This window comes from Pleurodeles waltl, chromosome 9 (assembly GCF_031143425.1).
Source record: "Pleurodeles waltl isolate 20211129_DDA chromosome 9, aPleWal1.hap1.20221129, whole genome shotgun sequence".
NCBI lineage: Eukaryota > Metazoa > Chordata > Amphibia > Caudata > Salamandridae > Pleurodeles > Pleurodeles waltl.
The window spans coordinates 523,780,903-523,925,081 of NC_090448.1; positions in this window are offsets into that span (position 1 = coordinate 523,780,903).

Sequence of the window (144,179 nt, forward strand, 5' to 3'; positions counted from 1 at the left end):
CTGTGGTTCCAAAGGCAAAACACCAGACTCGATCCCTGCAGCAGAGGTGATGTGTCGATTTTCTCCACACAGCAATGACCATGAGGTTGCTCCAAGGTATGGCAGTTCTGCAGGCGACACGTGGTTCAGGCCTTGCAGCAGTGGCGATGTGTCTGAGTAGATCCCTGCAGTAGGGGTGATGCACTGTTTCTGATCCACACAACAGAGGCGATACACTGGTTCTGTTCCTCACAACAGCGACTATATGTCTGTTCTGGCGGAGCAGCACATTATATACCCACTTCCAAGGGCCCAGGACTGGATTGGCACAAAGTGACAGGGCAAGACTCACATCTGGCAGAGTCCAGGTGCTGTAGCAGGTGATTTTGAAATATTTTGTGTCCCTGAAACTTCAGAAGTACAGGAGACAAGCCAGCAATCCTTTGGAGTCATTCTGGATCTGGGTTGGAGAGATGCAGGTCCAGTCCTTCTCACTACCAGGCAAGGAGATCAGTAGGCCAGCACACCAGAGCAGGAGTCAAGCGGAGTCCAGCAGTGTCACGGTCCTTTCCACAGCACAGCAGTCCTTCTTTCTGGCAGAGTATCCACAGGTCCAGAAGTTTAGTAAGTTGGTGGTGTCTGAGGTCCAGTTCTGATACCCAGGTGTGCCTTTGAAGTGGAGGAGACATTGAAGAGAGGCCTTTGGACTTCACAGAGGTTCTCTCTTTCTGCCCTGTCTCCAGACTGACTACAGGGGGGCTATGCAGCCCTTTGTATGAGGACAGGACTCTGCCTATTCAGGTGTAAGTGTCAGCTCCTCTCTCCAATCCTTCCCAGGATGACCCATCAGTCACACCTAAGCTCCCTTTGTGTGTAACTGTCTAGAGGCAATACACAAGACCAGCTGTCACCCCAACCCAGACGTGCATTGGAGCCAAGCAATAGGCACCATATGGCTAAAGTAAGGAAAATGCCAACTTTCTAAAAGAGGCTTGTTCAGGACTGCAATTTCAAATCCGACTTCACCATAAGTTGTGATTTTAAATTGTGATACCAGTGACACCAAACCTGACAAATGTATATCTTCCAGAGTGTTAACTACACGTATAAGATGTAATAAGGTAATCCTAATGTTATCCAATGGGAGAAATCGGCCTTCCTGTATTGAAAATTTACTTTGGGAGTTTTTCACTACCAGGACATGTAAATTTAGAAGTAAATGTCCTGCCTTTTCAATACATTGCACCCAGCCCTCTGGTTTCTCCAGGGCCTACCTTAGGGGTGACACATATATAAAAAGGGACATTTTGGGCCTGGCAAAAGGGTTATTTTTGCCAGGTCAACATGACGGTGTAAAACTGCATTCACAAGCTCCGCAATGGCAGGCCTGAGACATGGTTAGAGGGCTGCTCAGTTACACACCCTGGGCAAATGTCGTGCATTGTACTAGGGACCTATAGGTTAATTAAATATGACAATTTGGGTTAAGCCAATGTTACCATGATTAAGGGGTGAGAGCACAAGCACTTTAGCGCTGGTTAGCAGTGGTAAAGTGCACAGAGTCCTAAAGCCAGCAAAAAAGAGGTCAGAAAAGTGCAGGAGGTAGTCAAAGAGTTGGGATGAAGACACCCTAAGGTTGTCAGGTCTACCAATAATAAAAAAGAAAGAGAAACTTCCACAACAAAATCCCCAAGTCAAAAAGAAAAAGATTGCGGGAATTTTGGCTAAATATGCCACACATACGGAGGACATTATTGCAGAACAAGACGTGGGCAGTGACTGCTAGACAGCGCAGCGGAGGTCATGATAATTCACCAGAATCTTCAAGAGTTTCTGAATGCAAAAGCAACTAACCACTGCATAGAAATCAAAACCCCAGATCAGCGGGTAAGCCCTCCAGACAGACTGTATAAATTAAACATACAGATTGAGGGTGACATAATGCGAATAATTAAAGTAATATTCCAGGAAACATTAACACTGAGCTCTGACATTCTCTTGGCTAAAAAGGATTGGCCACCAGAGTTTGTTACAACCCTCCTACAAAGTGGAGATGTAATATTACCATCATTCTCGGTCCTTGTTACTGAGCGAGTTAAACAAGCATATGCTGCAGAATGAGCCCTTGCGAAAGCCTCTGCACAATTCCACAACCATGTGTGCTAGGATAAAAATTCACCTTATCATGTAATACCCATAAGGCCCAGCCCCAAAGTGCAACCACAATACCCAATTAAACATGGAGGATAATCTCCAGTGGGAGGAATCCTCTCACACCTCAAGTATAAAGGGGTAATTGAACTCTGTGTATCTCCTATGTGAATAACCCTTTGTTTTCAGTAGCTAAGCTGGATCACTTCTATAGAACAGTCTTAGTTTACAGATATTTAAACAGTCATACACACACATTCGCAATACATAGTACTGATTGCATATAAATCGCATTTAAACTCTAATGCTAAAATGGGTTTTTAAACCATTGAAAGAAATACTGACTGCCTTTTAGATATCTATCATAAATGAAAGACCACTGGCTCAAGGGAAACACATAATTGTCAGTACTGCCATCCCAGCCTTAGAGGCTGTCACAAAGACCAGCATCCAGAATGTAAAAGATGCACATCCTAGATGGATACAGTGGGCCACTTCCCTGACAGCTACTCATGCAGACTATGGTGGTCATTTTGACCCTGGCGGTCTTCCAGGGTAAATGTGGCGGTCCCACTGCGAACAGGCTGGTGGTGCAGAGCGTCACATTATGAGTGTGGCGGGTTGGTCTCTTCCAACCTGCCACATCGCCACTCATACCGCCATGGCGGTCTGAACTGCTGGGCGGGAGATGATCATCTCCGACCAGGTGGGCCACAGAAGACCGGCGGTGGTATTAGGAGCTGGCTTTCCGACATGGTTTCCGCAGTGGTAGCACCGCCACGACAACCATGGCGGAAGGGCTACCAGTGACAGGGAATTCCTTGCCTGTCATCGGTAGATGGCTCCCCCCCCCCCAGCAAGCACTAGGTCCAGGGAGAGGTCATCCGTCAGGGAACAGGATGGGGCGGTTCCACTGCCAGAAGCGTCCTGCCAGCAGGACACCGCCAAGCCATATTATGGCCCATAATATAGCGGCCTGTGTCCTATTGGTGGAGCGGGGCTGGTGGAAGAACCGCCAGACCACCTCCGCTCGCTAGCACGACTACTGACGGATTTCCGCCCAAAGTGTGGCAGAAATCCAGCAGTATCTGTGATATGACGGACGGGAGACCGCCAGCAATGGCAGTCTCCTGGCGCCTGTGGCTTTGGCAGTCTTCAAGGAAGACCGCCAAAGTGATGATGAGGGTCTATGTCTTTAACTCCACTTTACAAACTCAAAAATATCTCTAGTGCGAACAAGAATACCCCATGCCCATTAACACATTGCCTAGTGATCAGCATAAATATATAGTATATATTGACGGTTCAGCTCAGCTTGCCAGAGGCACTAAACACCAATACTTTGTGGCTTCCGCAGCTGTTTATGGAGTAATAAAGGATAGACTACTCCACAATCAAACCTTTATGCAGTCCTCATAGAATTGCACTGCACAACTAGCTGAACTAAAAACTTTGATTCTGGCACTAGAACATATGGATCTAGAATTCCCCACATTTATAGTGTGTGATTTGTAGTACTATGACCAGTCCTTTAATGAAAACTTGTAATATTGGCACATAAATCAGTTCAGAGACTCAAAATGTAATACTATAAAACATAAAGTGCTTTGGAGAAAGGTAGCAGAACTTAAAGACAGTCTGTCACAGGCTAAAGTAATTCATACATTGAGTCATCAGCGTGGTGGAATACATGATGAAGCAGCCAACTCTTCTGTTAAAACTGCTACAGAAACTGCGATTACTCATTCTCATTCAAGGGTAGATGAAGATATCATGGCTGTTTTAATGTTTCTCACAACCAGCACACCCTTACCTAAAGCATATCCAGCAAAATATTCCTACCACTTAAGTGCCCAAAACATTCCTTGTGCAACCATTCCAGGCGTTGATGACTGTGTGATAGCCAACCAAGACTGCAGGCTAGAATTGAAGCTGCACATGAGTGTGTAGCATCTGCCCATGCTGATGTGGAGGTCTCAGTCTCCCTGTTACAAAAATGCTATTGGTGTGATGGTCTGTGCAAACAGACAAACAATATGTCCTTAGTTGTGACATTTGCCAACAAATTAAAAACCATTGCTTGTCCACTGCAGACACCCAACTTAGTTGCAAACAAACCGCTACAATGTGTGTATCTAGACAATTGAAGCCCCATAAATTCAGATGGTTCATATCAATACATCCTACTTGCTGTACATTGTTGCTCCAGATTCCTCTGGGTGTGGCCACCGTGCTATGCCAAAGCTTGCATTCTTACTAAAGATTTGCAAGTCTTTATTGAGGCATATGCAGTAGCTCCATTCCATATGGATCAGGGCCCTGCTTCTGACTCTGTGGCTTACAGGGACACCATGGGAACCCTGGGTGTAGCTGTGCATTATTCCCCTCCATATCACCCTGAGTGAAATATGACTGTGGAGAGAAAGAACTGAGACTTAAAGCAATCCTGAACCGCTAGAGTATTTGGTGCAGGTCGTAGTTGGATCCACCACCTATATGGAGTCTAGAGAGCATTAAATAATCTGCTGAGATGATTTTTGGGTGGCCAGACCAATTTGAAAGACATGTTCAGCATCCAGATGTATGTCCCAGCTCTTGATGTCCCAGCTTTTGACATGAACGAACGTTTCGCTGTCTTACAGTAACTCTAAGACTTTGGAGATGAGCATTCAAATGTACGTTCTGCCACTGAAGGAGTGAAGGAGCAACCAGCACCTTCTGGCTGGCAGAGTCGGCTCCTCCGTTAAGGCGGAGGAGCATAACCCCCTTCCGCCAGCAGCGGCAGCTGCAAAACCTTTGCCATAATAAACTTAGTTTATTATTGCTTTCTGGTAAAGGGGTGGGGCCATAGGGGTGACGAGCAGTGAGGGGGAGTGCACAGCACTCCCCCTCACTGAGCATGTGTGTTTGTGGTTTTGTCATCTGCATAAGCAAGATCTGTTCTGAATTCCATTGATACAGACAATATGGATGACATCTTGGGAGCCTCCACTAAGTTGCAAACTTGGGCCATGTTTAATCAAATTGTTTTTTATTTTTTTGTTTTTTAATTGGCATGTTTTAATGGTTTGTTTGCTTTGCTTTTTGGAGTAAACATTTTATCCCTTTTTAGTTTTTAATAATGGTTTTATTAGATTAGATTTTATTAGAATCTGTTTTTTCATGGCCAAGTGGAGGGTGTAGTGAGGCCTTCCTGGACCCTCTTTGGTTTTCCATTTTAGCTTCATTTTATGTTTTATATTTTACACATTTTATCTGTCATTGCTCTTAGCACTGACATTTCACACACTTAGGCTTGCACAATTTTATACCATGAATACATTGTACATATCGCTTGTTGTAGTAAGCCTGTTCTCAGCTTATAATCAGTACATTCTGTCCAAGGCTGGGAACACAGTACAAGATATCCTAATGGTTGTGTTGCCCGTTCGAAGACAGCTCGTAACACCTAGGTATATCATTGCACCAGATCTGTGCCTCTATCACTTTGATTATATAATGAATGTGCTGGCCCAAAGAGGGGCACTCCAGCCGGTACTGTCCTGGGACAAATGCTGAGTTCAACATGCAGCTCTGCTGGCACCGACCTTCCAGCTTCCGAAAAGATTGCCATTCACACTACAGGCTGATTCCTGACTCAGTTCTCCAGGTATGGGGGCTCAGGCAAACTTCTTAGATCAGGCAAAGGCAGAAGGTACACCCACTATGCTCTCAGTATAATCTTAGGGTTATGTAGGAACCTCCAGAAAAATCATTTACCGTGGTTGGAGTGTTCATTCTTTTCACCATGTTCATAATGGCAGTAACTTTGCTTTGTTTCATCTGCCTAATCATTGCAGCTCACTCTATCCAAGATTACAATAGTTTCAATAAATGTATTGAAAACATATCTCATATCTCTCTTGTGTTTCACCTGGGCATGCATAAGAAGTACAACGAAAGGGTAAGATCTGTTTCCAAGACTTCCTTGGGAGTCAAAGTGTCATGTTTAGATTGCCATAATCACTTTCCACCCTGGTGCTGTTAGGGGTTTGGATGAGGCACAGTGAGGTAGCCAGGATTTGTGGAAGGACTCAGTCCCTACATTCTGAAACTCTGTCATCCTAATATGCAGTCCTATTATTTTAATAGGAACAATATAACAATTCTACTTTGCAGGATGTCTTGTCCTTTATCCCCAAAATCAGAAAATGTATTTAAAATTAAGAAAGGCGTTGGGACACTCGGACAGTTGTCCGAAAAATGGAAAAATCACAGACATCGCTTTGCCACATGTGTGCCTGGGTATTCCACTGTGGTGGGTGCCTTCTACCTTATATCAGCTACAATGAATGGTGTGGAAATTATTTCATTGTATACTATACTTAAACTCCCATATCCATGAAAGAAAACAGAGCTCCCTTTTCACTGCAGAATAGATCCATTCGCTTAAGTGAGAGACATGATAGCAGTGACATAACATCCCTTAATCTTACATAACTTCCAGTGAAGTTAATTCTTGTGACGCACACTGGCTACACTGAATAGCCCTCCCACTATTTTTAGGTAGAGTGCTCCGCGTGCAGGGCACAAGTCGGGGTACACTTGGGTAGGCATTTTCCACCCACAATTTTTACTAAGTAGATGCCATCCACCCTGTCAAGAAGCTGGGCCCGCTGAAATATGCTGAACTTGCCCCAGTGTAATTTTCAGTCACCAGGACATATTCAGCAGTGCCTGCAGGTTGTCTGCTTTCCATTCCAAGCAGCATTATATTTCATCTCCACCTGGGCCAAAGATAAAGGCCGAAATTAAGGGCCTTCAAGACTCCTTTTGTTCCAATATGATTCTGACTGGATGTGGTCTGGAGGCTCACACTTGGATGAAAATGCATCTAAGTGAAAACAAAGGCACACAGCTAGGTATCACTTCACAATTATTTAAGAGAACAATGCTTTTTACTTTTTTCAGTCTCTGTATATAAGGGATATGCATGCACTGTAAGAATTTCAGATGTGTTGGTCTGTGCCACTTTTAGACAAATAACAATTTAAATGTCACTGTTTTATTTCTTTTATAGTGCTCCTCCTCCCAATGCAGGATGTCAGAGCACTTTATGTAACATAAACATTATACATTGACAACAAATCATGCAAGTGTGTAAATAAATGTACAAGATGTGATCCATAAGACAGTAAAGGTTGTAAAGTGTAGGAGTCACATGTATCTGCTGTCACTTCCTGTGAGGCTACGTATGATGTCACATGCCGAGATATCACATGCCATGATGTCCCTTGCATACTGATTAACTTGGTTAGTCCCCTCACTTCTTTTTTTAGGACTTTTGCCATGCCTGCATGTAAGTATTGTAGTGAATAATGTTCGGGGACATTCGGTGTGTCTGACTAACTTAATGTAGTGAGCCATCTGGACTCACTGTGGAAACAGTGATACAAGCACGCACCAAATCGGCTTGGTGTTGCCGAGGTGATATAATAAAGGGGGGGTGACCCAACATAATGATCAGTCACAAAGTGTACCAGTATGTGTGGTGTCATGTAATTGCACTCTTTGAGCAGCCCGTTAGCTGGCATTTAGGGCTATTGCACTTAGCTTCCATGCACAGCACACTGGTGATTAGGATGGAGGCCTTCACAGCTGTCGGGGCTGCTGATCCATGCTCGCACACCCATCAGAACTGTTGGTGAGCCATGGTGCAGCCCTGCCGCATGGGCAACCACACCCGCTTTTTTTCTGGTCGTCAAAGACCGCGTATGGAGAACATCCCCTGGCAGACATCTGCTTCTGACAGTGAGAGGTTGAACGCCACCTAGCATCAGTTGAGCAGTACCGAGCCCCTCTTCTGCCTCTAGATCACATGGAGAAGGATCGGATGCTCGGAGAAACAGGCCTGTTGGCAGAACTACAGGAGGGACTCTCGGTGGCCAGAAAAAGTGAGAGGATCGACACATGCAAGGTACTGGGCACATGCAGCACATGCACACAGCATCAGAAGGAGAGTAGATCCCAGTAGCAGACAGGCGCTGAACATTGAGGAAACTACCCAGGGATGACAGTAAGGACACTCAATAGTCTTTAAAAAAAAAATTCAGAGAAAGGTATAAGAAGTGCTTAAGACATCCAAGGGCCAGGTCCGAGCCCAGTTGCGGCAGCCACACCAATGCACTCAGCCATTGGTGCCCTTGTACCATTTAGTGAACTAGCAGTCCCAGTCACTGCTCCTCTCTGAAGGAAAGTCTGGGGGAGGAGGTTGGAAAATTGCTTCAGAGCCACAAGGGAGGACGACAGTGAGGTTAAATGGCCCCACTACTACATTTTTGGGAAAATGAAATATACAAACTGTTTCAGCACCTCCCAGATACGGGGTTTGTCAATGACTATGATGCTGCAATACTAGCCCTGAATGCACACTTTAACCCCCCCCAAATAAATCCAGATTTTGAAAATATCAAACTCCGCCTGGGAAGGCAGAGGGAGGGGATTCTATGGAAATATTGTATTTGCACCTACGGGCCCTTGGAAGCACTTGCACTAACAATGACCAACAGAAGGAGTTCCGGGCACAACTAATACAGGGGTGCAGGTCAGCAAACCTGATGAGACTCATCATAAGACAACTAGTGATATAGATGGAAGACATTCTGATACTGGCACACATATGACCTCTCCAGCGCCAGAGCAAAAGAGATGGAAATGGCACTCAGTGGATCAGGGGACAGGAGCACCCTGAAATCCTCAGTCATAAAGTGGAAGGTGGTGCACACGGTCCACAGCAGTAAATGTGGTAAGTGCAGTATGAAGTTTGTGCTTATTTAGATATTAGCTGTAGATTTTCACAAGAGTTGGTACAGATAGTGCTGTACATCTCTAGACATGTGTTTCTGGATTTTATCCTTCATCAGTAGAGATCAAAATATGTCTAGTGATTTACAGAACTATCTTCACTGTGCACCTGTGCACCAGTGAGAGGTAGTGAGACCTGAGAGGACAGTGGCAGTATTGTCAGCAACCCGTGATGAAATGTGTTTTTTTATCTCAATTGATAATGGACAAAATCCAGAAACACATGTCTAGAGATGTACAGCATATCTGCACCATCTGTGGTGAAAAACTACAGCTAAAAGTAAAGTAAGCTCAAACTTTGTACTGCGTTTACCACAATGCAAAGGGCAACCCGTGCTGTGATGTTGTTCTGCTTTGCTTCAAACAGAGAGGAAACAGTGCTAAGGAATGCAGCTTTCTTATTTTTATAAATATGAACATGAGCATTTAACTTGAATGCAGTAAAACCAATGTAAATGCCAAAATACTCACAGCAGTTAAGCAATAACAGATGGCAAAAATGAATATATGCAGTGAATAACCAAGCTACATAATTAGGAATAAAAATGCAACACCATGGGGGTTGACTATATCATCATCCTTGCCAACATCAAGCTGGAGAACCCTGAGCAGCTGAGACAGGAGAACTCTCCCCAATTGGATCTAATCTGATTGGGCAGTGTGTCAACTCCCAAAATGAGCTCCTCTGTGTCAGTGCTCAGTTCTCCCCGCTTTATATACCTCAAATGAACTCAAGAGGAAGATCCTAGCAATGGACCTCTCCCTTCACTTTAAATTCTGGCTGTACTTGGTCTGTGCCAAAAACACACCAAAGTAAAGGCCAGGCTCCAATGTGCATTCCCGAGACAGAACTGTACCTTTCTCTGCTGTAAACTTTCGCATCCTGTTACACTCTTTTCACCTTCTCATCCCCCACAATATGTTCCCTGCTCTGAAAAGAAGATCGAAAACATGTTCAATGTAGGAAACAAGCTTGGTGTGGAAAAGACTGTGCGCCACCAATGTGACTGCACCTGAAGCTAAGCGCAAAACAGAGTCAGTGGTCAATATGGAGTAGGTGGTCAAAAAAAGATGGCATTTCACTCCACCCTTTGACCAGTGACTCTTGTAACATGTTTGTCTAAAAGCAACCCATTTTGGTCTAAGCATTGCAATTAAGTTTAGTATGCATTGTACACAACAACATAGTATTATGTTTATACAAATCAATAAGAGAATTCCACCTAAAATAGTGCGTAGTTGCCCAAAATCAGGTAACCAGTTAAATAACGAATCCCACCACTCCTTGTCTACATCTTGCTTCACTCCCTTCACCAATTCAAGTAAAACTTCCATAGGGGACTGGAAGGAGGTGGAATGGTCTGACAGGTCAAAGCAGCACATGCCCTCAAGTAATTCTTAGCAGCCATGATCGCGCTTTAACAGTGAATAGTCAATGGCGGCCCTATTTTGCCATGTAGTTTTTCTAGTACCTCGTATATCAAGCAGTAACTTGGCTAAAGCAAAGGATGTATTATTAATATGATTGACCATCAAACATGCTAACTTGTTAATAACTCAAGCATTATAAACCGCTAATCCTGGAACTCCTACTATAGAAATACTTAAGCTCACATATTCTGATTTAGATAATAACTGAATTTCAGAGTCACAGTCTTCGCTTAGTTGAACTGTTTCCCTTATATGTCAAGTATGCCTGGAATCATGAGTCCTAACTGTATAAAAGCACATGGTCCTCTAGTTATATTGGCAGGAATGTCTGTATAGGTGGTATTTCCACAAGAGGACAACCACCCCACTGGTAGTTTAATGTGCTTACTAGCAGCAGTCACAGTGTGTTGACAAGACATGCTATTATTCATGTTTTTACATGTTTTATTATTTCTATGCTGACATAGTATTCATTCCCACGGGATCTCTTGAGGAGACCGGGTTGTTGCTTCAAGATGCATTTGAGCACATTTTCTGATTTTGTATGTGTTGCAAGTTAAGTTGTAGCAGACCTCGCCGGTAGTAATATTGTAAGGAATCACATGTATTATGTTAGCCCATTTTTCATCCATTACCTCTTGGCAAAACCTACAATACTCATAGGGAGTGAAGTGAGTCAGTACATCACTTACTTCGACTGCTCCATCTTTGTTGGTGGCATTAAAGATTTTGCAGCAAAACACTGGTAGGAGTCGGTATGGCGCCTAAACCAGGGAGATAATATTAACTGTACTTTTCATATTTGTCATGCAGAAATCCGGTCTGCTGAGCACGGTGCGGGCCAAATGAATTCAAACGTTCTCACTTTGGTGCATTAACAGAGGTGGCCCCTCCATTTGAGCAGAGGAGCGTCATCCTGCCAAGAAAATGCTCCCATAACGAAATAATAAAATGGTAATAAACTTTATTCATTACCATTTTATTTTTCAGTGCCCCGTCCTGTTTTAAGACAGCTGAATTAGAGAAGCCACAGGCCTCCAGTGCTCTGGTTAGCGCTGAGAGAGCCCACTCCCACCAATCCTGACGCTGCTTTCCTGCTGGTTACCAGCATGACAGCAGCGTCAGGATTGGTTAGTGGCTTTTCCTGGTCCCGTGCGTTTAAGCTTCCAGGAGCAGGACACTGCGAAGAAGACTTCTCAAGGTAAGTGTCTTTTTTTTGTTTTTTATTTTTTATTCTTAATATTGTGTTCCCCTCTGCCCTCTGCTCCCTCCACCGTATACATATACAGCCACAGCTGTGCATTAAACATGTTGATCGCCACGGTCGGTCAATCACTTCAGAGCTGGTGGCTTTCGGTCTCTCGCGACCCCACATGGACACACCAAAACACCGACCATGTAGCGCACTCAGCACAAAGACACCTTGCAGTATGATCTATAAAAGATACCAATACGATCATTCTCGTAAATAACATTTACCAGCTGGTACATGCTTCCACTTTTCCTGTCCTCGTTTCACAACTAACAATGCACTGTCCCTGCATTTTGCTATGACTTCTGCTGATACAGGAGGATGATTTTGGGATTCTTTCCACATCTTCGTACCAGGATTTTTGTCAGCTGGGCTAAAACCTCCACCCCCATGTACAGTAAGAAGGGCTGGGGCAGTCCCCTTTTTTACTACTCCTCCATACACTGGAATAATGATAATATCAGCAATTCTAACCCCAGGTTGTATAATCAAGTCAGTGTTTCCACTGTTCAACAAAATTATTTTAAGTTCTCTTTGGTAGTCTGCATCGATCACTCCCCCCAGGGCCTGAATATCTTTGTGTGCCAATCCAGATCGAGGAGCAATCAATCCAAAATGCTCCCAAGAAATCTGTATTCCAACAACTGTTTCAAGAAGTATCATGCCTCGTGGTTTCAATCTGTACATTTTCAAAGCATGTAAATCAAGACCTGGAGATTCTGATGTTGCTCGGTATGGAGCTAAAACTCCTGGTTTTATTTCCCACTACATTATGATGTTTTTTGCTACATGTGGTTGTATCTGTAACGCTGGGGTCTACATTCACATTAAAGGGGTCTCTGCAGTTGTCAAAGGTCTATTATTTAAAATCTGGAGGGCCTTATTTAGCTACTCTCTCCCGTTTCTCAAGTTTCTATTAGATAATTTTCGTAATTGGGCTTTTAGAAAGCTGTTTGTTTGCTCAATCAGTCCTGCAGTTTGTGGGTAATATGGAATGTGATAAATCCACTCAATATTGTGTTGTGAACAATAATCATGCACCAATTTACCTTTGAAATGTGATCCGTTATCACTCTGGACTTGGAGTGGTACTCTGTGACATAACATTAACAAGTCCAATGTTTTTATGGTGTTGAACTAGGTAGCACATTTACATGGGAACGCAATCAGATAGCCAGAAAAAGTGTCCCCCACTGTGCAGGTGTATTTACACCTGCAACTATTCGGTAGTGGCCCACTGTAATCAATCTACCATATCTGCCCGGCAGCTTCCCTCTCCCCAACTGACCTCTGACAGTTTGTGGGACAGATCTCAGCTGTGTCTATTGACAAATAGGACACTGAAGAATGACATCCCTCTAATCCCTGCCCACCTGTTATTGGCCTTCTCTCCCAGGTGTCCACATTTTTCGTGTGCCCACTTAGCCATCCCCACCAAGTCAAAATCCTGTATCGCCACTTCTGCCTCTGAGATTTTGGCTTTAGCGTCTGCAAGGGAATTAAACCATTCTTCTAAAGAGTCGGTAGGACAATGGGTATCTACATGATATACAGTAACAGTACTTTGTACTAACATTTCCCAAATTGGCTGCCACAGCTCTTTACCTCACACCTCCTTTGAATGTATTTGCCAGTTGTGTGCATGCCACGGGGGAAGCCAGGTGGCTAACCCATTGGCGGAAGACCAAGAATCAGTATAAATGTGACATGTCCCTGGCAATTCTTGTTTCAGTGCCTGATATACTGCATACAATTTAGAATATTGACTACTCTTCCCTTCTCCGGTAGTAGAAAGCAGCATCTTGATTTTAGGATTATATGACGCTGCCTTCCAATGTCTCTTAGCCCCCACATATTTGGACGAACCATCGGTGAACCCTACGTGCTTCCTATCCTCATGGGACAAGGACTCATATGGCTCACTACGCCTCATTGGTGACTCTTTTATCTTGGGCACCTCTTGCCTTACTTCATCATCCTGCACATGGGCCTTTGCCACCTGTTCATGCAGGGCCGCTGAACCTGCTGGTCCCACTCAGGCCCTGTCCTGTATGTACGACTTCTACTCGATCACACTTGCTTCTTGTGCATGTACATTCAGTGAGTTTTGGGTGGGCTCATCACCCACTGCATTATTGGAATCTCAGGTTTCAGTTTCACATTATGACCTAGAGTAATTTGCTTAGTATCCACTAGAGCCAGTAACACACTAACAACTGTTTCTCAAAGGTAGTATATCACTCTGCAGCATCTGGTAACTTTTGGGTCCAAAAGCTCAGGGACACCCTCTTTCTTCCCTGTTTTGCCACATACTCCAATTTACATATTGCTCTTGAACGGGTACATGTAACTCAATGTCTCATTCTTGTACTGGCCATAAGTCTAATGCCTGTTGAATCACCTCCTTTGCCAACTCAAATGCACACTGCTGCTGCTCTTCCCATTCAAACTCTTGCTTCTTTCTTGTCACTTTGTACTAATGGGTCAAAATCTGACTCAAGTGAGGGATATGCTGTCTTCAAAAAGTGAAGAATCATATAAATTGCTGAGTCTCCTGCTTATTATGAGGTGTGACAAATTCTAGTATCTTTTGTTTTGCCTATGGCAACAACTCCCTATGTCCCTGATTCCACTGAGTTCCTAGATCCTTCACATTTTGAGAGGATCCTTGCATTTTATCTGGATTGATCATCCACCCTTTGCTTTGCAAAAGTTCCACAACTCTGTCCAACTGAGTCTGCACCTGTTCTTGTGTTTCTCCCTGAATCATCACATCAGCGATATAATGAGACAACTGCACCCCTGGAATGACAGATACCTCATACAGGTGTTCTGCCCTCATCAGGTTACAGATGGTGGAGCTGTATACATACCCTATGGGGAGCCTTAACATCTTGAATTGTCTTCCACCGTGTGAAAAGCTAGATTGCTCCTGATTCTCAGGGGCAAGTGGTATAGAAAAGAAAGCATTGGCAATATCAATAGTTGCATACCAGGTCCCTTTATGTTTTTGTATCCTCTCAACCAAAGTGATGGTGTCAGGGGCATCAGCCATCGACTGGGGTGTATATTTGTTCAATTTGCATTAATTAATATCATTCTATAGCTCCCATATTGTAACCACAGTAGAGTGTAGCAGATTTAGGCACACACTGATGTTGTCTTACAAAAAGGTAGGCCTCAACAGGTCTGGCTTTGCTTGTGTTCTTGTTCAAAGGGGAGCTGTTTTGGCAGCTTTCACTAAACGTTTCCTTCTGGAGCGAAACCAAATCTTATGTGCATAAGCCTTGTCTTTGTATTGGCATGATGGGTAAAAAAGAAAAAAATGATGAACTAATGTGGCGCATGAGTAATTACTTGTGGCTGAAATTAATTCAAGAATTTCCCCCATCACTTTTTAGGATCAGTACCTAAGGACAATCCATGTTATAATGACATGACAGGAAAACAACTAAGTCACAAGAATTATTTGGTGTGATTTTTCTTTCAATACAAGAATGTAACTTTTTGTTTTCTGGTTCTGGACAAATACATTTGTTTCTGACTACCAAACAGAAATCTAAACGGTGTAAATCACATATGCAAATGTTCATGTATTTATATAACAGTGATGCTGTTTATTGTCACTTTTGAAAGAGGAGAGGGTCAGCATTGCTGACAAAAGACTTCTCTCGGGAGTCAGGACCCCTTTACATTCAACAATGGTGATAAATACCACATTACATTCATCTCTAGAGATATCTCTCTGTCTTTCTCTTCCAAACCGCACATGCACATTCACACAAACACATACTGAAAAAACACTGACTTATTGTATTGTAATCGTATTTATATAGCGCTTACTACCCCTGACGAGGCGTCGAAGCGCTTTTCGATGAGTAGCACGCTACTCCGGAACCCAACAAGAATTAGTGATGGATTAGTATCGTTAAATAATGAGTACAGTTTTAGTATTATTATGAGTTAATTTGAGCCGCGGATATGAGAGTTTGTTAGTTAGACTGGAGTAATGGAGGAGTGGAGGAGGAAATAAATCCAGAAGTGTTAATTGGGAGTATATCCTTCATTTACTCAGCCCAAAGGCTTGGGATGTGTAAAGGGGGGTGGAGGGGGAAGAGTATGTGGAAGGGTTAGGGAGAGCATAGTAGCAGGGTGAGATGAATGCAGGAGAATTTAGTAGGGTTGTGTGGGAGGTCACAGAGGTAGAGTGAGGTTTGGTGAGTTAGATGTGGAGGGAAGCGCTTAGGCAGAGATATTTAGGAGATGAAAGTGGTAGAAGGGATTTGGGATGAGTCAGAGTGAGAATGGAGGACGTTTGATAGAGACATGACATAAGAGTGATGAGTAGATAAGTGTGATAAGATGAGAGCAGGAATTCATAGATATCTAGTATAACAACCCAAAAACCAGGAGCCATGCAATGATCCACGAACATGCCAAGCACAGAAACAACATATACACATACACATACACATACATAAATATATATATACACACACACACACATATGCACATACAATACATAATTAGAATCATGGGTAAAAAATACTTAGTCAGACAGGTTTAAAGAGTGTGTGTGTATTTTAATGTTATGACATAATAGCAATACATATTTTCCAAAGAAACTATAAATAAATAGAAATATACATATAATCTGAAAAAATATTTATCCACATAGGCATATGCAGTTCATAGTTGTTTGAAAAAGGTGGTTATGAAGGAAAGAGTCAACTCTTGAGTAGTTTCTGAAGACAAGAAAGTTATCTGTGGCTCTTATAGTTGGGGGTAATGAATTCCATAGTTTGGCTGCTTGGACGGAGAAGGATGTACCACCTATAGTCTTTGTCTTGTATGGTAGTGTTCTAAGGCGGGGTGCCAGTCTTGAGCGGAGGGTTCTTTGTTGGATGTATTTGGTCATTTTCTTTCTGATAAAAAGCAGTCCTGTTCCATGTATAGCTTTGTGGGTGATACAAAAGCAGCTTGAAAGTGCATCTTCTGGCAACGGGTAACCAGTGTAGTGCTCTCAAGGCAGGGGAGATGTGAGCTTGCGGCTTTATATGTGGTAGTAGCCTGGCTGCGGAATTCTGGATACGTTGTAGTTTTTTCATAACAGATAGAGATGATCAATGGTAGAGGCTATTGGCATAATCCAGTTTGGATAGTACAACTGAGATAGTAGCTTGCACCTTGTGTGGAAATCCGAGGTGGGGGAAGATGCGTCGTAAAGTCTTTAAGGTGATGAAGCTTGTGCGTGCTAATTTGTCTACTTGGGCATTCATAGTTAACTTGGAATCCATGGTGATTCCTAGGTTTTTAACTTCCTTGGATAATTGAGGAGGTGGTACGAGATCGTCAGGGCAGACGCACAGAGGGTCATAACTTTCCCAGTCGCCACATATGAGTATTTCTGTTTTGGAGGTATTTAGTTTGAGATGGCTCCAGGTCATCCACTGATCAACGGCTCTGAGGCAACTGAAGATTTGTGAGTTTTCAATGTTTTTGGGGTCTTCTAATTTAAGTAGTATTTGTGTGTCATCTGCATAGTTGTAGCATGTGAGATGGAAATCATTGATCAGTTCTGGTAAAGATATCATGTAGATGTTGAAAAGCAAAGGTGAAATGATTGACCCTTGGGGGACCCCTGCTTTTGTGAGGTAGGGTTCGGACGAGAAGGGGGGCGAGTGGATGATATTTGCTCTTTTTTAAAGATAGGAAGTAATCCAGTCGAGAGCAATCCCTTGTATGCCGGCTTTATGGAGTCTTTGAGTTAGGGCGTCATGGTCAACCGTATCAAAGGCAGCCTGTATTCCTTCTGTTTCTTGTATATGAGACAATTATGTATTAAACTGTGTTGACATGCAGTTAGAAACAAACACATAAGGACCAGTGAGGGTTTTAAAGATTCGCAAGAACAGCAAGATAGCTAGACTTCGGAAGGGAATGTCAAGTGAGATCTTTCACTAGATTTAAGAGCACTTTTCACTGAGCCGAGTTTAAAACAACCCTGAATAAAGCAGACTTCATCCAGGGTGTGAAAACATACCAAGGTCTGGCAGAGGCATTGTGCTATAGTTGCATGTATACTGTACAGTGCTTCAGGTCCTGTTGAGATTTTTGGACTGGTAGCAGGCTATTTTGTGGGATTGTTATGTTATTCACGTTTGTATAGTTTGAACCACCATTGTTGTGGCATCACAGAGTATTGCCTATCTGTATGCCCTCTTGTAGGGATCTCAAAAGATCATCAATCAGATGGAAGGAACCATCTTTTGACACTGTCTGTATTTGGCAACAGTAAGTTTGTCATGTGCCCTATAAGGGCAGTGATTTATGTTGTGCATGAGGACTAGGGTTGTAATGTTTTGTGTTTTGTTTCTACGCCTAAGTATCATATTTTGTGTTGTCCTTGCACTTACATACCGTTTCTGAATCTGAAGCAAAAATGAATAAATGATAGAATGCTTAAGTATTAATAACTTATTATAGTTGCATTCTGTTGTCACAATGCATGCTGCTCGCGGCCAGGTGAAAGGCAGATCGAGTCAGAGAGCAGTTCGAAGTATTGAAAATTAAATGTTGCTTTTCCTTTTTCTGCTTTTTTTTTTTTTTTTTTTTAACTCTACAGTACCAAGCAGAAAGTAGATATTTATTGCAACAGGTTTACTTTTTGCATTCTTTGGGAAATTATAGAGAAGTTGGAATCCTTCTGCATGTTTTTTGCTGCGCCTTTTTTTAACTGACTTGTATTCAACTGCTTCCAATATCTTTTGTCAACAACCACCTAACAACACTTTTGATGTATTTAATTTTTCACTAGTGATTCTATTTTTCACTTCACGTTTTCAAACATGGGCTCTCTTTCATATGAAAAAGATACACACCAAGGATTTAAGTGGTTTGTGTAGGAGGCTGGACTGGCTTGTAGTGAGTACCAAGGGGTACTTACACCTTGCACCAGGCCCAGGTATCCCTTATTAGTGTAGAGGGGTGTCTAGCAGCTTAGGCTGATAGAAAAGGTAGCTTAGCAGAGCAGCTTAGGCTGAACTAGGAGACGAGTGAAGCTCCTACAGTACCACTAGTACCACTATCATAAGAAAACACAATACACAGATATACTAAAAATAAAGGTACTTTATTTTTATGACAATATGCCAAAGTATCTCAGTGAGTACCCTCAGTATGAGGATAGCAAATATACACAAGATATATGTACACAATACCAAAATATGCAGTAATAGCAATAGAAAACAGTGCAAACAATGTATAGTCACAATAGAATGCAATGGGGGCACATAGGGATAGGGGCAACACAAACCATATACTCTAGAAGTGGAATGCGAACCTTGAATGGACCCCAAACCTGTGTGGCCTCGTAGAGGGTCTCTGGGACTGTAAGAAAACAGTGAGGGTTAGAAAAATAGCCCACCCAAAGACCCTGAAAAGTGGGTGCAAAGTGCACCTAAGTTCCCCAAAGAGCACAGAAGTCGTGATAGGGGAATTCTGCAGGAAAGACCAACACCAGCAATGCAACAACAATGGATTTCCAGGCAAGGGTACCTGTGGAACAAGGGGACCAAGTCCAAAAGTCACGATCAAGTCGGGAGTGGGCAGATGCCCAGGAAATGCCAGCTGTGGGTGCAAAGAAGCTGCCACCCGATGGTAGAAGCTGAGGATTCTGCACGAACGACAAGGGCTAGAAACTTCCCCTTTGGAGGATGGATGTCCCACGTCGTGAAGAGTCGTGCAGAAGTGTTTTCCCGCAGAAAGACCGCAAACAAGCCTTGCTAGCTGCAAGGGTCACGGTTAGGGTTTTTTGGATGCTGCTGTGGCCCAGGAGGGACCAGGATGTCACCAATTGCGTGAGGGGACAGAGGGGGCGTCCAGCAAGACAAAGAGCCCACTCAGAAGCAAGCAGCTCCCGCAGAAGTGCCGGAACAGGCACTACAAAGTGGAGTGAATCAGTGCTCACCCGAAGTAGCACAAGAGAGTCCCACGCCGCCGGAGGACAACTCAAGAGGTCGTGCAATGCAGGTTAGAGTGCCGGGGACCCAGGCTTGGCTGTGCACGAAGGAAATCCTAGGTGAGTGCACAGGAGCCGGAGTAGCTGCAAAACACGCGGTTCCCAGCAATGCAGTCTGGCGTGGGGAGGCAAGGACTTACCTCCACCAAACTTGGACTGAAGAGTCACTGGACTGTGGGAGTCACTTGGACAGAGTTGCTGAGTTCAAGGGACCTCGCTCGTTGTGCTGAGAGGAGACCCAGAGGACCGGTGAAGCAGTTCTTTGGTGCCTGCGGTTGCAGGGGGAAGATTCCGTCGACCCATGGGAGATTTCTTCGGAGCTTCTAGTGCAGAGAGGAGGCAGACTACCCCCACAGCATGCACCACCAGGAAAACAGTTGAGAAGGCGGCAGGATCAGCGTTACAAGGTCGCAGAAGTCGTCTTTGCTACTTTGTTGCAGTTTTGCAGGCTTCCAGCGCGGTCAGCAGTCGATTCCTTGGCAGAAGGTGAAGAGAGAGATGCAGAGAAACTCTGATGAGCTCTTGCATTCGTTATCTAAGGAATTCCCCAAAGCAGAGACCCTAAATAGCCAGAAAAGGAGGTTTGGCTACTTGGGAGAGAGGATAGGCTAGCAACACCTGAAGGAGCCTATCAGAAGGAGTCTCTGACGTCACCTGCTGGCCCTGGCCACTCAGAGCAGTCCAGTGTGCCAGCAGCACCTCTGTTTCCAAGATGGCAGAGGTCTGGAGCACACTGGAGGAGCTCTGGGCACCTCCCAGGGGAGGTGCAGGTCAGGGGAGTGGTCACTCCTCTTTCCTTTGTCCAGTTTCGCGCCAGAGCAGGGCTGAGGGATCCCTGAACCGGTGTAGACTGGCTTATGCAGAGATGGGCACCATCTGTGCCCATCAAAGCATTTCCAGAGGCTGGGGAGGCTACTCCTCCCCAGCCCTGACACCTTATTCCAAAGGGAGAGGGTGTAACACCCTCTCTCTGAGGAAGTCCTTCGTTCTGCCTTCCTGGACCAAGCCTGGCTGGACCCCAGGAGGGCAGAAACCTGTCTGAGGGGTTGGCAGCAGCTGCAGTGAAACCCCCGGAAAGGCAGTTTGGCAGTACCCGGGTCTGTGCTAGAGACCCGGGGAATCATGGGATTGTCTCCCCAATACCAGGATGGCATTGGTGGGGCAATTCCATGATCTTAGACATGTTACATGGCCATATTCGGAGTTACCATTGTGGAGCTACACATAGGTAGTGACCTATATGTAGTGCACACGTGTAATGGTGTCCCCGCACTCACAAAGTCCGGGGAATTGGCCCTGAACAATGTGGGGGCACCTTGGCTAGTGCCAGGGTGCCCACACACTAAGTAACTTAGCACCCAACCTTTACCAGGTAAAGGTTAGACATATAGGTGACTTATAAGTTACTTAAGTGCAGTGTAAAATGGCTGTGATATAACGTGGACGTTATTTCACTCAGGCTGCAGTGGCAGGCCTGTGTAAGAATTGTCAGAGCTCCCTATGGGTGGCAAAAGAAATGCTGCAGCCCATAGGGATCTCCTGAAACCCCAATACCCTGGGTACCTCAGTACCATATACTAGGGAATTATAAGGGTGTTCCAGTATGCCAATGTAAATTGGTGAAATTGGTCACTAGCCTGTTAGTGACAATTTGGAAAGAAATGAGAGAGCATAACCACTGAGGTACTGATTAGCAGAGCCTCAGTGAGACAGTTAGTCATAACACAGGTAACACATACAGGGCACACTTATGAGCACTGGGGCCCTGTCTGGCAGGATCCCAGTGACACATACAACTAAAACCACATATATACAGTGAAATATGGGGGTAACATGCCAGGCAAGATGGTACTTTCCTACACAACCGCCCCCCCCAAACGAAGGACAGTAAGACTAGCCATGACCTGATGAGTCTTCATTGTCTAAGTGGAAATATCTGGAGAGTCCATCTGCATTGGAGTGGGTACTCCCAGGTCTATGTTCCACTGTATAATCCATTCCCTGTAGGGATATGGACCACCTCAACAATTTAGGGTTTTCACCTTTCATTTGTTTTAGCCAAAGTACAGGTTTGTGGTCTGTCTGAACAATTAAGTGAGTGCCAAACAGGTATGGCCTCAACTTCTTCAGTGCCCAGACCACAGCAAAGGCCTCCCTCTCTATGGCAGACCAACGCTTTTCTCTAGGGGTCAACCTTCTGCTGATAAAAGCAACAGGTTGATCCTGGCCCTCAGAATTAAGTTGTGATAAGACTGCCCCTACCCCTAATTCAGATGCATCAGTTTGGACAATGACTTTTTGGGAGTAACAGGGGCTTTTCAGGAAAGGTGCAGAGCACATGGCCTGCTTCAGCTCCTCAAAAGCTTTCTGACAGCTAGCTGTCCACAGTACCTTTTTAGGCATTTTCTTAGATGTGAGGTCATTAAGAGGGGCTGCAATGGAGCCATAGTTCTTTATGAACCTCCTGTAATACCCAGTGAGGCCTAAGAAGGCTCTCACCTGGGTCTGAGTTGTAGGGGGAACCCAATCTATAATAGTTTGGATTTTTCCCTGAAGTGGTGCAATCTGTTCTCCACCTACCAGGAGTCCCAGATAAACCACTTTCCCCTGCCCTATCTGGCACTTTGAAGCCTTGATAGTGAGGCCTGCCTTTTGCAGGGCCTCCAAAACTTTCCATAGGTGGACCAGGTGATCATCCCAGCTGGAGCTAAAGACAGCTATATCATCTAGATATGCTGCACTAAAAGCTTCCAGCCCTTGCAGGACTGTGTTCACCAACCTTTGAACCTTTGAACCTTTTACTCACTCATACCCAAGTAACAGGAACATTCCGGTTCTTCTCCTGAAATGGCATACAGAGGATCTTGCAGTAGTTAGAACCACTCCACCCGCCTATCTACTGCCTCTCCCAGGCGAGGTCTTGGAAAGGGGAGCCAATGTCTAGTTTTCTTCCTTCTTGGAAAGTAGGACTTTTCATGAACCTGTGCAAGTCGAATTTATGTCCTACGCATGGTACTGAGAAAATCCGGGTATCATTTCTTGACAACCTCTCTTCATTTCTAGATACCAACTGTGTCATGCTATTGTTCTTTTAGATTTGTCAGCCATTTTCTAAATCGTAGATTATATTGTGCGCATATCCAGACTGCAGGGACTGGAAATCAGGGCTGTGGTCTTGGCATTGATTTTGTCAGATATTCAAAAACACTATTGAGGTGTAGAACGTCCTTCTTTACAATCTACTGCTTCCCAATGTCACTGTAAGGACCAGCAGGGCATTTCTCTCAGCCCTCCTCTTTTTAATAATTTATGTCACACAGCTAATGTCCCTTATTCTTTCTTACGGTTTCCCTTCTATTCCTGTGCTATGGAGACCTAGTTTATTAATCAGTTACCAAGGATCAGTTCCACCTTTGCATGACCTCCGATGGTACATGGATATCTAGTGACACTTTGAAGGCGAACCAGTGCTTTCAATGGGAAGGTAGTATATGGCACTGACAATCTGCACGTTTTAACTGACAGAATGAGTACAAACATTTCTGTGCAGAAATGCTTTATCAGTGGGAGAGTAGCAGCAGTTACAAGCACAAAGAAGGCACTCTGTACATCTCTCTCTCCAATTCAAGTTCCGGATGTCAACACCGACAAGTGCTTATTTGAGCTGGTGGTTTCTGGTGTGGGGCAGCAGGGCTTCTTTTTGAAGGCCGTCACTTATTTTTCTGCCTCAAGCATCTATTGCAAGTAAAAGACACCTATGGTAAAGACGGAGGAAGATAAAACAAAAAAGCTTCACAAAGGGAGAAAGCAGAAACTGCAAGAGTAAGCTGAAGGGGCAGGCAGTGGCTGTTAATGGATTAAAGAGGTCCGAGATGGCCTCAGGATTAGGCTGCCTCAGTCATCCGTGCCCGCACATTTAAATGCAACAGCCGCATGTTTGAGGAGAGCTTTGGGCACCAGCACGTTGCACTGACACCAACAAAATTGATGTTCTTGTCTTTGGAAGCACTACACCAGTCTGGTCATCCACTTGATGGCCTAATGATCTTGGAGTCCCTTCTGAGCCTACAGCTTAACTTGGTGTCTTGATAGGCGACTTGTTGCATTAAAGAATTGGGTAACTATGTGGTATTCACCTATTGGCTTCCAATTACCCCTTTGTGAGTGTGAAGGCTTAAGGCCATTGTGTCCTTCTGATGGATTGTGGAAACACTCCTAGTCTTGTCTCCCTAATTCTATAATTGCCTAACTCTCTTTTGGCTGGAATTGCTGCACCCCCCTCTCTTCCTAACTTGCCACATTGCATTTCCTCTCAGATAAATAGCTATTCTCTATAAATCTCGGTGAATCTGTTAGCATGTCATCCAAAGCTCTAGTACTGAATTCCTGTTTAAATTACTTGTCCTATGTCCCAAAGCACACTCTTAATTATCCCTTGTTTCACCTACTTGAGGATCACATGATCTGCAGGGCCCAAGATTTTTCAACCATGTATCACATCACTGAAAAAATGATCTTGACATCCCGAGTAATGTAGCCATGTTTGTGAGCTTTCTCAAGATAGGGATAGTTTCCATGTAATTTGCCTTCTGTTCTCGACCAGGGCTAAGACACCTTTTCTGTAGCTCAAGCACTGAGGAGATTGCGGAGAACATAAACAGACTATACACAAAGATTCCCAGCTACCTGTATTTGGGCAGAGTCAAAACCCAGAATAAGGCACAAAACGTCTTTCCAGATTGTCGAGAGAAGCTACAGTGCCAAAGTAATATCAGACATGTTCCACATGTGTGCCTGTCATAGGCACAGGAGGATGGGTCACTGTCATATTTTCAGGCTAACAATTGCTCATATAAACTAGATTCACTGATTTCAACTCTATAAACATTTATCTTGCCATTGTCCTGATAATATGACATGGACACAACCCTTCTGCACACATACTGGACACACCTGAGAGTGGTGAATATTACTACTTATTGCTTATTACACAACTACCCTTACATAATTACAGGTCATTACAGGTAAATCCCAAGCATTATAAGAGTGTGCCTGTGCAGTGCACGGGGTGGTGGGTTATTTGTTTATTTACAGATCTGTCCACCCTACGATGATACATGCCTGGTCAGTGGTGAAGCATTTTTCAGTCCTCTGCCATGGATTGCCACGTCTCGAGCTGAGTTGGGATCAGGTTGAAATCTGAATATAGGAAACAAGACTAACGTGTGTACAAAGGCTTTGTAGTGAGAAATACATTTAGAATACTAGGTTGTTGGGTGATCGGCGAAGTTTATGGAAACAAGGCAATTACTGATCCCCTGACCTTACCTTGCAGGGGGCCTCTTGGGTTCTGTTACGCCAGTGATGAAATAGAAATCAGCCTTGTGTGTGTTTTTTTTTTGACCCGCTACCCCTGGGTCATTTATTAGCCGAACAGTGCTGAGGGGCGAAGATATCCCCAATTAGCTCCTTCATGTCGAGCGTTTTAAAGATAGATGGCGTGTACCTTCTACAGTTCCTAACTGCAATTATGTGTGCACTGTGCAGAAGAGGGATGAATGGAGGGAACCCTTGTGTCAGTTGGCCCTTGTCGGCGTGTCATTTACAGTTAGGTACGAGATTTCACTCATGATGGCTTGCCTGTCTTATTGGCGTCAAAACACGCCCGCTGCCGCGTCAGTCAACAACCGTAGCCGCCCGCTGCGCAAAGCTACAAACAAATGTTTATGACATCACGGGTGATGGTCACAATAGGCGTGGCTTAAATACCCAGCACGTTAAACTTTGCCAGAGATCCTCTCCTTCCTGCCCTCCGTTGCCCATCTGCCATACATGGCCAGGCAGCACCGCCCAGTCGGAAGGTAGCCCGCCTCTCACGCCGGCCAACATGAGCTCCTTCTGCGGCCATCGGACATTGACGAGCTTCTAGGCCGCCCGCTCCAGAGAACAGCACCCTCCTTCGGCCTGCAGAGAATGTCGCACCTTGCTCCCTGCCAACTGATACCAACACCGCTACCCCTCCTCCTTCTCCCAACGCTTCTCCCTCTGTTCCTTCGTCCAACTCCCTTTTCCCCTTCTTTAGTCTCCGACTGCACCACTCTCTCTCGTTGTTCTTGCAGGGACGTCACCCATAGCCCATCCTTTTTTAAACGTTTTGAAAAAGTACTAAAGAGATTGAGGAACTGTATCCTGGGGAGAAAGTCGACAAAGCTACCACCTAGGATAAATGTAAAGCTTCTTGCATCCGGTGCGCCTTGGAGCGTGCGAAAAATAACAATAGTTTACCGCCCCCCCCCCCCCCCCCCCAAGTTCCCTCGGAGAATACTAACCCCCTGAAAAATACCAACAACCATGTGTCAGTCTCCGAGACTGCTGACACCTGTGGTGTCAGCCCAGTAGAAAGTGTTCTAACTGTGCCATCCCCGAGAAGAAATCGGACAGTGTGCCCACCTCTCCTAACACCTTTAGAAGAGCCCAAACGTTTTACTCAACCCTTAGTCAAGGATGACCCCTCTACTCTTCCCTCCAGGGAATCTAACCTCAGAATAGATATCTTCCTCACCCCTGTTAAACCTGATCCGTCTCCCCTTCCACATGCAGGTTGTCCCCATTCAGAGAATACCAACCGTTCGCCCACCTCCGACAAAACTGTCCCAGCGTTACTTCTTCCATCTTTGACAACCGCGCTTCCTCCCTGCCTCCTATCTTTGACAACCCTGCTTCCTCCCTTCCCCCTTCCATCCCTGACAACCGCACTGTCTCCCCTCTTCCTCCCATCCCTGCAAACCCCCCTCCCTCTCTTCGTTCTTCAGTTTCTGACAACGCTACTCTCTTACTTACTTCTCGCAAGAATAACACCCGTGGTCCATCCTTTGCGGAACATCTTGAATGTCTGTTGAAGAAACTCGACTCTGTGTCTTCTCGTCCTGGGGAAAAAGACACAGACAATACTTTCCCACTGGGCAAAGCCAATCCATCTCCTGTGCAGTCTGCCGCTTCTCCCCATTTAGACAGTACCACCTGTTTGCCCAAGTCTGACAACACCGCACCCCCTCTCCATGTTTCCATCCCTAGCAGCACCGCTCCTATTCGTGCTTCCATTTCCGGCAGTACCACCCCTTCTCTTTGTTCTTCCATCCCTGAACTACTCCCTCTCTTCCTTCTTCTATCAATAGCAGCACCCACTCTATTTGTTCTTGCAAGGACATCACCCGTGATCAATCCTTTGAGGAACGTCTTGGCATTTCAATAAAGAGATCCAATACCATATATGCCCGTTCTGAGGTAAAAGCCGAACACTTCCACCTCAAATTCATCAGAAAAGAGCTTCTTCTGGCCTAGCCTTAGATTACCGACCCCCCAGGTTTGCCCTCATCTTGATGATACTAGCTTGTCTCCAGAGTTAACCTCTCCCGAGACTATTGACCCGGAAGATACCAACACTTCTGGGCCTCTGTCAGACCTCCCTCCTACCTCTGGAGATAATACCTTCCCGGTATGCATCATCCTCCCTTCTGGCGCTGGTACATCTTTGGCACCTGCCTTAGACACCAACCACATGCCTAATGCTTCACTGGAGACAGCCTCTAGGGCATCCCTATTTAATCTGTACCCTTACCTCGCAGTGGATCCCTAATCCTTTCCTATCGCCTCATCTGATTCAAGTGGTGCCACCTGCAGAAGGGTCCATTTTTTCTGTGGAGACAGGGAAATCAGTTTTCTCTTCACCAGAGATATTGCGACTAGTTTCCTCTGGGAAGGAAGGAGGGAGGTTGTTTTTCTCTCAATATCACAGCAACATTACCTCCCTGTATTACTCTCAGACGAAACCATCTCACCTGTCTCTGGCACAGAGACCACCAAACCTTCTATTCCGTGTCCAGAAACAATTGAGGTCTCTATGTCCGGGCTAGATAAAACTGAATTGTCCTTTTCCACCACAGAGAAAAACAACCTTCCTCCTTCCTTCCCAGAGGAAACTAGTCGCAATATCTCTGGTGAAGAGAAGACTGATTTCCCTGTCTCCACAGAAAAAATTGACCCTTCTGCCCACCCTTCTGAGAATTCAGTCCTCTCCATGCCCACCTTAGAGAAAATGGATTCCCCTGCCTGCTTTTTAGAGACTGAGAAATGTGATGCATCTCCTTCCACCCCAGTGAAAGCAACTCTTTTTGTCAAAGTTGAGCTCAGTCTTTCTGCTACCGAGAAAATTGACCTTTACATTTCCTCACCTGTAAAAATTGATCTCTCTCTTTCCTGTCCGGTTAAATCTAATCCCATTGTCATCTCCTCCGTGAAAACTGAGGTGTCTGTCTGCGGCACAGAGAAAAGTGACCCCTCATTCTGCTCCCCAAAAAATACTGTTTTCACAAAAGAAATGTCTGACCTTTCTCTGTGCACCAACAAGGATATTGATGTCTCTGCGTGCACCACAAAGAAACTTGACCTCTCTGTCTTCTCTGAAGAGAACTTCACCCCTTTACTCCCCTCTCCAGAGAAAATAGATCTCACTGTCTGCTCCACAGAGGAAAGTGATATGTCCTGCCGTGAAAAATCAAATCTATCTCCTAAAACTGACTTCTCTGACTGTGTCTTAGAGAAAACTGACTTACCTATCTCCTCTCTACTGAAAAATAACCTTTCTGACTACTCTCCATTAGAAACCGACTTTTCTGCCTCCTCTCCTGTGGAAACTATTGTTCGGAAAGTCTTTCCAGTAAAAACTGACCTCTTTGTCTCCTCCCAAGGGGAAACTGATGTCAAGGATGTCTCTCCAATACAAACTGACCTCTCTGCCGCCGTTCCGGTGATAGCTGGTGTCCAGGATGTCTCTCCAGTAAAAACTAAACTCTCTGTTTCCGGTCCGGTGGGACATGACATCCAGAATGTCTCTCCAGTACAAAGAGACCTCTCTTTCACCTCTGAAGTGGACACTGACGTCCACGGGGTCGCTTCAGTGCAAATTGACCTGTCTGTCACATCGGCAGTGCAAACTAACATTCAGGATATCTCTCCAGTAAAAAGTGACCTCTCTGTCGACTTTCCAGTGGAAACTGGCATCCCAGTTGTTTCTCCAGAAAACAACAAGCCCGCTGTTGCCTTTCCAGTGGAAAGTGGTGCCCAGGACGTCTCTCCAGTAAAAACTGACCTCTTTGCCCCCTTTCTAATGGAGACTGATGTCCAGGACGTCTCTTTAGTGGCAACTGATGACCTAGTTGTTTCTCCAGGGGGAAAAAAGTTCTCTTTTGGTTCTGCAATGGAAAGTGATGCCCAGGACGTCTCTCCAGTAAAAACTGACCTCTCTGACACCTCTCTACTGCAAAATAACACATAGGATGTCTCTCCGGTAAAAACCAACCTCTCTATCGCTTCGCCAGTGAAAACTGACATCCAGGACGTCTTTCCAGTAAAATACGACCTCTCTGTTGCCTCTCCCATGGCAACTGATGCCCCAGTTGTCTCTCCGGAAAAAAATAACATCTCTGTTGCCTTTGTAGAGGAATCTGACATTCACAACATCTTTCCCTTAAAAAACGACCTCTCTGTCGTCCCTTCAGGGGAAAATGACGTCCAGGTTGTCCATCAACTAAAGCGCTCGGTCACACTTGACACCGATATTCTGACATTCCCCTATGAAAGGGATTCAGAGAATTACTCCCAAGAGGACAGATCTCCCTGCTCCTCTTCAGGTAACAGCCAATCTGTTGTCTCTTGCGGAAATGTTGTCCTCAATGTTTCTTCCTCATGGGATGATGATGAGTCATGTGGAAGCTCCCAACGGAATTTAAACTCTCCGATATGCCCAAATTATGCTTGTTCTTGTGCTTCCAGGCCCAGCGATGTTGTCCTGTCTTCATGCCAGGGAATACACCCCCCACTGCTTACTCTTCCAGTTGTTCCTTCTCTCATGGTGTGAGTACCCATAATGTCACCTCTTCTTTGTTTTCATCAAGGGAAATTGAGCCCCTTGCTTATTCTTTACAGGGTAATGATGAGAATGTTTGTTTCTGGGGACCAGCTGTTCTGTCTGCCCCAAGTTTTTTCCTTTCTCAGTTTCTACCCATGGGAATAATGCCACATGCTCTTGGTCCTTATTTACGAAAGCTGAGCCCCTTATTCTTTACAGGGTAATGATCAGAATGTTTGCTTCGGGGGGACCAGCCATTCTGCCTGCCCCAACAATGCTGCCCCCTCAGTTTCTACCCATGGAAATAATGCCACCTGCTCTTGGTCCTCATTTAGGAAAGCTAAGCCCCTTGCTTACTCTTTAAAGGGTAATGATGAGGGTGTTTGCTTCAGTGGGAGCAGCTGTTCTGCCTGCCCCAAGAATATAGCCTCCTCCGTTTCTACCCATGGAAATAATGCCACATGCTCTTGGTCCTCATTGACGAAAGCTGAGCCCCTTGCTTATTCTTTACAGGGTAATGATGAGAATGTTTGCTTCGGGGAGACCAGCCATTCTGTCTGCCCCAACAATGTTTCCCCCTCAGTTTCTACCCATGGAAATAATGCCACCTGCTCTTGGCCCTCATTTAGGAAAGCTGAGCCCCTTGCTTACTCTTTAAAGGGTAATGATGAAGGTGTTTGCTTCAGGGGGACCAGCTGTTCTGTCTACCCCAAGAATATAGCCTCCTCAGTTTCTACCCGTGGAAATAATGCCACATGCTCTTGGTCCTCATTTAGGAAAGCTGAGCCCCTTGCTCATTCTTTACAAGGCAGTGATGAGAATGTTTGTTTCAGGGAGACCAGCCATTCTGGGTCCCCCAAGAATGTTCCCTCCTTAGTTTCTACCCATGGTTATAATGCCACCTGCTCTTGGTCCTCATTTAGGAAAGCTGAGCCCCTTGCTTATTCTTTACAGGACAATGATGAGAATGTTTGCTTCGGGGAGACCAGCTGTTCTGTCTGCCCCAATAATTTTGCCTCCTCAGTTTCTACCCATGGAAATAATGCCTCCTGCTCTTTCTCCTCATTCAGGAAAGCTGATCCCCTTGCTTATTCTTTACAGGGCAATGATGAGGGTGTTTGCTTCCGGGAGACCACCTGTTCTGTCTGACCCAAGAATGTTCCCTCCTCAGTTTCTACCCATGGAAATAATGCCACCTGCTCCTTGTCCTCTTTTAGGAAAGCTGAGCCCCTTGCTTATTCTTTACATGACTATGATGAGGGTGTTTGCTTCCAGGAGACCAGCCATTCTGTCTGCCCCAAGAATGTTGCCTCCTCAGTTTCTACCCTTGGAAATAATGCCACCTGCTCTTGGTCCTCATTTAGGAAAACTGAGCCACTTGCTTATTCTTTACAGAGTAATGATGAGAATGTTATCTTCCGGGGGACCAAATGTTCTGTCTGCCCCAGGAATGTTGCCTCCTCAGTTTCTACCCATGGAAATAGTGATTTCTATTCTTCCTCCCTACAGACTACTGATCTCCCTATTTTTTCCTCAAGAGATGCCTCACCCTGTAGTATCTGCGACACAAAAGTTGCCCCTCCTGCCTCTCCCCCAGAGAGTACTGACCCATGGGCTAACTACTTAGATGTTATAAAAAATGTGACCTCCAGTGTACATTGTGTCCCAAGCATGCAGCCTCGTCTGCTTCTCACTTAGGGAGCACTGATCCTTGCTCATCTTCCCTAGAGATTAGGGATTTCTCAGCTTCCTCCTCCTCTGCGGATGTCTCACGTCATTGCCCCTACAGGAGACACGTTTCTCCTTCTGGTGCTTCTTCTCTAGAACAAACTGCCCTCTTTTCTTCCTCTTCATTTGACAGCTGCTCCTGCACGCTACGCTCCCAAAATATCAGCTCTGTGTTTTCCTCCCCAGGAAAGTCATGTCCTTGTTCTCGGTACACCGGTACTTCTGACCCTTATGCTCTCTCCACTGAGAAAACATATACCTCAGAATTGTGCCCCATCAGAACCTACCTTTTTTTATTCCGTAGCATGATATATGACCCTTGGCCTTGACTTTACCCTACCACGTTTGCCCAAGCGCTCTCTGCCACATCATTAATACATCTGTTTAGGAATTGCTGCCTGGCCATGTTTAGTACCATCATGCCCCTATCTCATGTTGGACTTCCTTGTATCCATTCATCTTTAAATTTTCTGTGTAGAATTAATTCTCCCTCATACCTAGGAATGATCTCTAGTTCTTTGTCTCGCTCATGGGGCTAATTATGCTGCTCATGCTATCTTGGAAGAAGGCACATAACAAGGCAGAAATGGTGAGTTATCTCTCTGGAAGAGTGATGGTGGCTGCATAGAAGACCATGGGGAGGGAAGGGGACTATGCAGAACTCAGAATGCAAAGCCTTGTTTACTTTTGACTATAGAAGCAATATATACATGGAGGTAATGGCAGGCACATTGAGCCAACCAAGTATGTAGTTTTGTCAGAGCTTCTTTATACATTATTTTGCCACAGTGCAGATCCATAAAGTGACAACCTATGAAATATATCCCAATTTGGTCACTACAATATATTTTAAAAAGTTGTTAAACATGTATAATTGAGGATCAGAGGGTCCCTTGTAGCCCATGGGTCCTGGTAACACTTAACCAGCTGCATCGTTGAGAGCTAAGCCTCGACAGAGAGCAGCACTTCCTCCTCTTTGACACATGAAATTAGTGAATAACTACACTGCATCAAATGTACGTCTTTGCGTCAAAATTTAGTAGCGGGTTGCCTTATTTTCTCTCTTCTCAGTTTACCATCATCAGTCAGTAGTAAGAAACTGGACATTCCACCTGTTTCCACTTTTCCATTTCTTGTATGTCCCTGTCCATTCTGCTCAATATATCACATAATCCTAGATTTCTGCTCTGGCACCCGGGAAAATGCTTCAAAATGGAGCTCCTTTGACAATAGTGGGAATCGGATACGGACTGGCCTTTCCTTGTCAGGGAATATCACAGGTGGGCTGGAGAATTCTATTGGAGGCTGGTTTCAAAAGCCCAGGGCCATTCCTGGAGCTGAGATTAGTTGCAGCAAACAGAGGAGGCTCGGAGGGAGGAGAGAGATGGAGGGAGCAAGATATCAGAGGAGGAGGAAAGGGTGTACGGTAAGTGAGAAATGGCGAAAGTAGAGGAAGGGAGCCGGACTGGTTTAGGCAGGGCTTTAAGTGGATGACAAAACTGGGGTGTCTCTAAAGGAGCGAGGTAAGCCTGTTCAGGGTGCGTGACCAACACAATTAGGAGAGGGGCCTAAACTACGGGTATCAAAGCACTGTGTGTAGATTAGACAAATGCGAGGAGCTGTGATATGTCAGGCTTACCAACTTGAAACTCCCCTGCTGTACACCACTGAGTAGATGACAAAATTAGCCTGTCCTCTCAGTATGCTCTTGGGGGCTGAGTGGGGGGCACAGTGGTCTATCTGACTTGTAGTGAATGCATAAGTAAGATAAAATCACAGACGGCACTAGCAATTCCCACCTGGTGTCATTAGCAACCTTTCAAAAGTATGCCTGAGTTTTGTCTGTATAGACAGTTTATGTTCCTATGGACCTGCACCCTCACCTTTGTGGCATTGTTAAAAGTGAAAACAGGTGATTTTGTTTAAAGTTCTCTTTCTGTATTGTGTCCAGACCTTTGCAGCAACTCAAGACGCAAACAAACAGGACAATAGGTTTCTTGCAATCTGTGTAAGCACTCTTAGGATGAAGGAGGGAATATTGTATGTTTTCTCATTACAGCTGATGGATACAAACAACAATTAGGTTTTATTTACACAATGACTCCTTCACTGACTGTAACATTACAATAATTACAAGTCTTTTCTTGAGGAGCAGTGTGTTACCACTTCATAACATGCTCCTAATTCCAGACAGCTGATAGCTTATGAAGAGCTAAATAAACAGGACAAACAGATCAAGAGTTTTACAAACTGGCAGCAGGCATGCAATACCCTGACAATATTACTATAGGATTGCCGCTGTCCCTGTGTAACGTTCTTGGTTTGATCCCAACTTAGCCTTTCGTCCTTCTGACACCCAGTGGAGTAGCAAAGGTGCTACAGCTGCTTGTGCAAGGTGGGAATCATAGGCGTCCATAGGGGTAGGAGATGGGGGGACAAAGGGGTAGTGCTTGCCAACCCCCGGGATTTAGGTACAGCCTGGTGTGCAGGCTCACAGTGCAGCATACCTATACAGCTGCCGTAGTGATGCTGTGGCCCCTGTTAAAATTATGCCCACCCCTGAAAAAAAATCTGCAGGTGCCCATGGTGGGAATGGAAGGCTGAGTGTACCCAGAGTACGGCTGAGTGACAGATTCCTTGTGTTCTACTTCCAGGCCGGAGCTGCCCCTCACTGCCCACTCCTGTGCTCCCAGATAAGCAGCAAAAGGACACCACCTCCATTCCTTTGATCTTAACTGTGAGGCCTTCAGACAATGGGCCTTGTTGAATGTCTTCCACTAATCATAGTGCGGCAAAGGCACCGGCATGTGTGCTGTCCAAAGTATGTCACTGACATAAAAACAGCCCAACAGGACCCATTTTGATGTCTTATTTTAGGTTGAGCGCGCAAGCGCTCTGCCGTGTTGTAAACTCTGTGGGCTTTTAACCACGCCCACCACCATATGCCCATCATTATCACTCGTTCATGGGCTTGCTTTTCAAAAGTCCTTTGTTATCATTGGTAAATAATTTACATTTGTCCCTCCTTGAGGCTGTTTTGTTACCACCTTGGCCATCAACCCTGTTACATGGATAATTGCACGTTTGCCTATGTTTGACTGTGCACAAACTTTTTTCCTTTTGCGTCTCTCCTTCATGCTCACGCTCATGGCGGATGTGGCACTTTAAATCACGTTGCTTATGTCAAGTGTTTCACTTTTCATTTTCAATTTATGTGGCAAGAAAAGTCCAGTTAGGAATTTACAATGCTAATAGCTCTAACTCGAGCAAACGTGAGACCCATTGCATTGCAAATGCTTGTTTAATAACAGCCAGTGGTCATCAATGGCAGGACCCGGTCCACTTAAAGCATTGGGTTCAGGGATGGACTGAGGACTAAAAGAAGCATTGGCAAAAGGTGTTTAAACCAAGCCTGCATAGCGCCGAACTAGTGAGCATAGAGAATCCTACTGTTTCTATCCCAGCATCATGACCTTCAATTCCCCTTGTTCCCTTCCTCCACTCTTTCCATTTATCTTCAGTCTCCCCTTCCCTCCCCTCTTTTCCCTCTCTCCCCGTCACCTCTTACGTTCTTCTCCCGCTGTCCCTGTTGGAATAACCCCTGGGGGGCTAGAGAGAGTGTGTTTTGCTTTCCTTATCTTATGACCGAGCTGACAAAACTTCTCTGGAATGCACTTCTTAGTTTAAAGAAGACATTTATTATTATTACTTCACCACGAGGTTCCTGAGAGACGAGATTAGTAGGTTGGAAGCATAGGTTTAAAAGTAGTCACAGCAATGAAAGCAAAATATATCAAAGTAGTTATCAATTGCAATGTACACAGCAAACGTGATTATATTATAGCATAACTTCAAAGCAAAGAATAAAAGTCAAAATTCATCACCGTAGGGCCTATCACTGCTCGTCATCTTTCTCATGCCTGCAAGTTGATGACTCCTGTTCAACTGCGAGAAAGAGATTTTTCACCCAAACGGGAGGTCAGGCAGCTGACGTCCGCTCTTGACTGAAGTCCTGTAAAATTCCCCCTTGCTGCTGCCCAGGGTCACCGTAAAAAGCCTGCTAACAGGCCCTTTAGTCAAAACATGCTGGCTCAGAGTGGGAACAGAACAAGAGTTGGAGAGTGGCCAAGTCTCCAAACCTCGCTTGTTCCCAGGGCTGGATAGAGAGGAAAACGCAAAATATACGCTCTCTTATCACGCTAGGGTTCGGTGTGAACACAATATGAAAAACACAGCTTGGTCTATCATGTGGAAAAACAGTTCATCTGCAATGTCTCAACTGCAAAGTCAAACTCCACGTTAAAGCCAATAGGCAGCTAAACTGATTACAGAATGTGATGTCTAATGCCACATTAAAGCCAATAGGCAGCTAACCTAAACACAAAATATAATGTCTAATGCCACGTTAAAGCCAATAGGCAGCTAAACTGAATACAACATGTAATGTGCTACTGATGAACATTGAACAACTAATATGCGCAGTGGTGAAACACACAGTCATTGGTCAAACACAATTAATGGCATAACATCTCCACCCTATGACCAACAACTTTTGTTCACATTCCTCTTATTTAAAAAAGAAAACAAAAAAAAACAATATAAGCAAATCATATTTGAATGATAAAAGCAATCACTGTAAAGCAATGGAAGTGGATTAACATATTAATCTCATAACCTTTCAAATCAGATACACCTGCAATGAAAAGACTGAAGATAATAACAGATTGAATAGTGTCTCTAAAATAGCAAATTGATGTAGCATGAGTTCTACTCATGTAAAGGTACACAGTCCACCTGAAAGTTTTGCTGGAATGTAAGTGAAAGTCAGGTTTCCACACGAAAAACAGACAGTTAACTGGCAATGTTGCTTAGTTCCAGTGGAAGAATGTAACCAAACAAGTTGACAAACTTTATATTGATCCCATGTAGAACTTAAACTGAAGGCGCCAGTTGCGCAAAATGGATCCATGGGGTTTGTACTTTAATCAATCAGGTTCAGGTTGGGGGTGCAATCCCTTCCCCGACCCCACACGCAAACACTCGAAGGGAGACCACACTCATGGTCAGTTGCGAGTCGTGGTAGAATATGCAAAAGAACAAGTATGACTTTTCTTGCAAATAACATTTGTCATCTGGAATTTGTTCCCATTTTTCCTGGCCTGGTTTCATGATCAACAGAACATTGTTGGGACCCTTTGCTATAATTTCTGCATGTTCTGGAGGGTCACCTGGGGATTCAACCCACACTTTAGCGCTGAGGTTTTTATCTGCTGCACCACAGCTTCCCTTTCCTTACACTGTCAAAAGGGCTGGGGCAGACTGTTTCTTTACCAAACCTCCATTCACTGCCCTTATGACAAGTTGGGCAATTTCTGTCTCCAATCTGTATGAATAAATCAGATTCTCTTCTATTTATCAGAATAACTTTGATTTCAACTTGGTAATCTCCAGCAATAACTCCACCTAAAACCTGATCAATTTGCCATATCTGTCCTGGTAACTTTCCTCTCCCCAACTGATATTTGACTGTTTGTGGGACAGATCTCTGTTGTGTGTGCTGACAAATAGGACATTGCAAAATCACAGTTTTGATAAAATCTAAGGGAATGTGCATCTCTCTAATCTCTGCCCACCCGTAAGTGGCTTTTTTCCCAGATGTACACATTTCTGGTGCACCCACTTAGCCATCCCACCAAGTCATAATTCTGGGTTGCCACTTCTTTCTCTTCACTTTCCTCTTTAACATCTGCAAGGGAATTGAACCAGTTATGTACAAGCCATGTGGAAAACCAAACGGCTAATCCATTGGCAGTGAATCAAGAATCAGTGTCACAATGACACGTCTCAAGCAGCTCTTGCTTTAAAGCCTGACACACATTGTACAACTCTGCGTATTGGTTACTTTTTTCTTCTCCTGTGGTAGACAACAACTTTTCAGTAATTGGATTGTATAACACTGCTTTCCATTGTCTTTTAGTATCCATGCATTTCAATGAATCATTAGTCAAACAAACACGCTTTCTATCCTCAGGGGACAAGAATTCAAATGGTGCACTCAATTTCACTGGTGACTCTTTTACCTGTGGTACTCTCTGCACCCTCTCCTCATCCTGTAAAGGGGCTTGTGACACCTGTTCATGTAGGGCTGCAGTGACTTGAGCCCCGTTTTGTATGTACCAGATCCAAAACATGATACTAGCCTCTTGTGCTTGTCCTATACTGTGAGATTTAGGTGAACTCATCACCCACTGCATGATTGGCAGTTCAGGTTTCAGAATTACATTATCATTTAATGTCATTTGCTCAGTATTCACTAGAGCCCAATAACAAGTCAAAAGCTGTTTTTACAAAAGGAGTACAGCACTCCACAAAGTCAGATAGTTTTCTAATCCAAAGCTCCAGGGGCACGCTTGTCTTCCCCTGTCCGTGCCACATACTCAAGGTGGCAAATTGTTCCTGGTTTACATGTAAATCAGCGTTTCCCTCTTGCACTGCGCACAAATCTAAAGTCTGTTGAATTATTTCATTTGCCAAATCAAAAGCACGCAACTGCTTCTCACTCCCTTCAAACTCATGTTTTTTCCTAGTTACTTTGTACCGAAGTGTTAAGATTTTACTCAGATGAGGGCTGTACTGTTTCCAAAAATCAAACAAGCTTCTGAAACTCTAAAATCTTTTGTTTTACCTGTGACAACATCTGTCTATTTTCTGGATTTCACTGAATTCCCAGAAACTGCACATTTTGCGACAATACCTCTGCCCTGTCTGAATTAATTTTACACATCGTATTTTGCAAAAGCGGTCTGAATATACCATTCTCAACTTCGTGCTCAGTGTAATCTTTTAAGGAATGCACTTGTACTACTGCCAAAAACCGTGGGCTGCTCTGCGCAAGGAGCTCTACGCTCTGCTCAAGAGGCTCACACTGGCCCCCACATTTTTTAAGCTCCTCATTACTAGAATGGGAAAAGCCAGATGCTCCTACAATAGCTTTATAAATTTCAGTTTTATCTTGCAACAATTTGTTCTGGATAATTTGCTCACGTAAATTCTTATTTTCATGTTCTAACTGCTTACATCTCTCATGCATTTTTCTGTAAGCAGACAAAAGTATCCAAACCCTACTGTCAAGCACAAAAGGGACATCATTTCTTTCAAAAAGCACATTTTTTCTAAATATGAAAACACTTTTGCTTTATCCAAGCACTAATCCCAAGACTCACAAAGTCCTGATAAACAAGAAAACATGTTTCTCACAGCACCATAAGGCAGTTTAACTTCATATGCATTTTCAAACATGGTCTGCCATGCTTCTTGAAATCTCTAAAGAACAAAAAACAAAATACACTTTTAAATCATGCACCTCCAATCTCTAATTCGACTCCCAGACTGACGACGCACGCAAACATTTTTTTGCTTTCCTTATCTTATGACCGAGCTGACAAAACTTCTCTGGAATGCACTTCTTACTTTAAAGAAGACATGTATTATTATTACTTCACCACGAGGTTCCTGAGAGACGAGATCAGTAGGTTGGATGCACACGTTTGAAAGTAGTCACAGCAATGAAAGCACAATATATCAAAGTACTTCTCAATTGCAATGTACACAGCAAATACATGTGATTATATTATAGCATAACTTCAAAGCAAAGAATAAAAGTCAAAATTCATCACAGTAGGGCCTATCACTGCTTGTCATCTTTCTCATGCCTGCAAGTTGATGACTCCTGTTCAACTGCGAGAAAGAGATTTTCCACCCAAACGGGAGGTCAGGCAGCTGACTGAAGTCCTGGAAAATTCCCCCTTGCTGCTGCCCAGGGACACCGTAAAAAGCCTGCTAACAGACCCCTTAGTCAAAACATGCTGTCTTAGAGTGGCAACAGAACACGAGTTGGAGAGTGGCCAAGTCTCCAAACCTCGCTTGTTCCCTGGGCTGGATAGAGAGGAAAACACAAAATATAGGCTCTCTTATCACACTAGGGTTGTGTGAACACAATATGAAAAACACAGCTCGGTCTATCATGTGGAAAAACACAGCTCATCTGCAATGTCTCAACTGCATTGTCGAACTCCACGTTAAAGCCAATAGGCAGCTAAACTGAATACAGAATGCAATGTCTAATGCCACGTTAAAGCCAATAGGCAGCTAAACTGAATACAACATGTAATGTGCTACTGATGAACATTGAACAACTAATATGAGCAGTGGTGAAACACAAAGTCATTGGTCAAACACAGTTAATGGCATAACAGAGTGCCATAGGTGTCACTGCAACAGGCCTCCAAATACTGGGCTCCACCCCTTAGGGAGATGGCCAGTGAGATTAATGGCCAGTCCGGCCGTGGTCTGGTTTGAGCATTTTTTGCCAGGGCTGCTTTAGCCTCCCCTCCCTAGTCCAGCCCTGTCAAACCGTCAACATTCAGTCAGGTAGACCATTTGGGCTTTCTGCTTATGTCGATGGCGAGACGTTTAGCACCTATTCACATGGCGATACTGCTTACACGAATACAGGAGGGGTGTTGTACTCAGGCAAGGGCGTAACAGAGCCCCCAGCGCTCCCTGGGTGCAGGCTTACCCATTCAGGAGGGGAGAACCCTAGATCCTCACCGATGTGAGTGTGATTGGGGGAGGAGCTTCACCACATCTCACCCTTTGTTAGGCAACTGGGGACAGACTGTGTGCGCTATGACATCATAGGCATACCATCCACGACAGAACCTAGGGCAAGGCAACAACTTACGAAACTGGGGCTGGTCGAAGTCAATGACCTGTACAAATTAGGGGAGTTATATTGTTTTAACATTGCAACAATTCAAAGCCTTGGGGGCTACGAATCTCCTTGCATATAGCCTCCTTTACGGTAGACTCGCTGCTCAATGTGCTTCTTGCTAGCTGCCAATCGCATCCACTCGGGCCACCAAGTTACTAAGCCCTCACCATCCTGCTGAGCCTGAGCTCTACCAAAGCCTTAAAGAGCAGGACAGCTCGGATTCCTGTCGCTGGGACCCTCACCTAAACAGACAACTGAATGACGAATTGTGGAAACACTGCTGTATGCAGGGGGTAGCTCCCATTGGTGCAGCAGGTGCAGTGGCACCGGGGCCCAGAGGCACGAGGGAATTACTGAACCCTGACTAAAGCTGTAATTTATAATTTGGAATTATTGTTGTAATTTATAATTTATAAGATACATAGTTGCGTCCTTGCACTAGGTCCCAAGACACACCAGCTACACTACTGGCTGTATGCATGCAAAAGAAGTCTAATAGAATAGCAAACATAGACTACTACACAATAAGCAAGGGCACTGGAATTATGCGATTCTGTTGTTGATGGATTTTTCGCATACTTTTGGATTTGCTGCTTTTGCCACATAATCAATCCATCATCTGCTGCATAATCTGCAGATTTTAACAAAAATGATTTTTAGCTTGAAATGATCAAAAGTTACTAAAATGCAATGACTTGTTGACACCTAGTGGAAGGCATTATGCAAAGGTTGACTGGTCATCTTTCACTTTCTTGTTACAGTATTTTGATGTAAAAGTGGTGCTAATGAGGTGATCACATGTGAAAATATTATGCAGTAATAGTATCACAAAATGTACCACATCATGCCTCAGAATTTGGCCTTTCTTGCCGCACAATTTAGTAACCCCTGCTACATAATTTGGTCCTGCTCTGCCGCATAATTCCATGGGCCATGACTATAAGCAGGGCCACTGGAATTATGCATTTTTTATGCATAAGTATGGATTTAACACATGTGACACATTGTCCACCATCTGATGCATAATCTGCAGTTTTTATTTAAAAAAATGTCTAACTCAAACAGATACTAAAAAAATTGCCTCGCAATGGACTGCCCTTCACATTGGTTGGCTGGTCACCTTTCTGTTGCTTATTGGTATATTTGGGAGTTACACCGGTACTAATGAGGTGGAACTTTTACCTAGACAATGTTAAGTGTAAACATAACAATATAATTAATTACTACAAACACAAAAAATACAGTGTTATTTCGCTTTATTTGCCTTTTTGTTGTGGCATAATTTAGTCAAAGCTGCCACATGATTTGGTCTTCCCTTGCCGCATGATTTCAGTAGTCCTGACTCTAAGTTCCTGCACAGGCTTTTCTACTCACCACTGTAGCTTAAATTATTTGACTTGGTTGATATGCTTGAGGTGCTACCATCTGGAGGCAGATTTCTTGCACCTGGTGTGGCAGAGTCTGTGGTTTCAGATACTGGGGTGATTGATGTATTTCACTCACTAACTGAAATGACTGTGACAGAGATAAGACCCACAACTCAGGACATTGCAGGGAAATGGCCTTGTTCTCTCTACGTCAATCAATACGTAAATATGAGGGGATGGGGCTATTGCTAGCCACTTGTAGCAACAGGATGCCTCTGACTATAAAGTATGTACGTGCAAGAAACACCTCCAGATGCCTCAAATTGTACAAGTTTACTTCATGTCTCAAACTGATGCATTCGAATTTTGATTGGAGGAGAACTGCAATTTGTAATGTTATGAAACTGCCATAAAGCCATTTAAAATGTATTCATGTCCTGATGAGATTAATGTCTGAAAAATATATCACAACCTCAAGTCGTTGGCACTCCTGATTTGCAGCTTTTCTATTATTCTTATTTAACCAATTTCTTGTCTACTGGAGCCTCAGAAGTGCACATTTCACTTGAATTAAGCATGCAGTACTTGCTGCACATTCTACAACTCTACATTCCATAAATGTGCATCTTTCAGCTTTATCTCCCTTCCATTATTAGATGGTCCTTTATGTGGGTTTAAGCCCACATTCCTAGCCCTAGTAATTTTTTTTCCTTATGTTCTAAAATGCTAAACTTCATATACTGGGCAATAAAAAAAAAGCGAAAGTGAGGAGGACGAGATAGAGACTAACCAGAAGGACAGGTTAATCACCTTCAGTAATGTCTTTACTAGTAGAGACTCTTATCTAACCCCGGATTCCTCACCTCAGAATATTCCCCAGGCGTCAGATTGGATCTGGAAAACTTTAAAGCAGTCCCCCTGTGCCCCAGAATATGGCGACTGCAGCTCTGCACTAATGTTGTCAAGCCGGATGTGATGTGCACAGGCCTATTTAGGCATCACCCATGCATGGTGACATCAGTTTCTTTAGTGACACTTCCACAGACGTGGAGCATAAATCTAAATGGTATTGGCCAGTGTGCATATCCATAGCGTGGGATCTTCAGGTGGAAGAGTCTAGATGGCAAAACAAGTAGGAAGGGAGGGTCAGTGAGGAATATGCAGTTAGACAGAGTCACAACTAGAAAAGGATTTACCGAACGTCAGTTACTTGTTCTTCTGATAGAGTTCAGACCCCAGATTCCTCACCTTGGAATAGATACCTGAACAGTACCTCCCTGGATGTGGGTCTGTGAACTGGCTCAAACATAATAATTCTGCTGGACCAAACAGGCAAAATGCCAGTCATGCCAGACCTGTTTGTCCAGTTAGTAATGCTTTGTGAACGTATGGAAGGATGACCTTGTCTAATGTGCTAATGTGCAGGGAAGGCACGCCATTTGCCAGCATACTAGTAGCAGCCTTAGCTCCTGTGAAATGGTCTTGCAGGCCATTGGGAGGCTGCTTCTTTGCTAAAGCATAAAAAATCATGATGCAGAGCACAATGGTCTTCTGCACCGCTCTTCTCTACCTTGCTCCCACAAACCCACTAAAGAGCTACTTGTCCACCTGTTGTTGCCTGGTATGATCAATATAGAAGCTCAGTGCCCTCTTCTGATCCAGGGGATGGAGACGCTACTCCGCCTTAGAGGGGTGAGGTGAAGCTGAGAACGTAGACAAGGTGAAGGAACGTGAAACAGCATCACCACCTTTGGTAAGAAGAATGCATGAGTCCTGAGAACCAGCTTGTCTGAATAAGAGGTAGTATAAGGAGTTTTAATGGAGAGAGTCTGATGCTAACTCGCCCTCGAGGCTGATGTTATGGCCACCAAGAATACTATCCTTAGGGTGAGCAACCTGAGTGCACCACTATGCAAAAGTTCAAATGGAGAACAAATGAGGAAGGTCTACAGCAAATTCAAGTCCCACTGGGGAAGAACAAAAGAAAAGGGGGAAACAAATGGTGAAGCCCTTTAAGGAAATGTATCACAATTAGTGGTTTAAACAACAAAGTCTGGTCCAGCAACAGCAAAAAGGCCAACATAGCTAACATAACCTTTAACTGTGTCCAAAGCAAGGCCCTGCCTGGCTAAAGACAATACAAACAACAAAACCTCAAACAGCTTGGCACAAAGTGGGTCAACCTGTTTGGTCGTGCACCAAGCCCCCTACTTGCCTTAGCAACTGGTGTATACAGATTTGGTAGAGTGATGCCTTGCGGTGAGAATAACATCCACAACCTTGGGAGGAAGGTCAAAAGCACTCAACTGCTGATACTCATTTTCCAACCATGGAGGTAGAGCGTGCACAGGCTTGGGTGGAGAACACTTCCCTGTGACAGGAGGTCTTCCCCCAGGGGCAGCCTCATCAGAGGGCAGATGTTCATGCTCAGGAGTTCTGGATACAAAACTCTCCTTACCCAGTCTGAAGCTTCTAGGATTATTTGGGCCTGGTCTTTCTTGATTTTTTTCACAACTCGGGCAGGAGTAGTACGGCATTTGCAGAATAAACCCTGACCACCTTCGGGTGCTATTGCCATTCACAATCTGCTAGGCCTCAACGGCTGAGTTTTTCCTTCCTGACTTTCAGTTATCCCACCAGATGCTGAAGGGCCACAACCCCACCCACTCTGCTTGTTGCAGTACCACATGGCGGTGGTGTTGTCTGTGAACACCTGAACTAACTTTCTCTGAATGGATGGCAGGAAGGCTTCCAACACCAAGCTGATGGCTTTTAACTCCATCAGGAGGGTGTGGAGCTGTGTCCCCACTTGAGACCAGAGTCCTCTGATCTTCACCTCTCTCAGATGGCCAGCGAGCCATGAAGTGATGCATTGGTCACCACTATCAGCTCTGGGTGGGGAAGGGAGAATGGTCCACTGCTGTCCAAATCGAGGACCTATAGTCACCATGGTAGGTCTTTTGTAGTCTCCTCCAAATTCCAGACTAGTGCAGAGAGGTAACCTTGATGTTGCTGCCCTGGAATTTAAGATCCCACTACAGAACCCACATATACCATCTAGTGTGCTTGACCAGCAGGATGCTGGACAGCATCAGCCCCAGAACCTCAGAGTCAACCTAACTGAGATCCAGGACAGAGGATGAAATGTTGGGATCATAGCCTGAATGTCCTGACCTTTCTGGAGAACAGGCATGAAACCACACTATCTAGAAAGGCTCAGATGAAAGGGAGCATCTGAGAAGGAGTCAGGCAATTTGGCAATTAACCAGGGGGAGCCCTGAGCAAGGCTTAGCACAGGGACCTAAAAGGTATCGCTCACGGCTTGTTGAAGAGCAGGATAGCCTTAGAAGCAGTATGGCCAGGTTGGAGGACATCAGACAATAAATTTGTTTTGACCTCCTGACTGGGGAGCTCAAGATCCAGAATATCTGCAGCCCTGTGTACAACCATAACAAAGGACTTGTAGTACTGTGGCCAGACGTTGAGGGGAGAACAACACACTATCCGGGGACGTATCTAGTCCAATGGCTTTTTGGAGCTCATCATACCAGTTGTCTCCCTGATAGAACTGGTCATTGGTGTGATCATAGGCGCCATCATTGGAATCTGTGCCAAACATGTCATGATTAAGCACTACCTGCTTGGGGGCAAAGAAACAGTGTTAGAGTCAGGAGCTAGCACATGACTGTTCAGCGTCAGACAAAGGCATCAGTCTACCAGCAGCAGTGAATTCTACATCAATGTTGGGGGGGTCATGTCTCAGCATGGCAAACGGCACCAGTAGCGGCATCAGTGCCAGGCTCAGCACAAATCCGGGAGTGTATCCACATGGCTCAACTGGCGCCAAGCGAGGTCCTGCCAGCGGAGTTGGATGGCTGTTGGCTGCATGGAGCCCTACAGTGTTCCAAAGTGGGTTGTGCTTAGCCTCCTGAAACTCACGGAGTTAAGCAGGAGTCGCCCCGGGCCCAAGAAACGTGGGCTGCATCGGAGGGGAGGCTGAGACCGGCACTGGAGAACATCTTTGGGAGTGGGTCCTGGAGTCACAATGATCACGCTGGCTCGTGGGACTTGGAGCCCTGCTTAGATCATTTCTTGGATTTACTGGTGGAGTGAACTAACCCCAACCTCTGCCTTTCCCTTTCCACAGCCAAGGCCTCCCTATCTAGGGCTAGCTGTTGCTGCTGCAGCCCCACCCTGGCCTACTCCAGTCTCAGTTTCCTGAGCTCCCTATCTATGGAGACATCACCTGGAGTTGAACCATGGGACCCCTCAGAAACTGAGGTGATATGGGAATGGGCAGAGGTAGATCTTTCCCTACCTTTTGAGACCCTAGTGACCTGACCTCTAGGTGTGAAGGGAGCTCTACCTGACCGACTACCCCTCCCACTGCCAGCTACACAAGTAGGTCTGTTAGGTGTAAGATCTTTGGAAGAGCCCTCCCCTGAATCTGAAGGATGATTCCCTGACTCTAAGGGGTTAGAATCTCTTGCTCCCTCCTCCTCCTAGTTATCAGTATGTTGCTGATCATCCTGAAGGAGAAGGCTCAACAGAAATTTCTTGTTGGGGTTCTTCCCTACATATAGGCTCTTTTCTGAGCAAAGCCTCTTTAGTTCTTTGAAGGTCATGCCCTCATAGGAGGTACCCATGACCTCAGAGCTAGGCCCAGCAGTAGACATGATGTAGTTGTGTGGTAGGGTAGTGTAAGGAACCCTAACCTACCTACCATCTAGTCTCTTGGAAAGGAAAGGAAGAGACTAGAACCCTATAACTATGTATATGTGAATAGCTTTAGGTATAGAGTATTCTTTCCTGTGAAGAGCACCGGAGACAGAGTGATAAGGCAATTGCAAGTACTTATTCCACAGCTGCATCACCAATGTAGGAGGCTGGCCTGGTTTACGTCACTGGATTCCGCCAACAAGCCTTGGCACACGCAAACCTCGTGGCTAGCGGAACATGGCACTGCCCAGGACCAGGAGGGCCCTGGTGGACTCAGAGGGGTATCTCAGCAACAGAAGACCAGGCAGCTCGCACAGGAGTCCCACAGCATGGGGACAAAGAAGGTGCACAAATAGGCCCATGCAGCAATACACAAAGGGATCCCACGCCGCCAGAGAACTACTGAGAAGGTTGTGCATCACAGGAAGGAGTGCTGGGTGACGGAGCTGCACAGTGCACAAAGAACTTTGTGGAAGGATGCCAACAAGCCTTGGCAACTGCAAAACATGTGGTGCACGTGTGTACTGTCTTGCGTGGGGAGGCAGGCTCTTACCTTCACCAAAGTTGGACAGCTGGACTTCAGGACCGTGAGGACCACTTCGGTCCATCACCCGTGTTGCTGGATCCATGGACTTCTTCAGAAGAAGGGACCCAAGCCACTGGTCGTTGCTGCAGAGGGGTGCCTGCTAAAGCAGGAGTGACTCCTTCACTTCAAGGGAGATTCCTTTGTTCTTCTGGTGCAGGCTGAAGACAGGCAGACCTTGGAGGATGCACGACCTGGAAACAGTTGCTGTTGTGGGCAGGAGTTGAAGATACAATGTTGCAGAAGTCGTCTTTGCTTCGTTGTTGATGTTTGTAGAGGTCCTGGAGGGTCCAGAAGCAGTTTCGTTGGTAGAAGGTGACGTAAAGGATGAAGAGGATGCCTGCTGGAGTCTTGCAATCCGAATCTGAGGAAACACCCAGAGGAAAGACCCTAAATAGCCATGAAAGGGGGATTGTTCAGCTACACAGGTAAGCACCTATCAGGGGAGGGCTGTGACGTCACCTGCTGGCACTGGCCACTCAGATGCTCCCAGAGTGCCCCACCACCTTGGAATCCAAGATGGCAAAACCCAGGGACACTCTGAAGGAGCTCTGTGCACCACCCCTGGCTATATTTGGAGTTACCATTGTGAAGCTGAACGGAGGTATTGACCTATGTCCAGTGCATGCGTAAAATGGCATCCCCGCACTCACGAAGTCTGGGAAAATGGTTGTGGGTGATGTGGGGGCATCTCTACTAATGCAGGGGTGCCCTCACACTCAGGTACTTTGCACCCAGCCTTCAGGGTTGGAAGGCCTGACATATAGGTGACTTTCTAAGTGCCCTGGTGTAGTGTAAATGGCAGTAAAAGGGTGCATGCACCATTTCCCATGGCTGCAATGGCATTCCTGTAGAAGCCTTTGCATGGGTTTCTTATGGGTGGCAAAAATAATGCTGGAGCCCATAGGGATCACCTGAAACTCTAGTGCCCTGGGTACCTAAGTACCATATACTGGGGCCTTATAAGGGGGCGGCACCAGTATGCCAATTATGAGTGGAATACTGTGTTAGCAGTATCCAACAACCTCATTTAAAGGGGAGGGAGCATAAGCACTGGGGTCCTGGTTAGCAGGATTCCAGTGACACAAACAAGGACACTGACAAAGAGGCCAAACATGGGGGCAACCATGCTAGAAAGAGGCTACTGTCTCACAGTAAGTACCACAGTGCCCCCCCCCCATTGTCCAGGAAGAAAGGAGAAAGTTACTGGATTTTTCACAAACCACGCAAAAGGACTAAAATGAAGAAAATACAACACCCAGACAAGACTGCAAGAAACCAGTGGAGGATTCCTGAAGAGGAAGACCTGTGGAAGAAGGGGACCAAGTCCAGAAGTCGCAGAAGTGTCTGGTGGTGGCAGGAGCCACTACCCACCCGTCTGTGGTTGCAGGAGTTGGTCAACGGTAGGACAAAGACGGCCAGGACTGCAGCCCTGAAGAAGAGTTCCTGGAGGATGCAGTTGACGTCCCACGCCAGATGGAAGTTTGTAGTCGGTCAGTGGCGTGTAAAAGCCACCAACAAGCCTTCGCAAAGGCAGAAGTCGCAGTGAAGCAAAAGTGGAGCTGCCAGGGACCAGCAAGGTCCTGGTGGGACTCTCAGCCAGGCAGAGAGTCCACAGAAGAAAAGGCAGCCCCCACAGGAGACGCACTGGAAGAGGAACCAGGAGTCGCAGAGGAGCCCACACAGCACAACTGGAGAAGGGTCCCACGCCACAGAAGAAGCACTCAGGGGGCTGTGCGTCGCAGAAAGGAGTGCTGGGGCTACATGGAGCCTGAAGATCCCTTTGAGGAGATGCCAACAAGCCTTGGTAGCTGCAAGAGATGCTGTGGACGGGGGTACATTCCTGCGTGGGAAGGCAAGGGCTTACCTCTACCAAAGTTGGACAGCTGGCAGAGAGGACCAAGAGCACTACTCCAGACCACCACCTAAAATGCAGATAAGCTGCATGTTAGAAATGGGATTTCTGGTTGGCTAGGGTATGCATCTAAGCCAGGCAGAACCCACCCACTCTAGCCAGTGCGGCTCAGGATGAGAGGTGAGCCACTCAGCTGGTCGTCGTTGCAGTTGGTGCCTGAGGATGCAGGGGAGTCCCTCCTTCACTCCAAGGGAGATTCCATCTTCCTTCTTGTGCAGACTGAAGACTTGCCGCCCTCAGAGGATGCACAGTTGGGGAAATGTTGCAGAAGCTGGAAGGAGCTGTGGAAACAATGTTGCAAGCAGAGTATTCGTCGTGGATACAGATTGTCGGTTCCTGGAGGGTCCAGTCACAGTTCAAGTGGCTAGAAGTCAAAGCAGAAGTTGCAGAGGAATCCTGCTGAAATCTTGCAAATCGAATCTGAGGACCAACTCTAGAGGAAGTCTCTAAATAGCCCTGAAAGGGGGATTGGTCACCTAGCCAGGTGACCACCTATCAGGAGAACCAAACAAAATGTACTAGCGGAGCACAACAATTTTTTTATTTTCTTTCTTTTTTCTAAAGTATTGATAATCAAAAAGTCAAAAAGTCAAATATGACTATATAATTAGTAAATTGTGATAGACTGTCCACAATCCATATACATTCATATATTATTAACCTCAAACAATGTAGGTTCTCATAATTTTATATAATGAAAATATTTATTTAAAAAATTGGTGACAATGATAAATAACATACAACACTAACCCCTACAGTAGAAAACCAACCAACATAAAAGACATAGGCGGTCATTCTGACCCTGGCGGTCAAAGACCGCCAGGGCGGAGGACCGCGGGAGCACCGCCGACAGGCCGGCGGTGCTCCAATGGGGATTCCGACCGCGGCGGTAAAGCCGCGGTCGGACCGGCAACACTGGCGGTATCCCGCCAGTGTCCCGCCGCCCCATTGAATCCTCCAAGGCGGCGCAGCTTGCTGCGCCGCCGAGGGGATTCCGACCCCCCCTACCGCCATCCAGATCCCGGCGGTCCGACCGCCGGGAACCGGATGGCGGTAGGGGGGGTCGCGGGGCCCCTGGGCCACTGCCACTGGCATGGGCACTGCAGGGGCCCCCGTAAGAGGGCCCCTACAAGTATTTCACTGTCTGCTGCGCAGACAGTGAAATACGCGACGGGTGCAACTGCACCCGTCGCACAGCTTTCACTCCGCCGGCTCGATTCCGAGCCGGCTTCATAGTGGAAGCCTCTTTCCCGCTGGGCTGGCGGGCGGCCTGAAGGCGGCCGCCCGCCAGCCCAGCGGGAATGTCAGAATTACCGCCGCGGTCTTTCGACCGCGGAACGGTAACCTGACGGCGGGACTTTGGCGGGCGGCCTCCGCCGCCCGCCAAGGTCAGAATGAGGGCCATAGGCCCTCATTCCAACCCTGGCGGTCTATGACCGCCAGGGTGGATGTCGCCGGAAGCACCGCCAACAGGCTGGCGGTGCTTCATTTGGCATTACAGCCGCGGTCGCCCAGCTGGGTCCGGCGGTTTCCCGCCGGATTACCCCCGGCTGGGAGGATCCTCCATGGCGGCGCTGCAAGCAGCGCCGCCATGGGGATTCCGACCCCCTTCCCGCCAGCCTGTTTCTGGTGGTTTTCACCGCCAGGAACAGGATGGCGGGAACGGGTGTCGTGGGGCCCCTGGGGGCCCCTGCACTGCCCATGCCACTGGCACTGGCATGGGCAGTGCAGGGGCCCCCTAACAGGGCCCCAGCATGATTTTCACTGTCTGCATAGCAGACAGTGAAAATCGTGATGGTGCAACTGCACCCATCGCACCCCTGCAACACCGCCGGCTCCATTCGGAGCCGGCTTCAATGTTGCAGGGCCTTTCCCGCTGGGCCTGCGGGCGCTCCCTTGGCGGGCTCCCGCCGGCCCAGCGGGAAAGTCTGAATGGCCTCCGCGGTCTTTTGACCGCAGAGCGGCCAAGTGGCGGTTCACGCCAGGCGGGCATTGCCCGCCGGGGTTAGAATGACCCCCATAATGTAAATAGATGCAATAAAAGTCCATAATCTAACACAGAAATGAACTGTGAGTCAAAGGACCGGATGATATTTTGTCGAATCCACATGTAACATCAGCCGACACGTGTTTCGTCCACACATTGGACTTCTTCAAGGCTGATAAATCATAATTAAAAAAACATTACATTAATAATTTAAAAATTACAAAATCTAAAAAACAACTCCAAAAGACTAAAGAAAGGATTACAGTTAGTCAACCTGCACCAAGAGTGTGTTGGAAATAGAAAACGTGCCATAGAGAACCTACATCCCAAATTAGTCTTTGAGATTAAAAATGATCTACTAGATGTGAGTGATAGGGATGAACTTTGATTTGAATGTGAAGGTGATTCACTAATTTTAAGTATGAAAGAGAGACCTATGTAACCCCCAAAAAGAGTTATGAAGGGAAAGTACCTTAATCTCTCCATTTACCACTTGTGTCTCCAAATGATATTCAAATCTCTAAATAACAGAGAAACAGGGGAAGAGATCCAATCATCAACTGTCAAAATGTAGACCATATGTGTTACCTATATTCAAAATCTGGTACCCTACTAACCTTGGTATTTTCCGCACTAAGCTTGTTCATTGTACATAAAAAACGCAACTGGTTTTAATTTTTTTGATAATATAATTTTAGTTCATCAACTGTGGTTGGTCCTACAAATAAATGAAAAAGAACATGTATGCACATATTAGTAGCTGATACAGGCCATATTATGGCCTTTATTTATCATATCCTTCTTATCAAAGGAACCGTAATCCAATCTAAGCAAAATATCTAAACCGTCACGATAACATGAAACCTGGTTCCCTACAAAGTGCAATTTAATTCCATATAGATACATCACGTCACAAATTAAACTAACCTCTATATGTTGTTCAAAGTGCTTGGCCATACCAATGTCAGGCCACAAATAGAAAGTCACATAAGAAAATGTATCACCGATATTAAATAAAGTCATGAAATGAGAGAGAATATTCAAACCTGAATCAATATAAAACAGGTATAATAAAGTCAGAAAACCATATCCAAATAAATATGTCTTGTCCATGATAGTATAAACAGGAATGTCCCACATAACTCTATGGCCAATGAGTAATAAAAATCAATGGGGCACCCCCAAGACAAGCTAGCTGTACCGCCTTCAAAACTAACTTGTGTCCTCGTAACATCCGCATAATAGCAAACCGCGTCCCGTGTTGCTTCGTTGCAATAACAACGAAGGTGTGTGCATTGAAGAGAGCACGGATGTCTCCTTAAATCTGGTTGGTGTATTACCTATAGAGAAGATTTTTCAATTTATGTTTATTTTTTTAAATCTAAAGATCAGAGTATTTGATAAGAGCTTCACTCGTTGGCCCAATATACTTATATATACTCTGCCTGATAATTAGTATTTATCAATTAGGTTCTCTGACAATAGGACAACAGGTCTGAGTAATAAGAAAACGAACTATTCTAAGATGGCCGCCATGTTCGCAATGTTTGTAGTGGGCCCTTTTCTCTTTCTACTATAAAAATATTCTAATTGTGGGTTTGAAACTCAGGGTCGACATTGGCTAAATTGCATAGAAACATAGAATATTAACTATGTGTTTACCATTTGGCATGGTTCCCACAGTGGAACATTGTAATACATGGGGTACTGTATTTGCCGCGCTCTACACAACAGCACACGGTACACCGACATTGGCAAACCTACCGGAAGTGCTTAAACAGATTCAGGATGAATACGGGCTGCCCCAGCCTTAGATTTGGGAATGCAACTGATGGGCAATTTTGCCACGGTTTCCTCAATAATACTAAGTAACCTTAAAGCGGAGGCAGTTGCACTAGCGGTGCGTATGCGTCTTCATGATGTTCCACAACTAGATCAGGAGCGGGAACTGCCTAAATAATAGCGGAAACATATTCCAGTATTGATCGAGATAGCCTAGGGGCTAGACCACAGAAACCACAGTTTCAAGGGAAAATTAGTAAAGATAATACTAAACAGCAACATGAGGGTAATAAAAAGCACTGGGAGAAAAAACAACAGACACCTAAAAAAGAAAGGGGAGAATCTCCGCGACCGGAGACCCCGCAGACTAGGTATAATCTCAGAAATAGGGATAACTTGAAAACGCCTGATAGATATCAATACTCTGATACATGCCAATCTCGTTCCTTTCAGGACTCATCGGAAAAGGGAAATGAGAGAGGTGGGCGGTCAGAGCAGAGAACAGAGTACGTGAAACCAAGACAGGAATCACAACGCTCTTCAGAGGTTTCTGTCAAGAAGGAAGAGAAACCGATGCAACAAAAACAACAGTTTAAAAAGAAAAAAGTGGTGGCAGTCTCAGTTAGACATGCCACACAGGAAGAGAGTACTCTTGAAGAACAAGACTTGGGCACTAGCACTGCTAGACAGCGCAGCAGAGGTCACAATAGTTCGCCGGAATCTTCTAGAGCATCTGGAGGTGAAAGCAACTGATGACTTCATACAAGTTGAAACAGCAGATATGTGTGTCTCTGAACCCGATAGGGTATATACAGTGACTTTACAATTGGAAGGAGACATTGAACGCACTATAAATGCAATATTTTGGGATCGTGTAGTCAAGATATATGACATTTTGCTGGCTGAACAGGATTGGCCGCCTGACTTTGTTCGCGCCTGACTTTGTTCGCACCTGCCCATTTGGGGAGCAGGTTATTAAACCTTCGTGCTCACCACTTGTTCCAGGGGAACTCGCAGAGTCCTATAGCATCAAATGGGCTCTAGCACCTGCCTTATATAGAAATCACGTAGGGTGGGATAGGGATTCTCCATATCATGTAATTCCGATTAAAGGTGAACCTCAGCCACAACCGCAAAATCCAATAAAACATGAAGCAAGGGCACAGGTGAGAGAAATACTTACGCAATTAGAATACCAGGGAGTAATTGAACCCTGTGTCTTGCCGATGAATAATCCCTTATTCCCTGTAGCTAAACCGGACCATTCATATAGAATAGTCTTAGACTACAGACACTTGAACGGACATACACGTACATATGCTATACAAAATTCACATAGCGCCGCACTAATGAACAACATTATGCGGAAAAAGTACAAAATGACTTTAGACATCTCAAATGGTTTCTTTTGCCAAAATATAGCTCCCAAAAGTAGGGACCCTACAAGCTTTAGTGCGTTAGGCTCCCAGAAAAAATTCTGTTGTTTGCCTCAGGGGTATAAAAATAGCCCGGGACTGTTTGCGGCTTGTGTAACTGAAATTTTACACAGGTTGGACCCTGAAGCATTGTCATATGTGGATGATATATATCCCAGGGATGACGAGTTACTACAACATTTAAGATGGGTAGCCTGCATTGTTGTTGGATTTGCCAAAATAGGCTACAAATTTAACTTAAAAAAATCAAAAATTGCCTTCCTCAGCGTCATATTCCTGGGATATGAGCTGTCAAATGAAGGTAAGAGCCTAGCACCACAATTTTTAGAAAAATTTGCACAATTGCAACCACCTAATACGATTAAGAAACTCCAATCATTGTTGGGATTTCTAATTTTTGACAGAACATACATTCCTGATTATTCTACACGCAAAAAACCATTATACGAATTAATACGTCCTGATTTTTCAAGCAAATTCTGGACAATTGAGCATACACATACACTTCGGGAGTTGCAAGCAGATCTCCTAGCTGCAAAACATTTACATACACAGGACAATAAGACACATTTGGTCATCAGGGTTAAATGCTGGGGCCATTGGGTTTACGTATGTCACATTTAATGAAGGTGAGACAGTCCCGATTGGATACAAGTCCCACTTGTATTCGGCTGCTGAACAACGATTCTCACCAACAGAGAAAATTCTCACTGCTGTACAGATGGCTGTTATTAAAGAATTACCTCTTGCCCAGGGCAAACGCATTATAGTCGTTTCCCCTATTCCGGCCCTAGAGGCTGTTACAAAAGCGAGTGTTCCTAATGCGAAAGCATTGCACCCGCAATGGATACAATGGGTTATGTCTTTAACAGCCACTGATGTAGATTACATTTTTGACCTAAAGTTACAGACTCAGGAATTTCTGCAATATGAACTTGAATATCCAGATCCCGCTGACACTTTGCCTATTGATCACTATCAAGTAGTCATGTTTACTGATGGCTCTGCGCAACCGGCGGTGGGGACAAAACACCAATATTCTGCTGCATGTGCAGTAGTGAGCGGCCATATGGTGGGGGAGAAATTCTGCCCCCCACATACTTATACACAAACGTTAGGGGACTGTACGGCACAATTGGCTGAGCTGAAAGCTCTATTGATGGCCTTAGAACATACGGATCTGATACAGTTCACACTGATTGTTTGTGATTCGTATTATTGTGTCCAGTCTTTTAATGAATACCGACATTACTGGCGATTGAATGGGTTCAGAGATTCAAAGGGCAACACCATAAAACACAGACTACTGTGGGGGAAGGTAGCAGACTTGAAGGAGACGCTACTCAAAGTCCATGTTGTACATACTCTTGGACACCAGCGCGTTGGAATACACGTTGCTGGGAATACTTTGGCAGATGAAGCCGCAAAGTCGGCAGTGGCAGTTGCCACTGTGGCCACAGTGACTCGTTCGAGTTCCAAACCAGACACAGAAATTCTGGCTGCCATAAAAGCTACGGTTGAAGGCACGCCTTATCCTAAAGGATTTCCTAATAAATACCAATACTTTATGGGAAGTATGCTGAATGCTGAGGTTAAAATTTCAGGCATAGGCGTACGCGAGATCACCAATAAAGTTGTAAGACCTCGATTGAGTAATGCAGCACATGAGGGGGTGGCATCTGCACATGCTGGCGTGGCTGCCACAATTTCGCTATTACAGGCCCGTTACTGGTGGCCTGGTCTCTATAAGGAGACTAAGCAGTATGTCCTTTGTTGCAACATCTGTCTACAAATTAAAGTTTCAACAGCTAAGCGCCCACCGCAGACGCCCCTCTTAATATCAAACAGACCATTATAATGTGTGTACTTGGATCATTGCGGTCCACTCACACTGGATAGTGCATACAAATATATACTGGTGGCTGTAGCTTCTTGCTCCAGATTTGTGTGGGTATGGCCACAGCGCTCGGCTGACGCTCGAACTGTTATTAAAGATTTGCATGTCTTTGTCGGTACATATGCAGTTGCGGCGTTCCATTCGGACCAGGGCCCTGCTTTTGCCTCAAGGGCATTCAGGGACACCATGGTTTCATTGGGGTTCTAGCTCCAGTTCTCGTCTCCATTTCATCCTGAGGGAAATTCTGTAGTGGAGCGTTTAAATCGTGATTTAAAGCAATCCTTAACGGCAAGAGTCTTAGGTACGGGTCGTAGTTGGCTAACCCACCTGTATGGAGTACAGAGAGCACTGAATAACCTGCCTAGAAGGTCCCTGGGGGTCGTACTTCATATGAGTGCCTGTTCGTAACACAAATGTTTGTTCCGGATCTAGATGGTCTTGGTGTGGAGGCGGCGGAAACGCCTTTTGACATAAATGATCGTGTCACTGTTTTGCAGGAATTACAACAGTTCCGTGAAGATAATTCTTCTAAAAGTGCTGCCTCCACAGGAATTAAGGATGTGCTAGTAACACCTACTGGTTGGATTTCCAGAGTTGGGGATCTTGTGCGTGAAAAGATCGCAGTGAAAAAAGAATTTGGCCCTTCTTATCGAGCACAATTCCCTGTGTTGGGGTTACACGGAACAAGACCTGTTATTTTACCACCGTTGCCAGGTGCCAAAGAAAATCGCTTTGTTTCCATTGATAATGTCAAGTTACAACATGTGGCCGATTCTGCACAGCAGACCAAGAGGAACGTCCAGTAGTTCCCGAATCCCTCTCACTACTGGGGAAGATGTTCCGCTCCAGGTTATTTATACCAACACTGTTGCCTCTCCGAACTTGGGGAGGGTGGAAGATGATCTTGCATTAGTTCCACTGATAACAAATAACTTGGAAACATTTGATCGAGTCACCATGACTACAGATGTTGCGGGTGGTGCTATCTACAGTGTACCACCGCGAGAAACACCAACTCCTCCATTGAATACGGCAGCACCTTTTACAAGAACTGCCTCTGGGTACTTTGCAAACAACAACGATGGTCTATCAGACTCGTTTGCCTCTTCAACCACTGACCAAGGTCCACGTAAGCTGATTTATTGGCTTAAAGAAACGTATTTTGTTTTTCCTTGGAACTATCTGTGGCTCTTATTGACTATGTTAGCATTTTTTCTCTGGATAGAGTTTGTCGTTACCTTTTTTCTGTTGATACATGGTAATTTTCTTCCTGAGAGATCAGCGGTTGAACAGGTGGAGGAGGAATTGAAGCCACATTTTTCATCACATAAGGTTCGAAGAGACTTGTCCTTTGTGAACATTTCTGCAGTACCAATTCCAGGTGGGATGGTGTGGGATAAAGTAATTTTTGATATATACGGTCCCACTGAGGTAATTCAAATACCTTATGTTCTAAAGTTATCTATGAATGATATCGTAATACCAGGCATTGTATCTGATGATTGGGGTGTGAAGACAGTTGATTCCATGATGACTGAATTACAATACTATACTGTCTATGAGAATGAAGATGTTTACCAGTTTAAAGACAATTATGGTGACATGTTTTGCTATAATTATTATGAGCACCACTTTATACATAAAGCAAGTAGTCCGAAAACGATATTTGACTATACGCAATGGGAGCATTGCCCAAGTCCCCCACAAGGGAGTTCTAAAACATATTCTGACAAATTTGCGTATTTTTTTGGGCATCATCAAATGAATGCTAAGTCATATTATTTTAAGTTAACTCCGTCTAAAGATAAGCAAATGTTGTTGACTAATACGAAATTCATATACTCAGAATCTTTTGTTTCCCGACTGTCGATTGAAGGTTATGAATATTGGTCAAATAATGTTGATTTGAATAGTGTTTGGGGAACAAAACATTGGCAGACACAGGGTAGAGAAACATTGTTTAGAGCATGTCTCATTCCCGTCCAAATGATTTTTTTAAATGAAACAGTACAACAGACTAGCTGTTTGGGCTTCGCAACGATTAGAGAATTGAATATGCCTAGAATACCTGTCCCTACAAAAATGAAAGATTGGCAGAAATATATTAACGCCACTTTTAGTGAATTTACAGACTGGGTCCAGAATGGTACATTTAACACTTCATTGTCACGTCCGGGCGGGTGGTTATTGTGGCCTATAGACACCAATGGGTGTCATCAACGTTTTGTCACCTCCTCGGAGGGTTTCAGGACAAGTCGGGCAGACTCTCGCTACATATCACCTGAACATGCTGAAATTATTACTACATATAGTGTGGGAAAATTGTGTCAACAATGGTTAAAATCATCCTCGCTAGATGCAGTCAAGACACATCTCACTCTCCTGTCTAATAACACTGACTTGCAAGATTTTTTGTCAGGCCCGAAGACACCACGTAAGAAGCGTTTCTTGTACGAAGTGTACAATGAAATCTGGAAACTTTCCCAACAAGAGGCTGCGGCCCGGTTAAGGCAGATAGATCAGGAAAATTTGAACAAGGCATTAGCTGTTGTGGATAATGGAATTCACACCCTGTCCGACCGAATATATACCAGTGACAACATTGTTTCTTCTGCCATAGACATTATACGATCTGATATGTCTTCTTTGTATCATGGACAAAGTCAAACAAGGTCCATTATGCAGTTAGGTTGGACACTTCAGACATTGAAGGCGGGTCGCGTCCCGTGGCAGCACATCAGGGCCAGGGAGATATTTTTTTCCTTTAATTTGACACAACAACAACAACTGATGGCTAAGAAGGAGGCGACTTATGTCATGCTTAATATTGAAAAATTGGAAAGATTGCCTTTTACCGTGGCCGAGATTCCCTCAGCTGAGTGGTTGATACACGGGGTTATTAATCTGCCTATTTCTACACTACAATTCACTTCTTGTTTAAAACATGTTCCGGTAGGCAGATATGAAAAACTGGGAGATAGATATATACATGAGGTGTGGGAACTTCCCTTCTTGTACAAATGTCACAATGGCATGAGAGAGGTTTTTCTTAGCGGTAGTGAATACGAGACTTCAGTCAGCCATTCAATGATTTGTAAGCAGCTGTCCTTGCATGGGGCATGTAATGCCTCGGTTGCGAACTTGGCTTGCTATCTGAAGGGAGTTCCGGTCCCCTTGATTAAACGCACGTTCCAGGTGCTTTCAAACGGCAGCTACGTCCTCCTCAATAGTGAAGACTGTTGTGGCATGCGGGCCGGAATAGTTTACGTTGTTTCGGTCACCAAGGTCGTTACTTGCTGCGGGAATGTGTTTTTCCCCCCCACTAAATTAAATGAGGTAGCACATATCTGGCCTCACATTGCTACTTCCAAGGTGAATTTTGACAAGTTAAGTAGACTAAAAGCTTTATTGTTTCAGAAGGATGTGGCCCTCACATCTGCACGCAAGACCTACGCACTTCAGGTGGCAAGGTCATCAGCGGAAATACCGTCCCTGTTAAATACCAACTTTCCGAGCCACTTTGGTGAACTCGTGGGACGTATATTTAATGCGTCCAGCACAGCTGGATTGTCACATTTGTTCAAAGCCGTAGGTGTTGGTTTCGTTCACACCTTCTCTTCCATATTCGGTTTAATACCTTCGGCTATTCATTCAATTTACGGAAGCATTTTTGGGGGATTTCCGATCACTTTGGCTTTATTAGCCGGCATTTTGCAGTTGCTGTTGTTTTTCCGCAATGGCTGTCCTGCCGCATCAAGGAGGAATGTGGGCGCTCCCATCAGCGCAGCTGTGTCGTGAACGCATGATGCAGCACTTCGGAGCAACACTCCTGGGACATTTGGAGTGTGACTGGTCTCTGTCATTCAGACCGGTTTTGGATTGTGTGCAGCCCGTGTTTCGGTGCCGTTGGTGCTCTTTTGAACATGCACTAGACGTCTGTTTCTCACAGCAACGCCCCCCAGTGGTTGATGCTGATCTGTTGATGTTCCCGATGAGGGCTCATTCCCAGACATGCGTGCTGCGGCTGCGATGGCTTCGTGAGGCTGATTAAGAGATACCCTTCCTGGAGGAAGTTGATATTAACTCGTTTACGGACAGTGTACGGGATGCTGCCTTGATTGATTCTGGGGCTTTGGAACACACCTGCTCCTTAATAGTTTTTGGCGTGGATTTTCGGTCTTGTCATCTGCTGAAGTGGAGAACCTCCTGCTTTCAATGACCACCGTTTGAATTGAATTTGGTCTAAATTGACACGGTTACATGAATTTGGCTCTTAGCCGCATGCTTATTTTTAAATTTAGGATTATTGTGCTTTGGTGTCCTCTTGACTTGTTGAAATTATACAAGGTTTTAGTTAATTTTTTTAAACTTAGGGCATTTTTTAGCTTCGACTTAAACCACTTTCTACCGACAAGGGGAGGGTGTAGTGTAGCCATCTTTAAATATAGCTTTTGAGCGTTTGCTTAAAGCATTAGGCCTCTGTGCACTTTGCTCTAGATGCATTTTATTCAGCCTCGCACTGTTATTTTTCAATAACCAGTTTCACGGTCTTGTTTTATTTTCTTCTATCACACTGTTTAGCTTACTTCAGCACCGGAGTTCTCAAACAATCATTCTTGCTCGCTCTGTGCTTCAGTCAAGGATACAGTCTGGTACATTGCCGATAGACGTGGTAGAAGTTTAGTCTTTAGGGTTCGTAGAAAGTACACACTCTTACGTAGGGACGTTTCTTAGAACACTGGCGTGTTAGTTATAAAAACACTTCCTAGTCCTGGTACACGTAAGAGGGAGATTCCGACCAGGGAACCACAACTAGACGCTGACTGCCCTGTTGCAGATGCTGATCCTGATCACAGGCCTTTGCTCAGGTATGAGGGTTGATGTCCTCCCGAGGGAACCTGAAAGGCAGGCTTAGAGCTTAACATGCTGTGCTCAAAATGGAACTTAGAAGAGAGAACATACTATAGTAGCACTATTATAGCGTTATTCTTACGTTTCACTCTCCTCGTTACTATTTCAATCTTACTCTGTTGTATGGTTCTGGTTATTGCGGCTCACGCCTTGTTATCTAAAATGCAGTTGGTTTATTAAACCAATCTTTAAAACTTAAACTGCCTTTGTCATTTATATATGAGACCACACTGTGTATGAGAGAACTCATTGGGATCTGAGTGACCACGACTTCCCTGGGAAGCACTAAGATGTCATGCACTCGGTTGCCCAATTGTCTCTTCCCTTTGGGAGAGATGAGGCACTGCTAGTTAGCCGGAGCTCAACCCGGATTTGGGATGACAAGGGTCCTTCGCTGTGGGTTAGGCTTAGTCCCCCACACTGTGAACGATCCTGCCACCCAAAAATCAAGTAGTCTCATTAGGATAATGAGAGCCTACGTGACAGTATGTGGTTCAAGTAACCAAGTTTAAAGGGAGAGATCATAATCACTGGGCTCCTGGTTAGCATGATCCCAGTGAACACAGTCAAACACACTGACAACAGGCAGAAAATGGGGGTAACCATGTAAAAAAAGAGGGTACTTTTCAAACACAACCTCCCTCAACGAAGGACAAAAACTCTAACCTTGACTGGTTGAGGCTTCATTTTGTAAGTGGAAATATCTGGAGAGTCCATCTGCATTGGAGTGGTTACTCCAGGGATGTGGAATTCCTATTGCCTGACACCCGGGACATCTTGTTTGGGGTCAAGGGCAACAAGTTTTCATGTTTACTTTGTCCTTGGGACAAGTAGGCCCAACCCTCTGCAGCTCAAACCCTTTGGCTGCCAGTTTACAGAGAGTGAAACTCTGTGCAGTTGAGGTAATGTGTTTCCAAAAGATAATACTGTTCGAACTTGTATTTAGGGTTCATTATTTGAAAGCCTTCATTATTAGGGCGAGTGTTGTAAATAAATGTTTTAAGGTCACATTTCACTACTGACGTTGGTTCCAGTACAAAAAAAAAAAAAACCTGTACACACTTTTGAAAAGTTTAGGCTATGAGGCTAAGTATAATGCTCCTATAATGCTCTCTGATTAAATGCAAATGTCTGCAGAAGCTTGTAAGCAAGAGAGAAGAGTCTTTGCTTTTAAAACAAAATGTTCAGAAAAAATGCAAGTAGGGAAAAAGTTTAGCTACCAGGAAATTTTAGTTGCTATTTCTTTGAAGTGTCATTTAGTAAAATGTGTTGATGCATGCTAGTATTTCCCAAAAATATTTCTAATGGAAAATCAGTGTAACCATTTTCAACACGATTATGGGAAGCATGAAAATAAAAAAACACTGAAAAAAGTAAACTGATCCGACATATTTTTATAAGTCTTTTAGTTTCATCAATGCGTGTCTTGTTTTGACATGACTTTTGTAACACTTTATTGTTGTGGGAGCTACCAGGCCCTCAACATTGTAACAAACACTGGCAAAACCCCCCCCCAAAAGTTTTTGAACTCTAAAACCACACGTTGCCACCAGTGGCATAACAAAGGCCCTCAGCCGCCCTCCAGGGGACCCCTTCAGCACAGCACTTGCCCTGAGTGAGTCTGAAGAGGGGGATCCTCCATGTTCTTTGCAAAGGGGCACCCTCCAGTTTTGTTACGTCAGTGATTGCCGCTGTAGTTCCTTACACTGAACAAAACTACTTTGTGTTCCAATATGCTCCTTGTGGAAGAGCAGAATGCGATCACTCACAGTAAAGCCAGCCGATAGAGAGAGAAATAGAAGTTTAATAAAAACAAAATGTCTTTGTTAACACCAGACCTAATAAGGGACCAAGACCCACATGTAGGTAGCTTTTTGCATGTCGCAAACAGCGAATTGAGCTGTTTACAATGTGCAAAAAACATATCGCGATGCACAAACCCAGTTTTGCGATTCGGTAACCTGGTTACCGAATCGCAAAACGGGTTTTCGACACGCAATTAGAAAGAGGTGTTCCCTTCCTAATTGCAACTCGCAGTGCAATGTAGGATTGTTTTGTGACCGCTAGCGCAAACCAATCACAGTTTGCACCCATTTCAAATGGGTGCTAACCCATTCGCAAAAGGGAAGGGGTCCCCATGGGACCCCTTCCCCGTTGTGAATGTCACTGTAAACATTTTTTCAGAGCAGGCAGTGGTCCTGTGGACCACTGCCTGCTCTGAAAAAATTAAACTAAAACATTTCATTTTTCGTTTTTGTAATGCATCTCGTTTTCCTTTAAGGAAAACGGGCTTCATTACAAAAAAAAAATGCTTTATTGAAAAGCAGTCACAGACATGGTGGTCTGCTGTCTCCAGCAGGCCACCATCCCTGTGAGGGCCGCCATTCGCAAGGGGGTCGCAAATTGCAACCCACCTCATGATTATTCATGAGGTGGGCATTTGCAACCCCCTTGCGAATCGCAGATGGTGTCAGGGACACCATCCGACATTCGGATTTGCGACTCGCAAATTGCGACTCGCAAATCTGAACCTACCTACATGTGGCCCCAAATTCTTAAAGAAAGTCACAAAAGTGCACCCATGGTATATGTCTTTGAATTAGTGGCTTTTAAGAGAAGTATACCAGGAAATCGTACCCCAATATTTGTGAACTGTATTTTAGCATGGGTAAATACGCATGTGTAGATTTGCTCATGTGAAAATCTATTGAGCATTTGAAAGTTCATTTTCCCTCCAGCCACTTTCTTCCCAACCCTGGAAGAAGTTCTAATTCTGCCATTGTCAGGAGTAAATTTCCAACCTTTCTTATTATGGGAAAATATTAGAGAGAAGCTGGTGAAAATCTTGAAAACATGCAGGTTAGTAGGTTTGCAAACTCAAAGGCATTCCAGCCCTGGAATTATTGCTTACTGCTTCCTCCAGCCCCAGTATGCAGATCTGCAGAAAGGTGGCAAAATAAGGAAATTGCTACAGTAGGGATTGAAACTGAAAGTATTCAAGCCCTACTGTGGTAGTAGCCCTGGCATAATCAGAGGGCTATTATCAGAGCTCTTACATAAAGAGATTGCTGCCATAATTTGTTGCCACACTATATGGCACCAGTAGATCTTTTTACAGGACAAGTAGATTTGAGAAGCAACCTGTCCCATGGACAAGTAGATATTTTAATAAATTCCACACCCCTGTACTCCCAGGTCTATGTTCCACTATATAGTCCATTCCCTGTAGGGATATGGACTGCCGTAACAGTTTGGGATTTTCACCTTTCATTTGTTTGAGCCAAAGAAGGGGCTTGTGGTCTGTCTGAACAAGGAAGTGAGTGCCAAACAAGTATGACACCAGCTTCTTCAAGGCCCGGACCACAGCAAAGGCCTCCCTTTCTATGGCTGACCAACACTTTTCCCTGTGGGTCAACCTTCATCTTATAAAAGCTACATGTTGGTCCTGGCCCTCAGTGTTAAGTTGTGATAACACTGCCCCAACCAGTACCTCAGAAGCATCTGTACGAATGTTGAACTGCTTGGAGTAGTCAGGGATTCTTAAAATAGTTGCAGAGCACATGGCCTGTTTTAGAGCTTCAAAAGCTTTTTGACAGCTAGCTGTCCATAAAACTTTCTTGGGATTCTCTTTGAGGTGAAGTCAGTAAGATGGCTACAATGGAGCCAAAGTTCTTCATAAACCTCCTGTAATACCCAGTGAGACATTTTGAGTGGTAAGGGGAATCCAATCCAAAATGTTTTGAATTTTCCCTTGCAGTGATTGAATCTGAACTCCACTTACCAGGTGGCCCAGATATACAACCTTCCCCTGCCCTATCTGGCACTAAAAGGCCTTGATAGTGAGGCCTTCTTTCTGCAGACCCTCCAGAACATTCCACAGGTGGACCAGGTAATCCTCCCAGGTGGAGCTAAAGACAGCTATATCATCCAGATAAGCTGCATGTTAGAACTGGGGTTTCTGGTTGGCTAGGGTATGCATCTAAGCCAGGCAGAACCCACCCACTCTAGCCAGGGCAAGGGAGTTACACGTCCAACATAACCCCTACTCACCCCCTTGGTAGCTTGGCACGGGCAGTCAGGCCTAACCCAGAGGCAATGTGTAAAGCGTTTGCACAACACACGTGATGCAAGATGTACACCACAAAGTAAACACAACACTGAGCCACGTAAAAATATACTGTATTGCACAAAACATAATTAGACCAAACATTACACGTCAGTAATACCCTGCTACATTAGCAGTTGTCAGAACGTTACACAAGTTATTAATACTCTGCAAGAATAAGCAGTTGTCACACTAGGATACGTAAGTACTCAGGATTCTGCAACATAAGCAGTAGTCAGGAATCACAGTAAATAAATGCACTTGTCATAAATACCGCATTCATGCCCTTAAAGGAACAATATTACATATGGCAAGTCATGAAAAATATATATATCTTTAGGAAAATAACCCTGGAGCATACCATCTTCCCAGTGTCCCCCAAAGTACCTGGTTCTTGTAGAACAAGGCACTCCTAGTGCCTGAAAGATCGATATAGGGGCCCCCGGCGCTCCTGTGCGCTTAACAGGGGCCACGCCTGGCTCCTAGGGGAGAGGGGCTGTGGGCACCCTCTCCGATTTCCTAATGGGGCCCTCTTGGGGTCGCGATGTCTGGGGGGACCCCCCGGGCCTCCACTGGCCCTACCTCTAAGGGGGGCCACCAAAAATGCCCAAAGGTAAGTTACTGGGGCGATGGCGCCCCTAAGGCAGTGTCTGGGGGGAAATTAACTCCCTTTTGGCTCCCCGTGCCCTGCGCCTGGTAGTCAGCTGCCCGCGTCCTCGGGCGGCTGTCAAATCAAAGGTAAGTGTGGAGCAGGGTCCTCCAATGAGGCTTTTCTCCTGCTCTGTAGAGCAGCCGCACCCAACACGGTGCTCGAGCCACTCCTGGAGAGGAGGCACCAAGGATGGTGCTTGTTGGTGACCCGGGGTGGTCTGAAAGCGTGGTCCGCCCCGGGGGCACGGTTGGAGCGCGCTCTCTCCTCTCTTCCTGCTTTTGGTACCCCAGGGGCACTGGATAGAGCACAATGCGCTCCGACCATAAAAAAAATACACTGTGGCTGCAGCGGTGATTCTACAGCACCTGGGCTACGGTGGTGATTCCCCCAGGGACACGCTTCCAAGGCAAAATTAAGGGAATCCCTAGGAGAGCGCTCATGAGGCGCTAAGGCAGTCCAGAAGGCGCTCCACTCAGCGCTATAGTGGCCCAACGAGAGATGAAGCACCCCTCGTGCAGAAGATGATTGCACGGGTCAGGGGCCACAGCACCCTGCCCCTAGGGACAAGCGTGAAAAAAGGAGCACAGGGCTGGCAGGCCCAGCTATAGGCCAGCACAAGTGTTGCAGATGGTGGTAGTTCTTCCTAGTGACCAGGCAGGTCACAGGTCAGCACAGCAGCAGCAGTCCAAGGTGGGTCCTGGTGAGTCCTTTCAGCAGACCCCAATGTCCAGTTTCAGGTAAGTCTCTTTAAGATTCAAGAATGTCCAAATTGGGGGGAAAATTCCCCTGTACTTATACTCAGTTTGCAGTATCTCTTACAATGAGGAGGAGAGGGGTTCCAGTCAGTTACAACTGGTCTGGGAGTGCCCCTTTCTCTCCTCCAACACAGGCTCCAAACATCAGTGAGGGGTAAAAGACCCTATTGTGCGAGGCCAGGGCACAGCCTTTACAAATGCAGATGTGCCCCGCCTCTCCCTTCTCTCAGCCCAGGAAGACCATACAATATGTAGATGCACCTCTGTGACACCTCCACCCTCCCTGTGTACAGGCTGTCTGAAAAGTATGCACAAAGCCTCAACTGTCAGTCTACCCAGACGTGGATTGGAGTCAAGCTGCAAAAACACCAGTCATAAGCACAGAGAAATGCTCTCTTCTAGAAGTGGCATTTCTGTAATAGTAATAAAAAATACACCGACAGCAGTAAGCAGCATTTCTTATCACCATTACAACCATACCAAACATGCCTACGCTACCCCTCATAAATCAGACAATACCCCTTACACATAAGGCAGGGCATTTCTAATGCAATCCTATGAGAAGGCAGCACTCACATCAGTGAGACACCAAGTTAGGCTGTTTGTCACTACCAGGACAGGCCACGCAACCTGGCACATGTCCTTCCTTCTACATACATGGCACCCTGCCCATAGGGCTAGCTAGCGCGTACCTTAGGGGTGACTTACATGTAGTAAAAGGGGAGTTCTGGGCCTGACAAGTAAATTTAGATGCCAGGTCCCGTGCTAGCATGCCTGAGATAGGTTTGAAAGGCTACGTCAGTAGGTGGCGCAAGCAGCGCTGCAGGCCCACTAGTAGCATTTAATTTACAGGCCCTGGGTATAGGGATACCACTTTACAAGGGACTTATAGGTAAATTGAATATGCCAATTAGGTATAAGCCAATCATACCAATTTACAAGGGAGAGCACATGCACTTTAGCACTGGTTAGCAGTAAAAAAGTGCTCAGAGTCATAGCGTCAGCCAACAAAGGTGAGAAAAATAAGGAGGCAAAAGGCAAAAAGTCTGCAGAATGACCCTGTAAAAGGGCCAGGTTCAGCACTGCACTATAGGCATCCAATCCCTGGAGGACTGTATTCACCAGCCTCTGAAATGTGGCAGGTGCATTTTTCAAACCAAAGAGCATCACAGTAAAGTGATAGTGCCCTCCAACGGTTGAAAATGCTGTCTTGGGGTTAGCATCATTTGATAATTTGATCTGTCCAGTATCCAGCAGCCAAATCAAACGTGCTTAGATGCTTGGCAGATGCCAGTGTATCTATTAGCTCACCTGCCTTAGGGATAGAATTAGCATCTGTCTTTGTGACAGTGTTAAAACCTCTATAGTCAACACAAAACCTCATTTCTCTCTTCCCATTTTGGGAGTGAGGTTTTGTGACCAGGACCACCAGGCTAGCCCAGGAGCTATCTGAGTGCTCAATTACTCCTAGGTCCAGCATATTTTGCATTTCTTCTTTGATTCCATCTCTAAAATGGTCAGGTTGCCTATGGATTTGACTTTTTATGGTCAAACTGTCCCTGTATCATTGATGTGTTCACACCATGAGGTTTGTCCAGGTGTTAGAGAATACAGTTCTCAGAAAGGCAGTCATCATGGACTACCCCATCAATTGAGCCTTCACGGCAGTGTAGGAAAAGAGGTCAGGGAGAGGGTCACTCTCTTCCTCCTATCCCTCATTAGTGACCATGAGCAAGGTGATATCAGGCGTGTCATAGAAGGGCTTCAGGCGGTTCACATGTAGCACCTTGAGAGGGCTTCTAGGAGTACCTAGGTCTACCAAGTAGGTGACCTCACCCTTCTTTTCCATTACTGTGTGGGGACCGCTCCACAAGTCCTGGAGTGCCCTGGGAGCCACAGGCTGCAGAACCCACACCTTCTGCCCTGGCTGCTAAACAGTCAGTACAGCCTTCTGGTCATGCCACTGCTTCTGCAGTTCCTGGCTGGCCTGAAGGTATTTAGTGGCCGTTTTCATGTACTCAGCCAACCTTGATCTTGACCTTGTACATAGTCTACTATGCCCTGTTTAGGGGGCTTGGGAGGTTGCTCCCAGCCCTCTCTCACAGGAGCAATATGAACCCTAACAGGGTGCCCAAAGAGAAGTTCAAATGGGCTGTAGCTCACTCCCTTCTGAGGGACCTCCCTGTAGGCAAAAAGGAAGCATGGCAGTAGGACGTCCTATCTCTTCTTGAGTTTTTCAGAGAGTCCCATGATCATGCCTTTGAGAGTTTTGTTAAATCTCTCTACCAAACTATTCATTTGGAGATAGTCAGGGGTGGTGAACTTATAAGTTACCCCACACTCCTTCCACATGGCTTTGAGATATGCAGACATGAAGTTGGTACCTCTGTCTGACACCACCTCTTTAGGAAAGCCCACTCTTGTGAAAATTCCCAGGAGGGCTTTTGCCACTGCAGGAGCTGTAGTGGTCCTTAGAGGAATAGCTTCTGGGTATCTGGTAGCATGGTCTACCACCACCAGAATTAATCTGTTCCCAGAGGCTGTGGGTGGTCTAGGAGGTCAACAAAACCCACACCAACCCTCTCAAAGGGAACCCTATCTACTGGAAGTGGAATTAAAGGGGCCTTTAAGATGCCACCTGCCTTTCTACTAGCTTGACAAGTGACACAAGAGCAACAAAACTCTTTAGTGTCTTCTGACAGGTGGGGGCAGTGAAAGTGATGTACAAGTTTGTCCCAAATCTTAATTATCCCCCAGTGACATTGCAGGGGAATATCATGTGCCAGGGTCAACAAACATTCTCTGTATTGCAGAGGGACTACCAATCTCCTAGTCGGCCCAGGCTCGTGGGCCCTTGGCTCTGAATACAAGAGGTTGTCTTCCCAGTACACCTTGTGGGTGCCACTGACACCCCCTGCCTCCTGACTGACATCTTGCTGCCTCAGGTCCTCCAGTGTGGCACAAGATCTTTTGTGCCATACTGAATTCCTCCCTGGCAAGCCCCCCTGCACCCAAGAGCACAGCTGTGCCAGACTGGAGCTCCTCTGGTGTAGGTTCTGGCAAGGGAGTAGATTCCTCCTTAGAGGGGGAATTCTCACTGGAGGTTGTGGTAGGGTGCACCTTTTTACCCTTCCTACCGTTAGGTTTACAAGCTCTTGGGCCACTGTTCAAGGCTCCAAGTTTCCTTGATCTTTTAGCCTTTTCGCCTTTGCTCTAGTGAGGGCGAAGATATGCCCTAGGAAACCCAGCATTGCTGCATGGGCCTGTAACTCCACTTCAGCCCAAGCTGAAGTCTCCAAGTCTTTCACTAGTAGACATTCTACAGGTAGGTCTGTGGACACAACAACTTTCTTAGGACTAGTAACCCCACCCCACCCAGCTGCAATCAACAACTGTTATGGGGTGGCATACAGTTTTGTTATGAGCATCAGTCAGTTGGTGCGGGTGACCAAGTGGGTGTTGCTCAGGGGACACCAGTTTTTCAGTCACCATAGAGACACTGGCACCTGTCTCCCTGTAGGCCTCTGCCTAAACACCATTTATCAAAGGCTGCTGTCAGAGGATGCACAGCCAGGGAAATGTTGCAGAAGCTTGAAGGAGCCGTGGAAACAATGTTGCAAGCAACATGGTCGTCATGGATGCAGATTGTGGGTTCCTGGAGGGTCCAGTCACAGTTCCAGTGGCTAGAAGTCGAAGCCGATGTTGCAGAGGAGTCCTGCTGGAATCTTGCAAGCCGAATCTGAGGACCCTCCCCAGAGGAAGACAGTAAATAGCCCTGAACGAGAGATTGTTCACCTAGCCAGGTGACCATTTATCAGGAGGGGGGTCTGATGTCACCTGCCTGACCTGGCCACTCAGATGCTTCCAGAGACCTCTGCCCACCTTCGATTCAAGTTGGCAGATGTAGGAAAGTAGCCTCTTTATTGGTTGGTTACACCCATTTTTGGCCTGTTTGTCAGTGTGTTTGACTGTGTCTAGTGGGATCCTGCTAATCAGGATCCCAGTAGTTATGCTCTCTCCCTTAAATTATGGTTGTCGCATACTGGTATCCCAGTATATCACCCACAATTGGCATACTGGTGCCCCCTTATAAGTCCCTAGTATATGGTACTTAGGTACCCAGGGCATTGGTGTTCCAGGGGATAACTATGTGCTGCAGCATATCTTTTGCCACCAATAGGTAGCCCATGCAAAAGCTTCTGCAGGACTGCCATTGCAGCCTGCGTAAAAAGGTGCATGCACTCTTTCAATGCCATTTACACTGCACCAGGTCATTGATAAGTCACCCTTATAGCAGGCCCTCCAGCACTGAGGGCAGGGTGCAGAGTGCCTGTGTGTGTGAGGGCACCCCTGCACTAAAAGAGGTGTCCCCACGACCTCCAGGACCATTTTCCCTTTGTGAGTGAGGGGACCCCATTTTACACATGTACTGGACATAGGTCACTACCTATGTCCTGCTACATAATGGTAACTCCGAACATAGGCATGTTTGGTATCAAACATGTTGGAATCATACCCCAAGGCTTTTGCAAGCATTGGTTGTATGTTTCCATGCACTCTGGGGGTGCCTTAGAGTACCCCCAGTATTGCCATTCCAGCTGCTGCCACTTCTCAGACAGGTTTCTGCCCTCCTGTTGCGTGAAAAACTCGAGCCTAGGAAGGCAGAACAAGGGATTTCCTTTGGGAGAGGGGTGTTACACCCTCTCCCTTTGGAAATAGGGGTAGCCTCCCCACGCCACTGGAAATGCTTTGAAGGGCTACATTTGGCGCCCTCCTTGCATAAATCAGTCTACACTGGTTCAGGGCCCACCAGTCCCTGCTCTGGCGCGAAATTGCACAAAGTAAAGGGGACTGACTACTCCCCTGTCCATCGCCACCACAGGGGTGGTGCTCAGAGCTCCTCCAGAGGGTCCATGGATTGTTCCATCTCGGATTCCAAGTTGTCAGGGAACTCTGAGAGCATCTGAGTGGCCAGTACCATCAGGTGACGTCAAACACCCCCTGATAGGTGCTTAACTGTTTAGCTGAACAATCCCCCTTTCAGGGCTATTTAGTGACTCTCCTTTGGAAGGTTCTGCAGATTTGGATTGCAAGATTCCAGCAGGAATCGCCTGCATCCTCAACTTCAACTTCTCACTGAAGAAACTGTATCTGGACCCTCCAGGAACTCTAAAAACTTCAACAAAGATGCAAAGTCGAAATCTGCAACATTGTATCTTCAGCTCCTGCCAGGAACTGCAACTGTTTCCAGGTCGGGCGTCCTCAGAGGACAGCCTTCCTTCAGCCTGCAGCAGAAGAGCAAATAAATATCCCTTGGGGTGAAGGAGTCACTCCCCTGCTTCAGCAGGTACCTACTGCAACAATGACCGGCTGTGTGGATCCCCTCTCCTGCTGAGCTGCGTGGATCCTGCATCACAAGTGGTGGACTGAAGTGGTTCTGACGACGGTCCTTACTTCCTACTGTTCAACTTTGGTGGAGGTAAGAGCTTGCCTCCCTACGCAAGACTGTACCCCCGTGCACCTTGTGTTTTGAAGTTGCCAAGGCTTGTTGGCAATTTTCCACTATGTTTTTTGTACACCGTGCAGCTCCGGACCCTAGCACTCTATCCTGCGATGCACATCTTCCTTAGTGGTTCTCCGGCTGCCTGGGAGCCTTTGTCGTAGTGCTGTGTAAACCTCCTTTTGCACCTCCTTTGTCTCCATGCTGTGGGACTCTTGTGTGCGCTGCCTGGGCTTCTGTGGGCTCTCTGAGTTGGCAGACTCCAGCGATGCAAACCAGACTGCAATCCTCCATCTGGCGTGGGACATCACTTGCACCAACCAGAAGCCCAAATCTGTCGTCTTGGGTGCAGTACTGACTGTTTTTCTTCACCAGTGGTTCTTCTTTTGCACCTTCATCCGGGTTAGCAGGGGCTCCTGTTCTCCCTGGACTGTTCTGTTCTTCTTGGACTTCGTCCCCTTCTTCCACATGTCTTCAGGTCCAGGAATCCACTGTTGGTGTCTTGCAGTCTCTTCTAGTTCTTGCATATATTCTTTCTCATGTTTCTGTGTGTTCTGGGGAAGTTACTGTGTTTTTCTCCTGCTTTCCTGAGCTCTGGGGTGGGTTCTATTACTTACCTTTGGTGTTTTCTAATACTGCCAGCGCCCCTCTACACATTACACTTGCCTAGGTGGGAAACCGACATTCGCATTCCACTTTCTTAGTATATGGTTTGTGTTCCCCATAGGCACATTTCTAACTGTTGCGATTTTTACTAACTGCACTGTTTTCTAACTGTTTATACACCTGTTCTTGCATATTAGTGTATATAAATTGTGTATTACCTCCTAAGGGAGTTTAGTCTCTATGGTATTTTTGGCATTTGTGTCACTAAAATAAAGTAACTTTATTTTTGTAACACTGAGTATTTGCTTTCATGTGTGTGAGCACTGTGTGACTACAGTGGTATTGCATGAGCTTTGCATGTCTCCTAGACAAGTCTTGGCTGCTCAGCTACAGCTACCTCTAGAGAACCTGACTTCTAGACACTGCCTACATTTCACTAATGATAGATAACTAGACTTGGTATAAGGTGTGAGTACCATAGGTACCCACTTCAAACCAGGCCAGCCTCCTACATTGGTGGTGCAGTGGTGGGATAAGTACTTGCAATTGCTTTAACACTCTGTCACCTGGTGCTTTCCAGGGGAAAGACTACTACATACCTAGAGCTATACAAATATACCCAGTATTAGGTTCTAGTCTCTTACCTTCCTTTCTTAGAGACTGCAGGTTAGGTAGGTTAGGTTCACCCTACACCACCGTAACACACACATCATGTCTACTGCTGGGCCTAGCTCTGAGGTTATGAGTACTCCCTATGAGGGCATAACCTTCAAGGAATTAAAGGGGCTTTGTTCAGACAGGAAATTAGATGTGGGGAAGAATCTAAACAAGAATTTCCTTTTGAGCCTCCTTCTCCAGGATGACCAGGAGCATGGTGGTAGCCAGGAGGAGGAGGAGGAGGAGGGAGATACTGACCCAATTAAATTAGATAACCATCTTTCAGATCCTGGGGAGGATTCTTCCAAAGATCTTGTACCTTGCAGACCCACAAGTGTAGCTGGTAGTGAGAGGGGTAGTCACTCAGATAGGGCTCCCTTTACACTAAGAGGACAAGTAGCTAGGGTCACAAAAGTTAGGGATATATCCACCTCTGCCCATTCCCATATCACCTCAGTGTCTGAAGGATCACACTGTACAACTCCAGGAGATGACTCCATAGATAGGTAGCTCAGGAAACCGAGACTGGATGAGGCCAGGCTAAGGCTGCAGCAGCAAAAGCTAGCCCTAGATAGGGATGGCCTTGGCAGTGGAAAGGGAAAGGCAGGGGTTGGGTTAGTACCCAATGGCAGAAGCAGCAGCAATTTCAGACATTATAGAGTCTGGGAGGACTCCATTGATTCCAGAAACTTGCCCAAAATTGCCCTCTCATACAGGTAGGGGATAATATGTACAAGTTGTTTGCTGGACTTCAGAGGGTTTGTAAAGTGCAGAGGGTCCCTCAAAGGCAGTATGCTGCTATTCTTTGGTTGTCCTTCTCTGACAAGGGGAGGGATAGACTTCTCACTCTCAGAGAGGAGGATGCAGACAACTACAACATTTTAAAAACAGCTCTTTTGGAAGGTTTTGGTCTCACTTCTGAACAATATAGGATCAAGTTCAGGGAGACCAGGAAACAGGCCTCACAGGATTGGGTTGACTTTGTGGACTGTTCTGTTAAAGCTTTAGAAGGATGGTTACATGGCAACAAAGTGTCTGATTATGAGAGTTTGTACAATCTGTTGCTGAGAGAGCATATTTTAAATAACTGTGTGTCTGACTTGTTGCACCAGTAGCTTGGTAGACTCAGATCTGGCCTCTCTCGAACAATTGGGAAAGAAGGCAGACAAATAGGGCAGAACAAGAGTGAGCAGAAAAGCTCATACAGGGGTGACAAGGACAAGAAGAAAGAAGGTGGTAAATGTCAGGACAAGGGTGGGGTCAAAGACAAGAGTAAAGACTCCTCATGAGATTCACAAAACTCCTCTGGAGGTGGGAATAAAACCTTTTCCTCTTTGTTTTCTGCACAGACTAAAAAGCCTTGGTGCTATGTGTGTAGAGGTAAAAGCCATAGGCCAGGGGACAAATCCTGCCGAGGTGAAGTCCCCCATCCTGCTAACACTACTAACTCCACATCCACTTCTAGTGCCGCTCGTAGTAGTAGTAGTAATAGTGGTGGGACCACTAGCAATAGTCAAAGCAAAGGTGCAGTTGGGTTCACATTTGGGTCCATAATAGAAACTGGGGTAGGTGTAGAAAACCCCAAGACAGTTTCTATCTTACCAGGTGGCATTGGCCTTGCCACCTTAGCTGCTTGTCCCCTTAACATGGATACGTACAAGCAGCACATTCAGATAACTGGTGTTGAGGCCCAGGCCTACAGGGACACAGGTGCCAGTATCACTTTAGTCACTGAAAACTTAGTCACCTGCACAACACCTACTCGGTCAGAAGTACCAAGTTACTGATGTTAATAGCTCCACTCAGCCCCATCCCTTAGCTGTAGTACAACTCAGTTGTGCTGGAGTTACTGGCCCTAAGCAGGTGGTAGTGTCACCTAGCCTACCTGTAGACTGTCTCTTAGGAAATTACCTAGAACCCTCAGATTGGGCTGAAATAGAGTTTCATACTGATGCATCCATGCTGGAGATACCCAAGGAATTGTTTCCTTTAATCTCAGGAGAGATAAAAAAGCAAAGAATGGAAGGAACCCTGAAGCCTCAGGATCCTCCTCAAAACAAAGGTAAAAAGGATATCAAAGTATCCCCTACCCACCCTATCACTAAGGATATAATTCCTGTGGTGGGATACACCACTCCCAGGGTGGGCTCTATATCAAAGGAGTCAAAAGCTACCACAGCTGAGCTCTCAGAGGTAAAAGTACTTTTCTGTGGGAATCCTAAGACAAAACAGCAACCCTGCCCTGTCTTTGAAAATTTGAAGCAACGCTCCAGCCCTCCCAGACAGACTTTAATGCAGCACCCATGCAGTACCTCTAAACCCATAGGACAGCACACCTGGCATTATATAGAGCCCTTGGGACAGCAACCCTGTCCTGCCGTACCCCAAGAAGGACAGCAGCCCCGTCTTTCTTTAGAGCATGGGGACAAACATTTTGCCCTTGCTAAGACAGTATTCCTGTCTAGATTTACAACCCTTAGGACAGCAACCCTGTCCTAACATAGGGACCCAGGCACAGGCATCCTGTCCTACTTCAAACCTTTTTTCTAACCTTTAACATGGAGAACCCCAGGGTTCACAGTTGCAGTGTTCTTTAGCTAAAAGTAACCAAACAGGGAGGTTCACCTCCCCACATGGAAAGGACTACATCGGACCCAATCTCATGAACCACAGACTCTCCTTCCACCAGCCCACCAGGGGACTCCATTCAACAACTCTTATCTTTGCTCAAGTCCCAAGAGTTCAATGCAGCCGTAACAGAGGGCGCTACTTCTCCTACCTTGCTGCCAAGATCTGGTATGACCTCCCCTTCCATCTGCACACCACGCACACCCTCCTCAACTTCAGAGGAAAGCTTAAGACATGGCTCTTTGAAGGGGTAGCTCGAGCGCCGTTATACCCCATGGGATGGTAAGCCACGTTTTACAAATTTAATGATTGATTGATCTCTACCAGATCCGCTGGACATAATCAAGCCCCTCAAAACCACTTCTTATGAAGATGATGTCTTACCATTGTAATTCATAGAAGCCCCCTCTGGGGATGCTCTCTCACTCCTGCTTACTCCTACTTACCAATATCAATGCTTCCCTCACTTAAGGCATCTTCTCAGAAGCTCTCAAGACTGGCCAGATCCTCCCACTCCTAAAGAAGCCTACAGTAGACCTTGATGACCTCACCAACTACTGGCACAGCACTCATTTACCATTCATTGGCAGCAAGACCATTGAAAAAGCAGTCTATGTTCAACCCCAAGATCACATCAGTGCTAACTATCTCTTGTGCGACTAGCGGTCTGCCTTCCGATCACACTGCAGCATGGAGACCACCACCTTATACATCGTAGGTGATGCTCTCTAGGCTAAAGACAAAGATGACACCTGCCTCTTGAATATTGCTGGAGCTATCAACTGCCTTCGACACAGTCAAACACCTTCAAGTCATAAATTGGATTCACTGGCAGTGTTCTTTACTGGTACCCCCTACCTTTCCCACTGATATTAGTTTATTCAAATGGGTATCTCCAGATCACAGAAGATCCCTATCACATTTGGAGTAGTTCCATACTATGTTCTCTCATTAACCTTTACACTCCTTGCACGTCATCAAGATTTCGATGGCCAGCGGGTGTCTGAAACTCAACCCAACCAAGACAGAATTGCTAATATTTGCTAAGAACAACAAACACAATACAGTAAAAAAGAAACTGGCTCAATGACCTAAACCTTGACAGTTTTTGACCCCCAATTCTCATTGAATGCTAAATCACTTGGATTCACCCTAGAAACAAACCTCTCTCACAAGTAACATGTTACTAAAGAAAACAAAGATTGCTTGGTACCCACTCCCTTTTTTAAAGAAAGTCAAATAATTTCTTCCAGAAAGTGACTTCAGAACTGCTATTCAAGCCCTTGTACTCAAGCACCTAGATGGTGGCAATGCCCTACTCTATGGCTTCCCAGACCCCACACTGACACCCCTTAGGGACATTCCGCATACCTCATCCAGGCCTGAAGAAGTATAATCTCATAACACCCACCCTGATGGAACTCTGTTGGCTCCCCTTTCCAACTAGTACCGCCTTCAAAACTAGCTGCATCATTTATGAAGTCATCACAACTGTAATCCGGCTTATTTTGCAGACAAGCTCACCATCTCTGGTGGTTCTCAGCACACCCACAGCAAGGACATCATCAGGCTGCAGACTAAGAGGTGCAAAAAGAAAAACCAAAAAAGCCAGGCCTTTTCATCTACACACCTAGGATCTGGAAGAACATCCCGGTATCCATCAGGACTGCCAAGAACATCATCAGGCTGCAGACTAAGAGGTGCAAAAAGAAAAACCAAAAAAGCCAGGCCTTTTCATCTACACACCTAGGATCTGGAAGAACATCCCGGTATCCATCAGGACTGCCCCAAAGCTGCTACATTTTCGAAAAGAGTTGAACCCTCATCTTTTAAAGAAAACTGCTTCACAGTGAATTAACCATCCACAAGTCAGTTTTCCATTCTATTACCAGGGCCACTGTAATTATGCAATTCTGCAGCTGCTGCGAATAATTATGGATTTGCCGCATTTGCTCCATAATCCATCAACCATTGCATAATCTGCAGATTCTAACCAAAAATCATTTGTAGCTCAAACAAATCAAAAGTTACTAAAAACGTGACATGTTTACACGTAGTGGAAGGCCCTTTGCAAAGATTATTGGTCATTGTTCAGTTGTTTATCTCTATATTTAGGTGTTAAACTGGTACTAATGTTATGAAATCTTTACCCAGACAGTATTACCAATTGTAAAATACAAATTAATTATTACATACTAGAAAGAAAATGCCACATAATTTGCCTTTTCTTGCTGCATAATTTGGTCAAATCTGTTTTATAATTTGGAGCCCCCTTGCTCCTTAATTTCAGCTGCCCTGTCTATTACTCGCTGACTTTGAGCTTGCCTTTGACAATGTACAATGGTCTGCTGCCTTTTGGCTAGGTTTGTGCTTATTAAATACCATATACAAACAACTCAAATCAGGTCTTTTAAGAAAGGGGGTCTGACCTTGATGAGGATCCGTTCCTCAGATAAATCCTGTTCACAATATTCTGAGAGTCCAGCTCAACCTCCTGCAAAATCCTGATTACATGGACAGGAACAAACTCCAAGTCAGAAGTTGAATATCTCATTTTGTAGAGGTCCAGAAGAAAGCTGTCTCAGATAAATGATCGTTCATAGATTAGAGAAGAAATTCAAGATTGTTTTCAAAATATGATGGTCTTTCACATATTAGAGAAAAATTCTAGATTGTTTTCAAAACCCTGCCTCCATGTGTTTTCCGTTCAACTTTGCTTCTAATGAATTCAGTAAAAGGTCAAATTTTGCTGGAGGGAGTTCAATAACTGCTCTTCAAGAGAATGATTTCACCTGTTCCACTGCACCAAAGAAGACAATTAGTGTATTTTATTCTATGTTTGGTAAAGATTGTGTGAAATTCAGGCCAGTCCTTGGCCTTAAAAACATGAATTATTGCATTCCTCATGGAAAATTCAAAATGCTGCTGGAACTTCTACTGTTTATCAATCAGGGAGATTTCTGTGAATTTCTGTTTTTTTTAGATGCTTATCTCCATGTGCCAGTTCATCCCAGGTCACAGATTTGTTTATTTTAGATTTAGGACCAGGACCACCAATTTAAGATCATTCCATTTGGCTTTTCCTCTTTACCCAGGGTATTCATTAAGGTCATTGCACCATTAGTGGGAGTCATTTATAAAAGAGGAATAAACATTTTCCCTTATGTAGATCACTGGCTCATTCTCACTAAGGCTGTTCTTCAAGTTCACCAAGTGTACAAAATGGTATAAGATCACAGATTTTTACCAAATCACAAAAAGTCCTGTCTGACTTAATAGGGGCACACTTCAGACCGGGTGGAGGACAGGTGTCCCTAACCCTGGAGAGAAGACAGATGCTGAGCATTGAGGTTCTGGACTTACTGAAACAAAATACTCCTCCAGCAAGAAAATGGTTGAAACTACTGGGTCTTATGGCATTGACTTTAAATGTTTTACTTTGGGCATGTTTGCACATGGACACCATGATAAATCATTTATTGGTAGACTGGGTTGAAAGTGCACACGATTAAGAGCAGAGTGACAGTCACCATTTAGGCTCCTGAGGCTCTAAAATGGTGGTTGTAGTCAAACGTATTCAAGGTTCTTCCTTTTCAAATAGTTACCTCAAAGATTGTCACAACAAATGCCAGTAATCTGGGGTGGGGTGACACTTTAGCCAGTTTCTCGGTCCTTTGAAGCAGGGTAAACCAGCAGACAGCCAACTCCTCCAACTTGAGAGAGCTCATGACAGTCCATCTGACCACTATATTCTGTTACAACAGCTATCAATTCATCCTCAATGGGTAATCCTAGTAGATCCTTACCCTTCTGTGGGTTTTCGCCTTCCCCTCAGCATGCTGGATCAAATATCTGCAGGCCTGGCTCTTGAGAGGGTGAATTTATTGTTGAAGGCAGTTCCTTAGGAGTAGTAGAAAGGATTAAACACTCAGGTGGTCTTTCCAACCCTGGCGGTCGGTGTTAAAGCGGCGGCCAACCCGCCAAAAGGCAGGCGGTCAAAAAAATGGAATTCTGACCCTGGCGGGAACCGCCAACACATCCCGCCACTTTAACACTCCGACCGCCACGGCGGGACAAACAAACAGCACGGCGGTCACCGCCAACAGGCAGGCGGCAGACAATGTACCGACCACCCTATCACAACTCACCAATCTGCCACCTTTTCCGGGGCGGGAGCCCCGCCGATAAAAACACGGCGGAAACAGACTACGAACGGGAAAACGCTCACCTCTATACACTCCACGAGGAATCTGGACAGCATGGAACCCGAATTAAACATCCTACCAGCTATTGTCTACCTGCTCCTCTACCAGGAGCACGAACGCCGGCGCAGACGACAACGGTGAGTACTGTACCTACGACACAGGGGAGGGGGGAGGAGGAAAGGTTACGGGCACACACATACGCGATACACCCACCCCCCCCGCAAATACCCACACACCAATGCAGAGTAACAAGTCAGAGTGACACCCCCCAAACCCCACGGAATAATGCAAAGACTAAATAAAATGATCATTAAAATTGAAGTACATTATAGCAAATTTTAAGTAATGTGAATTATGAAATATATAAATAAAATAAATAACATAATTTACAATATATACATCGGGCAAAAGTCCGGCACATTTTGGCAACCTTCCATTGTTCGTGGGCCAATGTGCATAAACAAATGGGCAAAGCCCACACACGAGACCAGATTCCATTGGAGAGAACACTGCTGGGGCATCAGATAAAAAAACTACAGGCACCTCAGGGGGAAGGGAAGGGGGGGGCACCTCAGCCACATGAGTCCACGACGCCAGATCCACGAGGGGCCTCCATGCCCACTGTACCATCCTGGGGAGTGCAAAGCCACAGTCTCACAAGTCTCTACAGTGGGTGGATTGCCCACTGTACCATCCTGGGGAGTGCAAAGCCACAGTCTCTCAAGTCTCTACAGTGGGTGGTTTGCCCACTGTTACATCCTGGGAAGTGCAAAGCCACAGTCTCACAAGTCTCTCCAGTGGGTGGTTTGCCCACTGTTACATCCTGGGAAGTGCAAAGCCACAGTCCATCAGGTGGATAACAGACTCCACTGGTCATGGAGGAGGCATGGTGGCCAGAGTGCTTCGTGAAGCCCTGCCCGACACAGATCCGGCCCTGCCAATGGGCCAGCGGTGCTTGAGATGAAGGGCCCAGCGGAGCGGTGCTTGAGATGAAGGGCCCAGCAGAGCGGTGCTTGAGATGAAGGGCCCAGCGGAGCGGTGCTTGAGATGAAGGGCCCAGCGGAGCGGTGCTTGAGATGAAGGGCCCAGCAGAGCAGTTCAGAGACGGCAGTGCCCAGTGGAGCGGTGCTTGAGATGAAGGGCCCAGCAGAGCGGTGCTTGAGATGAAGGGCCCAGCAGAGCAGTTCAGAGACGGCGGTGCCCAGCGGAGCGGTGCTTGAGATGAAGGGCCCAGCAGAGCGGTGTTTGAGATGAAGGGCCCAGCAGAGCAGTGCTTGAGATGAAGGGCCCAGCAGAGCAGTTCAGAGACGGTGGTGCCTAGCGGAGCGGTGCTTGAGACGGCGGTGGCCAGCGGAGCGGTGCTTGAGATGAAGGGCCCAGCAGAGCGGTATTCGAGATGAAGGGCCCAGCGGAGCGGTGCTTGAGATGAAGGGCCCAGCGGAGCGGTGCTTGAGATGAAGGGCCCAGCGGAGCGGTGCTTGAGATGAAGGGCCCAGCGGAGCGGTGCTTGAGATGAAGGGCCCAGCGGAGCGGTGCTTGAGATGAAGGGCCCAGCGGAGCAGTGCTTGAGATGAAGGGCCCAGCAGAGCGGTGCTTGAGATGAAGGGCACAGCAGAGCGGTGCTTGAGATGAAGGGCCCAGCGGAGCGGTGCTTGAGATGAAGGGCCCAGCAGAGCAGTTCAGAGACGGCGGTGCCCAGCGGAGCGGTGCTTGAGATGAAGGGCCCAGCGGAGCGGTGCTTGAGATGAAGGGCCCAGCAGAGCGGTGCTTGAGATGAAGGGCCCAGCGGAGCGGTGCTTGAGATGAAGGGCCCAGCAGAGCGGTGTTTGAGATGAAGGGCCCAGCGGAGCGGTGCTTGAGATGAAGGGCCCAGCAGAGCGGTGCTTGAGATGAAGGGCCCAGCAGAGCGGTGCTTGAGATGAAGGGCCCAGCAGAGCAGTTCAGAGACGGCGGTGCCCAGCGGAGCGGTGCTTGAGATGAAGGGCCCAGCAGAGCGGTGCTTGAGATGAAGGGCCCAGCAGAGCGGTGCTTGAGATGAAGGGCCCAGCGGAGCGGTGCTTGTCTTGGCGGGGCCCTGTTCAGCGGTGCTTGTCTTGGCGGGGCCCTGTTCAGCGGTGCTTGTCTTGGTGGGGCCCTGTTCAGCGGTGCTTCTCACGGCGGGGCCCTGTTCAGCGGTGCTTCTCACGGCGGGCCCTGTTCAGCGGTGCTTGTCTTGGCGGGCCCTGTTCAGCGGTGCTTTTCTTGGCGGGGCCCTGTTCAGCGGTGCTTGTCTTGGCGGGCCCTGTTCAGCGGTGCTTCTCACGGCAGGCCCTGTTCAGCGGTGCTTGTCTTGGCGGGCCCTGTTCAGCGGTGCTTCTCACGGCGGGCCCTGTTCAGCGGTGCTTGTCTTGTGTTCCTAGGGAACCAGACCTGGCCAATATTTCCCGCTCAGTCGCCATCCGACCTTTCGCTTGCGGGGCCCTCCTGTGCTGGAGTCCTGGGCCCGTGGGTGTCCTCCGTCACACCCGGAATGGGGCTGGTGGGGCCCTCCTGGTCAGCTCGCCTGCTGCCGGACTTGTCCGCCCTGCTGCCCTTGCCCTCCTTCGCAGAATCTCTGGGGCCCTTGCCTCCCTTTGTGGATGTGCCAGGTTACGGGGCAAGGCTAGTGTCCTTGGGGGCACCCGTCTCAGGCCTGTCGCGCCGGGCCTTCACTTTTTTGGTCCTCTTCCCAGGGGGTGGGCTGGCTGTCCCCTTGCTGCTGGCCGATGTTCCTGCCCTAGGAGCTGGTGGACTCCAATAGCCCTGAACTATGGTCCTAGTAGATGCAGGGCTGGTGGTGGCTGAGGTGCTCTTTGGACTCTTACGAGATGGAGGGGGTGGGTCAGTTGTTGGAAAGAGGTCAAGGTTGGAAAGGAAAAGCAATTTTGAAAGAGAGGGAGGGGTAGGTGTAGTGGGTATGGAAGTGGAGGAAGAGGATGTGGTTGTAGGAGAGTCAAGTGTGGTGTCTTTGGGTGCAGGTGCTTGTGACGGAGGCTGTCGTGAGGTGGATGGCTGTTGGGTGGGTGGCTGCCTGCGTTTGTGTGGTTTGGAAGAGGGGGTGACAGACACACTGGGAGAGGACAGAGGGGACGTGTAAATGGCAGTGGGGGTGGTGACTGCACGTGTGCGGACTGTTCTGGAGGTTGTGCTGGTGATGGATGTACTGGCTGATGGTGGTGTGCATGCAGGTGTGAGTGGAGACGTCACAGGGAGGGAGGAGGGAGATGAGGAGGAGGGGGACACAGAGGAGGCAGTGGCTGTTGGCATGTCTGCATGTGGATGTTGCTTGGGTGAATGCTTGTGTGATGTGTGGTGCTTATGTCTGGATGAGCTGCCCTTGGGTGTTGAGGTGTGTGCAGGCTGGTCTGTAGGTGTGGATGGGATAGGCAGAGGAACAGGGGAGTGGGACTGGGTGGAGGGAGTTGGAGGAGGGAGGCTGGAGACAGGGACAATGGCTGCCGTCAGTGCTGAGGCCAGAGCGTTGAACGATCGCTGATGGGCAGCCTGACCCGAATGAATGCCCTCCAGGTATGCATTGCTCCGATGCACCTCCCTTTCTACCCCCTGGATGGCATTCAAAAGGGTAGACTGCCCAACAATGATGGTCCTCAGGAGGTCAATGACCTCCTCACTGAGGGCAGCAGGGGTAACTGGGGCAGGGCCAAAGGTGCCTGGGGCGAAGGAGATGGCCGGCTTCCTGGCCGAGCGGGCACGGGGCGAACGCTGAGGGGCTGCTGGGAGGGCGGTGCTGGTAGGGGAGGTGGCCGCTTTACCTGTTGTAGCGGTGGGCACGGATGTTGCCGCCACCCCAAGGGAGCTCCCTTCCGAGGACGTGTCGGTGTCGCTGACGTCTCCACGGGTCCCCGTTGTGGAGCTCCCCTAGCCCTCCGTCTCACTGGTGACTTCGGAGTCGGTTGCATGGCCCTCCGGGGCCATGTGAGATGCAGCTCCCTCGTGCACCGATGCCACTTCTCCTCCGCCTGATGATGCTAATTCACACATGAACAGGAAGACCAAAAAAAAGGGGGGGAGAAGAAAGAAAGACATGTTGAGTGCATGCATTGGCGACACCGTTGGCGGAGAGGACAGACACAGAAGCCCACTGCACTACGCCGCGCACTTGGGGTACACTACTCAATCACTGGGACATGGCCTACAAGCCTATGGACGACAACTGCCCACATAGATGACACAGGGCCATGAATAGGTGTACTAGGCACCCTACAGAGGTGGGGGGTGGGGGCACAGGGCCATGCCTCACGGAGGGGCCTAGCCTACAGAAATCGCCCTGGCCTAGGGATACCCACAGCCCTCCTCCCCCACCCAGGCACCTCCACTGCGCGCGAAGATAGCAGAATGTGCTGGTACTCACCCCCTTGTGTCTGCTGTGATGTCCTCACGCACCCATCCAAATCGGGGTAGGCCACCGCCAGGATCCGGGACATCAGGGGGGTCAAGGTACGACTGGCACCCCTCCTACGTTGGGAGGCCATCCCCAGCAGAGCCTCGGCGGTCTTTCTGCTCCCGCGGCGGATGTCCTCCCACCTCTTGCGGCAGTGGGTGCCCCGTCTGTTGTGGACCCCCAGGGCCCGGACGTCCTTGGCGATGGCACGCCAAATCTCGATCTTCTGATGGGTGCTGACCTATGTGACATGTACAGGGTGGGAAAAGAAACATCATCACTTTTCTGCATGGTCGATGTGAGTGGCCCCCCCTCCCCAACCTTGCCATGTGGCACATGCTCTCATCTGTCGTGCGATGCATTCCTCATTCGCTCCCCTCCCCACCATCGTTCATTCACCCCACTCAACCCAGGCATTGCCCACTAAGCATGGTCCCAGTGTACTCACCTGTTGGTCTGGAGGACCGTAGAGTAGCGCATACTGGGGGAGGACCCCATCCACGATTGTCTCCAACTCTTCTGACGTGAAGGCAGGGGCCCTTTCCCCAGTCGCAGCAGCCATTGTCACTTCCAGACCGAGGTCACAGCAGCACTTGCAGTATAGGTCCTCTCCTGTGGATGATCAGGTCTCGAGTGATTAAGCAGATAGAAAATGGCGGTTACGCCCGCGGCGGTGCGTACCGCGGCGGTGCGTACCGCGACCGCCGGCGCACATCGTCATTGGCTCCTGAAACCAAAAGGGTTCAATGTTAACCAATGCGGCTTTGCACTGCGGTCTTCGACCGCCTACCGCCACGGTGTGCCACGCCAGCACAATGACCTCACATCACATTGTCACACTTCACAGGTCAGGCAGCCGCCATTTCAAAGGCCCACATGGCTTAATTTCTAGTGCGTCACACAGGCCTAGGCCTTGCATTGCCACTCATACAAGCCATTCAATGCATAGAGAATCGTGTACAGTGCAAGCTGTGTGAAGGTACCTGTGGGTTGCTTGACTCTGTGCTCCATGTTGTCCTTCCTAGGCACCGTCCACAGGGACTTGTGAGGAGATGGAGGGCTGTTCCCGTGTACAGACCGCTGGTGGACCTGTCGACAATGGAAGAACGACATGTCATACTGACATACAGACTTGACCGTGCCACTATACAGGAACTGTGTGCCCAGCTGGAGCCAGACCTGATGTCACCCATCCGCCAACCCACAGGGATCCCCCCTCTAGTGCAGGTTTTGTCAGTACTCCATTTTTTGGCTACTGGATCATTCCAAACAACAGTGGCCATTTCATCTGGGATGTCTCAGCCTATGTTTTCTAAGGTTTTATCCAGAGTGTTGTCTGCCCTGATGAAATACATGCGGAGCTACATAGTTTTCCCTGAGGTGGAGGATTTGGCTACAGTGAAGGCTGATTTCTATACCCTTGGACATATTCCCAACGTCATTGGTGCCATTGATGGGACCCATGTGGCTTTGGTACCCCCCAGAGGAAGTGAACAGGTGTACAGGAACAGAAAAAGTTATCATTCAATGAATGTCCAGGTGGTCTGTTTGGCAGACCAGTACATCTCCCATGTAAATGCCAAGTACCCGGGGTCAGTGCATAACGCGTACATCATGCGAAATAGCAGCATCCCTTACGTGATGGAACTACTTCAGAGACACCGTGTGTGGCTAATAGGTGACTCTGGTTACCCCAACCTGTCGTGGCTATTGACCCCTGTGAGGAATCCCAGGACCAGGTCAGAGGAACGGTAAAATGAGGCCCATGGGCATACTAGGAGGGTGATTGAGCGGACCTTCGGCCTCCTGAAGGCCAGGTTTAGGTGCCTGCATATGACAGGTGGATCCCTAATGTACTCACCAAAGAAGGTTTGTCATATCATCGTGGCCTGCTGTATGCTTCACAACCTGGCTTTGCGACGCCAGGTGCCTTTCCTGCAAGAGGATGGTCCAGATGGTGGTGTTGTGGCAGCAGTGGAACCTGTGGAGAGTGAAGAGGAGGAAGACGACGGGGACGACACAGACAACAGGGACAGAGTGAAACTACAGTATTTTCAATAACACACAGGTAAGATTCAACACCGGCATTTTACAATTACTTACAATCTCCTGCCTCTCTACTGTCTGGCCTATTCCCCCAAAGTATGTTAACTGAGTTGTGACTTTCCCTTCCAATTTCAGCGATGTGGCCCCCACTGCGTGACCTCTGCTTTGTTTCCCCATGGACTACAGCTGTATGACATTGGTATGTTTTCATCACTGTGTAACTGGACATTTTGGCACCATTATGTTCAATACATTTGTTCACAATACAGGCAGACTCCAGTTTGTTTTTGTGCAATAAGTGTTTTTATAAAAAATCTGAATTTAGGGACATGGTGGGAAATCGGTGATGGGTGATGGTGGAGGAATGTCCATGGCAGAGTCCAGCTTTTCTGGCTCACAGATGCATTGTAAATATGCCTGTGGAAGGTGGAGCAGGGGCAGGTAAAGGTTGGACAGGGTGACAATGTGGTACAGTGGGATGACATCAGGGGGTATCCTTTGCTGGCGGGGGTCTTGACATCCTACTCTGTCTTCTTACGAGATCTCAGGCCCCGCTTGCGGGGTGGTTCTTCTTCTGCAGGAGGTGGGGTTCTGGTAGCCTGTTGTTGTGTGGGGGCCTCCTGTCCACTAGCGCCGGCGGAGGTGGTTGCCTGTTCTTGGTCCATGCTAGTGTCAGGGGCCCTTTGTGGTGCCACATGGTCCCGCAATGTGGTGACAATCAGGTTGAGTGCCCCTACGATGGTGCCCATTGCGGAACTGATGGTTCTAAGTTCTTCCCTGAACCCCATGTACTGTTGCTCCTGCATGACCTGGATCTCCTGGATCCTGGCCAGTACCGTCGCCATCGTCTCCTGGGAGTGGTGGTATGCTCCCATGATGGAGGATAGGGCCTCGTGGAGAGTGGGTTCCCTGGGCCTGTCCCCCCCCTGTCGCACAGCAGCCCTCCCAGTTCCCCTGTTTCCAGGTGCCTCCGTCCCCTGGACCGTGTGCCCACTACCACTGCCCCCAGGTCCCTGTTGTTGTTGGGGTGGTGGGTTAACCTGGGTGCCCTGTAGTGGTGGACACACCGCTGATTGACGTGTCCTGGAGACAGAGGCATGGGCCCGCTGGGTGGGAGCTGTGCTGGTGTTCCCAGAGGGGGTTAGGTCTGCTGTGGCCTGTGGCTGTGTGAGGGGAATCGACTGTCCCGAGGTCCCCTATGGTCCGGGCTGGTCATCCGGGTCCAGGGAGACAGAGCTGCTGTCATCACTGGGGGCCTCTTCTGGGGGTGGGATGGACATTTCTGGACCCTCCTGGGCGGTGTGGTGGCGTTCAGGTCCTGCAGGGGTATAGAGGTATGGTTATTGCTTCAGTATGTTCCATATCGGTCAATGGGTGGGTGCCCGTGTACCCCAGTGCTGGCATTTCAGTGTGGGGGCTTTTGTGAGGGTGGCTTGTGGGGGGGATGGGTATGTGCAGTGGGCATGCTTTGGTGATGGGTGTCCATGCTTTGTGGATGCATGCAGGTCTTGGTGTTGGGATGGGTGGGTTGTGATGGTGTGCCATTTGCAGGGAGTAGGTGTGATGGGGGTGGGGGTATGTGCTGGCATGCAGGTGGGGTGGGGGTGGGAAGAAGTAGTTAAGATATGACTTACCAGAGTCCATTCCTTCAGATACTCCTGCAAGGCCCTCAGGATGCAGGATGTGCAAGACTTGCTCTTTCCATGCTGTAAATTCTGGGGGAGTAGGTGGGGGTCCGCCGCCAGTCTTCTGCACCGCAATGTTGTGCCTTGATACCATGGAACGCACCTTCCCCCGTAGGTCGTTCCAGCGCTTCCTGATGCCATCCCGGTTTCGTGGATGCTGTCCCACAGCGTTGACCCTGTCGACTATCCTTTGCCATAGCTCCATCTTCCTGGCAATGGTGGTGTGCTGCACCTGTGTCCCGAAGAGCTGGGGCTCTACCCGAACTATTTCCTCCACCATGACCCGGAGTTTGGCGTCTGAGAACCGGGGGTGTCTTTGGGGTGCCATAGGGTGATGTGGATGGGGTGTGGGTTGGTGTATGTGTTGATGAGTGTGGTGAGTGTGGTGATGTGTGGTGTTTTATGCGTGGACATTGTGTGGGTGATGGTGTGGTTTGCCTCTGTGTGATGGTGTTGTCTAAGCAGTGCTGTCTATCTCTGGCTTTCTGTCGATTTGTTTTTTCGAAGGGGTTTGTGGGTGATGTGGGTGTGTGTTTTATATTGTATTGGGTGTGTGGGAGTGTTGTTTGTACGTGTATCAGGTGTGTGTGTTTCAAATTGTCCAATGTGGTTGTGTTTTGTAAGGGGCTGTGTATTTTGACCGCGGCGGTGTGTACCGCCAATGGAATACCGCGGTTGAAAGACCGCCGCATGGATTCGTGGGTCGTAATGGCATGGGCGTTTTTCTGTTGGCGTGACGGTGGAGGTTTGGTCATCGCCAGTTTTTCGCTGACCTTTGGTGTGGCGGACTTTTGTGGCTGTCGGATTTTTGGCGGTTTGCCAGTTGCGGGTCAGGATGACCGTGGCAGTTTACCGCGGCCGCAGCGGTGTTATGGCGGTCTTCTGACCGGCGGTAAGCGCCTTTTACCGCCGAGGTCAGAATGACCCCCTCAGCGAACCATTGTAAAGGCCTATTATCTCCTTTGGAGAATGTTTGAGAAACGGTGTTCTGATAGAGGTTTTTCTATTGATTCAGTGGATCCCATGAGAGTGATATGTTTACTAACAGATGGATTTCTCTTGGAATTAGCTGCTCCTACTGTCTGAGTCAAATAGGGGGTGGTGAGAACTTTCAGAAGGCCTCAGTTGGACCAACTGGAAGCATAGGTATCTAAACAGTTTTTTGGATGTATAAAGAGATCTCTTTTGGCAAGAACAGAGGTTTTCAGAAAGGTGAATAACCTGTTGTGATATTTGGCAGTGTTGAGAATGGTTTGAAACTGAGTATGGCCCTCATTATGAACACGGCGGTTAACACCGCTGTGTTCATGCCGGCTGTCTTTCTATAGACCGCCAGCCCCCCCTGGGACCCTACCAGCTGTATAATGTACATTGTTTCCGCCCACCGGCCCAGCAAAATGCCTGTCCAGGACATTGCCGGCGGCTCCACATGGAGCCGCTGTCAATGCTTCTGTGCGGCGGGTGCAGGTGCACCCATCGCGCAGATCACTGCCCTTAAATTGGGCAGTGACCTGGGCAATGGGGCACTGCACAGTGGCCCCTGCACTGCCCATGCTAAGTGCATGGACAGTGCAGGGGCCCCCAGGGGGGCCCCGGAGCACCCCTTCCGCCAGCCTTTCCCTGGCGGGGAAACCCACCAGGGAAAGGCTGGAGCAAATGGGATCATTATCCGAGAATCAGCAGCGCTGCCCTGTCGGATAATGATGCCGTCCACTGCCAAGCTGCCTGTCGGAGGCAGCCTGGTGGTGGAGGAAGGCCACCTATGGCAGCCCTCTTTGTCTTAATTATGTGGCGGTCTGGGCCGCCATGCCGGATGGCGGGATTTCCCGCCACCGCCGGCATGGCGGCCCAGACCGCCAAGATCATAATGAGGGCCAATGGTTTTATGGTAACTAGGAGCAAGGGGCAGTCAGCCATTTTGAGTGGATGGGAAACTAGTATGCTGAATGGCTTTTGCCTGGAGGTTCTGTCCACAGGAGCTCCTCAGTTACTGGCTTTTGCAAGAAAGGCTTGAACTCAGAGTAATGAAGGTTACCGGCAAGCACACCTTCTCAATTACACTACCGCAGTAGACCGCAAGTGGAGAAGTTAGGAGAAAGGGAAAGAAGGAGGGGCCTCCCAGCAAGCAACAAATCCAGTCCAGACAGCTGAATAATATGAAAGCAACTGACAGCCATGTCAAGGTTACAACGCAGCAAGTAATAGTCAGTGTCCTGGAATAACATTCCTACTGTAGTTGACATTGCCAATGGTTATTTGAGGACATTGACTGCATTAGAATAGGCAAGGTACGCAATCTGCTAAGTCACAAGTTTTTGCAATTCAGTTTCCATCCTCTCATACTCTGTAAATAATTTTCAATTAAATTGGGTGATAGTGACATTTTTATTTACAGTATTCGGAAAAGACAATCAGTTCTATGAAGGGATATATAAAATGTAAGCCCAAATAAAGATTTCTTAGTTAGTATTTTCTATTGCCTGCACTTGGAAGAAGAGTTGAAGTGCTACAGAAGAACAGCACACAAAGGCAAGAATATACAAGCACTACTAAAGCCAATAGGTCACACCTTTCAATGTCAATTTCCATGGCTATAGAAGAAACAAGAGTCTGGCAAAGCTGGGTCAGGTGGGAAGGAGAAGAACAGAGGATAGGTTGGACAGATGTAAGGGTGGGTGGGGTTGATGAGGAAAAGCAACAGTAGAGAGAGCAATGTGGAGCTGGAGTGGCAAAACACATGGTAAGTAAGCAACAGGTGAAGTATGGAAGAGTGAGCATAAGAGGGAGGGAGACTGGGAGAAGTACAAGGTAGATAAAGCGAGAGTGCAGTGGTAAAAGAGGTACCCAACGGAGGCAAATGAGAGTGACAGGTAACTAACCAATGGTAATAAATGGGCAGGCTTAAACCCTCTGTTTAATCTTGGTAAGCCAACAATATGTCTTTTGCAACCAGACAGCTGGGCTATCTGGTAGGGCTGACCTAAATAAAAGTAATGAACATGCCCTTAGTATTCAAAAAGCCATGTTGTGTCCGAAAGGCAGCTGTCCAGTGAGGGTTAGTTAACATCAAAAAATTATTTAAATGTTTTCCAGCCAGTGTAGCACAGGGATAGTGGGCAACAATGAGTCTGACTTAGCCGTGGTTCCTGCCTGTAGTGTTGTGCATGCACAGCACTTCCAAAGCGACATTGGTTTAGCACACTTTGTGTTTCCCCATATAGGATGCACATCCAGATTGTTTAGTTGTGGACTACATCTGATGGTTAATTAATGTATCTGAAAGCCCGAGGTTGAGTCTTTTCCCAGAGGCGCAAAGTACTTGAGTTTCCCAAGTGGTCTGTCCTTAACCAACACCACATTGGCGATGAGGATGGCCTCAAGCTCCCTACATTACATTCAACAATATCCCTGAAAAGCAGCAGTCAGTACTGCAAGCGCACATCACGCAGTACACACTGTGTTGTTCCACACCACATTGCCTGCCCTCTATCAGCCTCACCCCAGCTGCTGCAGGGCCTGGTCACGCAGCCAGATGGGTTGTGGCCTACAGACTGCACCAACTCCTCTACAACACAGCTGAGTTTTTCCTGGGGTATGCATAAGCAAAAAGATGAGTACAAATTCTGAGAGAACCAGGAAAGTCCTATCAGACATTTTAATATTGGGGCACTGCCTCACATTTCCAGTGCCAGAACTTCACAAATGAAAGCAGCGCTTAGTGAACCCATCAAGTTGGCCCCATTCAGTGAGCTCATAAAAGCATCCAACTATCCTGAGACTACATGCAGGCAGCTCCACAGCCACTTGTGTGGACACCGCTGAGAATCCTTTCCTTATTCCAGAGTATCCCCCTCTTGAGGTAGGAAATGTGCATCACATTGCAAGGTTATGCCCATCTTCTCATCCCTCAAGACAAACTAAAACGGAAAGTGCCAATACTGTTGTGCCATCCTCCATGACACACCAGCTGATGACTTGGAAAGTGATGAGGAGTGTGAAGGAGAGGTACACGATGTGTATTCCGTCGAACAAGAACAGCATGCAAGATGCAGCCAACCCCGCTGCCGGAGTCTCATGGGAATCCAATCAGTGAGTGCTCTCATTGACACAAGAGCCTTCAATACTATGCTGAAGACAACTTTTGAGTCTCTGGTGACCCACCCGCAGCTGAAGCTCCCCAAGATAAAGATCAACACCCATGGTCATCAGCAAAATTTCTGCTCTGCTGTGTGAAAGGGAGAGGACAGGACTCTGTCCTATCTACCCAGATGCAGCTCTATTCCTCTCTTCCTCAGTGGTGGCACATATTAGGCTGTCATGCTCTAAGCACAGTCCTTTGCACCTCAGTGCAAGGATGTCTGTGGGATGTCTGGTGTGGGTGCTGTACAGTGCAGCACACATGCAGCAAAGTTTGGAAAAATAACACTTTTCTCCAACTTTATGCCCAGGAGGCATACATTTTTGCCAGAATGCCATGCCTAAAAATATTAGTAGATAAGGCTTTGTGTCAAAATCCATGGGTAGTTGATTCAGGACACAGATGCACTTCTCATGGATGCCCTCTTTACGCAAAGTGACACAAAACAGCGCAGGGTGCTACTTTGCATTACTTTAGGGCTACTTTCCTAGGCAAAACAAGGTTTGCAACTACTAGTTGCAGAGGTCTGCTGTCTGCTAGCGAGGTGACTGGCAATCTGTGTGGCGGATGTCTGCTTGCCAGGTGGCTGGCAATCTGTGTGGCGGATGTCTGCTTGCCAGGTGGCTGGCAATCTGTGTGCTCTCTTCCCTAGGATGAGCTTTGTGAATTCCTCCAGCGCACCCTGTTTGCTGAACAATTCCTTAATACATTACCCTGCAACGTTTTCAGGGCGATTAATCATACATTGTTTCTTCATGACCGCCCCTCTGCTGCTCAGTACTGAAAAAAATAATCTTTTGTGAAACTCCAACAGTTGCAGCTGCATGCCTGATATGCTGGCCTGGATGTCCGCCAACAATGTCTCTGCGATATTACTCGATTATCCAATCTTTTGCTACATTTTGTAGGAAGTGAAAAAAAAACAGCATACATTCCTATAAAGATCTCTAACTAGAGACCCAGTATAAACACGTAATTCAAGCCTTGGCTTCAATGTGTAGAAATAAAAACTTTGTAGTCACAACAATGTTCACCTCCAGAAAGATTACCTCTAGAAAGTTGACTAAAAGAAAAAGAGGAAAGAAAGAGAAATAACATATTGTACATGCTTGGGATTGTAAACCTCCTCATGTCATTACGTAGGGGTGCCAGGTGGAGCTTGTCAGATCGGCCATTCACCTGCCTAATTTTTTACGCAAGCAAAGTATAAGTTGAATATATCATCAATATTAGCATGAGTCTAAGGCAAATACTTCTCGCAACTCTGCAAAGGTTTTAAAAGTACCTTCTGTAACAAAATGCTTGAAAAAATCAATATCCTTTCGTTGCAACGGAAGCCAATTAATCAATTGACCTTCGATGTCATCATTAGGCCACAAGGGAACTTTTTTGTTATATGACCCTTTGACAACTTTACCAAATCGTGATTGAACTCGTAAGTACATTACTAGGTGAATGTTCTTTGCACCATTTTCCCTGGGCAAGCATTTGTTAAATACCTGAGAGCCCTTTTACCTCCCTGGAAGTCACCTTCAATCATCACTCTAAAAATGATAGACTGTTTGCTACATGAAATAGTTCTGACTTTGATTGATCTAAGCCTCTGAAGAATGTGTCTGCATATAGTTTTGACAGGTCCAGTACTGGTTTATCTCTTTGCCATTCATAATTCGTAATTTGGGTGTTGATGCTGCAAAGCAAGGTGTGAGGGACACCAAGAGGTATTCTACCAAATAGTTAAACCACAGTGTGACCACCGTTTTTATGTAATCCTTCTCCACTGGGAAAGCTGTAGTTTGGACCATTTTTCAAAGTCCTTCTGAGTATGATCTTAGATTCTTACTTTTTCTACAACCATATCCTGAAGGTTGACTCTGATGAACATACCCAGATACTTCATTTTGGTTTGAACCCACTGAAATGGATATCATTTGAGAGGTTGTGCATCATGCCTGTAGTCATAGACATTGTTTTGCTCTTGGACCAGCTCATTTTTTACCATGAGAACTCAGTAATTATCACCAATAGTTTTGGTACTGAAGTACTACGTAAAGAAAGTGTCAACAGGACATGATCTGGATGAAGCATTATTTTGTTGTTGCCTGCCACAATGCCTACTCCTTTAATACCATTTGAGCTTCACATAATGATAGGTAAAGGTTCTAAGGTTAGTAGAAGGAGCAGACGAGACAGAGGACACTCCTGCCTGATGCCTCTGTATATTGTTGTCCCTGTAGACAAGAAGACATTGCTGTTCACCACTGCAGTAAGTTGTTGGTACAGCCGCTTTATCATTGTTATGAACTTCGGACCCAGGCTCTTTCTGTGCATAGTACTAAACAGGTAGCCCCACTGTAGCCTATCCAATACCCCTGCGTCGTTGAGGGAGGGAGTTACCTTCTCATCAGCAAACTTTGGGGGTGAATCTAACTCTGACGGGCGGCGGAGGCCGCCCGCCAGAGTTCCCCCCTTCCTAAGAAACCCAAAATGATCCACAAAAGAGTTAAAACTATTAGAAATGAAGTTTACAAAAATTTCTTACCACCGTTAATGGAAAGCAAAACAACATGGCTTCCCAATAAAATTGCGGGTTTCTATAAGTGTGGGAATTGCAATATGTGCAGTATGGCAATGCATAAAACTACTGAATTTAGTTATAATGGTAGTGATAAGTATACGATCTCCACTCTTATTAATTGCAATACGAAATTTGTGGTATATTTATTGGAATGTATATGTGGCCTGATATATGTGGGCAGCACAATAAGGCCCTTGAAGGAACGTATTCAAGAACATATCAGAGCCTTAAGAAATCATGACACAGCATCACCACTAGTACGGCATGTTAAAGATAAACATCCAGGAATGGAGGTACCATCAGTAAAATACATGGGTATAAATCACATCCCAACGAATGCTAGGGGTGGCAATAGAACATTGGATTTGCGTAAAAATGAAGCAAAATGGATTATTAAATTAAAAACGATTGAAATGGGTATGAACTTGGATGACGAATTGTACCATTTCCTTTGAATTTATTTATTTGGTATATTATTGATGATGAATAGCATACAAATGGTATGAGTTACTAAATTTGGTGATAGACATCTTATACCCTAATCTGTTACAGATCCCTTTTTTTGTTTTTCTCTCTTTTCTTCTCTTCTTCTTTTTTTCTTTTTTGTATTTTCAATATACTGGGGATACACGTTTACTTTGCATGTTCACTTATGTGATTTATTTCTACAATATATTCGGGGTAAGAATTTTTGGTGCCATCATGACATGGGATGGTTGATAATTTTTATTTTTCTTGTTTTTTGTTGGCAAATAGATCTAATTAATATCTTTTCATAAAGTCCAAACCTTATCACTTTAGTAACATTCTATAGAAATGGTATATGTTAGAATGATACATGATATATGAAGTTCGCCATTTACAAATGGCCGTTGTTCTTATTGTGTGATAGCTCTTACAGAACACGAACCATTCCAAAATGGCCGCCGTGGCTTTAATTTATAGGCGTAAGTCCGTTTTTGTTGTTCAGTAATCTTTTCAGAGTTTGAACGCGGTGCTCAAAATGCGATATATAGATTTTACCTATATCTCTTTTAAGTTTGATTCTCATTATTTTAATGGCATTCTGTAAAAATGGTTTATAGCAGATCGATACACGATATATGTCAATCGCCATTCAAAAATGGCCGCCGATCGTAGTGTGTGGTAACTTCTACTTAATACGAATCTTTCTAAAATGGCCGCCGTGATTCTAATGGGTAGGTAGAAGTCCCCTTTTTTTGTTCAGTAGTTCTATCTGAGTATAAACGTGGCGCTGAAAATGCAGGCATGAAATTTATACACATTAGCTACAAAGCGGGAAGACTCATAGGGGGTTAATAATATGGCCGATGTTTTAGTTATAAGATAGGATACATCAAAATCAACATTAAAAAATGGCCGTCGGACACATAGTTTGTATTAGTGGGTATTGAATATGAGCCACTTCAAAATGGCCGCCGTGTCGCTAATGGACAGGCGTAAGTCCGTTTTTTCTGTTTATCAAGCCCCTTGTCAGCACGAGCGCGGCGTTTAAAATGCCGGCGAGGGGCTTGCCCTTATTTCACATAAGTTGGAGGTTTTAAATGGTGCCCTCGACTCTTTTGGCCACGATATATTACAAAACGGAATTAGAACGAATTAAAAGAACAAAAAGGTTGTCGTTTAGGTAAGGGGAAGTGTGTTTCATGTAATTGAATGAAAAAATGGAACCTCATTTGAGTGTTTGCTCGATGACTGAACGGTAACGATAACGGTAGAGATATTGGTATAGAGTTTACTATATGGGTGGATGATAATTATATTGAAATGGAGTCTCTCTTAGAGAGAATACCAGAGATATTTTCGATTATTTATATTGCAGTTGGTTCCTCAACACATGAGGTCTGCGATGCCCCTTCTAGATTGATTTTGAAGAGGAAGAAAAAGAGGGGACTAACTGTGGTTTCAAACAGGTCAGTAATGACATTACGAAATATTATATTTACATTCTGGAAAAATACTTTTCGATAAGCAGAAGGAGAGCATTTAAATTGTCATTTTCCTCCCTTTTTTGTAGAGGATGGTAGAAGGGATAGGAACATACGGACATAAAAATAATTCGAAGGTATCTATTTATGGGATATTCTTTCCCCATTATTATACAAGGAGGGTTTGGTTCTGATAGAAAGCGGCTTATTGCCGACAAAAGGGAAATTTAGGACACTAAACGATCTATGCCAACAAAAAAGAATCCCCTTTTCACTTGGGTTTGCATGTGGCAGGGTTGAATATTGCTGTGGTTGTAATGGACCCGTTTTTGGAGACATGGGAAGTATCTTACACTATACTTTCGGATGTTTAAAGAAAAAAACACTTAGCCACTAAGATTGCGTGGTGGTGGTTCTTTTCCTTTCCTTTGTAGTCTTTTGTTTAGATGGAAATATAGTGCCATATTTTAAACATATCATATATATAAAAGTTTGTGCATTTAATTGAGTAAAAAACGGTGTCGGATGTGTTTTGGGAAAATTAAAGAACAAAATGTTAAATGTATAAATATTTTAATTATTGTATAGAATTGTACATGTATATGTGTTGTTATTGATTGTTGTTTGTTATGATTTTCTCAGCCTTGAAGAAGTCCATTCAGGACGAGACACGTGTCGGCTGATGGCTTTCTATTGTTTTTTGACATGTTTTGTGTATATGTATATTTGTGTATGTGCAAAATAAGTTTTTCTTTGTTTTGTATTAAAATTTCTATTGGTATGGACATATTTTGGAATAGTTTGTTTACATTTTTCAGGAAAGGAAGATAATTTATTAAGTATTTTAGTTAGATTTCTTTTTTGATTTTCCCATGTCTTCTCTTTAAGATATCAAATTATCTTCAAATGTAGACTTTGTCGTGTTGATGTGCCCCACTGAGTTGTTTTTTTCCCCCCTCCAGAACACCGCTCCGCGGTCATAAGACCACTGCGGTGATTCTGGGTTTCCCACTGGGCTGGCGGGCGACTGCCAAAAGGCCGCCCGCCAGCCCAGTGGGAAACACCCTTCCCACGAGGAAGCCGGCTCCGAATGGAGCCGGCGGAGTGGGAAGGTGCGACGGGTGCAGTTGCACCCGTTGCGAATTTCACTGTCTGCAATGCAGACAGTGAAATTCAAAGTGGGGCCCGCTTACGGGGGCCCCTGCAGTGCCCATGCCATTGGCATGGGCACTGCAGGGGCCCCCAGGGGCCCCACGACACCCAATACCGCCATCCTGTTCCTGGCGGGCGAACCGCCAGGAACAGGATGGCGGTATGGGGTGTCTGAATCCCCATGGCGGCGCAGCGAGCTGCGCTGCCATGGAGGATTCAGAAGGGCAGCGGAAAACCGGCGGGAGACCGCCGGTTTTCCTCTTCTGACCGCGGCCAAACCGCCGCGGTCAGAATGCCCTGCGGGGCACCGCCAGCCTGTTGGCGGTGCTCCCGCCGACCCTGGCCCCGACGGTCTAGTACCGCCGGGGTCAGAATCACCCCCTTTGTGTTTTCTATAGTAGATTTAATGAAGTATGCATATGATTCTTGGGTGAGCAGCCAGGTGAACACTAATCAATTGTTTGTACCAGTGTCGAGAGGACCCTCCTAAACCTGCTGACCAAGATCTTATTTCCAGTGCAAGTTGAGAAATGATTGGTTGGTCCAGAAATGCATATTCTCTATTTTTATCAGTATCTGTTTCAGAAGTATAGAGCTGGGAGTAGAAGTTTGCAGATTGTGTAATTATTCCCATGTGTCCAGTAATCAGCTTCTTCAGTGAAGTATACATTGCTAGTATGGCTGACCTGGCGTCTTGTTGCTTCAGTTATGGGGTAAGGAGTCTCTCTGCCTCATCTCTTAGCTTGTAGCATCTAGCTTTTATATTAAATAAGGCCTTTTCTGCCTGCACAGAGAATATGATATTTAACTGTTTTTTTTTTGTGATTGAGGCAGTCACATTTGAGTTGGTCAGAGAGTCACAATATGCGTCTTGCAAGCTAAGTTTTTATAGTTCTAAGAATTTTTGTTGTTTAGTCGACTATCAGCAGGCTAATGTAGTCTCACATCAGTTATTCCCTCATATAGGATTTCCCCACTGCCCTTGGGATCTGACCTGAGGTTTCCAAGTTATCATAGAAGTCTCATTATTCTATAGGGTGGTCTGTTAATTTCCAGTTTTCCTCAGGCTTCGAAGTCTCAAGTTGTCAATTTGCTAGGCCGTAGCTTTGGGAGTTATGGGCTGTAGGCCCAGATGGAAGATCACTAAAGCATGGACTCAGATGCATCTGGTCCCGATTTCATATGAAACAATCTTTGAGAATAATCATTTCTCGTCCCAGTACCATGCAGGCAGGACAAAATAAAATACTCCGTCAGTAAGATGTAGACGTCTACATGGCCCCACAAGAGAGTGGTCCTCCAGTAGATGTCAAAGGTACCCTCTACCATAGTTGCTTTTGAAGTATGGGCAGCCAGACCTGCCCAATACGGGATTAGTTGCTAGATTCCGGTCGTCTTTACAAGTGTATGGCGAAACTCTGTCAGCAATCTGCTCACACTGGGAAAATAACAGATTTTATTTTACTGGGGGCATATATCAATCCCTGTAAAAGAGAGTGCACTGTACCTTTAGTTTAATAAATATGTATTATCCACCTGGGCTGCTCCAGGGTTTCTCAGTTTTATTAGAGAGATTTTTATGGACCAATATGACTACTCCACTTTTCCTACATGGTAGCTGTTGAGAGCCATATGTAGCACCCCCCTGGTTTAGAAGCCGCTATCACCTGTCCCACCAATTCTCGTTTAAGTTTGTCAGCTTTCTCCTGTGATACATAAGTCTCCTGCAGTAGGGCAATGGCCCTCATTCCAACCCTGGCGGTCTCTGACCGCCAGGGCGGAGGGCAGCGGAAGCACCGCCAACAGGCTGGCGGTGCTTCCAGGGCTATTCTGACCGCGGCGGTAAAGCCGCGGTCAGAAAAGGGGAACCAGCGGTTTCCCGATGGTTTTCCCCTGGCCCAGGGAATCCTCCATGGCGGCGCTGCTTACAGCACCGCCATGGGGATTCCGACCCCCTTCCCGGCAGCCTGTTTCTGGCGGTTTTCACCGCCAGAAACAGGATGGCGGGAACGGGTGTCGTGGGGCCCCCTAACAGGGCCCCATAAAGATTTGTTCTGTCTGCTTTGCAGACAGTGAAAATCACGACGGGTGCCACTGCACCCGTCGCACCCCTGCAACTCCGCCGGCTCCATTCGGAGCCGGCTTCCTTGTTGCAGGGTCTTTCCCGCTGGGTCGGCGGGCGCCCTTTTGGCGGTCGCCCGCCGGCCCATCGGGAAAGTCGAAATGACCCCCGCGGTCTTTTGACCGTGGAGCGGTCTTTCGACGGGGGAACTATGGCGGGCGGCCTCTGCCGCCCGCCAAAGTTGGAATGACCCCCATAGTCTCTTTTCTTGGAAGTCAAATAATTAAACGCCTTCCATTTAATAAAATTCGTAATGACATTCACATTCAATGTCCATTGCAACAGATCCCTGATTGTACACATGGGCTCAAAAGAATGACAGATTGAAATAGTAATTTATTAATGTTTTTCTTTACATTAAAGCCACTTCATATTATATGGCAACTAAAGCCCTTTCCTTCGATCATTGATATTGCATCATCATTTAGTGAGGTAATGTAGAGGATCCTATAAATAGATAAAGGCCTCCCAGAATCTCCATAACATGAGGTCTCAACTGTATATCATCCTAACCTTGCATGCTGTAGTTTTGCATTAATTACCACCATATCCTCAGATGTTTTGGGGAGCACCCGCAGGCATTGTACATCAGCATTTCTGTGAGCCTTCAAACATCCATTCCAGTTGCTCACTTGGTGATGCTCACAACATCTGCCTCTCTCTATTTTTGAGTGATATCTCTTAGCCAGCACAAGCCAGAGTCTGCCAAAATATTTTTTATCTAATCCATAGCAAGGAGGTATCTTTGTCCAACCTCCACAGTTACAGCATCTGATCTAGTTTGATAGGTTTGTGTAGTTTACATTGAGCTAACCAATACCTCAAAAGTATTGTGATCTCCCTCCTGGCCATAAGTAGAGACAGACATTCATCATCTTCCATGAGGCCTAAATTAGATTCCGATGTGTAATGGATGGAACATGCATTAGGAATTTATACTAAATGTTTGTATACATTGCAGATTTTGGTCCTCATTATGAACACGGCAGTCCGTACTACGCCGCCGGCGGTGGTGGTAAAAACTGCCAACAGAGGAGCGGTCCGGACCGCCAAATAATGAACCAAATGAAACACAGGCATCCAGAAAACCGCCCACTGCCAGTAGAGGAGTACCGACGACGACGGCAGAGTCCACTCACAGGCCGACGGAAAGGCCCAACCCGCCCATCAAATTATGAACCACTAGTCCGCCGCCAGTTCCGGGGAGGGAACCACAGCCACTCAAAGCCAGGCGGAAATGAACCAAATCCAATGAAACACTCACCGGAGGCCCACACGACGCGCCGAAGCAGACATGGATAGAGAGCTGCAGATCATACTAGCCCTGCTCCTTGCCATATACCTCCACGACCGAGACCGCCAACGAAGACGACAACGGTAAGTACCGCAACCTACGAAACAAGGGAGGAAAGGGCACAGTTACATACCCACCCACTCCACCCACCCCACAACGCCCCCCTCAACCCTTCCCATCAGCACAAGTCGTGGGTGTCTGCATGTCTGGTGAGTGTGCTGCATGTGTCAACTACAGTAGTTGTGGTGAGTGCAGGTGTGGAGTCTGGGGTGCATGTATGGATGTCTGCTATTGTGAGTGCAGTAAGAGGAGCAGCAACAGTGACTGAAGGTTCAGTGCTTGAGGGTGTGGATGTAGAGGGGACAGACAGGGAGGGGGAAGAGATGGGCACACTGGGGGAAGAGGATGTTGTTGTGTGTGTATGTGTCTGTTGGCTGTGTAAATGCTTGTGGTGGGAGGTGTAGTGCTTGTGTTTAGAAGTATGCTTCTTGTGTGTTGATGTGCTTGACTGCGTGTCAGATTGTGTGCTTTGGACGGGTGAAGGGATTGGAGTGCTGGAAGGGGTAAAGGAGGTTGGAGGGGGGACGGAATGGCCAGGGAAACTGGCTGCTGTCCAAGAGGAGGCCAGAGCCTGAAAAGATCTCTGGACGGCAGATACGGCACCATGAATGCCATCCAGATAGGCATTTGTCTGCTGCACCTCTGATGCTAGCCCCTGGATGACATTGACAATGGTTGTCTGCCCTACACAGATGGTTCTCAGGAAGTCAATAGCCTCCTCTGTGAGGGCAGCAGGGCTGACTGGGGCATGGGAGGAGGTGCCTTGGGTGAAGGAGACTCCCACCTTTCTGGGTCAGGCAACTCGGTGGGGAGCAGAGGGGAGGGTGGTGATGGAATGGGGGGTGGCGGAAGATGTCACTGTAGTAGTGTGGCCACTAGGGTCTGCCACCGCGTGGAGCCCCCATCAGAGGAGGTCTCTAGCGGTAGTTGCCTCCCCGTGGTACTCCCCTCGCCCTCCCACCCACTGGTCCCCTTGGTGTCGGATGTCTCTGCCTCCGAGGATCCATGGGCCGCTGCCTCCACACTTGCTGGTGCCTGAGCTCCCTCGCCAGATGTTGCTGCTGTACAAAACCAACACTAGAGAACAGGGATGGGGAGACAAAACAGGAGAGACACTTGTAAATAGCTGAATGGAGGCACATAGTGGCCATACATACACCCACCCAGAAGACACACCCAACAGGCAGCACCGTTCACTATGCCAATGGCCATGCCCCTGAATACTGACCAGAACACTGCCCTACACCCATCCCCTGAACTACCTAAGGAGGCGGCGTGTGGGAGACCTGACAAAGACACCCACACACCCTTTGGGGACCATCATGTACATGGAGACCAGTCAGAGTCCCTGCATCTAAGCAGCATGAACCCTAATGCACACACAGATATCCTTCCAGAATTAAGTTTGTGATATAAGTACTCACCCCCTTGTGACTGCTGTGCAGCCTTCAAGCGTCCATTTGGGTCTGAGTACACCACCGCCAGGATACGTTGCATGAGGTGGGGTCAGTGCCCGACGGGCACCCCTTCCATGTTGGGAGGACTTACCCAGCTGGGCCTCACAGATCTTACGCGCACAGCGCCGCAGGTCCTCCCACCTCTTTCTGCATTGGGTGCTCCGCCTGTTGTAGACCCCCAGGGCCCGCACCTCCTTGGCGATGGCATGCCAAAGTGCCCTCTTCTGGTGGGCGCTGACCTAAAAGGGGGACGCAGATATGGAACACAGAGGTCAGGCACTTACAAGATAGGTACAGCTGGCTATTCTTCCACTATGGGATGGACAGTACTGTCAGACTTACAGGCCATACGCACGCAGCATGCCATGCACCACGGCCCATGCAGGCTCAGAGGTGCACACATATGTCCTTACAACACCATCCATTACACCCAAACAGTGCACTCCAAACCCAGGCTCACCTGTACCTCCGGCCGTCCGTAGAGTTTTGCGTACAGGGGCAGGACCCCGTCCACTAGCCTCTCCAGTTCCTCCTGGGTGAAGGCCGTGGCCCTTTCCCCTGCAACACGAGCCACATCCATGACCAGAGGCAGGCCACAGCAGTACACACAATGGAGTACCTGTCCGCACAAGATCAGGGAGTCAAGTGAAGTATAGATGACGAATTTGCGTACATACCGCTGAGGTGTGCACCGTCACTGCCGGCGGCGATCATGATACGCCAGGATTCCCCATTGGCATCCATGTTAACCAATGACGGTGCGGTAGCAGTATGAGGTCACTTCCACAACGAAAGGCCTGGATTACAGTGGGCAGACATTTTGGCAGTGACTACACACCTATAAATAAAAATGTGCACAATGCAGGCTCTACTAGCCACATGAAGCACCTATGCATGTGACCATTTCATAGTATACCACACATGAAAAACACTGTTCACTCATTGAGGTGTAGATCTGTCAAGAAGCTGTTACTGTTGAGTCACTAAAACGAAATATGCAGTGCACAATTGATAACAATGTGTGCCTATGTATGTGTGTTAATCACGTCTTTTTGATATCCCTCGTAGGTACCGACCCTTGTGGCCAGGAAGGGCACCATCGGTGTACAGACCACTTGTGGATATGAGGACCATGGTGGAGCGTCAGATCATAATCAATTACAGACTTACACGTGCAGCAATTCAGGAACTTTGTGCTTTACTGGATCCTGCACTAAGTCCGGGAAATCGTAATCAACATGCCATCCCTACTGAAGTGTAGGTGCTCTCCGCAATCCATTTCCTGGCCACGGGATAATTTCAAGTGACAGTGGGCATGGGTGCTGGAATTTCCCAGCCAATGTTCAGCATGGTATTAACAAGATTTCTAAATGCATTTATACGACACCTGCAGTCCTATGTGAGGTTTCCCCAAAGTACTGACATCCCTGCCATCAAGTCGGAATTCTATGCCTTTGTCAACATACCCCATGTGATAGGTGCCATCTATGGCACCCACATACCGATCATCCCCCCAAGAGTCAGTGAACAGGTGTACAGAAACAGAAAGAACTTTCACTCCATGAACATCCAATTGGTATGTACTGCAGACCAGTATAGCTCACGTGTGAATGCCATGTTCCCAGGTTCAGTCCATGATTCCTTTGTGCTGAGGAACAGTAGTGTGCAACAGAGGATGGAACAACTTCAAGAGGAAAGAGGGTGGATCATAAGTAAGTGTTTTTGTCACTAACTGGCACATAGCAGACAGCCCGGCTGTCTGACTAAGGGCCTTAACAATGACTTCTCTGATTGCACTTTTTTCTAGGTGATTCCGGCTATCCAAACTTGCGTTGGCTCCTGACACCAGTGAGGAATCCTAGGACGGATGCAGAGAGGAATTACAATGTGGCCCATGGACTTACTAGGAGGGTGATAGACAGCACAATAGGTCTCCTGAAGGCTAGATTTCGTTGTCTACATATCTCTGGGGGTTCCCTGGCCTATGGGCTTGAAAACGTGGGTAGAATAGTGGTGGTCTGCTGCATGCTGGACAACGTGGCAGTGATACATTGTACTCCCCTCTTGAAGGTGTATGTCCTGACCAGCTACCTCAGAGAGGGGAGGAGAGTGATGGCGATGATGAGGAAGGGGAAGATGTCAATTCCAGGATCCAAATGATACAACTCTACTTCCAGTAACTGTGTGGGACTGCGGGCTGACATTGGGGTTTGTGACACATACTGTCAGTGTGCTTAGTCATATAGGTGGGGTTTGATTATGATATGTGAAACATGGTCTAGTTCTGGATGGTACAGATTGACATTTTCTGCATTTACTTAGGGCCCCCATTTAGGCACACGGGAGTCCTTTCATGCAACGATTTGACAATAAAGTGGTTATCAGCCGGTTGCATCCATACTTCACTTTGTTCACATTTTAACACAGGGGACAGTGTTACAGGTGTGATATGTGTTTTATTGGTTGCAGGGAGTGAATAGTGCTATTTACAGTGAGGGCAAGTCCTAAGGGGTGGGTTTCCTCAATGCCAACATGGTGGCAGCCTTGTTGGCAGTATTGATGGGTCCATAAATTAGTTCATATTGCCACTTAGCAATGTGTACTGGCTGATTGAGTGGGATGGTTGCTGTGCAGATTGTTGCTGAGCTACTTCTTGAAGAGTGCCTTGTTCTTTGCTGGGGTTCCAGTGCCATATCTTGGCCTGAGGGTCCGTTTGTGCGCCTGCTCTTGATCTTGAGGGGATGACATGGTAGGCCCTTGGGTTTCCTGTGAGGGTAGTTCCTGGTATGTTTCTGCTGATGGTGTAACTTCCAGGTGGGTGTCCGGTGCTGTAGTGGGGGCCTCCTGTCCTGTGTGGGTCTCAGACTGGGTTTTGTACCAGCTGCAGCAGTGCTCCTGCTATGCTGGCCATTGTGGCGTTGAGCTGTTTCCACTGCTCCATGGCCTGTTGGTGGTGTTCCTGCTGCATCCTCTGACTGTGCTCCAGGGTGGATACTATCTGTGCCAACCTGTCATGGGTATGCTGGTAGGCCCCCAATACCTCAGATATCACGTTCTGGGCTGCTGCATCCATCCTGTGGCCTCCCTCCTGGCACACTGAGACCCTTGCACTTGCCCTAGCCCCCAGTGCCTGTGTCCCCTGCACAGGTCTGGCAGTACCACTTGTACTGGGGCCCTCGCCTTCTTGCATGTTGGGAGTGGGACACTGTGGCCTCTGTACCTGTGTTCCACCAGTGTTTGGCCTGGATACACTGGTGTGGGGACGCTTGCCCTGGCTTGCTGGTCTTGACTGGGTGGTAGGGGTGACAGTGGTTTCCTGGGTGGGGCTGCTTCATGGTGACAGTCCAGGACTGTGTGAGGGGCCTGCCTGCTCACCAGTGTCCAGGGATCCTTTACCAGTGTCCTGTGAGGTGTCTCGGTCTCCCTGGGGGGCACTGGCACTCCTTGTCCCGTCTGTGAGGGTGGCATAGGTGGTGGTGCCAGTTGGGGGACATAGACATGTCTGTTACAAATGCATGAACGTTTGGGGTGCACAGGACTGGGCTATTTTGGGCTGGTGTTACTTTCAATGGCCATCCAGGGTGCCTTTGTGAGGTTTACACTGCATTTTGCTTCAAGTATGGGGTTGCATTGAGGTGGGAGGTGTAGTTCCATTGTGGATCCTTGCAGGGGTAGGTAGGTGTGCACAGGGGGAGGGATGTGGGCCTGTTAGTGGGTTTGTGGTCATGCGGGGGGTATTCAGTGGCTGTTTCCTGGGTGGGGTATTGGTCCTGGTGGGTGTGGGTGGGGTGGGGGTGTGCATGCATTACAGGTATGGTGTATATGGGGTAAATGTGGACAACTTACAGAGTCCATTCCTCCAGGGTGTCCAGTGAGTCGTCAGGGTGCAGGATGGCCAGTACCTTTTCCTCCCAGTCTGTGTATTCGGGTGGTGTTGGTGGCGGTCCTTCCCCAGTCTTCTGTACTGCAATGTTGTGCCTTGATGCCATGCCCCTGACCCTCCCCCGCAGGTCGTTCCATCTCTTCCGATGTCATCCCTAGTGCGTGGATGGTGTCCCACTGCATTGACCCTGTTCACAATAGTCTACCATAGCTCCATCTTCCTTGCAATGGGTGTGTGCTGCACCTCGGCCCCGAATATTTGTGGCTCCACCTTCAGGATCTCATCCACCATGGTCCTTAACTTCCTTTCTTGTTAAGCATGGATGTTTGGGGGGTGACATGGTGAGTGTGGTGAATGGTGTCGGGTCTGGGAACGCGGTGAGGGTGCTCTTCTGTGGGTCAGTGTGCGCCTCGTGTATGGTGGCATTCGGTGTCTGCCTCTGGTGCTCTCCGTCTTCTTGGCCTGGTTTCCTTGCAAAGGATTGTGGGGTGTGTCTAGGGGTGTTTTATGGGGTTATGGATGTATGTCAGGTATGTGGGTTGCACGCTTACCCAATGTGTGCACTTCTTGCTGTTAAGTCAACTTGACGCTTGTGGCGGTCGGGACCGTCAATAGTCGTCTGGCCTCCCCTGTCCACCAAGGTGATTTGTGCATCATTATTTGGAGGGCGGGATGTGGGTGTGCTCGGCGGTGGCGGGTTGGGGAGGTCCATTCACCGCCAAACGGCGGCCTTCTGTTCACCGCTGCCACGGCGGTCAGCGGTGTTTACCGCCGTGTTCATAATGACTACATTTATTTCCTCTATGATATCATGGTTAGCGTGAGTATAGCTCCCAAAGGGGTATTATTAGGTAGAAAGGTGACCTTCCACCTCTGTTACTCAGTCTACTGTGTTCACAAGAGTTTGTCTCAAAAAACCTACATCGAGGCCCACCTTACCAATTTTGTTTACTCATGCCTCACAGGAAGTTTGGGTAGCCTGTAAAGTGACATTTCACAAGGAGGGAGAAGCCCCCTGTGCTCCCCATCTGTGTTCGCAGGAACCCAAAACCACCTGACATTTTGAGCGACTACCTCCCCTAATGTAGAGATTTCAAGCCTGTCCCATCCCGCGAATCCCTGCAAGGTTGAAATTTGAAAAAGCCTTGCCAATTTTGGGTTCCATTTCCTCGCAGGAAGGTTGGATAGCCTGTAAAATGACATTTGTGGAGGGGGGAGAAGCTCTCTGTGCCCCCCTCATTACCAGCAAGTCTGCAATGACTAAGACTGTGTGAACTTATCAAGCTTCTCTTGATTGAGGATATGGCCTGCCTTGTCCTTATCGATTTCTAGAGTCAAAGACCACAGGAGAAACCACTGGCCTGTGGCTAACCTTTGAGAACCTTTGGAAGCTCCAACACTGTAGCTGTTGCAGGCTTAATTTGGGTGTCCTCAGAGGCTCTACGAACAGTGATAATCTAGAGCAGCTGAGTCGCAGGGACTTTTGCTACATCTACACAGTGTGTCACCCCTCCAGGGAGCTAATCAGAGCAGTGTGCCACCTCTGCTGCACCTTAAAAATCTGAGTCAAGTGGCTTTCTGCAGGGAAACCTCTTCTTTCTCTACCTGTAACTCCAGGGGAGACTCAAGTGGGGCTCAAAGTCTCAAAAACAGCCACTTGGTAGAGTGTTCCTGGCACTCCCTTCTAAGGTGGCCTTCTGTAATGCAGTTATTATTGGGGGAGTTGCAAAAGCTACTAGGCAGCAGGCCTGGCCTCATATTACTTAAACTGCATTTTCCTGCAGGCCTTTCAGACTGTCTTCAACTCACCATTTAAGGGGCTGAAGCATCAACTCCATGCTCAACCATAGTGCAAATACTCTCCAGCGGTCACAAGGTGTGGAGTTGCAGGCTCTGGGCTGCTCTGACTCTCTCCTAATAATTGGACCTGTGTTCCTTTAATCTATGCTCCGCTACAGCAGACTGTTGTATTAGATCCCACATTTGGGAGAGGTTGGGATCCATTTTCTTCCACTAGGGCAGGCTTCCTCTATCCCTGGGCCACAGGAGTGAAGGAGGTGATGGCAGATCATGCCATGTCATTTGCTTCCAGCCTGACTGGGCTCTGCACCATCCCTGCTTTGCGGGCTGTAGACACATGGTAGGTCTCCAATCTCCCACTGTAAGGCCTCTATGATGTGATTTGTTTCCCTCAAATGGCAGAATGCTGCACAGGCAAGAAGCAGTTCTACGAAACTAGGAACATGGACTTCTGTTTTTGCTAAAAAAGCGCCTTATTTCTTGATATTATGCAACATAAGTTTGTAGGATTGCAGCATACCAGAATGGAGATTTCCTAAATTGTGACTACCATCTTGACCACTCAGCCATGCCACCACCTGCCCACCTCCTTAAGATGCCAGATGCCCCCAATAGCCATATTGCTAATTTACCAATAACACTGAAGGCAAGAATTAATAAAGACTCATGGTTCATTAGTATATTCAAACCTTTCTGGAAGAGAAATACTAATCTGTGCCTTCTAGTCCAGTTCCTACCCAGAAAATGAGTGGACTCAGATTAAGATTGATGTATGGCCTGACAGAAACTGCAGGAAGTAATGCATCCTGAATTGAGGCGGATTGGCTTTCATTAAAGGCTTTCACAGTTTTTAAATTGAAAAGTTTAATTACTACTTCAGTTTCTTGAATCGGGATATTGCAGGATCCAGACTCCCCATTCCACTTAATTTGCTTTATGAATGTAAGTTTGAATACCATACTTATGGCAATTGCATCTGAATCATGGTCCGTATGAAAGGGTCAATAGGGGCTGAAATGATTTACAATTGTATGTGTGATATTTCATGTCGGGGAAGGAGGGTAAACTGGCCACCTGAATGCTGAATTTACTCTGTCCTCCCAGTGGATGTGGAATTGCCGTTGTCCTTTCAGTTTCCTTTTGCATGACCTGAAAATGCAGGGACAACTGTATTAGATGGCAGCCATGGTGAACTAAGCTTGGGGTCTCCTTTGACCAGACTTCTCTTTGAAAAGGCCATTTTTGGAGGAGATTAGAGCTGTAAATCTCAGTTGACACTGTGAAGAAACAGCATAATATGTTCAGATAGGCTATGTGAAACCACTAATCGTGTCAAGGCTGGACCGTGTAAATGAGATCTTCCCCATACAGGTAGCCTAAAGAAAAATAAAGATCACATCGCTCCAGGACTAACCTGATGGCTAGGTATCCAATTGAACTTAGTGCTGTATCTGGCCAACCATACAATGCAAGTTAAACAGCCACACCAGCTAACGGCTGTCTTCTGGACACACATGCCCTGGGACCCTTGAGAAAAAATTACAGTCTCAGGCTAGTCATTATCAAAGGCAATACCATGCGCTCTGCAGGCCCATCTTGTTAGTTGCATGCATGCAAGATTTAGTGGGGATTTATGTCTGCAGTCAGGGGGAAGACAGACATGAATAGAGGGAAGAGAATGTTCGATTAAGAGCAATCCTTTTTCACAGGGTTCATATTGGGTCATACATTTTAGTACCGCTTTGGCACTCAGTGCAGGCTGCATTTTTAAGGAACTTGGATGGGTGGTGCTGGAGGGCCTTTGACCAGGAAGGTGGGTGTTGTGGTTGTATTATTAGTGCTGTTAAGAGGCAAACATAGCCATCTTTAAGACCCCTGGTACTGTGATGGTTGCATGAGTGTGGTATTGTTGTTTCTTGTGGGTTCTATGATATGGGGGTGCTGAGAAATGATTGTTGAGCTGAGGTTCTGGTTGTGTTTAGTGTGTTCTGCATTGGGTGTTGTAGGTGATTAAATATTTTGGACCTGTTTGGTGCGGTTGGAGATTTACACACTGCCATCTGAGATGCTTGGCACCATATTGGTTAAATGTGAGTGTGGGGTTGGTGCGTCTGGTGCGTTGTCTTGATTTTGATATCTTCTGTGCAGATTGACACGTTGTCGTCTGTATGGCCCTTAGTCATTAGTAATTCCTCTTGTATGACCAGTATTGCTGAGAAGCAGGATTAGTAGATGTAAGTTTTGTTTCTGTTTATTACTGGTTGTGCTGCATTATGAATTATGGTTATAGTGGTGCATTACTTGTGTTGTGGGTTCAAGGTGTTACCAGTGCTATCAGACCTATATTTTGCTCGGTTTACTCCATCTAATATTTACTTCCCGGTTTTCACTTTCACACCCCACCCACCTGTTCAGACAGTCTTAATAATAGCTTTTTCCACTATATATTAGCAATTAACCATGTCTGACAGACAGCAGCGAAGATCCCACCTTCCCTCTAGCTTCCTGGCCTCTACTCTTTACTTACTATCCAGTCAAATAGTTCAAATGCTTGCTTGGTTTATTTGTTAAGCATTTTCATTGCCACAGGTTAGGGTGCATAAAAAACTAAATAAATGCAAGGAACAAAGAGACAATCAACTAGAAAGTACTATGGTTTCATTTGAAAGCAATTTAGTACATGGTGTATTTGAAAAGGACCTGCGTCATCATAAAGAGGAAATTATTCTTCCCCAGCTATTATGTTTTGCAAAGTCACCTTCCAGTGTTACCCTTTATGTGTATAATTAGCTGCTGTTACTGCATATAAAAAGAACCTTGCTCACACTTTCTGCCTAAAGGAATCCCACTGTCCCATCCGATCCAGGCTGTTAATTTTCTCACTTTCTGTTCTTAGCCAAAAGCTTCTGCATGACAATCCTTCCATTCTTTTGATGTTCAGAGGCTTAAAGATGTTAACCTGAACTAAAATCGTGAGGCCTTCAAAACCACTGCGTGTGGGGGCGTGGCCTGACCGTCCCGCAAGATGGCCGCCACACTGTGAGGCTCTGCCCGGCGGGGGACTTCGTAGATGCTGCTATCGTGCGGATCAGCCGCCTGCCTTTCAATTCCTCCCGAGTGCTGCAAGAGGAGGCTCAGGGAGGCCGCAGGCTGCGGTGGAGTGCCGACTGGGTGCCTGGGGCCGCGTTGGCCTGTGCGTCCCTACGTGGTGATCCCTGGTATGGTGCCCGGTGCGCGCATGCCTCGGCAGCGCCTGTGGCTTCGGCAGCAGGAGGCCGGGCTGGTGAATGGCCTATTACTCCATTTATTGCCTTAACCCCGCGATCGGGGGCTGGGGACCTGACGGCGGCCCCAATTGCGTAATGGGCCGACACCCTGTTGTTCAGCTCCCGCGGGCCTGGTCGGCGGCTTGATCGGACCGTGAGCTACCGCAGGAGAATAAGCCTGTGCTGGTCTGTGGCCCCCTGTTGCCCCCCCTGTTGGGTTGGACCCAGGGGTGGCTGTTGGTGCCTTGCGACCGTGGGGGGATGCCCCTCGAGACTCCTGGGGTGTGCACCTCCCCACCCCTTTTTTTTTTTTCTGAAGGGAGCTGGCCGGTGATTTTGGGCCTGGCCTATCTGGCTAGCTGGGAGCCCTCCCACTGGGTACCTGCTGGGCCTGATCGGCCGCGGGGTCTGAGCCGCGTGACCTTCGTGGGTGGGAGTGTTGCTGCTGTGGGCAGCAGAGACTAATTCCTGCCACAGCTGCCAGCTGTGCAGTGACAGACGTGGACCTGGTTCTGGTGCTTGGTGCCCCCTCCTTCTTTGCCGTGGTTTGTGCTACAGGTGGGTGCCCGAAAGGAGCTTCTGTCCTTGGGTGGCTCTGCTTCTCTGGTGATTTCTGCCAGTGCGGAGCAGTGGCGTCTCTTTGCTCTGCCGGTGCCGAGCAGTGGCTTCTCTTTGGTTGCCGGCCTGGTCTGCTGCATAGAGGATGGGAAGGGCGGACCAGCGGCAGCCTAAGGTCACCTTTGACGGTGGAAAAAAGAGAAGCGGCCAGGCTGGCCGGTCGGTGGATGACCTGTCGCTTGAGGAGGAGGCTTCCGCTTCCTCCGTGAAGGCTATGTTTTTATACCTCAAGCATAGCCTGGCTAGCATTGACGCCAAGCTCGACCATTTGACTGAGCAAATGGATCTTTTAAAGGAACGGGCTGATGGCCATGACGCCCGCTTTGAGCAGCTGGAATCACGCACCTCAGATTTGGAGGACAATCGCAGCAGAGATGGGGAACAGTTGCTGCACATGGAGCGCGTGTTGGAGGTTATTAAAAATAAAAATTGAGGGCTGCTTCCGCCGTAATAACATCAGCATTTTGGGCCTTCTGGACTCAACTGCCATGGGGCGCATGGAGGACTATGTCGAGACAATGCTTTCTGAGTTATTCCCTGGTGAGCTATCCTGGGTGCTGGTGGGGGAGAGAGCCCACCGATCTCTGGGGCCGCGGACTCCGCTGGGATCTCCAGCGCGCCCTATTATTGTACGTTTACTGAATTACAGAGACAGGGATACCATACTTCGACTGGCCAGGGAGCGCCGACCTGTGATCTATAATAATAACGAAGTGAGTATCTTCCCTGACTACACTCCTGGAGTCTTGCCGGTCAAACGCACTCTGAGCCAGACTGATGACAAATACTCCCTCATTTATCCAGCTAAACTACAGAGTGCAACATAGGGACAAGCTGCTCTTTTTCGCTGACTCAAAACTGGCTGCTAAATCTGTCCCTAAAAGGTACTTTCGGAGGGCCCTTGGGCTGCTTGTGGAGAAGATGAAGCCCTCAGTGACAAAGACTGAATTCCTTCTACTGTTTGGGGTCCCCGTGGCCCTGTCCGGTGAGTTGTGACCTGCAAAATTGCTGTTGATTTAACTGTTGGTGCGGACTGCTCTGCTATACACTCTACACTGTGGGTCCCCTTGCCCACCCATTCCATTTGGGATGGTTTTCGGATGGCCTCGTTGACGCCCCATTGGATGAGTCCACTCAAGCTGGTCATTATCATGTTTGTGGGATCTGTATTTGGGTTTGGGCGGGATTGTAGTTCTGACCTGTTTGGGGGGTCAGCGTGGGTGGGGGTTTGTAATGTTTTGCGCTTGGTCTACTCTCTTTGCCTTTTCTTTTCTCTCCTGCTCCTTCTCCTCCATGCAGCTGATGCTTCTATTGAGATGGTATAGGAGGTTGTGTGTTTTGGTAGAATGCCGGGATGGCACAAAAAAGTGTGACACCTGTGCGTTGCCTCACTTGGAATGTTCATGGGCTGAACGATAGGCGCAAGATAAGGTTGCTGTCTGCATATATACAGCGGCATGCGATTGACATTTGTATGATGCAGGAGACTCACCTGGTGGAAGCCACGAAACAACGGATTAAAGCTGGTTGGATTGGTGAATGTCAGGCTTCGGTGTACTCAAGCTATGCTCGTGGCGTGGCGATCTTGATCCGGAAGGGGTTGCAGTGGCGAACTGAAAAGGTGCTTGTGGATCCGAACGGCCGCTATGTTATAGTGCGTGGTGCGCTACTGGATTGACCATGTAGGATGGTGTTGATCTACGACCCAAATACTGATGACCCTGAGTTTTTTGGGGAAGTGTGGTGGCTGATTGGCTCCCTGGCCCCTTGCTGTGGGGAGGGGGACTTCAACTTGGTGCTGGACTTTGTGGCGGATCTTAAAAGCCAGGCTAGACCACAGCATGTGGCGGCTGCTAGGGCCTAGCCTCTTGTGATGGCTGAGGGTGCTTTGGTGGACCTATGGAGGGCAAAACATGGAACTGCCAGGGAGGGTACCTGTGTCAATTATGTGCATGGTAGGTGGTCCCGTATAGATAGATGGCTTGATACCAGGGACATGGAGCTCTGGACGCAGTCAATTGAGCATACAGTAGGGCCTGTACCTTATCGGATCATTCGCCAGTCTTGCGGAGTTGCTTTTTCCTAGAGGCCCTGGTCTCACCTTTATATGGAGGCTGCCTAGCAGTGCGCTCAGGGATTGGGTTTTTAGGGACGAGATCCGTGACGCCATCGTGCATTACTTTGCTGAGAATCAGGGTTCTGTGTCCTCTGCGGGCACCGTGTGGGAGGTTTTTAAAATAGTATTATTCGGGCTCTACCACTGCACAGTGTACTGACAATGCTAAGGCGGGACTTGGAAAATCTGGAGTCCTAGCTTGCTGATCTTGAAAACGATTGGTATCTGACTGGTCTGGTGACCTTCTGGCTGAACTGAGAGGTAAGATGACACAGTATGAGGAGGCTGCTCTTCGCAAAGTTTGTTTTCTCTGGAAGGATGCCACGGCGAGTAAATATGGTGAGGGTGAGAAGGCTGGCCGCACGCTGGACAACAATGTTCCGTAAGCCGTGGGCAAGTAATTTTATTGTTGAGCTGACTGATTCGACTGGTGTACAGCATACCGGCACTGAGCCGATCAGGCAAATCCTCACTGAGTTCTATTCTGACCTATATGCGGAGCTCCACTTCTGCCACTGATTACTTTGAGGATATCAGCCTTCTGTGGTTTGAGAATTCGCATAGGCAATAGCTTGATGTTCCCTTTTCAGTGGACGATGTGATCCAGGCTATACGTAGTCTGCCAGGGCATAAGGCTCCTGGACTGGATGGCTTGACGCCATCCCTCTACAAGGAATATGCAGATGTATTAGCGCTGCTCCTCGTGGAGGTCAATGCGGAGGCTCTTGAGAATGATGCTCTCCAGGCCTCGTTGAGGGAGGCTCTCATTGTGACTATTTTGAAGCCCAGGAAAGACCTGTGCTGCTGCGATTCCTATTGGCCCCTCTCATTAAAACAATTAGGTAATAAGATTTTGGTTAAGCTTATTGTGGCCCGACTGCAACCTCTGCTCCCTTCATTGGTTCTGCCGGATCAGTCCGGCTTTGTGCCGGGGCACTCTACTTCGTATAATCTCCGAACCTACTTTGCAATATCCAGCATGATCGATCCTGATGACAGGGTGGCGGCGGTGTTCCTTGATGCCACTAAGGCTTTTGACTCTCTTGCGTGTTCGTATATGTTCGCCTTGTTAGCTCGTGTGGGGTTGAGCCCTAGTTTTATTCAGTTGATTCGCCGGAGGTTAACGGAGAGCCATCCACCGTGTGAACCTGCTCAGGAGTCTCTTTAGAAATGCAGGGAATTCCTTTGCTCGTAGCCCAGGTCTCATCCAGATAGAGTCCACTGGCTCCACAATCAAGGAGAGCCAGAAGGTGCTCTTCTTGATCTTGTGAACTTTGTAACTTGACCGAGGGGATGGACATGCTTTCTTTGGAGGAACATATTGATGGTACTTCAGCCCCTCCCGTCTCCTTCCTCCTTACAGGGGACGAGAGCTGGCGTTTCCCGCAGGTCTTGAGGGACGTACCACACAACTACGGATCAGGTGGCCAGCCTTACCACAGTACAGACAAAGTCTCTTTCGTCATTGTTCCTCCGTTTCTGACTCGTCAATGACCCACAAACCATATCCATCTGCATGGGTTCTTCAGGGGAAGGTGGAGAGGCTTCGGATAGAATATCTTCCGTTCGCCAACTGCCAGCACAAAAGGTACCAGACTGGTGTGGAGCTCACGTTCTACGTCTTAGATTGATCCATTAATTCCTTCAAAGAACAAGCTGGAGAAGAATGTACAAGCTCATCTTTAATTTCTTCATGCAGGCCTCGGCGGAAAAGGGTTATGAAGGTGCGTTCCACCCAGGAGGTTTCAGCTGCCAGCTGTTTAAAGCGGGTTATATACTGCAGAACATCCTGATTACCCTGCTGAATGTCACATAAGGCTTCTTCAGCTGCTGCTTCTACCCCAGGTCTTTCAAACATTTATTTGAAAAGAGTCAGGAAAGCGGAATAGTTAGCCAGGACTGGGTCTTCTGCAGAAACCAGAGGAGTCGCCCAAGCAAGCGCCAGACCAGACAAGGCGCTGATCAAATAGCCCACCTTAGCCTTATCCTAAGAAAACTGGAGTTGACGAAAGGCAAAGAAAACTGTCCGGGCGTCCAAAAATTCCTTCATCTTTAGGAGATCTCCAGAATATCGAGGAGTAGTGGCAGATACGGGTGGTATGTCCATTGATCGGGAAGACAAGACCTGTCGTAGCGCAGTGTTCTCTGCCCGTAACTGTTGTAACTCTTGGGCTTGTTGTTGGACAGTCTGCAACAAGGCTTGAGCATTTTCTGATGCCTCTCCCTGTGGATCTTCCATGGCGATCTCGCAACACAGAATCTTTTGGTGTTGCAATCTGTTACGTACTGCGCTGGACTTCTCACCTCTGAATACTGGGTTGGCGAATACCCCAGGGGGCATATTTATACTCCGTCTGTGCCGATTGTGCGTCAAAAATTTTGGTGCACAATCAGCGCAAACGTTGCCCCATATTTAAACTTTGACGCCTGAGCCCGCGGACGACAAATTTCCGCTGTGTGCATCATTTTTTGGATGCGGCAACCCGCCTTATGTTAATTATATGCAAGGTAGGCGTTCCCGTCCAAAAAATGGCTTAAACGGCCGTGCGTCGTATTTATGCTTTCGGGCAAAAATGACGCACGGCCGGGAGGCGGAGCCAGAAAATGACACACAGCCCGATTTGCGTCAAAAATTAACGCCTGGGTCAGGGTAGGCGTTAAAATGGGGCAAACACACCTGTATTTAATCAGACCACACAGAACAAACAGCAGAGCAGCAACAGGGAGCCATGGAGGTCATTCTAATCCAGCATGCACGCAGACGCAGAGCCCAGCAACAACAACAGCAGCTACAACAACACCAGCATGGACCCCAAAGGCAGCGCAGAAGTCAGGAGAGGATATTCCGCCCAAGAACAACCCTTCAGGGCCTCAGGGAACACGACATCATACAGAGGTACCGGTTGAACTGGCAGGCCATTCAGCAGCTGCTGCGAAACATTGAACTGCAGTTGGCCCCCACTTTGGTGACACCCCACACCATCCCAACAGAAACAAAGCTGCTTGCCGTACTTCACATGCTGGCAAGTGACTCTTTTCAAACAACTGGTGCCCTGGTAGGCGGAATATCACAACCATCATTCTCCGCCTTTTTGCCCAAAGTACTGGATGCCATCATTCGACTGACACCCCGCCACATCTGCTTCCCTAACACACTGCAGAAGCAGCAGAAAACTAAACAGGGGTTCTACGCAATCAGTGGCTTCCCACACGTCTTTGGTGCAATCGACTGCACACATGTACGCCTTGTGCCACCTGCTGCAACTGAACACCTCTACCGCAACAGGAAGCACACACATTCCATCAACGTGCAGGCCATTGTCAATCACCAGGGATTGATCACCAACATCGTGCTAAATATCCTGGGAGTATCCATGACTCATTCATCTTCCGTCACTGCACCATCAATCAACACTTCCAGGATGGACGGTATGGCAATGGACTACTTGTTGGTAAGTACAAAAACCTACTTATATATACACTGCACAGCAACCCACTAGGACACACAACACATACACCACAACAGCAACATGTCAACAGGAACACACTGAGGTCGTGACATCACTAGCCATGTTTCTTAAGTCACCATTGAACCTGTCACACATCGGAAATAACTGTACAGCCTAATGTGAAGACGTCAATGAGTGTGGTTGCCTAAATGTCACCTTGCAAATTGTAAGTGTCCCAATGACCTCTACATTAATACATTGCCTAAGTCTAAAGGTATGGGATGTCCAGGGTACTTTCATATGAACGTGCTAACAACACTTTCAATTTTAACTCTGCATGGAACTATCATCTCACCCCCAGTGAAGACACACAGACACCTGTATCACAAGTCACAATGCTAGGGAGGGCACACTGTACTGAAAATCCCCAAACATATTGCTGACAAACGGTTAGCAGACAAACACTTGTTCAGCCAAGGAAACAACACAATGGAGATGGTATAGCCTACAAACATAGGATGTCACATTAGTACACAAAAGAGACACAGACAACACAAGACAACTACTGCCATTAAAGGTCTTTTCAATAGTGCCAGCTACATCAACATGATCCCATTCATTTTCTACTGCAGCTGATCAGGGGTATGGCATCCAGCCATGGATTATGACACCATGTGGCAACCCGAGTACAGCTTCAGAGCGTGCATACAACGAGGCCCATAGGAGGACACGCAGCATTGTCGAGCGGACTTTCGGCATCCTCAAGTCAAGGTTCCGCTGCCTTGACATCACTGGTGGTAGCCTCCTATATTCCCCTGAGGTGGTCTGTAGGATCATCCTCACATGTGCAATATTGCACAACATTTGTGTCAGAAGAAACATTCCCCTCCTGGAACCAGAGCCACACATGCCTGAAAAGGAGGATGATGGCCTGCAACAGGAGGGGGAACTACAGAACACAGCTGCTGGCATACGCAGGCGGCAACAGATTGTAAATAATTTCTTCTGAATATGATCACCATATCATGGTCTGGCTATTCCTTTTTTACACAGCTTCATCTCTACTTATCAGAACAAGAGTGTTGCCTCATGGAGCATTGCTGAGATACTGAGTAGGACACGGAACATCCCAGAGCTTATGTGATGCCTAACATACAATGGTCACATACACACACACTCTTAATGACATATATCATGTACATATCTCCTTTGAAGGCCTATAGCAGAGGACCACAACTATTTCACACATACATGTTGAAAGCAAGGTCCAACGCAGCATATGGCACACAACTATGACACCATCACTCAATAAGGGAAATACAAGCCTCATACATGAGGCAGTCAATGTGCTTTGGCATCACTAACAGGAATGTCTGACAAGACCCTTGATAGCAGTTAGTCCAACTGCATCCACTATTTGCAAGGAATATCTGTGACTAGAGTCCCATAGAAGCAGAACATAGACAGCACAAGTGCCACACATATGACATGCATTGCGCATATGACATTCCATGTACATGTCAGCCCATTTCCTAACTCATCACACACCCATGCACCTGGTCACAACCCACCTGTCGGAAGAGGTCCCTGGAATACTAAGATGTGTACCCTGATAATACCTCCTCGCCAAAGTATAAATATGGAGTTAGTTTTGAGTCGAATTTGCGTCGAAAAAACGACGCAAATTTGGCGCAACAAAAAATGACGCATAACGCGAAAAAGGCGGGACTTTTCATTCAGGAAGTGATGTAATAGGATATCCTGTTTACAGATCATGTACAGTGGGTGTACTTTCACTTTCCAGTCTATGATCCTTCTAGACTGTGTGGCTGTGTAGAGAGTGTTGTCCAGAGATTTTGTGCTGTATTTGTCCTGTGTGCTATCTGTAAACTCCTTTTGTGAAATAAATTTTGTTTGTGTATACTGTAGTACTGTTTTTTGTCTACATTTGTCCATTTATCTTGTGTAGTTCTTGTTTGTGGGAGTCTGTTGTGGGGAGTGTTAATTTGTGGATAGTTGGGCTCTTTTAGTGTTTAGGTTTACTTTTTTCTGTCTTTTTACCCCTACTTTCACCCATTTCCCCGTTCTTTTTCTTTTACCCCTATTCCTTATCTTCTTCTATAAGTATGTCTGGTAGGCCACGTCTTGGCAGGATGGGGGAAGAGGAGTTGGGGGGCTTCATGTGGCTGGTTACACATTTCTTGCCGCTCATGATCCAGGCAGGGGGCATGGTAATACAGGGCTACCCGACAGAGGCGCGCAGAATCCGGTGGGGAAAGGTGCTGCATCACCTGCAGCGTGTGTATGCCAGCCAGAGGAGTGACCATCAGCTGAAGCACCTGTGGGCTGACCTCATCACCAGGGAGCAGGATCTCTTGGACCACCTGGGAATCATGATTGGTGGCACTGTTGGTGAGTACGACTATTGTTATTGTGCAAAAATGAATGCTCTGTTGTGACATCAGTGGATTAGTGCAATGTCTGCCAGCTAACTTGATGAATGTGTGTAATTTTGGGGACATATGAGGGGATCATTGATGCACTATGGCAAGGATCACAATTGCTAGGTGTCAGGTAGCACGTGCTCAGCAAACTTACAGGTAACTTTACCATCAAGGAAATTGGTGCGGCCTTTTTGTCAGCACAGCTAACAAAATAGGAGCCAATCATGTCTATATAGGGTACTATTGACAGAGAAGTACAGATGTACCAACATTTAGGCCAACTATGTTGACGCAATTGCTAGACTGACTTTAGAATCACTACATGATGCTGAAAATTAGTGCTGCCTTCACAACAATTTATAATAGCAAAGTGACTCAAACATTGGTCTCATGTGAGTCTGGTGAGTGTGGAAGGAAAGCGTTCATAGAAGTACTATGAATGTGTGGGATTATTGCGTTTCTTAATCTTTTAGGATAAATGTCAGTTCATGATTTGAATACATCGTGTAAAGGTGTAAGGTGCCCTCAGCTAACATCGTAAGATGTTTGTTGGAATTGGTTGAGCCACAATCCAAATATGGATGGCAGTCCAAGTGTATGCACATGGCTTTACATCTCCATGGTTGGTGCAAATCACCATAGCTGGGCCACATCAATTGACTATACTGTAACAACAGGATGGCTTACATGAGTCCCTGCCCCTCCCTCTGTACATTGGGCCTATGTGCAATAAATGTGTCATGGCCACAAGGCATGTTAGACTGGAAATGCAGTCCTCAAGTACCGAGGCGTTGGATGTTTCTCTTGGATGCACATGATGAGACGATTACACTCCATATTTTTTCGTGCTCACCAATTATGGGGCAAGTTGGCAACCACATGATAGTTAGGGCCAATGTGTATGTGTGCAGATATGTGTGTAACTGTCACAGGAGACCCATGCTATGTACAAGGTGGCCGTGAAATATCAGATGCAGTACCATCGTGTCTGAATGGCTGCCATGTACTTATTCAGCCTACACATTGTAAATCATACTGAAAATGTTGCACTGTGCACAGATTTTGAGCACATTTCTTCCTTCCATACCTTACAGGTGGACCGGCGCCCTACACTGTGGGAGAGGTGGTGACATTTGAGGCCCCCGACCACTACAGTAAGTGTTGATATGTCTGTTATGTGTTGTGTTTGCTGGTTGTGGACTCGTGTGAGTTGGACGCATACCAAGGTGTGATGCTGGGGTCAAGTTTTTCACTTGTTCCATGAGTGGGAATGCAGATTTCACATGTTTGGAGTTAGCCAATGCGTATCCAATGGTATCATGTAGGGATTGTAGGACATCCCTGTAGGCCCCATTGTGAGTACAGGGGATAGTCATGTGTCTGACACTTGTATCCCCAAGAGTCGCAATGGAAGTCAGCCCCTATTTAGTCAGCCTGTCAGACCCACATTCTCTAAGATTGGTGGAGCTAATAGCTTCCCAATAGACGTCTGCTTCACTATTTACCTACGTAATTTTGAAACAGTAGGTAGAACCCCCTAGCATCATGTACTTCCACATGTAGTGCATCAAGTCTGTGGAACCTGAGTGTAATGGCCTAGGTGTGCATGCAATTCATGCTCATGGGTGTTCTAGCAACTCTGTGTCTGATGTAAGTCAGGCCTCACTGGAAGTATATGTTGTGTACTAAGTTCTGATTTTCCTGACATGTCTGACCCTATGAGTGCTCTAGGGTTTGCTGACTCCAAAATGTAGATAGACCTTACCTGTGGTGTGTCTGTAGAGACAAACATGTGTGGATTAGCCTATACACTCCTCGGTGTACATGTTGTTGGCAAATTATAGTTGTATATCCACCGCCCCCCCTCAACCACGGCCATGGGTTTGTGAATGGGGTACCTAGTATTGATGATACCAGTATGTTACACATACCTGTGAAGAAGTGACGTTTTGGTTGCATACTAGTATACACACTCAGGTTTGGCACTTGGTACCATACTGGAAAGTCCCGTTACAACTTGCAAACCATGTGGCTTTAGTTTTGCTTTCCATACACTGACATTTGTAGCCCAGCTCTTGGTGGAGGATATGCAGCATGATTCTTAGATATTAACTGTCAGAAGTCAGATTGCAAGTCAAGGCCAGTTGTTACCCATCTTGTGGGTTATGAATGTGCTTTGTGTGATGTGACCTTTGTTGTGTGGCCTGCCATGTACTTCCTCAGGGACATTCGAAGCTCTGTATCGTGATATGAGCTGTTAGAAGTACAGTAGATGTATTGTCTGATTAACTTGCTGTGCTGTTTCACACAATGCAGTTACTAATGTGGCATATCTGCATTTGTCTTCACAGCAGCTAACATGACTCCAGACCAGGTACATGAATTTCAGCGTCGGGCCATGCTATACCAGCACATCCTGCTGGTGGAGTCGGGGTTCCGGAGGATGGCCCGGCGATATCGCCATGAACGCGCTTCCGGGGCATGGAGAGCCTTCCCACAGGGTGGGCCTACTGTGCCCACCACAGCCAACACAGAAACAACCACCAATGAGAGCCAGGTGGCCCCACCCACAGCTGCCTCTGTTGCATCTACATCTGCTGGACTTCCTGGCCCCAGCATTGCCACTGGTGCAGGACAGCCCACACAGACCTCCTCCACCGGTACCCAGACTGCCATTGCTCCAGCTGTTGACCCTGCCGCCTTCAATAGACTTGAAAACAAGATGGACAAAGTGCTGTGCAAGGTGAGCCACCTGAGCCGGGACGTGCGGCACATTAAACGGCGGGTGAAGGATATAAAGAGGACCCTCCGGAGGGCCAACCTCTAGACAGTTGATTAGATGGACATGATACCCTCCCATCCCTCCTCTTTCCTTGTTCGTGGGCTTAGGGGGCTTAGTGTTAGGTTAGTATAGGCTGTTAGTTTAGTTAGTGTTAGTGTTAGTGGGTGGGGGTATGGGGTCCTGCTTGTTTCTTTTTTGACTTATTACATGTCTGGGTGGGTGGGTGGGGGGCTATGTTGGGGTTCTTGTGTGAAAATAAAAAAATAAAAAAAACAAAAACAAAAAAAAAACATAAAAAAACAATTTACCAAAAAAATATATATTTGTATAGGATAGTATAGTATGTGTTTAGGTTAGTATGTGTTGTCCTCAATGTGTCCCGTATCATAAGGGTGGTGGGGGGTAGATGTTCAGAACGTTTCGTTACATGTGATAAGTAAGTGTAGCTTAGGTTAGTTAGGGACAGTTGTGGGTAATGAGTAGTCAGGGTAGATTAGGGTAGGTAAGATTTTTCCCTCTGTTTCCTCATCTATGGTTAGCTTTTAATAAATATTTGGTTACCCCTTAATAGTATGTGTTGAATGGTACTTGATCGTGGGTTTGGATTCCGTGTACATCTCTTTTGTACTATAACATCTGTGTCCTATGCTACAAACAAATCCCAACTGAGCAGTACGATTGGCAGCTAACCCAGAGCTACCTTGCAAAGTGTCTACCCTTTGTTGCAACCACCAATCACAGTTAATATGGATGACAATGTGTTTCTGTTGATAAGTGTGTTTTCAAAGTCACTAACAGTGCTTCCAGACTTGATATTGGGGAAACAGTTTTAGGTCTGACTGCAGTGTGATGATCATGCACACCCTTATAAGATGAGTTCTCATTGGCAATCTTGTATTCTTGTCTTCATGACCCTTGTACATCATTTGTGACACAGTTCGGCATGATTACCTATTTGTACGTTAACTCAGACACCTTCATTTGTGCAGTTTTTTTAGTGTTTAGTTAGATTAGTGTGGCATGTTTATTGTGCTATTTTTGCATGTTGACAACATTTAGCGGGCACTATTTGATGACTTAGTTATCCCCTGAGGAAGCATTCTTCTGTCCAACACAGCATGGTGGTCTATGGTTTCTCACTTCATCAGATTATTCCCTCAGGATAGGCAGAGTATGATGCAATCATGGTCACTGTGCAGATTTCTCTAACTACATAATATCTGGGCAGTTGTATTGAGAATCTACGTTATTTGACAGTAGGGACATTCCAATTATCTACTGCGCAGTTGATATGTCACATTACCCAGAGACAGATTTGTGGTGCAAGTGCTATTTATTGAAAAGTGCTGTTGTGCTATATGTACATTGTCCATGACTGTGAGTCCATTATAGTGACAATTTAAAATGGGATCCAACACAAGGGTTTACCAAAATGCTTTTGTCATGCTGGGGTTGCTGTTTCAGACAGTGCAGAGGGACAGGATTTGGCAATGAGTAGGAGAGAGACAATCACTGGGCTGGGTGACAAGATATACAGTGGTTTGCAGAACAGTGCTTGAGTACAGTTGTTGCAAGACTGGCAAGTTACAAAGCGCAGGACCTTGGTAAATGTCGGCCATGTGGCAGGGACTAGTGCTTCCGGGTACTTTTCCTTGTGAATGTGATCTGTTCCATGTCTTCTTCTTCTGATGTGTGTGTTGCCTGCTTTGTCCTTGTTGTTGTTGGTTGTGAAGGGGCAACACACACCTCAGTGTTAGAAGACGTGGAGTCAGACATCCCGGTCGCTGCTCCCTGTGAAGGTCTTAGGGACAGTACTGCAGCAAGGAGGATCTGCTGGTTCTTGAGAATAGCAGCCACATCACGATGGTAGGCAGCCAGGTCGGCCCTGAGGGAGTCATGATTGCATTCGTGCATGCAGTGGAAGGTTTGGGGTGCGAGGTGTTGTGACAACTCCCTTACTGCAGTGGTGAATTCCTTGACAGTTTCTTGTAGTCCTTGCAGTATGGATGTTAGGGCTTGCATAGCTGCTGCCTGATCTGCAGATGACATCATGCACGAACGCACCCCCTCAAGGCTGTCTGCCATATTTTGCATCCCCACCCGCACCTCCTTGGCCAGCTCCCGCTGTACTCCAGCTACAGTTCTCTCAAAGCTGGTGCCAGTGTTGTCTGAGTCCTCAGCTGTATTGGAGCTGGCAGGTCTTACAATTGGGGTGGTGGGTGGATCCTCTGCGATGGCTGCTTGTTCTGGGCTCCTCCTTGTGACTGAAGGTGGGGTCTGGAGGGTTTCAAGGACCTTTTGGATGGTCTCCTGGGGAATGTTTATCGGCTCGTCATCCATGTCATCAGGGAAATCTGGGACAGGCATAGCGGCAGATCCATGTTCCTATGCAATGAAACAGGGTACAATTAGTGTGTCTGTGTTGTGACAATTTTGACGTGATGTGCGTGCCTTTTGATGAATTCACTTTGTGATCTTGTTTTGTATTAATATCTGCAGTCCTTCAGATGGGCATTGTTTCAGGCCTATGGCCCACCTGTGTGTTACATGTATGTTATTGAGTTATCAGACTTGTCAGCCTCATTGCCTCTAGGTGTTGCTTTATGCCAAATAGAGAATCACCACCTTTTTGTCCTACTCGACCCTCCTTGTATATCCATTCTCATGGTGAGACCTTTCACTGGCTGTGGGTGTTCTGATGGCCCTGGCAGCACACTTAACTATAAGGACCTGCCCTAATCCCTGATCATTCACATCGACTTAATTGTAATTGACATGTTGCATATCCTATGCATGGCAAAGTTATGATGTGATATGGATGTTGACATTGTTAATGTGTCCTGCTGATGTTGGGTAATGTGTGGTACATTGGATTGCCCTGATAATCGTATCAGTGTCCTATTTCGTCCTCTGACTGTGCCGGTGTATTTCAGTGACCAGTTATATGTGTCCCCTCCTCAATGCTGTTGTCAGAGCAGTATGACATTTGTGATGTTGCCTTGTTACCCAGGCACAGGATGGACCCTGACATATGCAGCATGGGTTTGTCCTTAGTGCTGTGTCGCTCCTTTTGTGCAACTATGGACATTGAAATTTGAGTATACTGGGGCCTTTGTCTTGTTTCTGGAGATTGTTGCAGATGTCATCCTCACCCCCTAATTTAGATATTTATGTTCCATGGGGAGGTTACTGCCATTGGCTACTTGAGCTGCACACAGATCAGAGGTGGTAGTGGCAACTGTTGTTGCAGTTACATAGCAGTTGTCGGTTTGGCTAGAGGATTGCTAATAGGGCCCTAGTTAATGTAGGAGGTATGTTGGCTGATGAGTGCCATGATGTCAGTTTGACGTAGTGGCCTTCCCTCCTGTCGTGGCTTTCCCTTTGCTGCATCGTTGGCATGACAGCATGCCCCCATGGGACTGTTGTTGGTGTAGTGTAATGGTGTGCACCAGCTTCTATTTGTGCAGGCCATGCCCCCCTGCCGTGCCCCTTTACCCATGCCACTCCATGTATATGATGACGTACATGCAATGTGTAGTAGGTATTTCCCCCACCCCGGTTGCAGTTGACATTATTGCATTATAATTCCCCATGCGACTTACCCTGCATGTGCGTTGTCTCGTGGTAGTCTGCGCTGTCCTGTCCTTGAATCCCTGTGACGATCTCCTCAGGGATGACGGCTGCAACCATCTCCTCCATGTGGTCCAGGGCCTCCTGGTGTGCTGGACTCCCCCCTCCAGACTGCAGTGCTGCCTTCCTGTTCCTGGCCATCATTTCCTTGGTCCTGCGCTTGCAGTCATGCCAGCGTTTCTTGCACTCGATGACTGTTCTGCGTACTTCTGCCACACTGTTAATCTTGTCAACAATTTGTTGCCACATAGCCTCTCTCCTACTGATTGGCAACTTTGAGGTGACAGTTGGTGCTGGTGTTCCGTCACCTCTTTAACCAGAATGTCATGCTCCTCTGCACTGAAAAGACACTTTCTTTTCTTCTTAAAAGTGTCCTGGTTCTTGTGTGGATCCTCCTGGCTGGTTCCTGGTCTGCTGTCATCTTCCTGGGGTCTGTAGTGGCATCTGGGATCCATTTTGGCTCTCCTCTGGTGAACTGGCAGTGTTTGCAGGTTTTTTTGACGCTATTGCGTCAAAAAACGGCGCATATCCGGTTTGCGGTGTTGTAGATCGACCCACAGGCATTTCCGCCGCGTTAACGTTGTTTTCCTTTACGACTTGACGCTGCGGTGTGCGTCAAAAATAATGACCCCCACCTGTTGTTTGCGTCGCCGTGCGTCAAAGTATAAATATGACGCCCGCACGGCGTACCAAAATGGAGTTAATTTTTTTGACGCAAAACTGCGCCGGCCCAGTTTTGCGTCAAAAAGTATAAATATGGGCCCAAGTCTTCTACAGGCTCTGGATACTCCCAGATAAGGGCGACCCTTTCTAGTAGCCACGGTGCCGCTTGACAGGCTACGCCAAAGCAGACCGTACCTGCCAGAAGGAGTCCCAGAGGGAAAAAAAAACAACACTGGGGAAAAAACCTCAAACAGGAACTCCTGAAGAAAAACAAGAAAAAACAGGACTTGACAGCAGGAAACAAAAATAGGCAAATCTCCCAAAGCAAAAAGCAGGAACAAAGAAAAGGCAAAAAACTCCCAAGGCAAAAAGCAGGAACAAAGAACAGGCAAAAATCTCCCAAGGCAAAAAGCAGGAACAAAGAACAGGAGCGAACTGCACAACCAGAAGGAAGTGTTTGCAACACAAGGTGGAACAAGACTGACTGACTTATATACTAAGAAAAGGGAAGTGACATCACAGAAAAAGGAAAGAACACCATCTTGAATTGGGAAGATCCCATAGACCAGTATAGGAAAAAGAAAGTAGTATAAAAGAAAAACAGAGCATGCTGGGACAAAAACACAAAGAAGACAAGATGGACACAACATGGACAGAGACAGGCAAAAAAGACCAGACAAGCCCACCACCAAGAACAAAAAGAAGAAAAAAAGGCTATAGGTAACTGTAGCGTGACCGGGAGCGAAATATATGCTTCCCAGAATGTGTAGTCAAACAACACGGGGAACGGCGCTCCGTGTATCGGTAACATGTTCCATCCACGAGGACAGAAAGAGACGCCGCGTCTGAGCACGGCGTTACAGCTAAGGGCACTCGCCAGGGATACCCACTCTCTCCACTGCTTTTTGCAGTCACGATGGAGCCGCTTACGGCACGGCACGGTTGCGCCAGCATCATAGCCACAGGGGATTGGCATTTCGACAGCATCCAATATTGATCTCTATGTACACCGACGATGCAGCTCTATGCGTTCGCGATCCGCAGCTGCACCTTGACGCTCTGCTAGATGAGATAGTTTGCTTTGGGCAGATCTCTGGAATCACCATCAACTGGTCTACCATTGTCTGAAGCGACGGTGCAGTGCCCCTCTAGATATTCTCTCGGCTGTGCTGATGGACCGGTGCGATACTTAGGTATCTGGATGAGTAGGGACATTAATACGCTCTAGTCAGCAAATTATGGTAAAGCTATTGCATGGTTGGAAGATAAGGTGGAGGTGTGGCGTTCATTGCTGCTTTCGCTGATGGGTTGCATAGCGATAGCGAAGATGGTTATACTGCCAAAATGTCTTTATTTATTTGTCTATCTACCTCTTATCCTTACAGTTAGCTTCTAGATGCGGCTCAGATCTGCGCTTGTGGCTATTGCCTGGGCTGGTCGTCAGCCCTAGAATTTCATAGGATAAACTGACACTTTCGTTTGAATTGGGTGGGCTGGTGCCCCCCCGACCCTGAACTTTATTATCACTGTGCGCAGGCTCATTTTGCGCATTTTTGGCTGCACCCTATATGATATATGCCACGTTTGACACCTGAGTACGATGCAGTGTGGCCTGACAGGCTGCTGTGTGTCCTTCGTGGCCCGATCAGACCCAGACCGTGAGGGGTCAATACTGTAACTTGGTACGTGAGGGCTTGGACTTCACTGTTGCGGGTGCTTCTGTGAGAGAGTCCTTCGCGCCTTCGATGCTGGTGAGAGATGTTGCAGACATGCTGTTGTTGGTGGATGCCTGAGTCTGTGAGTTTCTTCGAGAGTCCAACTTAACTACTTTGGGATCTTCATTTTCAGATGAGATGTTTATCTCCTTGGAGGATGCGCTTGGTGATGTGCAGGATACTGCATTGCACTGATTATTCTTTCTCAGAATCCATGCCATGCTTTGTGCGCGTTAATCCTGCTTTCCTGCAATGCCCCTGGTGTGCAGACCTTTGGAACTTATATATCAAGCGCGATCTCTGCACAGGCCTATCACAAGCCTATATGTCTGCATACAGAATGCGGTGTCTGAGACTGCGATTAAAGCAAAAGCTCACTGGGAGGCGGACTTAGGCGAAACTATTCCTGAGGATGTGTGGAGGCGGTGCTGTGCGCACATGAGAGAGCTCTCCCCTAACTATAGATTGCACCTTATTCACTTCAATTTTTTACATTGCCTATATTATATGCCCATAGACTGAAGTATATGGGTATTCGAGCCGATGCACGCTGCAAGCAGTGTCTGGCTCCTGAGGCGGACTTCTTGCATCTTGCCTGGAGTTGTACGGCGCTGCGAGAGTACTGGACGGATGTGTTGCGGGCGATTGAAGAGATGACTGGGCACCTGCTGCCGCACACTCCCATGCTTGCTCTTCTCGGATATGTTGTGTGGAATTCCCTCTTCAAACAGGAGGCTGGTGGGTTGCTGCTCCGGCTTTGCCCAGGGTTGCGATGTGCTGGGGGCGGCGGCGAGTTGCAGGATGCTGCATACTGTCAGGACCAGCTGATGTTGTACTGGGACCTGATGCCTGAGGGTTCCCGCCCGAGGTATATGTAGGCCCCCCTGGGATCATTTCTGGAGTCTCAAGCATTGAGCAACGTATGGTTGCCCAACGCTTCACACTGATTAGGCAATAGCTGGGCTCCCCTTATAAGCCATTCAATTACTGCTTACACTCTAGTTGATGATTTGATGGCTCTGGTGTTCCTTTGTCCCTCCTTTTTCTTTTCTGTTTATCTTTCTCTTATCATCTTGCTCTTTGCCCTTCCTCCTTGTCTATTTTATCTCTTCCCTTTCATATGTCTCAGGGTGTTTCATTGATGCAGCTTTGATTATGCTGCGATTTATACTTGTGATAGTTTATGAGACTCCAGTTGAGCCTTGTACTCTACTCTGACTATAATCTGTATCTACTGACCTTAGTGCTTTGTTCTGTTAGAGCTTTGTATCAATAAATGCACACAAAAAAAAACACTACGGGGCATATTTATACTCCGTTTGCGACGAATTTGCGTCGTTTTTTTCGACGCAAATTCGGCACAAAACTAACGCCATATTTATAGTTTGCCGTTAGACGCGTCTAGCGCCAAAGTATGAGGAATGAGCGTCATTTTTTTGCGTGAACGCCTTCCTTGCGTTAATGAGATGCAAGGTAGGCGTTCCCGTCTAAAAAAATGACTGCGACGCAAATGCGTCGTATTTATACTCCCGGGCAAAAATCACGCCCGGGAGTGAGCGGGGCAAAAAACCCCGCATTTGCGCCTCTTTTTAACGCCTGGGTCAGGGCAGGCGTTAAGGGACCTGTGGGCTCAAAATGAGCCCACAGCTGCCCTCCCATGCCCCCAGGGACCCCCCCTGCCACCCTTGCCCACCCCAGGAGGACACCCAAGGATGGAGGGACCCATCCCAGGGACATTCAGGTAAGTTCAGGTAACTATAATTTTGTTTTTTTTTTATATTTTTTTTTGGCATAGGGGGGCCTGATTTGTGCCCCCCTACATGCCACAATGCCCAATGACCATGCCCAGGGGACATAAGTCCTCTGGGCATGGCCATTGGGCAAGGGGGCATGACTCCTGTCTTTACTAAGACAGGAGTCATGTAAATGGCGTCTGGGCGTCGTTAAAAATGGCGCAAATCGGGTGGAAGCGATTTTTTTGCCTCAACCTGACTTGCCCCATTTTAAGACGCCCTAACGCCATTTTCCCTAACGCCATTCAATAAATACGGCGCCCGCATGGCGCTTCAGAATGGCGTTAGCCGGCGCTAAACTTTTTGACGCTAAACTGCGTTAGCGCAGTTTAGCGTCAAAAAGTATAAATACGGGCCTACGTGTCAAATGCTATTCGATGTACATGAAATCCTGTTCCCCCAAACAAATGCGTAGGTTTCTTTATCAAAATGCTATCTGTCCACTTCCTGGTAGATCTGGAGCTCACTGCGGTAAGTAGAAGTAAAAATTGCATGCATGATTTGAGTATGTGTAAGTGAGCCAACCCTGGACGTGCTCCCTGTTCATGTCCTGGGCTGGGGTGAGGAGCCTTCATGGCCAGTGCTGTTTGGAGAGCTCAGTGCTTCTCTGCGCATCAGCACGGGGAGGCAAAGGGGTGTCTGTTCAGTAAATGCAACACTCGCAGAGGACCAGATTGCATTCGTTTTTGCCTCTTTAAAAAGATGTTGCTTTTAGCGCATCTCTGCACAGCAGTTTAGGTTATCTGACAACAGTGCTTAATTTGAGCCGGTGGTTCCCGACGCGGGCACCAGCACTTTTTTTGAGGGCCGGCACTTATTTTTCTGCCTCAATAATTTACTTCAAGGAAAATACACTTGGGAAAGATGGAGGAAGAGAAAACAAAAAGCGTCACAAAGGGAGAAAGAAGAACGCTGCAATAGTGAGCTGAAGGGGCAAGTGGTTGCTTTAATTGGATTACAGAGGCGCGAGATGGCTTTAGGATTTAGGATTATACTGCCTCAGTATTCCGTGCTCACACATTTAATTGAAGCAGCCTAGTGTTTCAGAGGAGAGCTTTTGGCACTAGCACTTTTTTATTTACAGAAATTAAGCACTGCCGGACAAGCTGTTGTGGACGTTGCCGTAGCCTGCCAGTTTCCTGTGCGCATTCATGAAAGGGCAAAACGAATTTTTTAAGCAACATAATTTGGAGTCAAATGAGTTGGAGATGATAGATTTGGAGATTTGAAGGACTAAACTCCAGTCTCTTACTGAGAAAGCGCAGGATTCTGCACTTGCTGAGCCACAGTTAAAGCGACAGTTGGAGGATCAAAACGATCAAAAGGATACTGATCGCAGGGACAAATATGTCCAGGGCAGCCACTTTTGTGTATTCCTCAGCCATATAGATTCTGCTTAAGGAATGGAAGGACACAGACAAGCAATCTAAACCTTGCTTCTTGAACACGAGTTATGTTATGGAAGACTTTGATTCCTCTCTTCTGTGAGTTCCAAAAGTGAACACGATTTTGGCGTCCATGGGCTCCTCTTCATCCTTGGCTTCTGAAGACTCAACCAACATTTCCCCTATGTGGTGGGTAGAGACCACGTTTAGGAGGTCTTTTGCTGCATATTCACTCTGCATATGCCACTCAGGAGCTTCTTAAGGACTCGCAGTCATATTTTGATTATTTACAAAGCAGATGAGATTCCACACCAGTTCTTGTCAAAATGGAGCTGCTTGCTAAGTTTTCATGGGATGTGTGGTCTCTGGGCTGCTTCCTCCTCCACTGAGGTGGGGGTAGCTAGCATACGAATACGGTGGATGAAACATGAAAACCTGAACTCTCCTAAAGAGCTCGGATCCACAAGCTGCCATTTACGGGACCCAGATTATTTGATGGTGAGCTAGGCATGCTGGTTTAGAAAGCAGTGGAAGAAAGAAAGATCACTAAGCCATTTAAATTGTATTCGGGGAAAAAATATTTTCTTCTACAACAAGCACCTCAGAAGACACAGGATAAATGTCACTTTCGTGGACAGGTCCGAGGTAAAAAGGCTGCATTCACCAATAAATGCCAACCAGTCAACTCTCAAGATCAAAGTCAAGCACAAAAGTAACTACGTCAGAGTTGGGGCATGCCTAGCACTTTTGTTCAACCGTGGAAAGAGTGCTCTATCGGCTCCTGGGTTCTGGATATTAAATGACAAGGTTACTCCATCCCCTTTGTGAATTCCCCTCCTCAGATTCATTACGTACTTCCTTAGCAAAAGAAGGACTAAAAGCCCAATCAATGATCCTGGGGGGTTTAGTCATTAGGAAGGTATCAGTAAGCTTGTGCCATATAAACAACTTGAAACAGGATTTTATTTATTCACTTTTTAGTGCTGAAAGTAGATGGCACTTTCCGGCCTGTTATAGATATGAAGGCATTGACCAAGTACAGCCTGGTGTTGAAGTTTCTTATGTTTCCATGCAAACAATTATACCTCTATTATCAGAATGCAAACTTTTAGCCACGGTGGACATCAGGACATGTATTTTCATGTTCCCATTCATTTGAACAGTCAGATTTTCCTCAGGTTTGCAGTGGGAGACCAACATCTGCAGTTTCAAGCTATTCCACTTGGGCTGGCAACTTCTTCCAGGCTTTTTACAATGGTACCTACGCCAGTTGTTGCCTATCTTCAGTTGTGTGGAGTATCTGTTTTTCCATACCTTGATGATTGGCTGTTTATTGCTGCTTCTATTTCTCAGGCACATCAGAATTCAAACAAGATGATGGAACATTTGCAGCACATATGCTTCATAATCAACCTTCAGAAATTGCACTTTGAGCCACTGAAAGTGAATACTTTTATAGGGGCCCAATTTGATATGTAAGTGGGTTGAATTTTCCTACCTCACTCCAGGATTGTGACATGCCAGAACTGTCTTGCTTTTCTCCTAAGTCAACAGTTGGTACTAGCCAGAGAATGCTTGAGGGTCCAGGGACTAACAGCAGCATTGACCACAGAGGTTCCATGGGCATGTGTCCACCTCAGTTAGTGAACCACCTACTCTCGCATTGGGCCCCAAGTTCCCAGAACCTTACTTATCAACAGCTACAGCAGTGGTTAATAGAGACTAACATATGAGAAGTGGTGCCCCTACGCCTTACTCCACCAAAGCACCTGACCACAGATGCACGTCTATGGGGCTAGGTTCAACACTGGAAGACCTAGAGCTGAAGGGTTAGTGATCACAAGAGGAGTGATTAAACCCGAAAAACTGGAGAGAGCTTGTAGTGAATCCTAGTTTGTTTTAATGGGATTACAGGAGTTAGCTTAGCCTTTGGCTTGCAGACTCGTGCCCCTGTCACCTAGTGACTTTTAACCTACTTAGCTTGCTCTGTCTTAGCCCATTTAACTATTTAATTCTTCTAAGAGGGCTGCCTTGTTTATAGTTAGCCCACTTGTTATGCTTTGCATTATCAGTGTCACCGCGCTATGGGGTCAAGATCAAGCAACAAAGTCAAACAGTAGGGGTTCACACTTAGGGATTTTCCTTCTCTATACTTTTGAGGGATTTGTTTATAATAATTGCCGTCCCAAGCATGTCTGTTATCTATTGTTTGGGAACACACCTACGTCAGGGGTCCTGGTAGATCTGTATAAATACATCGCATTTTAGACAGATAATCAGAGGGATTCTGACCAGAGGTCATCGCCACCATTGCTGATAACGATGCTGCACGTCGTCTTGACACTGACCCAGTCTTCGTGTTCCTGCGGAGTCTGAGATAGAGACCTCATTACAAGATAACGAGGGTTGGGGGCTCCTCTCATGGACATGGCATTGGCAGATTAGGTTTAGCAAACCCAGCTCTCCTTTAGGTAGGAGGTTAGGCCTATCACATTAGGGCATATTACATCTCGTATGTCTTTTACATACATTGCAAGATGGTGGGGGTCTTTGTTATAATGACTCTCGTCTTCACAATTCTGTTTCTTGCACTATTCATTATCCTAATCATTGCAGCCCATGCAACATATCGCAAATTGCAGTTGTGTTAAATAAAAACTATTGAAACTTTACTGCATCTTTGTCATTATTGTGTGTTTGTATGAGACATGATATATCTGTGAGAAAAGGGTAATCTCCGTTTAACCACGACATTTCCTGAGATGTCATACTCTTGAGTCCATGCGTGAAGGCTGCCATAAATCACCTTTTACCATTGTGTTTCTGGTGAGGTGCTGCTAGTGAGCCGGTAAGGTTGGGACAACAGTTGCGACTTGTTGTAGGATAGGCATAGTCGTCTACAGACAAAAGTACTGTCATACTTTAACCAGTGGTCTTGCCCAGAGCAAGAGTCCAAACTACGACAAGCTTGCAGCTCTGTGGAAGGCTCCATAAGCTGAGAAGGTTGCGATGTGTCAGTAACGACAGACAACCAGGTGACAAAGGCCTTCCTAAATGAGGAGGTATAGGTGGAGGACAGGTACATCACATGAAATCTTCAGGGCCCACCAGATATTTTCTTAGACAGATTCCCCTTTTGTCCCTGTCAGCTCTTTACCTCTAAGGATGGTTGAGCTTCAGGGCAGATAGTCTCACACCATCCTCTATGATGTACCACCTATTCATTCAGCAGTTCAATCAGATTTGTGCATTATTCAAGACCCATGGCTAGGTATGTTTGTGACACAAACAACTCAATGCTGTTCTTATTTTGTCAGGAAACATGGTGTCTAAAGGTCTGGGCGATAAACGCCCTCTCAGTCCCTTGGCCAGATAGTCTTTTATATGCTTTCCCTCTGATTCCCCTCCTCTTGAAGGTGCTTCAGGAGATTCAGGAGGAGAGGACCTCAGTAATCTTGATAGCACCCATTTGGCCTCCTGATTCGACTCTTAGTTTTTGAAACCATCAGAACTTAAACTGCTTCCTTCCTAGGATTCATCAGTGGTTTTGAAAGGGTTACAGATGACTCAGTTTGAACTCCTAGAAGAAGCAGACTTGGCTGTCAGCTAAGTCGGCCTTCTTAACAGTTATTACCTCAGCAAGAAGTCTTGGGGAGTTGGGGGCTTTGATGATCTCTTAGCCTTATTTGAGATTCTTCCTGGACAGGGTTGTTCTTAAACTAAAACCCAAATTCACCCCTAAGGTCTACTCATATTTCCATATTAGCAGGAGATATTGTTGCTTAGAAAGGACAAAAGATTTCAGACTGTCAAATGATCTGTTTATTTCACCTGGGTTAACAAATAAGGGTAAAAAGGCTGCCTCTCAAACAATAGGTCGATGGGTTAAATAGGCTATTATTCAATCGTACAAGTGTATCAATTGTTTCTCCTCCCACTTCGGCCCAGCCCAAAGCTACTAGGTCGGTTTCTCTATTATGGGCAGAGTCGGGGAACAAATCTCTGCAGGAACCATGTAGAACCATGACATGATCCTTGCATTTGACATTTTGAAGATAGCACCTGACAGATTAACAAAATTGTAATTTTCCTACTACTGTGTTGAGGATGCCAGTGCATTAACTATCATCTTAATGAGTTTAAGTTCTGCATCAGTGATGAGTCGGTCCACAAATTAGTATTTATGGAAGACTTGTGATATCTTTACTAAGTTAGTACACGGGAGGCCCTAGATGAGGGGACTAATGAACACATTAGTTACAGTAATTTCATTACGCCAATTCCGAATCCTCCGAATCCCAGTCTATCCATCCCACCCGCCTGTATTTTTGCACCAGTATTGAGCAGTGGGAATTCTGGGGGATAGTAGAAGAGGAGGGGCATTCTTCTACCTATGAAGGCACAGAGTTGGAGGAAAGACTACGTTAAATCGGAACTATCTCATTAAAAGGACTGTCGGGAGGAAGAAATACCACACAAAGTTAGTACTGGGACAAGGAGGGCTCTGAATTGGGGTAAGCAAGATTACAATTAATTAATGTGTTAATTTACATTTATTTATTAGTTGCATTGCTACGTCGAGATTATACCCTAGAAAATCTTGATTACAAAACAGATTCTCAAAGAGGGCAGACGATCCATGTGAATTTGTCCCACTAGATCCTCTAGGTTTTTTCATCTTTCCCTACTTACTAATTGAAGACTGCCTATTACTTTAGATCATCATAATATAATAAAACTCCCATGAACTAGAATGTAAAGATGCTAACTTTCAATTTCAGTTTGCCACTATAGCTATCTTCATTTTTCTTGATTGACTTTCCCACACTCACCTTTGTCCAAGGAATCAAGGGCATGTGTGTTGCATTGCATTGTGAATGCTGAAATGCTGGTAGCCTTAAAGGGGTAGCAACTAATTTCCTGTACAGCTTCTATTTATTTTTGTGTAAAAAGATTGAATATATATTTAAAAACAAAACTGTGATTTCTATATTAATTTTAAAAGTGCTCACCTTTCTATTTGCTATAGCCATAAAACCAACGGCAGGACTGTTGTGTAGGGTGCTGGGACCCTAGAAGATCCGGGTAGTGGAGACCAAACATGTGGTTTCCCTATATGTGGATGACACCCTGATCTATGTGTGTTGTTTGGAATACTCGAGTCCCATACTCTTGAATGCCCTGCAACTCTTTGGAGAGGGGTCAGGACGTCTGGTGAATGTCCTTAAGTCCCACCTGTTCCCAATGGGTATGCTGGCTGAGACATGGGTTGACCCCCTCCCTCGGGTGGGGCTCCTATGGGGGAAGGGGAGTGGCTGAGGGACTCCGATATCTGGGAATAAAGCTGGCCCAAAGCATCAATTCGATTCTGGAGAGTGCACTCACTTTCTTTAATGGGGTAGGGCAGATGTTGTTAAAATGGTGATGCTTCCCATATACCTGTATGAACTCCAGAACACATTCTACAAGATTCCCCAGCAATATTTTGCTCTCCTGGCAATATTTTGCTCAGTTGGATAGACTGATCTTAGACCTACTCTGGGCAAACAAGAGAAAATGGGTGGGCCTTTGCATGCGCAAACAGACATGGGAACGTGGTGGGATTGAAATTCCCAATATAGAACTTTACTACTTGGCATCACACTTGCAACATGCTGTTCACTGGCTGAACAGCGAAGGTAACTGGGAAAAGGCTCTGTTAAAAGGCACCTGTGGCGCATCAGTTGTGTGGATGGTGGACACGGACTGTTGCATATGTGCTGTGCCAGGCCACATATGCGAGGGACATGCCAATCTGGGACTTACATCCCTTGCCAGAATAGCTGAGACAATGTCAGTACAAAAATGGAGGGAGGATGCGAAATTCTAGGGGACTTATATCTGGGATGCCAGTGTATCATCCAAGATGATGCTATTGATTCCTTTGCATTGGGTTCAGGACAGTATCTGTAGTAGGCTAAAATATTGTCAAGAGCACAAGCGATGGGGCCTTGCTTCCTAGAAGAGCCAGTGATCTCCTGCACTTTGAAAACTCTTCTGGACATGGCTGGGGGAATACGGTTGATATCTCATATATATAGGGCATTAAGGAGGATCTCTCCAAGATAACACCTAAGGCACAGGTAAAAAGGGAGGTGTCACTAGGGGATGTATTGACTGCGCATGACTGGGAGAGAGTACACGAGGGTGCCAAAGTGATGAACTCCAATGAGCGTTTTGAACCCATCCAATATAACTTCACACCGAGCATACCTGGCCCCCAACGACATTGCACCACATCTATCCCACTTGGTCGGATGGTTGTCCCCGGTGCGGCACCTCCGCATCAAATTTCACATACGGTATGCAGTGCTCATCCTTAACACCTTTTGGGGGGAGATTGTAGGGATCCTCAGTAGGGGCACAGGTTTTAAGACATCATCTGTGCCTAAAACACTTCTGCTGGGGTTGGTCCCTGTGCCGAAGAGAAGAAACATAATGTAAATTTGTATTAGTGGCGCCTCTGTTGGCAAAACGTCATATAGGTATGAAATGGCTCAGTGCTGGGCCACCTAAGTATGACGACTGGCTCAGAGATATGTCGGAATGGGCAAAGGCAGAAGAACTGAGGATTAAACATGTGGAGAAATGAGAAACGTGCGGATTGCTTGGCCACATGGGCATAGATGTTGATGGACTTGAAGAACACATCTGATGAACTGGATGAGAAGGGGTGAGTGAGGGAGGTGAACCATGCAATGCCTGTTTTTGGGGGGCCGTCTAGGGGGAGTCGTCTTGTGTTACTGGGGAGGTTAGGAGGCTGGGCCTGTTCAAGCACACAGGATTCTGGGTTGGGCTGGCATGATGTGGGAACAAGAACTCCCTCAGCTGCTCAGGGACTGGTCATTGAAAGATCCCTGATTAAAAAGAATCACCTATCCTCATACTACTCACTGTTTACTATATGGAATAGGCATTCAGGAAAGAAGTGACATGGATAAGGGAACAGCGCAGATATGGGGACCTTTGGGATATGTTTACAAGAAGAGTGTCATGATACTGTTTATGTCTTTGTGGTAATATTGGATTGCTGATATGATGTACTGTCACTTGCCACTTAAGAATCCTTTTATGAAAAGAAATTAATAGTATTTAAAAGTGCCCTTGGATTCCTATGGACTTGTGACCACGCGCTAACATACTTGGATTATGAAGATACCCATTGTAGGAATTACAATTGAAGGTAACAACATTTTATTGTATTTAACATGGAAAATAGAAACTGTCTTGGCTTCCATGTGTGTAACATGTATAAGTGAGGTTCACACTGTTCATTTTTTCATACAGATTATTTCGTTTTTAAGGCAATACCAAAGGTTTTTGAAGTTGTTTCGGATTTCCATATTACTCAGTCCATCTCTCTTCTGTTTTTCGTTGCAGTGCAATTGCACCAGCAAACATCTCAATACTCTAAATGCTAAGAGGGCTCTTGGATATTTTCTTAAGGAAATGACAATAGAATGAAGCTCAAAATAAGAAGATGCCTCTTTTTGCAAAATAGAACTGCTCCAAAGGACAAAGTGAGTCTAGACAAGTTATATCAAGGTGGATAGATCCTCGCCAACTGGCAAATTACCCATCCCACGATCCTTGCAGGACTTGTTCTTCAAGTTTATCATGACTTCCAAGTCCAGGTCTTCCTGCAATATTTAGTTGCTTAAGATATCTAAATAGGTACCTGCAAGGAGTTTCCAATGTTGACATATGCTACTGTCTTGATTTTTGCGCAACTGCTCAAGTGGTGAAAGTTGTCTTCAAAGGTCTTTTTTATCATATACTGCCACATACTCTTTTCTAACAGTAAACAGTACAAAAAACACTCATGCTGGTAGATGTTGCTCACTGTGGGGCCTACTCACAAACTGCATTTTGTAGTTCATTTAATAATACTACAATATTGCTACTACAAAAGTGCTACAAAATGCTATTCGCAAACTAGCTAGACTAAATCGCCAACTTCACCTCTCCTATCTTTTCCATGGGAAGATCCTTACACATGTAAGTTAGTACGTGGTAGTAAATGTGGGAGTGACAAGGGGAATGGCCGGAAATAGGGCCTACTTACGACTAAAAGGGAATGGTTTAGGGATAAGTAAGGAGGGATTTAGGAAAGGGCATACACCCACCTACAACCTGACAACATTATGGGGGGTTATTATGACCCCGGTGATCAGCGATAATGTGGCAGCAGTACCGCCAACAGGCTGGTGGTACTTGCTGACACATTATAACATTGGCAGGTTAGTACCACTCCGACCACCATGGCGGTAGCAGACGGAGGGCTGGAGATGCCCATCTCCAGCCTGGCGGCCGCCATTGTGCCTCCACGGGATTATGACCCCACCTACCACCATAGTTTTTGTGGTGTTCGTAACACCACGAAAACCATGGCAGTAGGCCCTTCTCTGTCACTGATAGGAGGCCCCCACCCCCTGATGTCTCCAAAGACTCACCCCACCCCTACATCCACGCCCCGCATTCACACACACACGAATACACACACTCATTCACACATGCATACATCCAATCACACACACATCCGCACACACTTACAAACATACATCCAGACACGCATTACGCTTTCTAAACATACACGCACTCACACTTCAATACATTCATGCACGCAATCAACACTCACACACCTGCGATCATATGTGCACACACACACACACACACAACACCCCTCACTCCCCTACCCTGTTGGAGACCTGACATACCTGGATCCAGGGGGGTATTCCAGTGGGGGACGGGATGAGGCGCTGCTACCGCCAGAAGCGCCCGCCAGCAGAACACCGCCAGGCCGTATTATTTGTCATAATACGGCTTGCGGCTGTCTACTGGCATGGCGCTGCTGGTGGTAGCAGCGCCACCTTACTGCCATCTGCCAGTATGGGCACAGCCGGATTTCCGCCCTTCTTGTGGCGGAAATCCAGCAGTGGTCATAATATGGCAGGTGGCTGGTAGCCACGGCAATGGTCTTTTGGCTGCCGTCGCCGCAGCAGTAGGCGGTTTTTACCACCAATATTATAATGAGGGCCTATGACTTTTCATTTCGTAATAACCAAGGGAGTGGCTGAACTCTGAACTGAACAGTCTTTTGGAAGCTCTACAACCAAATGTTTATGCAGTTCTAGAAACTTTAGAGACAAGAGCTGCTTCTAAAACCTTGATGACTTTAGTACCAGGCCTGCTTGGCATTGCGGAGGAAAAGTTTCTTACCCTCGCCACCATAAAAGTTACCACTCTGCGCCTACTGAAAACATATAAGGTGCCACAACAGGATATAGACTTCCTGAAATCTCAAGAAAGCCTGATTTAATTATAGTACGCTTCAGCTCCGGAAACCACAGCTCCTCCAGACTGAGAAAGCAAAGATTTGGATACTAGAGGCAGAGAAGTATGTCGGATTGCAACTACTCATTTAATATAAAAATGGCAGTGCGACAGCAGTCCTCAGAAGGTTGCAGAGAGTAATATGCAAGGGCATGCAATTTGTTATAGATTACCTGTCAAAACATCCTCAGCAAGACGTCACTGAAATGCTGTATGAAAATTCACGTATTTATAACCAAATTATTCATAGCTCTGTAAACTCATGTGAATAGATTAGAAATATGGAGATCGGTCTTCCATAATTGCGCAGTGTATACCTCCCATTGATATTGTGTGGTTAGCTGTGTTGTATGGTTCATTCCTACACTTTTAAAAAACGTCACTGTACCATCACCTTTCACAGATAGGTTTGGGTCAGGTATTTTGTCACCTTCTTGAGAGATACCTGCCTGTCAATCCTTTTGAACATTTGTCATTTGACCGCAGTATATTCACATTGTATGGTGAGAAGTTCTTGTCACGGACGTCACCCATATTAATTTAGGTGTATTAGTGTTCTATCTATGTCAAATGTTGGACTTTCTCTGTGTATGAAGTGGTATTTTGTACCTTTTTAAAAAAACAAAAATGTGCTGATGAAGTAACGTTCAACAAATTGAATGACAATGTATATCTTCAATAAATTATCTTTGGTAATTTTTCATTGCTTACTTGAATAAGTATACAGGTGAGGTCTTTTGTTTCAATCCTGGTTTTTAGTGGTCCAACCTCCCATGTTTTAAGGAACGGTTCCCTTTCCTCTTCCTGGCTTCAGGTATATCATCAATCCATCCTTGTGATAGCAGTGAATATTAGTGGGTAGCAATTTGTGACCAGCCTCATTAATAGTGGCGAGTTAGGTTGAATTGCAACCCACTACAAGTCAGTATTTTGTGAACTAAGCTATTATTAAATGGGTCAGTCCGCAAAAAAGTTGAATTCGCTAAAAGTCTGTGAAAATCACAACAACTTTTAGCGAATCTAATGTATGTACATCTGGCCCCTAGTTTAGAATACAGTCCCATTCTGTGTTAGAAATTCTCAACAAATAGGTCAAGAGTGGAAATATCTGCATCCTAGTCCTTTGTCTGATCTTGGACACAGGTACACCAGTCAAAGTGGATGGCCATTATAGATCCCTAGAACATATATTTTCACATTCTAATGTGTGTAAAACACAAGAGTCATAAGAGTTTCAATAGGGAGCTTCCACCACTAATAAAGTATTCTGCCATTCAGACTAGAGTCTTCTCCCTGTCACTTTTTGCAAGTGCATAGCCATCATAGGAACTCTTCTGTGGAAAGGCATCATCATGTATATGTGTCTAGACGAAAGGTAGATATAGCTGATTCACCACAATGGCATTTTCTCCAAATAATTCTAATTTATGACTCCAAATCAAGTTTACAAATTCTATTTTTCAGTTTGTTCATATTCTCCGATGTTTGAGAACAGTCCTGAAAACAAAAACTTTGTTTTGGAGAACAGACTGTTATCCATGCTCAAGAAATATGACTTTTGGAAAAATGTTACCAACAATCAGACTTCATATTGCACAATGCTTCAGGAATGTGCGGAGGTTTAATGGTCGCAGACAACAGGAGGTGGGAAAAAGGGATTCATCTGGAAGACAATTGTGCTCATTTACTGCTATAGTGATGCATGAACGATAAGCTTCATGGATTTGATTTCAACACCCCTCAGCACATAACTTTGTGAACAATGCATCGACGGAAGGATGGAGAGCCCACATGTGTGATTTTTCAGTTCAGGTAAAGTGGTCTCTGTTAGATCAAAATAGAATGGCGGTATGCTGGAACTGAAAGCTGTCCACATAGCTCTGACATTAGCCCTTGCACTGACCTTTTCAACAGTCATCCTTTTTCAGACAGACAACAATACAGTGCTGCATTTCCTCAACAAACAGAGTGAGTTAGAACACTGATCTCTGGGAAGGAACTTTAGGCATACTACCTCTCCTGGGCATTCAGAATTGGAAGGTGGACAAACTGATCAGGCACCTCTCAGAAAAACACAAGTGGGTACTAAATGACAACATTGTTTTCGATTCTTCAAGGTTTTTATCTTTGTTGCCAGAAACCTGATCCATTGAGTGTACCTTTTTAACAGAATGATCGAAGACATTAATATACGCTTTCCCTCAGATTACTCTGCTTTACAAGGTGATTGTCCTACTGAGAATCCTGATAGTTGTTTTGATGGGAGGCTTCCATGCAGATGAGACATCCTTACCATATTTAAAATCAGAATTCTTCATCCCAGCCTGTGTCTCAGGCCAGCTTGTTTCTCAGTACATGTACTAATGCTACCTGAACTTGCCTTTTATGTTAATGAACATATTAGGAGAATGTAAAACTCTTATCACCAGGGCAGCATAAACCTCCTATGGAAGAGATACTACATCTGGTGTCTGTAGTACCTATTGATCAGGTGCCTGCAGTAACCTATTTATGCAAGAAGTGTCCAGCAAGTGGCAGTACTACCTTATTTTCTCCATTTGGTCAAATATGGC